General features: G+C 43.4%; 2 protein-coding genes across 3 annotated transcripts in view; both read left to right on the top strand.

Moving 5' to 3' along the window:
- Positions 1–11,227, top strand: part of PELI1 (pellino E3 ubiquitin protein ligase 1) — a 21,865-nt gene extending 10,638 nt beyond the window's left edge. Inside the window, exons 4-7 of the mRNA XM_063443768.1 lie at positions 2,120–2,221; positions 4,263–4,460; positions 5,002–5,190; positions 9,610–11,227. Coding sequence (XP_063299838.1) covers positions 2,120–2,221; positions 4,263–4,460; positions 5,002–5,190; positions 9,610–10,176 — 1,056 coding nt within the window. The 3' untranslated portion in view covers positions 10,177–11,227. The remainder of the gene's footprint in view (positions 1–2,119; positions 2,222–4,262; positions 4,461–5,001; positions 5,191–9,609) is intronic.
- Positions 11,228–49,853: 38,626 nt separating this feature from the next.
- VPS54 (VPS54 subunit of GARP complex) lies at positions 49,854–143,969 on the top strand. Of its 2 annotated transcripts, none has more exons than XM_063443766.1 (23): positions 49,854–50,334; positions 79,415–79,568; positions 80,099–80,340; positions 81,739–81,820; positions 84,600–84,637; positions 86,744–86,875; positions 89,283–89,668; positions 96,297–96,423; positions 98,126–98,233; positions 119,897–119,952; positions 125,134–125,230; positions 125,758–126,101; positions 128,148–128,277; positions 128,938–129,119; positions 132,673–132,785; positions 136,556–136,619; positions 136,716–136,821; positions 137,652–137,739; positions 137,966–138,087; positions 138,502–138,582; positions 140,850–140,957; positions 141,117–141,211; positions 142,787–143,969. In XM_063443766.1, exons 1-23 carry the CDS (start codon positions 50,248–50,250, stop codon positions 142,890–142,892), a joined length of 3,048 nt encoding a protein of 1,015 aa, XP_063299836.1. In that variant the 5' UTR covers positions 49,854–50,247; the 3' UTR covers positions 142,893–143,969. The 2 variants fall into 2 exon arrangements, with proteins under 2 accessions (XP_063299836.1, XP_063299837.1); XM_063443767.1 differs by lacking the exon at positions 49,854–50,334 and adding an exon at positions 50,353–51,605.
- The last annotated feature ends 210 nt before the right edge of the window (positions 143,970–144,179 follow it).

Genomic DNA, 144,179 nt, shown 5'->3' with positions numbered 1-144,179 from the left:
CAAGGACATACAAAAACATAATGGGCATATGCAAAAATCAGATTAAAATAAAATGTGAAACACAGAACCTTCTCTAGTGCACATTTCACTAAGAATCTTGCAGTAGGCCAGTGGGAACTCCGAACGACGTTTACTTCGATGTTGAACAAATAAAGTCCAGGAGTAAAATTTTTCCTGGGCTGGCATTCAGTTGTATATCAGGGTTGTTCTCTCAGCCACTTTTGACCACATGACCAAATTCTACCTTCAGGTTACCTATGTGCACTCAACTTTTTGGTCGAAAGCACTTAATTTTTATCTGTTAGGGCTGCAAAAGTATTGTGGGTGTTTAATTTATATATTTATTTATAGTTTTGGTGGTCTTCTGTGGATGTATCTGTTACTTTTGATCACAGAGCCTTGCTGCATCTGTATTCACTGACATGGAAATAACCAGGTAAACTCCTGCAATGCTAGGACAGAATCATGTCCACTGTGCATGACACTCCTCTTCTTCCCCAGACAAGACTTTCTGTGGCTGTCCAATCACAGACTTCCCAATGCAGCTCCATGAGATGTGTTTGCAAGGCAGGTGCTCTGGTCAATTGACACCTCTTGAGTTTGACTCCACTAGGCTAACCAAACCAGGAAGTTTCAGGACCAATTTTCTGATTACCAGCCAAGGGGTGTAACCAGGCTAATTTATAAAAGTGCCCCAGGGGGGGAGGAGGGAGGGAGAGAGAGACATTCTTCACACAAAGTATTTTAGCAAATTAAAGTGCTTAAGGTGTTGGGAATGTTTCTTTAAGCCAGGGGTGGGTGCCCAAAAGGTTGATCCCCCAGATGTTTTAAAACTACAGCTTCCATGATGCTTTGTCATTCTAAAGGCATGCAAAGCATGTTTAAGCTATGGCTCGGCAAACACTAGATCCTCAAATGTTGTTGTAGAACTACACCTACCATGATGCTTTGTCATTCTGAATGCTGGTAAAGCATCATGACAGTTGACTTTTTTTGGAATCTGGGATCTACCATATGCTTAACCCTGCTTTAAGTCTTCTAGTTGGGACAAGGTAAGTCTAAATTAGTTTTCTTAGCAAGTGACGTCTCGTGGTATTCAACTGTTTCAGTTGTATATTACTGCCAAGACAGCAGCCCCATGTGGGTACATTTTGAAAACGTCATGAGTAGTGTAAATTGTTATGTAAATGTTAAATTATTTCATTTGATGCATATGGTTTTGTTTTACCTTATCTAACATAATTTTGTATTGATCAAGTGTCCTCCAAGTTTGGAAAACTTTAAATGTTATGTTTACTTTTGACATGTCATGGTGTTTATTTTTGTTTTTTCTTTTTTTAATTTCGAATGCATACTTTATTTTGTAATTGCATAGTACGCTCTTCACCCTGATACTTTATTGCTCATAAGATTACAGCAGTTAACCCTTTTTGTTTGGCTAATTGTTCTGGATCTGTCTACCATTCTTGTCTTACCTCCTTCCCTCTCTTGTTCCCATTGCCTCTAATGTCTTTCGGTCTGTTTGTATCTGTGCCAGCCACCTTTAGTGCTATAATCGTTTTCCCTACACAGGCATAAGACCTCAGCTACATTCCCCCTCTCCTTCCCACCTCCCTCCATTTTTCTGCATTACCTAACTCCAAGCATGTGTCTTTCATTTTATTCTCTCTTTGTATGTATCATTGTCTAAAGAAAACATTGTATCCATTGCTGCAAAAATGTGGTTAAAATATGCTGAGATGTTTAATTTTAGTTTTTTTTATTTTTTTTTTTCTGCAAATCTACTTTGAGGGTGTATTATTTGGGTCCCCTCTTTCCCTGTCAAAGACTTTCAATCTGTTCATGGGAATGTACCATCAGACTACTCATTAAGCCACAAGCATGCGCACGTTGAAGTCTAGCTTTCCGATGCTTCTCAATTAGCTTTATTATTGTTCATTGAGAGGGTGTGGGGGGAGTTATGCCTGTATTTTCGTCCCAATTATAAACTATTATTTTAAATCCGCACTTTTATAAATTGTCAAACATATGAGCACATACTTTAAGCAGTGTAGAAATGACAGCTGCTATCCTGTTGTGATCCACTGTCCAGCTTTAACTGGAATATGTTTTGTTATAGGCAATAAGTAACAAGGACCAGCACAGCATATCTTATACTTTGTCACGGGCGCAAACTGTGGTTGTAGAATACACACATGATAGCAACACAGATATGTTCCAGGTAAGAAGTTTTGTGTTTCTTTTTTTTTTTTTTTTCATTTATTAATCTATTTTAAGAAATACATTAAAAAATAAATGAACTATTGCACCTCCCTCCATGTGCTGTTGCTTTATACATTTGGATCCTCCAAGTTCTACAGGGTGGAGCACATTTCTGGCATTCAAAGGGTTAAGTGGGATTCAAGCATTTCCCAGGAAGATTCTCTGTAGTGCTTTTTGATTGGTCTTGAAATTCCTTTAAAAGTGCTTCACTTAGTCAATAGCCACCAGGGTATATTGGGACTGGCTTTCAGTTAAAGGGTTCTAGCGCTGTGTAGTTATGATTCCAGAAGTACTGTGACCCATACCCTGGCAAGGGGGCAAACTGCTTGGCAACGGTTTGCACTCATACAGGGTCTACCAATGAAATGCTTTAATGGAAATCTGTTCAAAAGTTACTGTTGCACATCACATACATATCTCAAGTAGGGCCTGGGGCACAGCAATTCCAAGAAATCTTGTTTCGACGATTATCTCAGAATTCCCTGCTTGACATTCACGTTATCACAATACAGGCATTATATTTCAGACTTTATCTTGGATTTCCGAAGACACCTTTTGACCATAAACTAACCACGGATGCCATGAATAAGATTAATTTTCATGCCCCGGTGTTTTGAGAGTAAATGTCCAGGGGGAATTTATTTTTTTGGAAGAATTTCATCCCCAGGAACAGTTGCACTTGTCCTATGGGATAACTCCATCTGCCCTGCAAAAACTGATTTTCGCCATGCCATGTGTGCACTGAGTTTACACCTACCATGGTTTGTTAATTTGACATGATGCCGGACTACCCGTTCTGGTGGGCAATCATAGAAATGTAGCAATTCCATCACTCTGAAAATGGGTGCAGCATCAGCTTTGTGATTATAGACGTCCTGTAAATAAAGGGCCAGTCTAATCTCCATCACATTTTTTTTTTTGAATATTAAGATATTTTTTATGTAATGTGTAGCGGAATGGATGCTCTAGCTACACTTTTGTTCGGCTGTTCGTACGGCTCCGTTCGTTTACTAAATAAACACTGTGTGGTCTTTGTTCACACCTTTTAATTACTGACCGCCCCTGGCTGTTAACCACAAATTGGTTAATAGTTCTTGTGTTCCCCTGTGTGGCCGTTGTTCGTATAATGCGTGTTCAAACAATTGGCGGCCATCTTGTTGCCCAATCGGTACATGGTTGTCGACAGCGTGGAACTAATTTCGGATATACAAACCCGTGAACGTCCGGTAAACCGGTACCACTGCCCATCTAACTTCCCGAACAGTTAGGAGAATGATGTTCGGGAGACATAAACTACCGAACAGGGGGAGCATTTGTATATGAACAGCCAGGGAATAGATTAGTTTAGTTATCAGTGTTCGTGCGAGAACCCCAGAAAGATGACCAGTCGTTGCCTTGTTTTCCGTGGTACTGTTTTGGGGCATCACCTCATGGCCGACCGGTCAAAACTTTATTTGAATGGCTTTCTCAAGCCACCGAAGGGATCTGAGTGATATTTCGTCAAAGTATGCACTCAGATCCAAGCTTTTCGGTGGGGTTCTGAAGTATTAAGATGCATTTTTGGGGTGTTTTAAATTGTTGTAGATTTTTCTGTACCTGAGCGATATTTGTTATAGACTTTTCTCACACAATTATCTCTCAAGCACAGTGGATCTTGGGAGGAAAAGCCCTGTATTTTTGTATGAGACACCCCATGTAGGGGTCTGTGCATAAAAGCAGTGTGTGTGCAAAATAAAACCAGTTGACTCCCAGAACTATGTGTCGTCTAGTTGCTGGGGGGGAAAGTGTCGTGGATAATTATACTGCTTATTTCAGCTATGAGGACTGACCAGTGGAGATACCTATGTTAGGTATTGGAGCTCTGCTACATAATGCAGTAAACTTTTCTGCCCTGAATTATTTTCTTGTATATGTCCAGTGTAATCCGTAGAGATGCAACTTGTCTACTGAGCATCCTCTGATGTAAAAATATATCTGTCTGTCTTGTTACCCATCTCCAGATTGGACGGTCAACAGAAAGCCCGATTGATTTTGTGGTAACGGACACTGTTCCAGGAAGCCAGAGTAACTCTGATACACAGTCTGTTCAGAGCACCATTTCCAGATTTGCCTGCAGAATCATATGTGAAAGGAACCCACCATTTACTGCACGGATATATGCGGCAGGGTTTGACTCCTCCAAAAACATTTTTCTTGGGGTAAGAGCACTTGATATACATGTTATTTATGTACTGGAAATCTACAAAGGGCTTTTGCTTTACACAGCACATTTTTCTTGCTGTGATATCCTCGTGCTCAGAGTGTTGGGCTGGTGCCGGAACTGCATAAACCTCTTGCCTGCTTAGCTAAAAGTCAGTTAAGCAGCACTGTCGCAATGGTGACATCGCCACTGGTGGCCACGGGGGGCAGGTTAGGATGAGATTACTTACCTGAATCTTTCCCTCTCGGACTCCACCACCTTGGTGGCGCTGCTTCTCTTCAAGCCAGTGCGAGAGGACATCATTGAGGCTGCGGGTCTTGACCCATAGGCTCCGCCTTGTGTAAGGCGGAGGTGAAATACAGAGATAAAGTAGTCCCTATTTTGTCTCTGTATATCTCTTAACTGGGTTGAAATTTCAGTGAATTTCTTTCTTTACCAAACACTAATTTTTAATATGGGGGAGACAGGGCTTTGATGTGAACAAAGGTTACATTAAATAGACCTATAAGCTTTTGCTTATGACTTTTTTTGCCTTACAGGAAAAAGCTGCCAAATGGAAGACATTAGATGGACAGATGGATGGGTTGACAACAAATGGAGTCCTCGTTATGCATCCACGCAATGGATTCACTGAAGACTCGAAGCCAGGAGTATGGCGAGAAATATCTGTGTGTGGCAATGTCTTTAGCTTGCGAGAAACTCGATCGGCTCAACAGAGAGGGAAAATGGTATGTATCAAGGGTGGTGCCATCTTACAATATTCTAGAATGTTGGTGCAATTGCAATTAAAATAGTCCTGTCCTGATGATGGATTTAATGATGATGAAACTGAAACGTTGACCATTTCCATTGAGCAAATAGAAACTGTTAAAAGACACAGGCGCTCGCCGGCCGAGACACAGGCGCCCGCCGGCCGAGACACAGGCGCTCGCCGGCCGAGACACAGGCGCCCGCCGGCCGAGACACAGGCGCCCGCCGGCCGAGACACAGGCGCCCGCCGGCCGAGACACAGGCGCCCGCCGGCCCACAGAGACACAGGCGCCCGCCGGCCCACAGAGACACAGGCGCCCGCCGGCCCACAGAGACACAGGCGCCCGCCGGCCCACAGAGACACAGGCGCCCGCCGGCCCACAGAGACACAGGCGCCCGCCGGCCCACAGAGACACAGGCGCCCGCCGGCCCACAGAGACACAGGCGCCCGCCGGCCCACAGAGACACAGGCGCCCGCCGGCCCACAGAGACACAGGCGCCCGCCGGCCCACAGAGACACAGGCGCCCGCCGGCCCACAGAGACACAGGCGCCCGCCGGCCCACAGAGACACAGGCGCCCGCCGGCCCACAGAGACACAGGCGCCCGCCGGCCCACAGAGACACAGGCGCCCGCCGGCCCACAGAGACACAGGCGCCCGCCGGCCCACAGAGACACAGGCGCCCGCCGGCCCACAGAGACACAGGCGCCCGCCGGCCCACAGAGACACAGGCGCCCGCCGGCCCACAGAGACACAGGCGCCCGCCGGCCCACAGAGACACAGGCGCCCGCCGGCCCACAGAGACACAGGCGCCCGCCGGCCCACAGAGACACAGGCGCCCGCCGGCCCACAGAGACACAGGCGCCCGCCGGCCCACAGAGACACAGGCGCCCGCCGGCCCACAGAGACACAGGCGCCCGCCGGCCCACAGAGACACAGGCGCCCGCCGGCCCACAGAGACACAGGCGCCCGCCGGCCCACAGAGACACAGGCGCCCGCCGGCCCACAGAGACACAGGCGCCCGCCGGCCCACAGAGACACAGGCGCCCGCCGGCCCACAGAGACACAGGCGCCCGCCGGCCCACAGAGACACAGGCGCCCGCCGGCCCACAGAGACACAGGCGCCCGCCGGCCCACAGAGACACAGGCGCCCGCCGGCCCACAGAGACACAGGCGCCCGCCGGCCCACAGAGACACAGGCGCCCGCCGGCCCACAGAGACACAGGCGCCCGCCGGCCCACAGAGACACAGGCGCCCGCCGGCCCACAGAGACACAGGCGCCCGCCGGCCCACAGAGACACAGGCGCCCGCCGGCCCACAGAGACACAGGCGCCCGCCGGCCCACAGAGACACAGGCGCCCGCCGGCCCACAGAGACACAGGCGCCCGCCGGCCCACAGAGACACAGGCGCCCGCCGGCCCACAGAGACACAGGCGCCCGCCGGCCCACAGAGACACAGGCGCCCGCCGGCCCACAGAGACACAGGCGCCCGCCGGCCCACAGAGACACAGGCGCCCGCCGGCCCACAGAGACACAGGCGCCCGCCGGCCCACAGAGACACAGGCGCCCGCCGGCCCACAGAGACACAGGCGCCCGCCGGCCCACAGAGACACAGGCGCCCGCCGGCCCACAGAGACACAGGCGCCCGCCGGCCCACAGAGACACAGGCGCCCGCCGGCCCACAGAGACACAGGCGCCCGCCGGCCCACAGAGACACAGGCGCCCGCCCGCCCACAGAGACACAGGCGCCCGCCCGCCCACAGAGACACAGGCGCCCGCCCGCCCACAGAGACACAGGCGCCCGCCCGCCCACAGAGACACAGGCGCCCGCCCGCCCACAGAGACACAGGCGCCCGCCCGCCCACAGAGACACAGGCGCCCGCCCGCCCACAGAGACACAGGCGCCCGCCCGCCCACAGAGACACAGGCGCCCGCCCGCCCACAGAGACACAGGCGCCCGCCCGCCCACAGAGACACAGGCGCCCGCCCGCCCACAGAGACACAGGCGCCCGCCCGCCCACAGAGACACAGGCGCCCGCCCGCCCACAGAGACACAGGCGCCCGCCCGCCCACAGAGACACAGGCGCCCGCCCGCCCACAGAGACACAGGCGCCCGCCCGCCCACAGAGACACAGGCGCCCGCCCGCCCACAGAGACACAGGCGCCCGCCCGCCCACAGAGACACAGGCGCCCGCCCGCCCACAGAGACACAGGCGCCCGCCCGCCCACAGAGACACAGGCGCCCGCCCGCCCACAGAGACACAGGCGCCCACAGAGACACAGGCGCCCGCCCGCCCACAGAGACACAGGCGCCCACAGAGACACAGGCGCCCGCCCGCCCACAGAGACACAGGCGCCCGCCCGCCCACAGAGACACAGGCGCCCGCCCGCCCACAGAGACACAGGCGCCCGCCCGCCCACAGAGACACAGGCGCCCGCCCGCCCACAGAGACACAGGCGCCCGCCCGCCCACAGAGACACAGGCGCCCGCCCGCCCACAGAGACACAGGCGCCCGCCCGCCCACAGAGACACAGGCGCCCGCCCGCCCACAGACACCTACAGAAAGACCGACACAATCAAATACTCACTCACCTCCCTGGATTCCAGTGTGAGGCAGCTCCTCACTCCTCCAGTGCGCCGTTTAGTATGCCGGGGTCAGAATGACATCACATTCCGGCTCCGGGCATCACAGAGGGCGCGCGAGGAAGAAGTGAGAGGTTGCTCCTCCTCCTTGCCCCTCTCACCGGCATTTAGTGCCGGAGTAGGCACCTGCCAAATGGCCACCTCCTGGCCCCCCCTGTGATAGGGCTCCTCTCGGCGCCCCCACCTTCGCCTTGAGGAGCGGCCCGGCGCTGGAGGCGGCTAAATAGCTGCTCTCCCGGCGCTGCAGCCGCAGACAGGGGGAGCACACCAGGAAACATCATGGTGGGCACCCCCAGCAGGCCGGCACCCTAGGCGAGTGCCATCTATACACTGCATATATGGAGATAGATGGATATATTGGTTATTATGAACTTTTTAAGGTTGAGCTATTTTCACATGAATCTATGTATGGCAGCTTTCGACTAAATTTTATCTTGTCAAGTTCAGAACATATTGTTCCCCCCCCAAAAAATGTGAGCGCTTCATGATGATTCATCTTTAACATGTTTTCTTTTATATAACAAGACTGTTCTTTGACAGATTGAGCTGCAAAGCCCTGGCGTGTTAAGGCATTTCCTTTAACCACTTGACTGCTGTTTGGTAGTTTTAGGACTCCAGATCGGTAGTGGCTGTCAGAGCACCTGTTTAGGTGACCGTCCCACACAGATCGTCCTGAAATGGTGAATTTACTCACCTTTTCCCCCTACATCATGCTGGTCTTGCCCAGGCAGACCCCAATCTTAATGATCTCAGCCATTCCAATGCTTTCCCATAGGAAAGCATTTAGTGGATATTGTGCATGTGCGGTGGTGTATTGAATAAGTGCATCTTTATGTGCCTCTATGCAGATTGTGGAGATGCTGAACAAAGGTGCTGCACACTGCAGCACTGACACAGGAAGAGCACCTCTTGTTGCCAACTAAATGACTGCCACTAGAGGTGTTCTTAGGCACCAATGTAAACACTGCCTTTTGTCTGAAAAGTCAGATTTTATTTCGAAAATCCTGCAGGGACAGGCTATAGACACCAGAACTACTGAATTAAGCTCTAGTTGTTCTGGTGACTATAGTGTCCCTTTTAAAAGTACTGTTTTTTTGTTTTTGTTTTTTCCCCCTCAAGTCTAAGGTTTGTAGTATGATGCCGAATTTTACAGGAGCATGTTTTTCCCATTTTTTTTTCTTCAGATGTGTTTGTCTCTACCATTGCTGCTGATTACCCCTAAGTACTGCTTCTTTGCTTCTGGAGATGTCACCCATATTTATTCTCTGCTCGAGGCAATACCTATTTGGGACTTTCAGAATCTCTTGATTGCACCGTTGTAGAAGTTCTTTCAATAACTTGTGCTGTATTTTTGTTTCTGAAGGCCTGTGGGTGGGCATTTTGATGTGCCATTGAAGCCGTCAGCAACACATTTTAAACAGTTGCCTAAAAACGTGTAGAATGTATTTTCTATTCCATTTGTGGAGTGCATTAACTGTTTTTTTTTTTCATTTTTCTATATTAACCATTTGGATGGCTAGCTAGGCATAATAGGAAACCGTCCCTAAAGTTTCATAAAATAGACTCTTATTCTAGTATATGAGGCTGTTAATGAAGATCTAACATGATTCATGTATTGTAAAAACTTCCTTATTGCCTGGTTATTCTGTGCAGTTGGCTGAGAGGCAAATATACCGTACATTGAGTATTATGTGTGTGTGCAACATTGGAGCAGATGTGTTAGTGACTCATGTTTGTGATTTCTGATTTTTCAGGTGGAAAACGAAAGCAATGAACTTCAGGATGGTTCCCTGATTGATTTATGTGGTGCAACACTGCTATGGCGCACTGCAGAAGGCCTTTCCAGAACTCCAACCGTAAAACATTTGGAAGCCCTGAGACAGGAAATCAATGCAGCAAGGCCCCAGTGTCCTGTTGGATTTAACACACTTGCATTTCCTAGTATGAAAAGAAAAGATGTTGTCGATGAGAAGCAGCCATGGGTTTATCTGAGCTGTGGTCATGTTCATGGTTACCACAACTGGGGAAACAAAGAGGAGCGAGATGGGAAGGACCGGGAGTGTCCTATGTGCCGCTCAGTGGGGCCGTATGTTCCTCTTTGGCTAGGTTGTGAAGCTGGATTTTATGTTGACGCTGGCCCTCCAACTCATGCCTTTAGCCCATGTGGACATGTGTGTTCCGAAAAGACAACGTCCTATTGGTCTCAGATTCCCCTTCCTCACGGTACTCACACCTTCCACGCTGCCTGTCCTTTCTGCGCCCACCAACTTGCAGGAGAACAAGGTTACATCAGACTCATTTTCCAGGGGCCTCTAGACTAGTGACTTTTTAGAGTTCAAAACTGTATAAGCTAAAAAAGGATTAATTTGCTTAACCTCAGTCTGGGACGTTCCCAAGACTTTGGTGAGTTTGAGTTAAAGGACACTACTGGCATTTGCTAGGTTTGCTCTAACACAAATATCTTTTTAGGATGTTCTCCTTTCACAAGCAGACATTTAAAAAATGGGATTTATGCAGATATGATTTCAATGCCTTCATAATTCTGAATGACCACCTCAGTATTAAGTTATTGTGTGAAACTGGGGAGACTACTGTCAGCTCAAACTACATTAGTTTACAGTTCAACACTCCTTGTAAAATATGGCATATATATAGTTTTTTTTTTTTTAATATATAAATTTCTTGTTTAGTAAGGAAAATGCCCTAGTTAGTTGAAAAAGAACAGTGGTGGTTGTATATTGTGGGCTCAAAGTAGCCCAGGGTCACAACATTAATGAAACAGAGGTGAGAAGTGTTTTTTTTGTTTGTTGTTTTTTGGCTTTTGTTTCTTTTGGGGGGAGGGGTTCCCTTTTCATTTTTGTTTTCAGTGAAAGTGCATATTTTATAAGAGTATATGATCAGTTTTGAAGATGCCTCATTCTGGTTAGTAAATATGCACTACGTTCAGTTTTTTTTTTCTTGACCTCTCTTCCACTCCCGAGTAACTTTCTTTGGATCAACTTGTGACATTTCAGGTTTTTATTTATCTTGAAAGATTTTTAATCATGTTCATATTGTTTAATGTAAATTACGTATATTTAATCTGAGGAATCCAATTGGTTGGATAAAACCAGAAGTGACTCCTTCAGAAAACCTTTTTTATCAGGTGTTGTGTTGTAGAACGTCCATAGAAGACTTTAAGATTTTGTTATTGTATTGAACACCCAAGCCCATTACCATAAACATTTGAATAGATTTATTCCAGGAGAAAGTCTATAGGGTTGGATCTTTCCTTTCCTGCATGTTTCTCTAATTGGTAGCATAGCATTAGCTTTAAAACATGTCCGTCGGTCACCTGTCGACAGGTAAAATACTTTGTAAAAAAAAACAAACAAAAAAAAAATGTTTAAAAAAAAAAAAAAAAAATATGGGTGAAGTGTATTTGATCTTTTAAAATATTTATTTTCCCTTTGATACAAACTCAGGAAATCTACATGGATAGGTAAAATCTGTATATGCTGTTTAGCATAGCTTGCAGATAGGGTCCGTGTTTCAGATCTGCATTTAGCAAACAGTGATGCTATAATTTGATATTCATGCAGGACTGCTTAGAAGTTTGTAGAATTAAGACCAGAAATGTACTTTTTAGTGATTGAACCCCCCTTTTTTTGGTACACCCAAGAGCTGCTCTCTGCTGAAAAGTGTAAATAACCTGCAAATGTTTATATATTTTTTTTTTTTTAGTCCAAAATGTCAGATGTAGTTTATTCGATCTACAACATATAATTTATTCAAACACCTCGGAAAGTCCTGGCTTAGAATTATGTTTGTGAATTATACAAGCAGATGGGCAGAGCTTTTATTTACGTTTCTATGTTATTGTTTTTGGAGGGGATGTGGGGGACTTGGGGTTAAAAACTCATGATTTATATAAAAAGACAAATTTGTCTACTATGCATTTACTTACTGCATAAAAGATTGTGATTGTAACTGTCAATTAATTCATTTGTTTTCCTCTTGCTTTCTGTGACGGCTGTGAAAAAAATTATTTGGATATGTATCTTAAATTATGCAAATTCTGGTCAGCATTAGTATGCCTTTTTTGTTTGGATTTTTTTTTTTTTTTGTTCCTGATTACACTTGCAGCCTGTACATTGGAGAATGTGTCTCTACATTTTAATGAGATATCAGGAATATCTTCTGTATTAGGTGGAGCCTTTTATTTTACATGTTTTTAAAGCATTCCTTTCGATGAGAACTCTTGTTTAGAGCTAAGCCATAAACGGGGCCCCTTTGTTCGGAGCATACTATGTATGGAACCTACATCAAAAATCAATATAAATGGGGCAGTTATTGAGGAAATTAAGTATATTTGCGTATTAAATGAATTATGTGAAACTTGATGATTATCTGAAAGCGTCCACTTTTCTTAACTGTTTAAATATACCATGTTTAATGATTGGCCATCCAAAATGCAGTATAAAAAACACAACATTATACATTGCAGTCACTTGAGGGGACACCACTTCAGAGTGCAAAAGGCCATTGTTTTCCAGTGAAGGGTAGAAGAATGACTCGTAATGGAATTTTAAAAATCCTGCTGTAAAAAGGTAGTATATATCCTGAACAGATTCCCAATGGTAGCAGTAACAAAATAAATTGTATAATAAAGTGGATAAGCCTAAATTGTAAATGGTTGTCCTAAGTGATCTAATTAGGACTTCCTTTTGTAACCTGTCTTTTAATATAAGACTTATCGTATTGGTTGATATAACGTTTAATATGGAACTGTGTCCCGTGGAGTCTTTGTACTTATTTTTTTATTTATTTTTTTTCCCAAGAAATACCATGGTGGCATTTACATGATAGGACCTGGGGTGGTATCTACTTACATATACCTCTCTTCAGTGCCGACTCGGTGGAACCTTCCATTTAGATAGCATTAATCTTAAGCTAATATGTCACTTGGTCTGCGTGAAAAATAGTTAATTTTAGAAGCCCCTAAATCATACTGTTCTTCCTAACAGTCAGCCAAAATTGCTAATTTGTCTTAATATCCCATTTTTTTCTATCCGTAGAAAGAGGGAAGTGCTCATGCCATTGTACAGAACACTGGTGAGACCTCACTTGGAGTATTGTACGTAGTACTGGAGACCATATCTTCAGAAGGATATTGATACCTTACAGAGTTCAATGAAGGGCTACTAAACTGGTTCATGGATTGCAGGATAAAACTTACCAGGAAAGGTTAAAGGATCTTAACATGTATAGCTTGGAGGAAAGACGAGACAGGGGAAATGATAGAAACATTTAAATACATAAACAGAATCAACACAGTAAAGGAGGAGACTATATATTTAAAAGAAGGAAAAACTACCACAACAAGAGGACATAGTCTTAAATTAGAGGGGAAAAGGTTTAAAAATATCAGGAAGTATTACTTTACTGAGAGAGTAGTGGATGCATGGAATAGCCTTCCAGCTGAAGTGGTAGAGGTTAACACAGTAAAGGATTTTAAGCATGCGTGGGATAGGCATAAGGCTATCCTAACCATAAGATAAGGCCAGGGACTAAGAGTATTTAGAAAATTGGGCAGACTAGATGGGCCGAATGGTTCTTATCTGCCGTCACATTCTATGTTTCTATTCTCTCCTAGAGCCTGGTTTTCATAATCTCTTGCTTCATTTGCAAGGAGCTACTTTATGTTAAGTAAACAAGTGTCTGGAAAGTGTGAGTGAAGCAGAGCTGGAGGAGAGAGTGGAGTGCTGCCTTTTGAGAGAGAGAGAGAGCGAGCAAAGGACAGGTATCTAAGGCAGAGGTTACTCTGGGAGGCTGTAATCTTTCCTAAAGAGATGGGTTTTGAGGCACTTTTGAAATGATTGAAGACTAGGAGAGAGTCTGATGGTTGGCAGGCAATTCCAAAGAAAAGGATCTGCCTGCGCAAAGTCCTGCAAGCATGAGTTTGCTGTATAAGTGCGAGAAGCGGACAGGAGATGATCATGGGCAGAGCGGAGAGACCGAGAGAGGGCATACCTGTGAATCAGTGAAGAGATATAACGAGCTAGAGTTGTTCAGTGCTTTTATAGGTATGAATTAGTACTTTGACTTCCTGTATCCCATAGGAGTCAATTCAATGGGAAGACCAATTAGGAGGGTATTACAATAGTCAATGCAAGGGATTACTATAGCATGAACAAGCTCATTAGTAGCGTCTTGGGTAAGAAAGGGGCGGGGGCGGGCAATTTGTAAGGTGGAACCAAGAGGATTTGGCAACAGACTGAATGTGAGGCTCAAAGGTGAGTCCAGAATCAATTAAAACACCAAGACCGCGTGCTTGCAAAGATGAGCTGATGCGGATACCATCAACTTGAAGGGAGAGAAAAAGGGAAGGATCAGTATTAGGAGGAAAGACAAGAAGCTGGATTTGGTCGTTGTAACTTTAATAAGAGCAGTCTCAGTAGAGTAAAGGAGGCAGAAGCCAGACTGAAGAGTGTCGAGGAGAGAGTTGAAAAAGCAAGCCAGACTGTTAAAGACCAGTCTTTCCAGAAGCTTTGAGGGAAGAGGAAGCAGGGATATGTGACGCTAGTTAGAAGGGGAGGACGGGTGCAAGAGTAGCATATTCATGGGCTGCAGGGACAATGACAGAAGGAAGAGAGCAGTTGAAGATGTGTGTTAAGGAAGGCACAAGATAAAGAGAGAGATCTGAGAAGGTGATTTTGGTGAAATTGGATTTTGTTTTCAATCTAGCTCAATTCCTCTCTTTCTTGTGTATTGACTTCACATACTGACACAATCAAAGAGTCTATGCTGTCTCTGAGTATACATGCCTTTACTGTAGCTTGGGAATTTTTATTCCTAAACCCTACAAATGACCCAACAGCAACTTAGTTGGCACAACCTATTACTAATAACGGCTCTAGGCAGAGATCACTTTTGGTTACCCAAGGCTCTTTTATAACCTAATCTATCATTTATTGAAAGAAAGATTTAGGTTTGTAGCGCTTACTGTTTTAAGAAGAAAAGGGGGGTGAAATTCCTCAAGTTAAAACTTGAGGAAGGAAATTAAAACCTTTAGGTCAAAGTATTTAATAAGGTTTTAACCCCTTAAGGACCAAACTTCTGGAATAAAAGGGAATCATGACATGTCACACATGCCATGTGTCCTTAAGGGGTTAAGCTATAGCAGTAAGAGACGAAACAGACGAACAAGTCGGCCTGGATAAGACAGGCAAAAATATTAACTAATCTAAGAACATACTTACCAAAGCCCCCTTTTTTCAAGTGGCTTGAATTGTTCCTAGAATTGTTTAGCATTTCCCAGGTTGCCTGGAATATAAGCATGTAGGATTTATAATGTAATAAGTTTGGTAAAAATTGGCAAAATTATACTATAACTTAATGAAAAACATGGGGGTGGACCACTATGTATTGGATTTAACATCTGCCCACTACTAGCTGCTGTAAGGAAGGACACAGACTCTTCCCAACAGTCTGTATACTGGTGTAACATCCAAAACTAGACCTGCCTGGAAACCAAAGTGTCAGATGGTTATCGTTTCTTAGTCCCCTCTTCTTTTTCTTTCTTTCCACCTCTCTGACGTTTTCTCACTCATTTGATATGTTGTTGCGGCTGTTTCAAACCTTCCTGAAACAGAAGAAAATAGTTATCCCGAACGGTGTCTAATGAGCCCTACTATAGTTTTAGTGGATCAACTGTGAATCACCCAGTTACTGGCTGATCTATCTTGGGCTGAGTGGGGGGGGAGGGAGGGATTCATGACTGGTGAGGCCTAACTAGTTCCAAGTAGCGATGTGAGACACTACCTGTGAGTTGGGCCGAGTGGTAAGTAAAATCTGAATAGATAGGACTGTAAACAAAGACTGATGAAACAGCTAGTTTATGAGAGTCAGTAATCTAGAGCTTGACAGTACGTATAAGTGAACAGAAAAATTCAAGTACACAAGTGGGAATATGACACAATGGAATTTGGTGTTAGTAATCCAGTGGCAGAGTGATAAAGCCTTGCTTGCGTATGCCATAAAAGGTACAGCTTATAGACCAATTATAAGGATTACAGGTAAGATAGGTAGAAATACGTTGCGCCCAGAATGATTAAATGTTGCTAGAGTAATATCTGTTACCAAAAGTATGCAGATGAAATAAGAGCGGATATTTAAATTCTGTTATGTATTCTAATGGTCAGGATGAACCATGCTTGGCATGCCCTGACGTACTGATCGATATTTAACATGAAAAGAAATGTGAGCTAGGTTGCAAAGGGCAACAAGTGTACCTGAATATCACCCCCCCCCCCTTTAACCAGGAAGCGAGGGAGTAAGTAAACACAAGATACACTTGTCTACCTGTGCAGAACAAAGTTTGTGGTAGAAAGGCATACAAGGTCGAGAATTACCGTGTCACATTGCGAAAGTAGGCATGGTATAAAACCAGTGCGGGTTAAGTGACCTAATTAACGACATATAAAGAGTTACTGATATAATCAGTTTAGTGTCGAGTCATTCTAGATGAGTGTAAACAGAAGGAAGTGATGATAGCTGTAGGGAAAACTGTAACTGATTTTATTTGTATTTTTTTTAATAATCTGATCTTCAACTTTAAACACTGCCTTAGAAAACTTACAAAGAACAATGCATTACACAACACTGACTGAAAGGGACACTACAGTCACCAAAACAACTTTGGCTTAATGAAGCAGTTTTGGTGTATAGAACATGCCCCTGCAGTCTCACTGCTCAATTCTCTGCCATTTAGGAGTTAAATCACTTTGTTTGTGAACCCAAGTCACACCTCCCTGCATGTGACTTGCACAGTCTTCCATAAACGCTTCCTGTGAAGTCATTGCATGTTTATCCTTCCTTTTATTGCAAGTTCTGTTTAATTAAGATTTTCTCATCCCCTGCTATGTCAATAGCTTGCTAGACCCTGCAAGAGCCTCCTGTATGTTATTAAAGTTCAATTTACAGCGCAAGAGATAAAATTGTTTAAGATAAATTACATCTGATTGTGCAGGCTTGTCAATCAGAGCCAGGGGAGGTGTGGAAAGGGCTGCATAAACAGAAAAAAAACGTGATTTAATTCCTAAATGGCAGAGAATTGAGCAGTAAAACCCGAGAGGCATTATCTATACACTAAAACTGCTTCATTAAAGGGACTCCCCAGTACCAGGAAAACATATTTGTTTTCCTGGCACTGCAGGACCCTGTAGTGCCCCTCTTTCTCCCACCCCCAATCCCATGTTGCTGAAGGGGTTAAAAACCCTTCAATGACTTACCAGAGTCCAGCGCCGATGTCCTTCAGCACTGGGTCAGGCTCCGCCTACTCTCCTCCCCCCACCGACGTTAGCCAGCGGGGGGGAGACCTAATGCGCATGCGCGGTAATGGCCGCACACGCGCATTAGATCTCCCCATAGGAAAGCATTGTTCAATGCTTTCCTATGGAGATTTCTGTGACGCTGGAGGTCTTCAAATAGCGTGAGGATGTCCAGCGTCGTTTAAAACACTTTTCGTGTTCGAAGAACATGAAAGCCCCTCTAGTGACTGTCTGATTGTGATAGACCGCCACTAGAGGAGGACTTAACCCTGCAAGGTAATTATTGCAGTTTATAAAAACCGCAATAATTACACTTGCCGGGTTAAGGATGGTGGGAGTTGGCACCCAGATCACTCTGGGAGCCTGGAGGGTCCCTTTAAGCTAAAGTTGTTTAGATGAGTATAATGTTCCTTTAAGGAATTTACAGTGATGCATAGTTTTGCAAGATTTTGTAAACAGTCCTGGAAATGTAAAAGAATACAGCAAAATGGAATACTGTTTAAATTACATTTACCAAAATCTTGTTGTTCTTACCATATAATGATATAGGGGTCGTACAATATACTTGTGGAATGTTTGGGTGACGATTGCTGGAGGGTAATGTATTGGCTCAGTTGCCTTTAGGTAATGGAAATTTGGGTGGCAGTTGTTGGAGGGACAAGATCTGCGAATGGCAGGGGCAAGAGGTAACAAATGGCAATTGCAGATGGGCAGTGGATTCCATGGGTGACCGTAAATGCTGGTGAGTAATAGGGATGTGCATGTGCAAAATATTCGGTTTGGTTTGGAAATTCGGGTAAGTAAAAATAATTTGTCTGCTTCTGCAATTCGGATCAATGGCGTTCAGTTTGGCACTTACAAACTTCGGCAATTCGGAACTTTGTAAGCATCCGAATGTCTGAATTGCAGGAAACTAATTGCAAATGTCTAGTAAGTGGTTGTGGTGGCAATCCTGGCACTGGGAGCACTACAGCTGTGTAAGTGGCTGTCCTGGCACTGGGAGGCAGGAGCCCTTTAGATGTGTAAGTTGTTATCGTGGCAATCCTGGCACTGAGAGCCCTACAGATGTGTAAGTGGTTGTGGTGGCAATCCTGGCACTGGGAGCCCCTTGCCCACATGGGGGAGGGGAATGTCATCATTCACCTAATTTTTCTTCCCTCTCTCTTGTTTTGCCACTTTTCCGAAAGCCGAAGCAATTCGGTTTGGTTCGGCATTTCGCACATTCGAATTGCAGACGTCTAGTGAGTAATGTAGATTTTGATTGGCAGTTGATGGTTGGGTAACAAAAATATGTATGGCAGTAGCAAGTTGGTAACATAGACCACACGTGGTGAACTACAGGTAAGTAACAGACTCAATGGGTTAGAGGACAGTATGTAAATGAGCGTTTCAGACCTTCCTGTCCACAAGCATAAGGGCAGATTCATGAAAAACATATTAGCTCCAACTAATTTCTTTGCACAATATTTGAATGTCCTTATAGAATGCACTATGTATAGCAGCATGCTGGATATTCCTGGACCAAGATGATAGGCCACAGAATTGCTATCAAAACCTCCACATTTCATATTAATTTACAACTCGTACTATTTTGAGTAGAGTTAACATAGATGGTTCCTCAGTATGCCAAACATTTATTTTGCTACCGAAGAAAAAAATTCCGAATGCCATGGAAATGTGATTGCATTCCACTGAAGCATCAACTTACCACTCACACTAAAACATCAGCTTTCTGAACACTACCATCAACATAAGAACTTCATCAAGATGTTACAAAAGAAATTGACAGATTTACCTGCCTGGATGGTAACCACTTCCACCCCAGGCACAGAGAAAATGTGATAATCAACTGTCTTGCTATTCAATATAATTGCACCTGTTTGGTTACATAAGACCACATGAACCCATCAAAACCTCTGAAATAATGTTATCCAGCTTATATTTATGAAATCCTTTCTGATATCCAAATAGTGCCAGCCTCATTCCCCAAATAAAAACCTTCTGGTGTACCAATAGGCACATTAAGGGAACAGAATGTCCCTAACCATCACCACTGACTCACCCCTAACAAAATTCTAGCAGCACAGAACTGCCTGAATATGATGTTTGATCCCCTACATGTCTGAAATGATAAATGGATGATACATTTAATTGGAAAACAGTACTAGATTAATAATCATGTCAAGGCATGTTTAAAAATGAGTGAATATCCATGAATATGGTTTGTCATACAGCTAAAGAGGCAAAGGTAGACTAGACAGAGGTATTGTCACGTAACTAGCATGTGAATGTATTTTACTACCGTAGATCAGAGAGAAATTCTGTTTATCTAGGAGGAAAGGGGGCTCAACATAGCCATTGCTCCCCTGTGAGAAACCATGGCCAGCTGCAAGGGCTAAATAAGTGAGCACCCCTACTGTCCTTAAATGTCTACAGTCATACTGTATGTATTGGTTACTGTGTCTACCTCTGCGTTATGTCTGCATATGGGTTACACGTGGTCCTCCTTTAACGACTTACCTGTTTACCAAGGGATTCCCCGTGCTAGTGAGCTTGTCTATATTAAGAGGGAATTCCCAGAGCATGGACCTGCTCTCTAGTGCATGTGAGACTTGGTTGTCATGCCAGTCTGAGGCATCCTCACTTAACGACCTAGCCGTGGTAACAGAACTTGTGAGGGGTGCCTGTATTATAATGCATATATGTTTGTTAGGAACACTCCAAGCACCCCAATGCCCCCGCACTGTTCCAGTGTAATTTATCAAACCTTTAGAGTGAATTGACCACGTACCTGGATCCTGCCAGATGCCTCCTGCCACAAGCCACTTTTGGGATTCTCCTGCAGGAGAATCCGGTTAGCGCCACTTTGACCAGTTGACCAATGTCATGCAAACCATGCCCATCAATCAGTGCGATACTTGGCTGCATAAAGATGTCATCTGGCTTTTCGAGCAGGAGAAGACTAGATTCAGCATGGGCATCTGAGGGACCCAGGAAAGTTGTCAAACGGTGCAAAAACAGTATACAAATTACACTGGTACAGAGCCAATATATAAATATCCAACATCATATATTTTAATGCTACATTGTACAATTCTGATCTTGTGCACATTCTTTATCTCCTTATCTCTGATTATTTCTCTAATGTAGTTTCCCTTCCATACCATGAAATTGTAAGACTGGTCCAGCAGAGGTCACCATTATACAATGTACAGAGAGATTCAGCAATGCTGGCAAACCTTTCCATCAGATATTTTTTGTTAAAGGTATCACCAACAAACAATGTTTTTTCTAATATTCTGTTATCGATCAAGTCTCTGTTTTGCTGCCTCATATTTTTCCTGTCAATTTATTACAGGGCCCCAACCTCATTATTTAGCTGTAAGTTTATTACAATTGCCCAAAACCAAGTTACAGATCATGTACCCTGTGAGATGCAAAGCCTATTGTACGCTTTCAATGGAGTGGTGGTGTCGGAACCATATATAAACTGTCCCCATGACACTATCTCGCTAGTGGGGATTGCATTCTCTGAGCCTTTAGAGGAAAATCGCAAACAGCATGTTATATTAATTTATTTTCTGAAATATAAGAAGACAAAAATAGGTCAATAACGGGTTTCTATTCTACAAAAAGCTAAATGCAGTGAAGGTCAACAGAACTTCAAACTTTAGGCTATGATAGCTCAGTTGTGACTCAAATATTTGGAATCTTTTTTTTTTTTTTTTTTATTTAACTCAAATTCAGTGGCTAAATAAATCCCTGCATATTTTACAGAGAACCAAATATTCTAGATTTATTCACTAAATTGAGATTGTTGAGAATAATTTTAGCCTGTAACTTGCAGAATTTGTCAGTTCTTTTCAATTTCTAGTTTAGTGATACAACACAAGTGAATTATCTCACCTACAGGCCCCTTCTGTTGCATGCCGTATGTTACCATCTGCTGCTAACAATAATCTGGATAATTCTGCTAATTTGTTGTTTATTGTTTCAAAGAGAAGACATGATATTTTTCAGCATGTTTGCCACCTGAAAAACAATCTTTCAATTTCATTTTAACACATTATTACAGGACTTGCAACCAGTGGAGGCTCCTTGATGGCGTGAGTTGGGACCTCTCTTCTTCATTTTTAAAAAATAATAAAAAGTAAAGAAAAGATAAGTCTGTGTAAAGTGTTCATTTTCTCTTAGGGCAGTTTAAGAAAAAAAAAGGAAACTCATGCTTTTTAGGTAATTGGTAGGGTTATTCACTAAGGTGAGAATTCACATTTCAGTCCAAAATAGCCAAACTCATTGGGTTAGGGTGTGAGTACCAGAAGAAGCGGCTTATTTTAGCCTAATATGTGCAACTCTTTGCCCATTTTCCACAATTTCCTGTTTGGTAAATAAACCTGATACATCGCTTGTGCGTACAAACTGAAAATATATAGGGAAGACAGATCAGGCATGATTTATTATGTGCAAATCAATTCTACATGCTGATCGACGGTATATAAAGAATGCTATGTATAATGCAGGTTCTGCTCTAACTCTTTGATCGAGCAGGAATCCAAAGGAACGGCATTGCTGGTTTTTCACCCCTGCAATAAAAATGGTATCTGTTAAATACACTGATCAGCCACCATGTTAGAACCACTGATAGGTGAAGTGAATATCATTGATTCTAATGTTATAATGCCATCTGTCAAGGGGTGGGATATATTAGTCAGCAAGTAAACAGTCAATTCTTGAATTTCATGTGTTGGAAGCAGAAAAATTAACATCCACAAATCTGAGTGACTTTAACAAGGCCAAATAGTAATTGCTAGGCTACTGGGTCATTGCATCTCCAAGCTGCAAGTCTTGTTGGGTGTTCCCAGTATGCAGTGGTTAGTACCTACCAAAATAGGTGCAAGGACATGGAGAAACATGGGTGCAAAGGCTCATTGAGGCACTTAGGGAATGAAGGCTAGCTGATTAATCACATTTTCCTTTAGATCAGGTGGATGGCTGGGTGCTTGTGTTGTTATTTACCTGGGGAAGAGATGGGAGCAGGATGCACTATGGGAAGAAGGCAGGACGGAGGAAGCAGTGTTAAGCTTTGGGCAATGTTCTGCTGGGAAACCTTGGGTTCTGGCATTGATGTGAATTTTACATTGACATGTACCACCTACCTAGACGTTGTTGCAGACCACGTACACTACTTCATGGCAATGGTGTACCCTGATGACAGTGGCCTCATTTAGCAGGATAATACACCCTGCCACACTGCAAAAAATGTTCAGGAATGGTTTGACTAACATTACAAAGAGTTCAAGTTGTTGCCTCGGCATCCAAATTCCCTAGATCTCAATCCTATTGAGCATCTGTGGGATGTGCTGGAACAACAAATCCGATCCATGGAGCCCCCACCTCGCAACGTGCAGGACTTAAAAAGACCTGCTGCTGGGGTCGGGGCCTGACAGCCAAGATGGCTGAACGTGTTTCACATCAGCTCCTGCCTAACTAAACTACATATAGACTTTTAATGCCCAATACCACGGAAAACACAGCCTTAAACGAGCGGCAAAAGGGCACTGCGAGAAGGAACACCTCGAACACACGAATTATATAGGCACTGCCGAGTACAAGTGGCATCCGACAATGCGGCCTACCAAGCCTGAAGGCCCGGCGAGGGGGGGATGCGGCCGGTCTCCCGCCGCCGGACCTGCATCAAACACACAGCCCTGCTCCCCCCCCTATGGACCGGCGGTGGTTATCCCGGTCCCCGTTGAGGGAACTACCCTCCACACACAAACGGAGTCTCCCTCCAACCTGCACACACCACGCGGCAAAACTAAGATGGCGGCCGAGTCATGGGCCACAATGTCTCCTGAAGGCTCGGAAAGCCAATCCTGGCAGGCACGATTCAACGCTCAATTTGACCAGATCTGCCAGGAGTTTTGGGCTCGCATTCTAAGCCGAACCTATATCCCTACTACAACTATCCCACCGGAGAACCGGGCTAAGGGGCAAGACCACCAGCACGGCAAAGACAGGAGGGCACAACAACCCCGCCAGGAGGCCGTGGAGCCACAAAACCACAGCTGGCGGCTGAGCTTGCCTCCTAACGCTGAAGGCCCAAGGGTCGGAACTAACTGGAGGCTATGGAAATCTCCTGCTGATAAGAAAAGTAAGGGGAGGAGAGCCCACCTCCAGCTTGATCACACACACCCCAACTTACCCAACACCTGCCACTACCCCCCTAAGCTGGGGGCCCTGAAGGGAGATAACCCGACACCCTTGACACATCCTTGGAAGGAGCAACAGCGAACTAAAGACCGCAAACAGGGATCAGAGAGTGAACAGCGCAAAGAGAACTGTAAATGGGCACTCGCTGAGGATGGGGGCCAGTGGAGTGCAGGGATCCTGCCTCATAACGAGACTCTCATAGACACTGTGGGCATAGGCTGAAGGCTTGCAGTTTATGAAGGGGGTGGCTTGCATTGGTGCTCTGGCCTTACCTGCTACCCCTTGCACGCAGCACACCCTGATAGAGTCGGGGCCTGGGTGCCATGTCCCTTCAGGCACTACCGCCCACACAAGATGGCTGCCTTAGTTGCGATTACCTTGTAACATGTTCTGTCGGTGGGCAGCAGGGGTAAATGTACCACTGTTACAGCTCTTGTGGGATCGATAGCACACTCACGGTTAACATAGCATGTCTACTCATAATCATCCCTTCCATAGTATTATTTAGCCTGATGTAACTTGCCTAGCTTTCATACTGACATATGCTAAGACACAAGATCCTAAATCTGTTTTAAATAAACTTACCTGAGACCTGGAAAGGAAACAGACCGTACTAGGGATCTCGTCTTGCAAGCGGTTTGATGAGTTTAACTATTACATTACATACAGCCAAGCATGCTGAACACAGGATAGTTCCTCAAACTAAGAGCTAGACACACAGACCCACCTATTTCTACTCACCTACACTCACCCTAGACAACAGGCAAGGTTGAAAACCTGTGTGGATATCTTTACTCTCTCCTATGCCCCTCAGGAGCAATGCCTGCCTCATAGTTTAAGCCTGCAAACCACAACGAATACCATTGTCATAGACATCATTAATTAGCTTGTATTTAGCCTGTTTTATTAATTTTGATGCAAATGCTTAGAATCAACCATACATGTGACTATGCCTGAATTGTCATAACCCTTAGTTTAAACTTGTATATCTTAGTTTGCAATAATTGTTCCAGCTTTAACCTGATATTAACATAAAAATGTGCTGTCAAAGCGAATGCCATGTTAAATACATTGCCCCTAATCGGCTTGCTAATGCTGTTGTGGCATCGCAAGACAAACTGTTACCTGTCTTTACATGCACAAGAAAAATAAAGAATTAAAAAAAAAAAGACCTGCTACTAACGTCTTGGTGCCAGATATCACAGGACACGTTCAAAGGTCCTGAAGCATCAGAGCGGGACCTAAACGATATTAGGCAGGTGGTTTAATGTTGTGGCTGATCACTGTAGATAACACACTATAAATACTCTTTTTGCATGCAAAAATAGTTTTTTAAAAAACAATTACGTTCCTAGTATGCAGTAGTTCACTTGAAAAAACAAATGTTGCAGCTGACAGACCCCTCCCTCACATATCCAGAACAGGCTCAAAGAATCAGGACTCTCTCATTCTGGTCTTTGGGGGTCTTATCTTATTCAATAAACCTTTTTAAAATAACTTGCCCTGTTGGTTTGTCCCTGCAGTATATGAATTAAAAATAATACTCTATCACGTTTTCCTGTGCTGGCAGTCAGCATGAGGATGTTATGTGGGTGCAGACGAACGTGATGTGTCTGGTAACCCGAGTAGTGTATGTTTGGCAGCTGCTTTGTACACTATCAGCCAGTGAGCAGGTTGCACCTTTAGGAAGTGTACATTGCCAGCTTATGTTGAGCAAAACTAAGAAAAATATGGCAACATTTTCCCTTTTATGAGAGAGCTGTGTGTGTGGGAGAGGGTTGGATGTTTGTGATCATCTGTGTGCAGGAGCATGGCTGAGTGTGATGTGTATGGTGGTCTTTTTTGGGCAGGCAGGCTATATTTATTAAATAAAATAAATAAATAATTAGAATTATTAAATAAAATAAATTAATTCCCTCCTGCTTACCTTTCTGCAGAGCGGTAAACAAACCCATGTGTATTTCATGTGTACTTGTATTGGTATTTATTAAAGGCCAAGGGGACTGAGAAATAAAGTTTCCCAAATTGCTGTCAGTCTGTCCCTAAAAAGGACTCGATGGTAAGATCTGCATTACTGTACTCGAAAAATCAGACCATATCATTTGGGTGCATCTGGGTCATTCACTAATACGTTCAGTTGGTGGGAGATATTAATGGAATGGGGATGCATAGCCTTATCGTGACAGTATCACTCATTGCAGAAATGCCCTTGTGCACAAGATTTGTGAGCTATGTCAGTGCACCTGGAGACACAGGACTGAAAGTGATATATCCTTCAAATGTCCCTGATTTGTGGAGCAGTCCCAAACTTGGGGTCCAGTCCTGCCATGCCGGGTCTGCTCTCTGCTGTTCTGCTTCACTAGACGCCAAGCCCCTCTAAAGGCACAGTGTGAGGCCATCAGTAGGCACTGAGAACATTCAACACATGAGCATTTTAACAGTCCTCTGCGCATGGTGTAGGTGGAGCTAGATCAATCAGGCTGGCATACATTCATTCCTGGCTGGCATACCCCTTTTTCAGGTGGACCGAGGTTACATACTGCCCAATGTTGGAAGGAATGCATTGCGTTTATAGGTAAACTTACCAGTGACTATGCACTGCATTAAATTGGATATAAAAGGCGGAGCCTGACCGTGGAGCAGACCATACGCATAATCTGTGAGCTCCCGAGCCCGGTCCTGATTTAAAGCGGAAAACGGGGGGAAAATACCAGACCCTGAACCCCAACTTACCTTACTCGACGACACCAAAGCTGGGGAGCAGAATGATATCCCACACACTCGGAAAGACCGCTGGATCGGTAGATCAGAGGCTTGGGGCCTACACGACGCAGTGCAGGGGAGAGGCGGACGCTTTCCCAGCCCTTCAAAGCGTGCGGCACCTGAAGTATCGGGCCTCCCCTCCCCCCTCACGACCGGTGGGGGTTAACCCGGTCCAACCACCCGCAACCTGTGAACCCACACAGCTAACTGGTGACCTGGAAACCCGCTTGAACAGGCTGATGGCAAACTTCTGGGCAAAGGTGGAAGCTAGACACGCAGCTACACAGCAGCAGCCGCGGACGGGCAAGAACACGCCGAGGTCCCAAGTAAGCAACAGCCGGAGGGGCACAAGGAAGCTCCCAGGCATAAGCCCGACGGCACAACATACGACCCGCCACAAGAGCCAACTCGGGGTGAGGGCCCCAAGGGGCAAAGCCCAGACGCATCCCCCACGCAAGCAGAAGCGGAGGCACGCGGCAACACACCACCACAGGCCTGGGTCCTACCTCAACAGGTATATACCCGGCCTCTTCAATCCCCCGAGTTAATGGGGAAACAAAGCTGGCCCTGCCACAAGACCCGAGCAGGAGGGTGACACCGGCATGCCCCTGGCTGACAGCCGACACCAAGGACTCCTACCTGCCACAGCAGATGCTAGCCCACGCTCACACACCCCACCCACGCACTGCCCGACCGGGTGAAACACAGACCGCAACACAGCCGCAGCAGACAGCGCAGGGGGAGCCCATACAAGGCATTGGATGAATCACACAGCATTGGGACTTAAGGTCTAGCAAGGGACTCTTCACCCGTCCTATTTTCCCATTTCTTTACTGTTATTTTTCAACGCCATGCAAATGCTGTAATGCTGTATGTACCAAAGCACTTGTTAGCTAACGTAGCTCAATGAAGTTTATACTGCATGATGTCTAGCCTCTAATAACCCAATCAGCCTGATCACAAAGCCTACACGTATTATATACAGCTTAGTTGTTTGGCTTCATTAATCGTCGAATATCTTAATTATCCTGATGACAAAACTACATAGACATCACAAAGTGCACATAACCAATCTGTACTGTTAACTGTCTAGGTAATACGCGTGCACAGCTTATTTATTATCCCTATATAACCATATCGTTACCTTGATACTAATACTACAACACTCTATTCTGTAAGCAGGTTATTTGATATATGTTACATCTTGTTGTACTCTTGTTCTTACTTTACAAAAAAAAAAAGTGCAAAAACCTTGACTATGTATGCCACTCGTTAGCCATGATATTGTGTACTCAACATGTCATTGTTCAAGCTTGTACTTTCCTCTGCACTTCAAAAATAAAGAATTAAAAAAAAAAAAAAGAATTGGATATAAAGGGCAATGTTTGTATTACACTTCTGCACAAATGCTCCTCAGCTAAGACGAACAAATCAAATACCTTTTATTCGCCTCTGTGTAAAAGAAGTATATGCATCCCTTGTGGATGACGCAAAATGCATCTTCGCCTTTGTAGCTAAAAATCCATGCACTTGCCCTAAATATATATCCATCAACCGCCAGGGCCGGATTAAGAGCACAGTGGGCCTGGTGCTGACAATTATGATGGGCCTAATTACGGAATCTTATCGACCAAAAACACTAAAACAGTCAGACCTCCCAAGCGTCATGTATCTGATGGAGATGGTGTTGGAGGGAAACTCAAAGAATGCAACTATAAGAAAACACATACTCTATGCTAATCTCTCTCTAACTTTCATCTTTCAAGTAAATCTATACCCACTAACAGCAGTGTCCAGTGAAGCAGGAAGTCAATGGGCGAGGTAAAAGGGTGTGCCACTGGCGCGAATCACGTGACCAGACCTGCCAAAAGGGGGTGAACATGCCCAAAAAGGGGGCATGTTTATCCAAAGAATTGAAAGGTCAGCCTGGCATGAATGCATGTCAGGCTGCCTGCCAATCCTGCAGGCTGTCCAACTAAGGGCATACTATGCAGGCAGCACCCTGAGTTTGACATAAATGCGTCTAATGATGCGCTCACTCCATGCTTTCTAAGGACTGTCCCCTAGCACTCGCTGGTCCACTTGTCTCCTTACCGTCTTACTAGCAGGCAGAAGTTCCTGGTATATAGTCTGAGACAGAGAAAAGATGTATGTAGTGAGTGTAGAAGAAAGGGGACATGCCACAGTGTTAGAGAGACCAACGTCTGCATTACCTAAACTAATTTTATTGTCAGCCAGTCCACACGAGTTTTGTTCCCATACATCCCTCTTAGGCTTCCAAACTTAAAGGGACACTATAGTCACCAGAACAACTACAGCTTATTGTATTTGTTCTGGTAAGTAGAATCATTCAATTTTTGCAGTAAACACTGTATTTTCAGAGAAAATATCTCCACTGGCCGCTCCTTAGATGGCTGCTAGAGGTGCTTCCTGGGGCAGTACTGCCTAGTGTGCAGCACTGCCATTCAGTGTCTCCACCCTCTGCATGCAGACACTGAACTTACCTCATAGAGATGCATTGATTCAATTTATCTTTATGAGGAGATGCTGATTGGCCAGGGCTATGTTGGACTTGTGCTGGCTCTGCCCCTGATCTGCCTAGTTGACAGTCTCAGCCAATCCTATGGGGAAGTATTGTAATTTGCTCAGACCACCACCTCTGATGATGTCAGCAGACAGTCAGTTCAGAGGCAGAGCCAGCAGCTGCAGACTTGAATACAAGTAATATTTTACTATATTTAGGGAGGCAAGAAGGGGCCAGGGTGGTGGTTTTAACATAATAGGGTCAGAAATACATGATTGTGTTCCTGACCCTATAGTGCTCCTTTAAGCAAGAGTATGTGAAGAGTAGTTATAGGAGCCTTAATCATTTGTATAATGAATTAGTTATGCGTGACATCACATGATGTAAATCACAAGGAGTGACATCAGAGAAAATTCTGTAAAATCACCAACAAACTACTCACAGTTTGATTCTGCTGTATAGATGGATTGCTACCAGTGTCTCCCTGTCTCCTAGTGTCTACGTCTCGCAAGTCACCCAGTGTCTCAGTGTCCCTATGTATCACAGTGTCAGTGTTCCCATGTCGCCCAGTCCCCTAGTCTCCCAGTGTCTCAGTTTCCCCATTTCTCCCAGTGTCCCAATGTCTCAGTGTGTCCCCATGTCACTAGGATACTGGGGACACCGAGAGGCAAGGGGACACTGAGAGACCTGGGGACACAGAGATATGGGGACACTGAGACATTTAGGGAAACTGGGAGAAATGGGGACACTGAGACACTAGGGACACAGACACTGGGAGACATGGGGACACTGAAACATTTGAGGACACAGACACTAGGGACACAGAGACATGGGAACACAGACACTGGGAGACTAGGAGACACTGGGGACACTGGCTGGGAGGCATACACTTGGGGACACTGGGAGACATGGGGACAGTTGTGGACATAGACAGGGGGACACTGGGACATATAGGGACACTGGGAGACATGGGGACACTAGGCACACTGAGACACTAGGAACACAGACACTGGGAGGCATGGGGACACTGAAACATTTGGGGACACTAAGACACTAGGGACACAGAGACATGGGAACACAGACACTTGGAGACTAGGGGACACTGGCTGGGAGACCAACACTTGGGGACACTGGGGACATGGGGACAGTTGTGGACATATAGGGACACTGTGACACATGGGGACACTAGACACACTCAGAGACATGGGACACAGACACTGGGAGACTTGGGGACACTAGGGACACTGGCTGGGGGACATGGGGACACTGGGAGACATAGGGACATAGTGTCTCCGTGTCCCAATGTCTCAGTGTCTCCCAATGTCCCTATGTCTCACAGCATCCTCATGTGTCTCAGCATCCCCATGTATCCCAGTGTCCCCTAGTGTCTCAGTGTCCCCATGTTTTCCAGTGTCCCCAAGTGTCTGTGTTCCCAGGTCTCCCAGTGTCTGTGTCCCCATGTGTCCTAGTGTTTCAGTGTCCCCTAGTGTCTGTGTCCCCTAGTGTCTGTGTCCTCTAGTGTCTCAGTGTCCCCATATGTCCCCTAGTGTCTCACTGTCCCCTAGTGTCTCAGTGTCCCCATGTTTTCCAGTGTCCCCAAGTGTCTCAGTGTTTCCAGGTCTCCCAGTGTCTGTGTCCTAGTGTCTCAGTGTCCCCTAGTGTCTGTGTCCCCTAGTATCTCAGTGTCCCCTAGTGTCTCAGTGTCCCCTAGTGTCTGTGTCCCCATGTGTCCCCTAGTGTATGTGTCCCCTAGTGTCTCAGTGTCCCCATGTGTCCCCTAGTGTCTTAGTGTCCCCATGTGTCCCCTAGTGTCTCAGTGTCCCCATGTGTCCCTGCTGCCTTTCCCCCCATCCCTCACTTACCTGAGCTGTAGAGCTGCTGTCTGTGTTTCTGCTCCCCCACGATCAGTGAGTAGTAGAGAGAGGCAGGGATATGCTGTAACTTCCTATCCCTGCCTCTCTCCACACACAGTGACCCCTACTGGCCGGTGCTGGTATTGCAGAGTAATCTCCACTTATTCTGAGAAAAATACCTGCATTTGTATTGCCGGTATTACTGCAATACCGGCACGGCCAGGCAGTCTCAAATACCGGCTGTGCCAGTAAAATACCAGTCAGGTGGCAAACCTGAGTAGTGTGTAAAAAAAAAAAAAAAATATTATTTTTTTAAATGGGCCTATTCCATGGGCCTGGGCCTGGGCCTGGAGCTGCAGCTCCATCAGCCCCTATGTTAATCCGGCCCTGTCAACCGCAAAGACGGAGCATAGTTCATCCACTTCTACTGCAATCTATTTTAAAATAAAGGGACTACATAAGTCAATGTTGGGGTATTATACTGCTGAACGGACACACAACAAACCAAGTGCTAAACTTAGCAGAGCAAAGTGTAAGACACAATCCCCATTGCTCTATAAAACATCAGTTCACAGCAGGTAACAGTGTCATGATATGTTTTTTATTAAGTAGAACATAACCAGGTTTCGCTTAGCTTTTCAGCCAGGCAGAATATCAACAAATATATCTTCTTCAGTGAAAAAATGAAATTAAATGAAATAGTAGATGGAAAGGGTCAGACTCTTTTACTATCTACTATTTTAATTGTAGACCTGACAGCAGGTTCATTGAGTTACTCACTAAATTGAAGATTGTTGGGCATTCAAACCGAATTTCAAATTTAAGGTCAACATAGAAAACATAGCTAACTTGGAGCATTTTTCCAGGTCAGTTATTTGTCCTTAAATTTTAAATTCACTTTATAATCTTGAAAACTGTCCATTTTAGTAAATAAGCCTGTTTAATCCCTTAAGGACCAAACTTCTGGAATAAAATGGAATCATGACGTGTCACACACGTCATGTGTCCTTAAGGGGTTAAACTTCCCAAAGAGGAGGCCTGTCGTGGTCAGGAGGCATTGGTTTTATTTGTTCTGCGATCTTAGCGTCGGCAGATGTTTTTGCTCGCCAGGATTTTTTTAAATTCTAAATATTGTTTCACTTTTGTCGGAATTGTTTTTATATCAATTGATTTCTGATTTTATAAAAATGATTTTTTTTCAGAAATTTAAAGTGCTTCCTACACATTGTGCATGTTTAGACCTCGATACCTATTTAACCCTTCTCAGAAAATGTAATATGTAAAAACTTTAACTAAACTCAGGATTGTAGTGAATTAAATCCATATGGCATAAATATGGCTTAAATAATCTGTGACTATAGGTGAGATGTGACATTTTTCCAGATCAGCTATTTGTGACAACATGTCGCCACAATTTGGATAGTGTTTTTTCATAATGCCGTTTATTCACCTCCAGACTCATTTACAGCATAAGTAAAAAAAAATCACGTGATCAGATCCAGTAATTTCTACCAGAGAAGAATCTGATACATGATACATGCAGTAAAGTCTAAATATTTTTTTCTTAAAGGATCACTATAGTGTCAGGAAAACAAAGCAGATTTCCTGACACTATAGTGCCCTGAGGGTGCCCCTACCTTCAGGGTCCCCCTCCCGTGGCGCTGAAGGTTAAAACCCCTTCAGCAGCTTACCTTATTCCAGCGCCGGGCTCCCTCGGCGCTAGTGACCTCCCCTCCCCGTCCGACGTCAGCTCCCCCATCCGCCATCAGTGGAGCTGAATGCGCATGCACGGCAAGTGCCGCGCGCACTTTCAAAGTGTCCATAGGAAAGCATTTCTCAATGCTTTCCTGTGGACGCTCTGCGCGATGGATGCGGAATTCGCATCCAGCGTCGCAGATGCGCCTCTAGTGGCTGTCCGGAAGACAGCCACTAGAGGCTGGATTAACCCCAAATGTAAACATAGCAGTTCCTTTAAAATAACATATTTTTTATGTTCTATAATTTTAAGAGTAATTCAGTAGGTTTGTGCTCAAATGTATGAATGTGTGTAATTATAACACAATAGATCAGCAATGGCGAACCTATGGCACGCGTGCCACAGTTGGCACGCCGAGCCCTCTCTTTGGGCACGCTGCCATAGGTTGCTGGTAGGGTGTCTACGTGTCCCGGATTGCCCGGGACCAGGGCCGGCGCTTCCTATAGGCGACTTAGGCAGTCGCCTAGTGTGCACCGACCCAGGGGGGTGCCAGATTTGAGTGACCCGGTAGGAAGGAAGCGCACAGCGCTCCCTCCTGCCAGTACTCTGAGTAGCATGGCTGGGCGGCGCGGACTGCGGTACAGGAACTTCAGTTTCCTGTACCCAGCCAGACTGAAAGGAAGTGCTCACTGAGAGAGCACTTCCTTTCAGTCTGGCCGTGTACAGGAAACAGAAGCTCCTGTACCGCGTTCTGCGCCGCCCGGCCACGCTACACAGGGAGGGGGAGACCACTAAAGGGGGAGTGGGGGTGAGAGGAGAGACCACTAAGGGGTGGGGAGAGAATAGTGACCACTAAAGGGGGTGGGGGAGGAGGAGTGACCACTAAAGGGGGGAGAGGAAAGAACCACTAAGGGGGGGAGGTGAGGATTGACAACTAATGGGGGGAGAGAAGAGAACCACTAAAGGGCGGGGGGAGGGAATCACTAAGGGGCAGAGGGCAGGGGAGAGCTCCAAGGACTGAGGGGTCAGCTCTAAGGGAGGGAAGGAGAGAGAGCTTTAACTCACCCCTCCCACAAAGTCAACTCCCCAGCTCACCCTCCCACACACAGTCATCCCCCAATTCACATCCACACTCACCCCTTCACAATCATACAATCACCCCTCACACACATATAACACAACCTTGTCATAAACACAACACACATATCAAAACCACAAGCAACACCTCATACACACAACACACCACAAGCATCTGCCCCACTCATAAACTCCTAGACATAGAAATGCATGTGCTCACAGGCACAGAGATACATATTGACAGATGCACACTCTCAGATGCATGCACTGGAACACAATACCAGACACGCATGCACACACAAATACACTCAGTAATAAATACAAACAGCCAGATACACCCTGTCTGACACACGGTGACTGTATGTCTGTATCTGCCAATGTGTCTGTTTCTGTGCGCCAGCATGTTTGTGTGTGTATGCACAGGGGCGTATTAGCCGCGAGGCAAACAAGGCATTTGCCTTGGGCGGCATTTTCCAGGGGGCGGCAAAAAACGCCGCCTCCAAATGCCCAAGGCAAATGTCTTGTTAGCCTTGCGGCTAACAGACATGCTGGGCTGGTTGCTGGGCGGGCAGGCTGGGCGGCCGGCGAGGGAGCTCTTCCCCTGAGCTCTCTGCTCAGCTCCCTCGCGCGCCGCCCGCAGAGTGAGACTGGGAGCCGGAATATGACGTCATATTCCGGCTCCGCCTCCCAGCCTCACTCTGCGGGCGGCGCGCGAGGGAGCTGAGCAGAGAGCTCAGGGGAAGAGCTCCCTCGCCGGCCGCCCAGCCTGCCCGCCAGTGCCGTCCTGCAGCCACTGGACCACCAGGGAATGGGAGAACCCCCCCACCCCCAGCATTCCCAAAGGTAGGGGGGGGGGGAGTAAATAAAAAAAAAATGTGTTAATGTGAGTGTGTGTGTGTGTGTCTCTGACTGTGTGTGTCTGATAGTGTGTGTGTCTGTTAGTGAGTGTGTGTGTCTGTTAGTGTGTGTGTCTGTTAGTGTGTGTGTGTGTGTTAGTATGTGTGTGTCTGTTAGTGTGTGTCTGTTAGTGTGTGTGTCTGTGACTGTGTGTGTTAGTGTGTGTGTGTCTGTGACTGTGTGTGTTAGTGTGTCTGACTGTGTGTGTCTGACTGTGTGTGTCTGACTGTGTGTCCGACAGTGTGTGTCTGTTAGTGTGTGTGTCTGTTAGTGTGTGTGTCTGTAAGTGTGTGTCCGACTGTGTGTGTTTGTTAGTGTGTGTGTCTCACTGTGTGTGTCTGTTAGTGTGTGTGTGTGTCCGACTGTGTGTGTTTGTTAGTGTGTGTGTCAGACTGTGTGTGTTTGTTAGTGTGTGTGTCTCACTGTGTGTGTCTGTTAGTGTGTGTGTGTCCGACTGTGTGTGTTTGTTAGTGTGTGTGTCCGACTGTGTGTGTTTGTTAGTGTGTGTGTCTCACTGTGTGTGTCTGTTAGTGTGTGTGTCCGACTGTGTGTGTTTGTTAGTGTGTGTCCGACTGTGTGTGTTTGTTAGTGTGTGTGTGTGTCCGACTGTGTGTGTCCGACTGTGTGTCTGTTAGCTAGTGTATGCGTATCTGTCAGTGAATGTGTGTGTATTTAGAAGGCGGGGCAGGGGGGAAGGGTTGGGGGGGGTGGCGCGCGCGCAGGGGGGGGTGTCTACGTTTTGTCCTGCCTAGGGCAGCACAAAACCAAGATACACCACTGTGTATGCATGCATCAGTATATACATGAATGTTTGTATCTATGTATGTATGTGTGTCTAAAGCAGCTACATGGCTGCAATGTGAGGGTGATATGGCATGGCCAATGTCATGGCAATGTGGCTGTAGCTGAGCCCTAGTCCTAGCAGGGACTCTCCTCCACTGTCAGGAACAAGTAAAACAATCCAATGGAGCAGTCAGGCACAGTAAAGTAATCCAAGAATCTCCCACTTCCCCCAACAGCAACTGGACGACACACAGCTCTGGAGGTATATCTGATTTTTATTTCCACATACACAGCTTTTATGCCAATTCCCATGCAAGGGGTTTCACAGACAGAAAATGCAGGGGATTCAATCCCAATATCCCTTGTGGCTGAGAGATAATTGTCTGACTAAACTTTTCAAATTTAATTATTTCTCAGGCACAAAATAAAACACAAAATATGCCATACCCCAAAAGTCCCCCAACCATACATAGAAACCCCACAGAAAGCACACTCCCTGATAGCCCCCCCTGGATTTTTCACCTTGTGCCGGTGTGATTGAGAATAAACTGCAATATTGGAGCCAGCCAGGAAGCTTCTCTCTCCTGACTAAATCCGCGGGGGAACAGCACAGGCATAATTGTAATGACATCCATGCTTGGCCCTCTTTTGACAGTGTCATGAAAGGGAAGGGGCATAGTCATTATCACATAAAGCCCGGGTGAATAGCGTTTTCACAACTATGGTGTCAGGAATACATGTTTGTATTCCTGACACTATAGTGTTCCTTTAAGCAAATTAAAGGAACATTCTGGTCACCATAGCAACTTCATCTAAATGAAAATGCTATGATGCCAGGAAGTCCCTGGGTGCTCCATTTCCCTTAAGGGGTTAAACCGCTCTCAAATGGTTTAACCCCAAAGGCTTCCTCCAGCTCCAGATCTCCAGGTCGCTCAGTGGTATTTGGCAGTGGTTTTTGGCATCAGGCATGGTTGCCGCTGATTGGCTAGACAATCGCAAGTTCACAGTTCATAAAAAAAATTTACTTTTGTAAGAATGGGCAGCTACTGATTGGCTTAGAGTGCCAGCTGACCGCTCTAGCCAATCAGCGACAACCCTACCCAACGGCACTCTGTGCTTCCTGACACTCAGTAAGTAGAAGAGAACACAGTAACACTGATATTTTTTTTTTACCTGGGGAGATGAGAAGGTCCAAAGTTTCCCTGCCAGGCCCAGGTACCAAAGCCTTATGATGTGGTGTCCAGAATAAAGTGGAGGGTTCACTTCACTTGCCTTCCTGCTCCAATCTCCTTTTCTTCTCCTTCATTTGACACAGTCTTCTTTTTCTTCTGACACTGTCTTCTATCCTCCTGCTCCTTTACCTTTCTGCTACTTTCTGCTTATTTTGCGCCTTTCTGCTCCTTTCTCTTTCTGATCCCTTTCTGCTCCTTGCAGACCCTTTCTGCTCCTTCTCCTACTTTACCTTTGTGCTCCTTCTGATTCTTTCTGCTCCTTTACCTGTGTGCTCCTTCTGTCCCTTTCTGCTCTTTGCAGATCCTTCCTTCTCCTTGCAGACCCTTCCTGCCCCTTGCAGACCCTTCCTGCTCTTTGCAGACCTGTCCTGCTCCTTGCTGCCCCTTCCTGATAATTTCTGCACCTTCTCCTACTTTACGTTTGTGCTCCTTCTGCCCCTTCCAGCTCATTGCTGACCCATTCTGCTCCTTCTACTTTACCTTTGTGCTGCTTTACCTTCCTGCTCCTTGCAGATTCTTCCTGCTCATTTCTGTTCCTTTGTGCTCCTTCTCCTACTTTACCTTTTGTGCTCCTTGCGTTCTCTTCCAGTTCCTTGCTGCCCCTTTCTGCTCCTTGATGTCCCTTCCTGCTCATTTCTGTTCCTTCTCCTTTCTGCTCCTTCTCTTACTTTACCTTCCTGCTACTTGCTGACCCTTCCTGTAGGCTGCCTCCCCTCCATCCCTCACTTACCTGATCTATAGGCTGCCTCCCCTCCATCCCCCACTTACCTGATCTATAGGCTGTCTCCCCCCATCCTTCACTTACCTGATCTACAGGCTGTCTCTGCTGGTTGCATGTGCTGCTCCCTTGCGGTTTCAGTCAGCAGAGAAGCAGGGATAAGATGTAGCTTCCTATCCCTGTCTTTCTCCATACACAGCGCCACCTACTGGACAGCGCCGGTATTGCAGTACATGAGCTGAAAAATCCCCCTGTTTGTGATCATTGCAGAGGGTAAAGGGGTAAAAGTTTCTCCTTTTGTAGGACAGAATAGCACGCCCTTCGTCATTAAGGGGATTAAAGCCAGTGTTTCCTGGAGTGAGTGCGCTGGATCTTTTTTTTTTTTTTTTTTTTTTTTTTTTAAATTCTTTATTTTTGTTGTGCACATATATAACACAGGCAGATAAGAGGTGCCCCAAAAGCAATCCTCCAACGTATCCCACGCTCAACATGCGGGGCACAAGATAAACAGGCACATTTTATAATATAATATTAACAAGTAAAGACAGTCGTTTGTGTAGGTAGCTAGGTAGTTAATTCAAGTTAAGTCATTGCGGTGGCTATGCTTTGATATCTAAACGTTATTTTATGTGAGTAGAGTAACACGTTAGGAGTAGGCACTAAGCATTCATCGATTAGTAGTAGGATACAGTTAAGTACTATGCTTTAAATTCCTAAGCCACGTTGGCACGTAAGATGTAACATGAAAGAAAAGAGAGAAAAATAAAAAAGTAAGACAAAGCCTTGTAAGTAAGCAGTAAGCATGGATTTGTTAGCAACAGGCTAAATTCTGTTAATATGGCTGGAGCGTGCGGTAAAGCCATCGCTGACTTTTTGGAAGCATGCCTACTGAATGCTGTGTAAATTTTAAAGCGCATAAGATTAAAACATAGAATAATGGTTTGTGCGTAGGAGACATGCTAGGCAAAAAGTAATTAACATTCTTCATGTGTGAAACAACTGGTATGTTAAAGTCCTCTGGGGTCCCCCAGGCAAAAGTCTCTCACCGAGCAGGCTGGCAGGTAGGTCAGCAGTAGAGTGCGCTGGATCTTGTGTTATGTTTTATATTGTTTTTTTTTTTTTTTAACAAAGTTGTAATGGGAACAGGGGTAACTGGTCCCCAGAACTGTCCTGCTGCACCTCACATAATCTAGCACAAGGGATCACCATCATGATTCATTTTAGTGCCCCCTACCCAATGGAAAGGTAGATATCACCTCATCTGCCTTCTCCTTCCTCCAGGCAGGTATAAACACATCTGCCTATTCCTATTTCATGGTAGGTGTTATATTCCCAAGTCTAGCTGATGACAAAGAAGGGGTTAAGATGAAAAACAATTGGTATTCTGGCTAAACCAGTCCTGATTAATATCATTGTCCAACCCAACATTCCATGGATGGTCCTCAGCACGTTTATCAAAACCCCCTCTGGACAATTGCAGGTGAGGTCTGAGATGTTATCTTTTATAAATGACCACAACTGACTGTAAATCAAAAAAGTTGGGACATGTCATTCTGTGGGCAACATTGACACCTACAGATAGCTGTTGCATATCCTATTTTGCCTACCCAAGAGTGACTGGGCACAAAGTTAGGCTTTGATTGGCTGGGACTATCTATTCAAATGTATTGTATACAACGGTAGAAATACCACCAGTGCAGCTGCACTAGAGGCCCGCACACTCAGGGGGCCCATCGGGTGGCCAATGCACTTAGGGCCACCAGATTGGTATTGCTAAACAGGAGGCCGTTGGGTGCAATCACCCTTTAACAACACGGACCCATGTGATATTAACGATGGGAGGAAGTAAAAGAAGGTCAGTTTCTCCCATATAAAGACATAAAGAGGAAGCCGCGCCAGAGGCATTGCAGATGGCACAGAAGTGGGGAGCACCAGCCCCACAGCCTCAGCCAGCAGCAGGACCCTACGGAAGCCACTCTCCTGCACACAAAAGTTATGTTAAAAGCAGGGTAGCTACAAATATAAACATTTTGACATGTATGTGTGCACCTTACTATATGTGTGTCAACTTGTGTGCATGTATCTGTGCGTGTATCTATATGTCAATGTGTGTGTCAAAGTATGTGTCAGTGCAGAGCCAATCCATAAAGGTAGATCTGTCCGGAAAATAAAATATATGTGGAGGTTAATAAAAAGTCTTATACAAGTCTCACTGATATATCTGGATAGGGTTGGGGTACAGTCCTCGGGATTTGATCCGTCCGGATTGTTAAAATATCCGGAAAAAACATATTCAAAACAAATAATACCTAATCTATATACCTATTTTTTTTTTTTTTTTTTTTTTTATTCTTTATTTTTATCGTGCACAGATTAACAACAGGCTTGCAGAGCCACGATAGCAGCTGCAAACTTTTCAATACATTTTTACCAGGTAAAGTGTGGCAGATTAAATAGCACGTTTTCTTTTTTGATAACAAAAATAAAATAAAGCTTACATGGGAATAACTGGCATTGTAACAGTAATCGTTGAGGTTAAAACACGCTAAACTAGGCAAGTTTGTGAATGGATTAGTCACATTTAGGATTCTGTTAACGGTCGTGTCGTCTCCATGTTATAGCTTTTCTGAAGCGGTATAAACATTTAAGTTAATGCAATATTTACGTCTGCTTAGCCGTTCTCTTTAGTTTAGCATCAAATTGTGCCTGACTGGTAGGAAAAATCATAGGGGAGACTCAGTTTAAGAGTGCTGCTTACGTGGACCTCATAGCATTGGGTTAATATCGTCGTGTTATGGGTATAGCTGCAGTGAGAGCTAAGCGGTGTGTAATCAGGCGGTTCCCTTTATACTAGCAGATTTCTGATCATAGGTCTGTCTTCGACTAAGAGCAGGTTAGGCACAAAGTGCAGGTTCTATTTAGGTTAACAGTGTGCATCCGACAATGGTATAGCAAACTATGTTTCTAAGTGAAGTTCGTAAGGGAGGCAAATTACCGTGGTCTCTTGACCTTGTGGCAGTGGACCGGGTAAGGTGATCTGCTCAGGGTGGTCAAGGTAACCTGCTGTCTGTGGTCGATAGGGGCGTCCATAATTAGTTTAAACGCCGTTTAGTAGGCTCTTTTGTAGAGCCTCGTTAGGCTATTACTGTGTGTGGTCGTACCTATGCGTAAACAGTAGACAATATAATTCGAATGTCTATTCCGAGAAAGTAGAGTGAGGCTCACTAAGGTAGCGCGACCCATATCGCCTTTCGCTTGCCAGCTTCTGAGCATTAGCAGGAAGTCATATAACGTTTACACACACTAAATAGTCTAAATCAATCTACTTAGAGTTACCAGCCTAAGAGAGCTAAAACAAACATGGCAAACACAGCAGTATTTACAACCTAGCGCCTGTCCTCCGAGGGAGTTAGTAGGAAGTCCTGTAACTTTTAAAACATACCAGACATTCTATGCATTCCAACGTGTGAATCATAAAGGTATACGGTTAACGCAAGTGTCCCAAACTAGTCCGTAGGTCCCATGCCTTCACGAGGTCATGAGGCGGTTGTCTCGGTTTTTAGTCCCCTGGTTCTGTCTCAGGCGGATGGTGGTCTCTCCGTGGTTCGAATGGGGCGATGTTGTCCACATCCCATTGTTGTCCCCGAGGGCTGCCCCTTCTGAGCTCTCTCTGTGCGGCAATGCCTTGCTGGGTCAGGAACGATTGGCCTTCCTCCGGTGTGCGAATGGTATGGGTTATCCCCTCTGTGGTAATCTGAAGAGAGCGTGGTGTGCCCCAGCGGTACAGGATCTTCTGCCGTCTCAGCGTGCTGGTAACAGGGCGCATTGTTTGCCTCCATAGCAAGGTGGGTTTGGAGAGGTCGTTATAGAATGTCAGATTATGCCTCTCGAAGGACAGGAACGGCAGGTCCCTTACCGCTGCCATGATCGCCGTTTTGTCCAGGTGTGTGACAAGCTGTAAAATGACATCGCCGTTTGTCTGTTGGGGCTGTCTGCCCTGCCTGCGGGTTCTGTATATGTTGTCCATCAGGATGTTCTTAGCTTGTTTGTGGGGAAGTATTTGCTGGAGCAGGCGCCCCACGTATTGTGGCAGTTCAGTCTTATCTATCGAGGTAGGGATACCCCTAATCTTGATGTTCTTGCTGCGGCTGCGGTCTTCATAATCGGTTAGTTTCTGTGTTGTTGTTGCTTGTGAGGTGGTTAGCCTTTTCTGCTCTGCGGCAAGTGTGGTTTGCTCGGCTTTGAGGTGGGCCGCTGTTTCTTCTGCGGCCTTGATGCGCCCTGTAAGCGAGAGCATGTCTTCTCTCAATATTGCTAGGTCCGCCTGAAACATCTTGCGGATGTCGTGGAGGAGCGACTTAATGTCTCCCTTTGTGGCCGGGGTGTTGTTCTCCTTGTCCGAGGATTCCATATACAGGCCGCCACACTAACTTTGTGACTAAGTGGCTACTTAAAAAGACTGAGCATACCCCATCTTAAATACCCTGGGTTGTCTACCCCTGCAAACAGTATGCCGTGACGGGGCTTATGCTCACACCTGGGCTGGCATAGGGTCTCAACTGCAACATACGCCCATCAAACCAATCTGGCAAATCTCAAGGTGTTAAAACTTTCACAGTTAAAATGCTATGCAGAACTTGGAAAACAAACTTCATTTCTCACACTTTTTTAGATTTTATTCATATTAAATTCTGTTTCCTATAGATGTGAAATGAAAGCCATGTTTCTCCTAAACAAAACTATATATAATACGTGTGGGTGCACTTAATATGAAAGAGGTAAATTATGGTTGATCAGACATATAGCGCAAATTCTAGCCTTTGTTTTGATCAGAACATGTAGAATTGCTTCCGTCCTTAAGGGGTTAAAGCTCAGCCCATTTTGGCAGGTACATTGGCATTGTGCCAGGCTTACGCAAGATATGATCATATACTGCAACTAAATCCCCATTATTTTTGCCAAGGCTAGGTGTTTTCAACGATTACATTCTGTGAGCTTTGAAGTTTGTGTTTAGTAAGTTAGTACGCTGGATCTTGTATGTTGTATTAATTGACCCCAGTAGCACCCTTACAATGTATGCATTTTCAGATGAGTGCAGCCTATAAATATATATGTATATAGATGAAAAATAGATTTTAATTCTTGAATGAAAGAATATAATGTTTTAAAGTAATTTTCTTGACTGTCCTTCCTTGAATAGACAATAGGAACTGCACTCAATCCCATCAATCTGAGCCAGGGCACAACCAAACCAGGACCTCTTTTTTTTTCCTTGAAGGTCACATCAGTTTTAATTGGTTTATTTTGTATTAAAGTATTACTGTAAGGTCAGGAACACAAACATGTGACCCCATTTAGGTGGCTTAGCCCCCCTATAAAATTCACATTATTTCAGTGCCGCGTCAGTCCGCCCCCTTAATGGCATCATCAAAATGGCCAATTTTTAACCAATCCAATGCTTTCCCATAGGGAAAGCATTGCTAAAATTGGCACGGGGGCAGGGCCAAACGCTGTTTTTCTCCAATCAGGACCTCCTCACTGAGAGGACTGCTTTTTCTGCAGCACTGACCCAGGAATCACCTCCAGTGGCCATCTAAGGAGTGGCCACTTGGAGGAGTTCCTAGAGGCAATGTAAACACTGCCTTTTATCTGAAAATTAAGTGTTTGCATGAAAAAAGCCTGAAGGGAACTATTACACTCACCAGAACAACTACATATAGCTGTAGTTGTTCTGGTGACTATAGTGTCCCTTTAAATTACTCAATGGTATATGCAATACAGTGTACATTTGTCATATTTGTTTAAAGAACCTGATGCACAAAACATATACTTTAAAAAATATTAACATTTAATCTATAAATGGAAATATTACATTTGCATATGTTTAAATTAATGGATATTTCTAATCAAAGCTCCTCCCCTCTGCTTGTCATTTAGTTTTTGGCATAGATATCAGTACAGCTTCTGTGCCAAGGACCTTTGTGACAAGAGAGAAGCAGGACACAGGTGGCATACTGGATGTTCTGAAGAAGGTCAGACTCTGATAGGCTCCCAGTCGGTTTCAGTAATCAGTTGGTCTCTGGCAGTCTTGTAGTGGGTCTTCCCGATATCAGACAATCTAAGGCAGTCCCATTTCAAAATGGAAAAAAGAGGGACAATTTAATTTTAGGGATGTGAGTGGAGAGGCAGTTCTGAGAAATCTCAGAGGACTTACCAATAATTTATGTAACTACAATGTAGAACAAGAACAATGCATCTTATTAACACAGATTGATTTCTTTTCTTTAAATTTTTATTGTTTTCTTATTTGAAACACAGTGTTATAGCATACAACAAAGTCAGGTGTCAACTTTACACAGCAGTGAAATAATACAAAGTGTTATCATGAAATAGTATCAAACGGTAGCATAGAATAACAAAGTACAAGGTTATAGCAAGTTGCATAGGTGGTAAACAACTATATTGGGAAGAGTGACCTTTATCGCTGGTTACATTAGGCATTTGAAAGTATATAAACATGAAGAAACCTGCTTCCTTGGTGAGTATATTATAAATTCGCACATTGACATCAATTTATCAAGAGCTATGCAAGAGAACATGACAATGGAGTAGTACAGAACTGTGTGGTAAGTATCACATAAGTAATAATAAAAAGGATTTAAACCTTCATCTTAATGCTTCTACAGTATAGTAGTATTAATAGTAAAGAAGAATTCTGCACTAGGTAGATCTACGCTTAATCATCCGATCCTTTGGGTTTCTGGCATATTACATTAGTTTACATATCAGTCTATATAATATGAATGCTGTATCCAGCAGCAATTTACTAACAAGTGAACCAAACATTATAAACGGGGACTAGTGAGTCCCAACGTCTTGGCCAGGTCTGTGGCTTGCTAACCGCTGCGACTGGGGGGAGGCAGTTACTTGGTGGTCATTATCAGGGCCCTGTGCGATTCGGTTTCTTAGGAGGTTGTGGCCTTGTCCATGTATTGTAACCAGGGTTCCCAAGTGGAGGCATATTGGGCGTATTTATCATTCATAGAGGCTGTCAGTTCCTCCATCACGCGTATGGATTCCACTTTCTGGATCCATTCCCTCACTGAAGGGGCTCTAGTTGCCTTCCATTGTACCGGGATTAGGAGGTTGGCCGCTGTGTGCAGATGGTTCGTTAGGACCCTCTGTGGTTTGGCGATGGGGTCTGAGAATAATAAGAGCAATGTTTCTGGCTTGTGAGTTATGTTCCCCCCTGTGGCTGTGTTGGTTATTTCCCTTACCCTCCTCCAGTAGGATTGTATGGTCGGGCATTGCCACCAGATGTGAGCTGTCGTGCCTCCTATTTGCCCGCAGCGCCATCACGTATCCGGTGTGAGTGGGAAGATACGTTGCAGTTTAGTGGGCGAATAGTGCCACCGCGCTATCCTTTTGCATGAGCTTTCTTGGATAGCAGTGCTGCTGGAGGATCTCTGTATGCCCTGGAATATGGTGCCCCATTCCCCCTGGGAGATATTAGTGGAGAGTTCCCTATTCCATGCTTGGGTGTAATGCGGCGTTTGTCCCTTAAGCTCATCTTGAAGCACCTTGTAGAATATCGATAGGTGTTTTTTTTTTTTGAGAGATTGGGAAGCGCAGTATATTTCGTATGTTGTGAATGTGCGGGAACATGCTAGCAATGATCGTGTGGACCGAATGTAGTGGGTCAGTTGCGCATATTTAAAAGTCTGCAACGTTGTGGGTTGTTCCTGTCCCATTAGGGATTCGAGCGGCTTGACTGATCCGCTCTCAAGGACTGAATGTAGTCTCAAGTAGGGCGTTTTCTGGGTTAGGTTCAAGAAGTCAAAGGAGTTGTGTGGGAGTCCTGGTTGAAACATCGGGTTTCCTGTCAAGGGATATAGGGGGGATGGGTGAGGAGAGATTTCTGACCCCTGTCTCAAGTGCCTCCAGGTTTGGAGCGTGGGTGTTATGGTGGGGTGGTGGGGTTGGTTTAGAGATAATAATGTGGATCCGGAGTCATGCCACGGGACCCCGTGGAGCGGGGTTTTGAAAAAGGAGTTCTCCAGTTGCACCCATTATGTCTGCGGGCACGAGTTGGCCCATTCATATATCCTAGTGAGCGTGATCACTTTATGGTAGAGCTCTATGTGTGGCATCCCCAAAAAGCAGGTTGTCAGCGTATGGAGAGATCTTGTATTCCTGCTGTCCCACCCGGAAGCCTGTGATGTCTGTGTTGTCCCTAATCCCTTGAAGGAATGTCTCCATCGTAAGGATGAAGAGAAGAGGGGATAGGGGGCACCCCTGTCTCGTGCCGTTTCTTATGAGTACCGGGTCGGACATTTGTCCATTGATTTTGAGTTTGGCCGTGGGGGTTGAGTATATAGCGTCCAGCCATTTTCCCCAGTTGGGCCCAAAGCCCATGGTGTGTAAGGTGGCTTTTAGGAGAGACCAGTCCACTCGGTCAAATGCTTTTTCAGCATCAACCGAGAGCAGGAGGCTGGGTATGTGGTGAAATTGAGACAGATGGATGAGGTTTAAAAGCTTTGTCGTGTTGTGCTTTGCCTCTCGTCCCGGGACAAAGCCTGCCTGATCTGTATGTATGAGGTTGGGTAACAAGGGGCGTAAACGGTTTGCGAGTATTTTAGTAAAGATTTTGAGGTCTACATTGATTAGAGAGATCGGGCGGTAACTGCCACAATTAGTGGGGTCTTTTCCTGGTTTTGGTAATAAAGTAATATGGGCCTCTAGAGCCGGGGTGGGCAGAGCTGGGGTATCGGTGAGGAAGTTAAAAGCGTCTAGAAAGAGGTCTGCTAATATGTCCTTGAATGTTTTAAAGTATTTGGCGGTGTAACCATCTGGGCCTGGGCTTTTCCGCTGAGGTAACGAGCTTACAACTTTTAAGAATTCGTCTTTCGTCAATGGGCAGTCTAGGGTTTGTAATGCTCCACTAGGTATTTTTTTACGCACCCTGGGAGCCAGGAAGTGTTCAATATCTTGTGCTAGCAGGGGTGAGCTCCGGAGGTTGTATAGCTCTGAGTAAAACTTATGAAAGGATCCATGATATCTGGCAGGGTGTGTGAGATGCCTTTGTTTGGGTGTCCGACCTTAGCTATGAATGTCTTATGCCTACTTTTTTTTTAACGCAGAGGCCAGGACGTCCGCATTTGCCTCCAGAGTAGAAGTAGGCGTGTTTGGTGTGTAGTAATGAACGTTGAACCTGTGTGTTCAGAATTTGTTGCAGTTCAGTGCGCGTAGCGCCTTATATGTCTGAAAGGAGTCTTTACTGTGGTGGGCTGCCTCCAGAGCCCGGATATCTGCTGTGAGGGATTTAATTTTACCCTCTCTCAGTTTTTTCTGTCTTGAGGCTATAGCTATGAGCTGTCTCCGTAGCACACACTTATGTAGCAGGTCGTTTAGTTTCCATTGGTAGGTTTTCAGGGGTATGGAGGGAATATGAACGGCAAGAGACAGGGGCGCGTGGTCTGACCAGGTGATAGGACCATAGGAGCAAGATGACACTAAGTGTAGGAATCTGTGTGGCAAAAAGAACATGTCCAATCTGGAGTATGTACGAGTCGCTGGGGAGTAGTAGGAGTAGCCCTTCCTATTTGGGTGACTTATTCTCCAGCAATCGTAGAGCTGGTAGCGTTCTAGGAGGTGGGAGAAGTTCTTACGTAATGGGTCAAGTCTATTGGGACTGATGTGGTGTCCAAGGTAGAGTCTAAAGATAGGTTACAGTCGCCCCCCATAATGAGAATGCCCTCCGCACAAGTTTCTATCCAATGTAAACATTTCTTAAGGGTCTTGCATTGGCCTGTGTTAGGTAAATACATGTTGACGAAAGTGATTTTATTGTGTCCCATGGTTCCCTTTATAAGCAATAGCCTCACTGAGTCGTCTGTTTTCTAGTCTAGGAGCGTGAATGGTACCTGAGCGGAAAGTAGTATGGCCACTCCTCTGGTTTTTTTTTCAGTGAAATGGCCAAAGTAGCCTGTGGGATATCTATTGTTTCTCAGGTTGGGAGCATTATCTTTTTTAAAGTGGGTTTCCTGGAGGAACGCCACGTCGGCTCGCAATCTATGTAGCTCAGTAAGAGCTAGGGAGCGTTTTTCCGGGGAGTTCAAACCCTTCATATTAAGAGTGATTATGCGTAGGGTGGTCATTATTGATCTATGATGATCAGATATCTAGGGCTTGTGTCGTGCCTCCGCCCAGCGCTTGGCCACAGACCTGTCTTAGATATTTACAAGCAATAACACATCAAAGAAGAAAGAAAAATAAAAAAGAAACAAAAAGAAAATAGTTATTCAGTAAACAATCAAAGAGAACCTGAGTTAGAACTGGCACCCGGGTCAGGCGCGCAAATACCTGTGGCAGCTGTCTCGGGCGAGAAGATCTGTCTCCCCGAGAACCTATCTGTTGCCGTGGTGTAGGTCAGTGGGACCTAAGTGCAGTTACTAGATGGTATAAGCATGCAGTAGCAGTAGCTTATATATTTAGGTGCACTATCCTAGGGGGGTGGGGGGATAGTCGACCAGGAACTACCTGTTAAGTCTGTTCGTGTATAGAGGGGGGGTATGGCCGGTCACCATCCTATCCGGTGTGAATCCCGCTTGGAATGGTAATGTCAGCTTTATGGGCGGTATGTAGTAAGGGCAGGGGGCCCCTGGTGTCGGGTCTCTCGAGTAGGGCCTCGGGTATAGCCATGGAGATTGAGTGAGACATCACAGTAGCATCCCCGGCCCCCCTACCCCTGCGCAGCCTGTGGTGGTGTGATAGGTACCGTGGGGGGGGGGGGGGAGGGGGGAATTTATGAAGGGCATCACAATGTATCCTGGTAGGTGATTTCATGGTACGTTCATGGACGCTCACGTTAACTCCATGGTCTAGGTCTATGTTGGCTGATATGCCAGTGGAACGTGTGTCGTGTGACACTATGAGCCATTGTCAATTTGGTCTATGGATTAGAGAGTTCCCTCATCCTATATACCTTGAGGTCCATAACAGGTGAGCGTGTGGTTCCTTTTTTTTTTTTTTTTGATTTATCGGGTTGGGCGGGGGGGGAGCTATCTCAAGTGGATTGGTCGGGTTAGCGTGGTGAGATTATCAGAGATACGCTTGCTGAGCGGAGCTATAGGGGATCATGATGCATTTCGTGTAGTGGTATGCACATACATGTGGATTTGGATATTTTACCCATGAACATAAAGTATATACATAAAACAAAATCAGGTGGACATCATATTACCCGCCCTTGCGAGGACCTTCGGAGTGTGCATATGGTATTCTCGTCACGTACATTTGCACCCTGCCTGATCAAGGAAAGTCTCGGTGCTGCGAAAGGCAGTGCCTTCAAAACAGTATCAGGCTCCGTCCCCCTGTGTATCTGTGAGAAGACCGGGGTAAATCGTGAGAGCATCGTCCTTATTTTTCGTCTATTGTGGCTCTAGTGCCCTTGGGTGAGCTCTTGGCAAAAAAGTCACATATCTCTAAATCTTGTGTCCTTTGTGGGCCTGCTTCTTGGGGTAGGGCTCTGTCAATAAAAAGGAGCTGTGTCTGTGGTGTGCGGTTCATCCGCGGTAATTGAGTAGGTTATTGCCTTCTTGTGGAGGGCGATCTCGCGTCTCCATGTGGCACGAAGTCCGTGGTGTCTTTGTGTCTTTTCCTTGTTTCCTGCTGCCAGCGAGGGTGTTGGGGTGCTGGAGGTATCTCCTGTGGTGTCATCGGGCTGTACCAGTCACTGATGTGTGTCATAGGGAGTTCTAGGGCTCTCTGAAATACAGGGACGTCTTGTACGGTGTAGATGCTGTGTTGACTGCCGTTAACCATTGTGCTTAGGGCAAATGGGAATCCCCACCTGTATCTGATGTTCCGTACCCTCAGTTGGTCAGTGATGGGTTTCAGTGAACGTCTGGTTTGTAGTGTGAGCCAGGAAAGGTCAGGGTATATACTGATAGGGTCATTGTGAAATAACAGCGGCTGGCTGGAATTTCTTAATGCTGCTAGGATGTCTTCTTTGCACCTGTAGTAGTGCAGCCTGCAGATTATATCCCTGGGTCTGTCCGCAGAGAGGCCCCTGGGCCGTAAGGCTCTGTCAAATATAATGGTTGAGTCAGGAGCCCTATCAAGTATTAAATTAAAGAGCTCAGTGAGCACTGCCATGATGTATTCTTTGTCATTTTCAGGTATACCCCTTATTCTCAGGTTATTTCTTCTCCCTCTATTATCTAGATCGTCCAGGGAACGCTGCATATCTGCTAGCTGGGTTGTGTGGGCTCTCACTGTTTCTTGGAGGGATTGTATCTGCGTGTGTGTGACATCCCTGTCATCTTCTAGTGACCCAATTCTGTCACCTAAGTGGTGTATGTCTGCACTTATGGCGTCTAGTTTGCCCTGGCAGGACATCTCCAACTTACCCAGCATTTTCGCCAGGTCCTGCTTGGAAGGCATATTGCGGAGTAGGTCCCTTACTTCAGTGTCCACAGGTAAGCCGGACATTTCCGAATCCGCTGGGTTGGATGGCGGAGAGTTGTGTGGAGGCGAGTCCGGCGCCATGTTCGGGCCTACCACGCCGGGTTGGTGTTCCGCATTATCGCGGAAATATTTGGTAAGTGCTCCCGATTTTCCCGTCGGCTGTTTACCGGAGGCATGGGGAGTGGATGCAGCTCTTTTAGGATGCCCCATCTTTAATTTTGTCGCCCGATGTAAGCGGATTCACACCGTCTAGAGAGGAGCTCGCTTAGCTTGCGGCCATCTCGTTCCGTCGCTAGCTCCGCCCCCCCCCCGATTGATTTCTATATACAATACATGTATTGTCGTTTAAAAACATATAATGGGTTATTCACTAAATTGCAATTCAAATTGAATTTCTAAATGCAGGCTAAAATAGAAAATGTACAAAATTCTATTAAAGTTAATTTCATATTCAGTTTAGCCACTTTGGCCTTAAATTTGAAAGTCACTTTGAATTCCCCGAAATTTTCTCTTTAGTGAATAACTCTAAAACAGCAACAATATGGAGCTCCTAGAAAAGAGAGACAGAGTGATCTGGACCCAAAAATAGATCTATCCTTTCTAAATAGGCACCCTTGGGAGGTATGCAGTTTGTCTCAGTCATAAGTCGGTCTTGGCGATGTTCATTCAGTCGGTCTGTGGCAGTCTCACAGTGAGTCTAGGTGATCATTCAGTTGGTCTTGGCAGTGGTTTAACTATTGCCGGTACAGCTGCACCTTGGTCTGCACGTTGATGGGGCCAATCGGGTGGCCCCCCTAATGTCAGCAGCCATCACTGGGGAAAAGTGAAGGCAGGTCACTTCCCCCCAGCTAACATACATGGATCCACGCGGGAAACAGAAGAGGAGATGCGAACTGACTCCCAACAGCCCCAACCAGAAGAAGCCACCCTTCTGCACCCAAAAGGTAAGAAACAGGGGGGTGCCCAGCATGTGTGTCAGTTTTTTCATTGTGTGTGTTTGTATACCTGTATGTTTGTCTCATTGTTTGTGTGTGCACCTGTGTATCTGTATGTGTGTGCATGTGTATCGGTATGTGTATTAGTGTGCGCATTTGTGTATCTGTATGTGTTGGTGTGTGCATCTTCGTGTCTGTGTATATGTATGTGTGTATCTGCATGTCTGTATGTGTGTTAGTGTGTGCTTCTGTGTGTCTTTGTATCTGTATGTGTGTTAGTGTGTGCATTTGCGTGTGTGTATGTATGTGTGTTAATAGGTGTATCTTTGTGTCTGTCTGTATATGTGTGTGTGTAAGTGTGTCTGTATTTGTGTTAATGTGTGTATCTGTGTGGTTGTATGTGTGTGTGTTAATGTGTTAGTGTATCTTTGTGGCTGTGTGTGTATCTTTGTGGGTGTGTGTGTGTGTTACTGTGTGTGTATCTTTGTGGCTGTGTGTGTGTGTTAATGTGTGTGTGTCTGTATGTGTGTATCTTTGTGTCTGTATGTGTGTATCTTTGTGTCTGTATCTTTGTGGCTGTGTGTGTGTTAATGTTTGTGTGTGTCTGTATGTGTGTATCTTTGTGTCTGTATGTGTGTGTTAATGTGTGTGTGTGTCTGTATGTGTGTATCTTTGTGTCTGTATGTGTGTGTGAGTTAATGTGTGTGTATCTTTGTGGCTGTGTGTGTGTTAATGTGTCTGTATGTGTGTGTGTTAATGTGTGTGTATCTTTGTGGCTGTGTGTGTGTTAATGTGTCTGTATGTGTGTGTGTTAATGTGTGTGTATCTTTGTGGCTGTGTGTGTGTTAATGTGTCTGTATGTGTGTGTGTTAATGTGTGTGTATCTTTGTGGCTGTGTGTGTGTTAATGTGTCTGTATGTGTGTGTGTGTGTGTTAATGTGTCAGTGTATCTGCATTAATATTATCAGTTGTTGGTTCCGCCACTAGGTCTCGGTGATGGTCATTCAGTCGGTCTGTCACAGTCTCGGTTTAGCGGTCTCAGTCTGTGTCCGCCAGTCGTTCTTGGCAGTCAGTCAGTGGGTGTCAGTCTCTCCCCTCCCCCGGTGCATGCCGGGTAGTGGTGCCGGTGCTTGGCGCGGTGCATGCCGGGTAGTGGTGCCGGTGCTTGGCGCGGTGCATGCTGGGTAGTGGTGCCGGTGCTCGGGGCTCTGCCCGCCCGGGAGATGCTACGGGACAAGCGGCGACGTCAGGAACTGATCCGCGCCCGGCAGTGAGTGCAGGTACGGGACAGGCCATCCCCGCGGGCTGGGAGGGAGAGGCCGGGCAGCCTCCTGGTATAGTCCCCGGATCACACCGAGGCCCAGGCTGGTATAACCGGAAGCCGGGCTGTGATTACTGTGTGTGGGGGGGGAGGTACAGAGCCGGATACGGCAGGCCTCGGTGTACTCTATCTAACAGCTGTACCGGGACATTACCATTCCTTTATATTATCACTGAGTGCATGGCTTACTGTGTACAGCTCCTATCCATCTACTGTGTGTGTGATAATCGTGTGTTACTGAGCACTGTGTGTGTTATAATAGTGTGTTACTGGGCTGTGTGTGTGATAATAGTGTGTTACTGGGCTGTGTGTGTGATAATAGTGTGTTACTGGGCTGTGTGTGTGATAATAGTGTGTTACTGGGCACTGTGTGTGTGATAATAGTGTGTTACTGGGCACTGTGTGTGTTATAATAGCGTGTTACTGGGCTGTGTGTGTTATAATAGTGTGTTACTGGGCAGTGTGTGTGATAATAGTGTGTTACTGGGCACTGTGTGTGTTATAATAGTGTGTTACTGGGCACTGTGTGTGTTATAATAGTGTGTTACTGGGCACTGTGTGTGTTATAATAGTGTGTTACTGGGCACTGTGTGTGTTATAATAGTGTGTTACTGGGCTGTGTGTGTGATAATAGTGTGTTACTGGGCACTGTGTGTGTTATAATAGTGTGTTACTGGGCACTGTGTGTGTTATAATAGTGTGTTACTGGGCTGTGTGTGTGATAATAGTGTGTTACTGGGCACTGTGTGTGTTATAATAGTGTGTTACTGGGCACTGTGTGTGTTATAATAGTGTGTTACTGGGCACTGTGTGTGTTATAATAGTGTGTTACTGGGCACTGTGTGTGTTATAATAGTGTTACTGGGCTGTGTGCTATAATAGTGTGTTACTGGGCTGTGTGTGTGATAATAGTGTGTAACTGGGCAGTGTGTGTGATAATAGTGTGTTACTGGGCTGTGTGTGTGATAATAGTGTGTTACTGGGCTGTGTGTGTGATAGTGTGTTACTTGGCTGTGTGTGTGATAATAGTGTGTTACTGGGCAGTGTGTGTTATAATAGTGTGTTACTGGGCACTGTGTGTGTTATAATAGTGTGTTACTGGGCACTGTGTGTGTTATAATAGTGTGTTACTGGGCACTGTGTGTGTTTATAATAGTGTGTTACTGGGCACTGTGTGTGTTATAATAGTGTGTTACTGGGCACTGTGTGTGTTATAATAGTGTGTTACTGGGCACTGTGTGTGTTATAATAGTGTGTTACTGGGCACTGTGTGTGTTATAATAGTGTGTTCCTGGGCACTGTGTGTGTTATAATAGTGTGTTCCTGGGCACTGTGTGTGTTATAATAGTGTGTTACTGGGCTGTGTGTTATAATAGTGTGTTACTGGGCTGTGTGTTATAATAGTGTGTTACTGGGCTGTGTGTTATAATAGTGTGTTACTGGGCTGTGTGTTATAATAGTGTGTTACTGGGCTGTGTGTTATAATAGTGTGTTACTGGGCTGTGTGTTATAATAGTGTGTTACTGGGCAGTGTGTTATAATAGTGTGTTACTGGGCAGTGTGTTATAATAGTGTGTTACTGGGCAGTGTGTTATAATAGTGTGTTACTGGGCAGTATGTGATAGTGTCTTACTGGGCAGTATGTGATAGTGTCTTACTGGGCAGTATGTGATAGTGTCTTACTGGGCAGTATGTGATAGTGTCTTACTGGGCAGTATGTGATAGTGTCTTACTGGGCAGTATGTGATAGTGTCTTACTGGGCAGTATGTGATAGTGTCTTACTGGGCAGTATGTGATAGTGTCTTACTGGGCAGTATGTGATAGTGTCTTACTGGGCAGTATGTGATAGTGTCTTACTGGGCAGTATGTGATAGTGTCTTACTGGGCAGTATGTGATAGTGTCTTACTGGGCAGTATGTGATAGTGTCTTACTGGGCAGTATGTGATAGTGTCTTACTGGGCAGTATGTGATAGTGTCTTACTGGGCAGTATGTGATAGTGTCTTACTGGGCAGTATGTGATAGTGTCTTACTGGGCAGTATGTGATAGTGTCTTACTGGGCAGTATGTGATAGTGTCTTACTGGGCAGTATGTGATAGTGTCTTACTGGGCAGTATGTGATAGTGTCTTACTGGGCAGTATGTGATAGTGTCTTACTGGGCAGTATGTGATAGTGTCTTACTGGGCAGTATGTGATAGTGTCTTACTGGGCAGTATGTGATAGTGTCTTACTGGGCAGTATGTGATAGTGTCTTACTGGGCACTGTGTGTGTGTGATAGTGTGTTATTGGGCAGTATGTGATAGTGTGTTACTGGGCAATATGTGTTACTGGGCAGTGTGTGTGTGTTACTGGGCAATTTGTGTTACTGGGCAATTTGTGTTACTGGGCAGTGTATGTGTTACTGGGCAGTGTATGTGTTACTGGGCAGTGTGTGTGTTACTGGGCAGTATGTGATAGTGTGTTACTGGGCAGTATGTGATAGTGTGTTACTGGGCAGTGTGTGATAGTGTGTGTGTGTTACTGGGCAGTGTGTGACAGTGTGTCACTGGGCAGTGTGTGACAGTGTGTCACTGGGCAGTATGTGTGTTACTGGGCTTTGTGTGATAGTGTGTTACTGGGCAGTATGTGTGTTACTGGGCAGTATGTGATAGTGTGTTACTGGGCAGTATGTGATAGTGTGTTACTGGGCAGTGTGTGATAGTGTGACAGTGTGTCACTGGGCAGTGTGTGACAGTGTGTCACTGGGCAGTGTGTGACAGTGTGTCACTGGGCAGTGTGTGACAGTGTGTCACTGGGCAGTGTGTGACAGTGTGTCACTGGGCAGTGTGTGACAGTGTGTCACTGGGCAGTGTGTGACAGTGTGTCACTGGGCAGTGTGTGACAGTGTGTCACTGGGCAGTGTGTGACAGTGTGTCACTGGGCAGTGTGTGACAGTGTGTCACTGGGCAGTGTGTGACAGTGTGTCACTGGGCAGTGTGTGACAGTGTGTCACTGGGCAGTGTGTGACAGTGTGTCACTGGGCAGTGTGTGACAGTGTGTCACTGGGCAGTGTGTGACAGTGTGTCACTGGGCAGTGTGTGACAGTGTGTCACTGGGCAGTGTGTGACAGTGTGTCACTGGGCAGTGTGTGACAGTGTGTCACTGGGCAGTGTGTGACAGTGTGTCACTGGGCAGTGTGTGACAGTGTGTCACTGGGCAGTGTGTGACTGTGTGTCACTGGGCAGTGTGTGACAGTGTGTCACTGGGCAGTGTGTGACAGTGTGTCACTGGGCAGTGTGTGACAGTGTGTCACTGGGCAGTGTGTGACAGTGTGTCACTGGGCAGTGTGTGACAGTGTGTCACTGGGCAGTGTGTGACAGTGTGTCACTGGGCAGTGTGTGACAGTGTGTCACTGGGCAGTGTGTGACAGTGTGTCACTGGGCAGTGTGTGACAGTGTGTCACTGGGCAGTGTGTGACAGTGTGTCACTGGGCAGTGTGTGACAGTGTGTCACTGGGCAGTGTGTGACAGTGTGTCACTGGGCAGTGTGTGACAGTGTGTCACTGGGCAGTGTGTGACAGTGTGTCACTGGGCAGTGTGTGACAGTGTGTCACTGGGCAGTGTGTGACAGTGTGTCACTGGGCAGTGTGTGACAGTGTGTCACTGGGCAGTGTGTGACAGTGTGTCACTGGGCAGTGTGTGACAGTGTGTCACTGGGCAGTGTGTGACAGTGTGTCACTGGGCAGTGTGTGACAGTGTGTCACTGGGCAGTGTGTGACAGTGTGTCACTGGGCAGTGTGTGACAGTGTGTCACTGGGCAGTGTGTGACAGTGTGTCACTGGGCAGTGTGTGACAGTGTGTCACTGGGCAGTGTGTGACAGTGTGTCACTGGGCAGTGTGTGACAGTGTGTCACTGGGCAGTGTGTGACAGTGTGTCACTGGGCAGTGTGTGACAGTGTGTCACTGGGCAGTGTGTGACAGTGTGTCACTGGGCAGTGTGTGACAGTGTGTCACTGGGCAGTGTGTGACTGTGTGTCACTGGGCAGTGTGTGACTGTGTGTCACTGGGCAGTGTGTGACTGTGTGTCACTGGGCAGTGTGTGACTGTGTGTCACTGGGCAGTGTGTGACTGTGTGTCACTGGGCAGTGTGTGACTGTGTGTCACTGGGCAGTGTGTGACTGTGTGTCACTGGGCAGTGTGTGACTGTGTGTCACTGGGCAGTGTGTGACTGTGTGTCACTGGGCAGTGTGTGACTGTGTGTCACTGGGCAGCGTGTGACTGTGTGTCACTGGGCAGCGTGTGACTGTGTGTCACTGGGCAGCGTGTGACTGTGTGTCACTGGGCAGCGTGTGACTGTGTGTCACTGGGCAGCGTGTGACTGTGTGTCACTGGGCAGCGTGTGACAGTGTGTCACTGGGCAGCGTGTGACAGTGTGTTACTGGGCAGCGTGTGATAGTGTGTTACTGGGCAGTGTGTGTTACTGGGCAGTGTGTGTTACTGGGCAGTATGTGTGTTACTGGGCAGCATGTGATAGTGTGTTACTGTACTGTACATGTGTTACTGGGCAGCGTGTGATAGTGTGTTACTGGGCAGCGTGTGATAGTGTGTTACTGGGCAGCGTGTGATAGTGTGTTACTGGGCAGTATGTGTGTTACTGGGCTTTGTGTGATAGTGTGTTACTGGGCAGTATGTGTGTTACTGGGCAGTGTGTGATAGTGTGTTACTCGGCAGTATGTGATAGTGTGTTACTGGGCAGCATGTGATAGTGTTTTACTGTACTGTACATGTGTTACTGGGCAGTGTGTGTGTTACCGGGCAGTACGTGTGTAAGTGTGTGTCACTGGGCAGTATGTATGGCTTTGCATCATCTATCTCTACCTATTTCTTTCCTGTTTGCTCTACCCTAACTTTCTCTCTATTGTTATATTAACTCCTTTAAGGGCTAAGGACGTTATTTTTGTTTTTCAAACGGTGGACGACCACCTCCTACCTTTATGCACACGCAGTAACCCTAGGAGATACCCTCCCTTTTTTGAGCACTGTGAATAACATGAGTTGGTACTTAGGCTTGTAACTTAGTACTAAATGTATCCTTTTTAATAAAATCTGAATGATAAAATAACAAGTCAAACTGTTAGCGATCAGGGGGCAAGGGCACTTCTGGCACCATAACCTCTATAATGGTTATGATGCTCGGAATGTTTCTTTAAGGTTCAGGTTTAGTAGCCATTACAAGTAACAACATTTTGTAGTGGTATGATGTCAGGCATACCCTGGCTTGGTTACTTGGTAACGGGGCCAAAAGTTTAGTAACAATTTGCCCTCTTACCTGGGTTCTCGCTGGCCTCCAAGGCTCCTTTTATGTATAGAGACTAGTTTTTGGTTTCTGTAGTGCTGGCTTAAGACGCTGCTGGAGGTGGAGTTACAACTCTGGCAACTTAGGGGTTAAACTCCGTATGTGAGTTTCAAAGTGAAGTGCTGCACAAACAGACTCCAGACACCATGACCACTTCAAATCACTGACACGGTCGTGGTGTTTGGAGTAACTCGTTAAAAGTTCCCAAGACGTTATGTTTGCATTATGGTATCTAAATAGAATGTTTTGTTCTCTTTCTACGTTCTCACATACTCAGCTGTTGCAATAAATCATTCTGGCTCTTCTCTCCATTCTGCTGAACTGCTCTGACACAGAGCTTGCCTCTCCTCCTTATTCCCCTTGCAGATGCATTTGCGGCAAAACACCTACATTGCGTTAATCAGCATCTCCTATAAGATATGCTTTGAATCAATGCATCTCTATGGAGAACATTCAGCACCTCCATGCAGTGTGTGGAGACGCTGAACTTATTTGCGACTAGGAATCACCTCTAGTGGTCGTCTAAGTGACTGCCACTAGAAGTCTTACTAGGCGGCAATGTAAACACTGTCTTTTCAATGAAAAGGTTGTTTTTTACATTGAAAAGTCAACAGGGACAGGCTATAGATACCAGAACAAATACAGCAAAGGGACACTATAGTCACTAAAATAACTTTAGCTTATTTGAGCAGTTTTTGTGTATAGATCGTGTCCCTGCAGCCTCGCTGTTCAATTCATTGCCATTTAGGAGGTAAATCACTTTGTTTATGCAGCCCTAGTCACACCTCCCTGCACATGACTTACACAGCCTTTCTAAACACTCCCTGTAAAGAGTCGTCTAATGTTTACACTTCCTTTATTGCAAATTATATTTAATTTAGAATGTTTTATCTCTTGCTCTGTTAATAGCTTGCTAGACCCAGCAGGAGCCTTCTGTATGTAATTAATGTTCAATTTGCAAAGCAGGAGATATAAACTTTTAAAGGAACATCTGATTGAAAATGAAACCAATTTTTTTTATGCAGGCTGTGAGTCACAGCCATGGGAGGTGTGGCCAGGGATGCATGGACAGAAACAAAAGTGAATTGAGCAGTGAGACTGCAGGGGCATTAGGTATAAACAGAAACTGCATCATTAAGATTATTTTGGTGACAATAGTGTCCCTCTAATAATTGTATTTTTGTCCCCGAAAATGAGCTTTGTTAGTTAAAAAATCTGACTCCTAACTTTAGTTGGCTCCTAGATTCCAAGCAAATTTGTCAAGCCCTGGCATAGATGGAATGTAATTCTCTATCGTTTAAGATTAAGATGTATTTGTCATGACAGGTAGCCTTCAAAGTCTAGCCCATGTGCAAGAGATCACATAGGGAGAAACTCACACTTAAAACTATGAACAGAATATAGATCAAAAGTGACTCTGGTTTTCCAGGCAAGAGCAAATCTATACATCCTAATAGGATGGCAATGCTGTAACTATAAATTGGATCTGTTACATTTTCAAGGTCTTGTATTGAATCCAACAAAAAAAAGAAGCTGTAACGGACCGTTTCGCTCACAAGAGGATAAAAACCGTTTAGGCGATAATCCCCTTCCAGATAGACCAGCAGCTACTGCAAGCACCAGTCTCCCGAACTGCAAACTACACGAATCCTCCAACTCCCGAACTGCACACACTTGAATTCCCCAATCTCCTGAACTGGAAACACACGAACACTGGAATAGCTGAACAGGAAAAGCATACAATCCGCTCACACTCTGGCAATCAGCATACAATCCAATTCCCCCAAATACGAGACGACACTTCGGTTTGAGGGCCAAGCAGAATCTGGTTTACTGGGGCTAACTGCCCGGCTTTTATGCAGGTCTCCCACCTGGTGGACACTCCCCAAGGGGACCAGATGGGAAACTGGGAAACATATTGGACACTGACCAATCACAGACATACACCTTTAAACAATCCCACAATGCATTCCAATCCCTCCTCTCTGCCTTGGAGATAATTGAGAAGTAATCCAATTATCTCCAAGGACAGAGGAAAAACTCCATTACACACATGGCAGACAAAAAGACAGTAAAAGACTTAAAATTACATACTGATACATTTAGTACATAAAACATATACATTCTACATATCCCCAGATAGCTTAGATCTGAGTGCACATTATTACCAAATGGCGCTCAGATCACATACAAATAGTTCAATCGCCATGGAGCCAAAGTCTTTCACATAGTCTTTCGTTACACGAATAGGCTCCATGGCATGGCTATCTGGGGTGAGGCTGTTCATACGGTCAAACTACCGAATGAACAGCCAGTCGGTTCCACTACCGAATGCCGAGGTCAGGAGGCTGGCGGCTCAACGGTGTTCGCGCAATAAAGTGTCCGTTTTCACTTCCATAGTTTGAGCGCTGAACACCGCTGGCCGTTCGGGAGTTAAAATGGCCGCTGCCACGTGTTCCGCAAACGAACAAAGGCCACCCAGCGTTCATCAATTAAGCTGCGGTTAACCGCAGCTTCTGGGCAGTCAATTGACGGCACACTCCAGCTCCTAGGTGGTCCCTTGTACGGTAGTTTGTTTGGTAGCTGGAATCTACCGAACACCCCGGCAGAAAGGCACAAACAAGCCTTTCTGCAGGGAAAATAAAAGCTTTAACCTGCAGGGCCATAGTCGCAGGGTAGGAGGCTAGCAACCAGGCTTCTCCAGTTCACAGTGGCGAGGTTGGTTTCGCCACAGAAGCGTCTTTCATTATTTATATTTTGTATTTATCGGGAGAATCTTTTTTTCTATGAGGTCTGACCTTATCCCATAATTTCCAGTCCAGCAGTCCTCATCATCTCATACAATGATGAGAACTGTTAAGTAAATTAGTAGCAGCTATTTTATAGCTGCAGTTCATGGGCTGTCTTATGTCTGCAGAGGTCTATAGAAAGTACTATCAAAAGCCACTCTACACAGTTGTACACGTTTCCTGTCTCCTGTCAAAGGTTAACTGTCTCAGGAATTTCATTAAGCATGTCCTATTGATGCCAATGGACTTCACACTGGAAAACTAACTCCAGAGATTGGTTCTAGGGGAAATCAATGAGGTTTATTCACTAAACACTATATTTTCTCTTAATGGAAAAAAATGTGTGAAAATGAAGGATTACAGCTGGATTTGTAAAGCCAAATCTGGTCGACATTCAGTCTTCCTGAGTGATTTTGTCCAATTTGGTATGGGTGCATTTAAACTTTAGTGAATAACCCTATAATCTCCTGTCCAGCAGGATTGTTATGGGATAAGTTGTTTAAACCCAAAAAGCAACTTGTTATCTCTTCCAATGGTTAGACCTGTTGAGTAATGTTCTCTCCAAGTTGATAGAGTTTGTCAGAATAATGAAAATTAAGAGGAAAATAAGGACATTTGCATAAAACAGAATATTCTGAATATCGATTGATTGTATGTTAAACATATGCTAATGGGAGAAAGCGTCATAATAACATTTGGTGAGGAAGGGGCAAGGGATATTGGGAAGGAATTGACAAGTAGTTAACGGGTGGAGAGACTACAAAGAGTACTCTGTAAATCCAAACGAAACGGCTGTAAATGTGTATTCTTTTAAGTAGAGTACTTTTTTCTGCACAAATAGTTCTAGGTAGGGCCCATAATTTCAACACCTAAACTGTCAGTAGTGCCACTTATTTTTTAACCCACCTGAGCCATTGTCCCTTGGTGCTGGGTCGCGGCTCTGCCTCCTCTTCCATCCTGCAACGAGTGGGCGCTAATGCGCATTACACCTCCCCGTAGGAAAGCATTAAATCAATGCTTTCCTATGGGGAAAAATCTGACGCTGGATGTCCTCATGCAGAGCGTGAGGACGTCCAACTTCAGTTACTGGACCAAAGATCCATTTCGATCAAGGAAGCGCCTCCTGTGGCACATGTAAACATTGCAGCACTACGTGCAACAGCAACACTACACCCAGACCACTTCAATGAGCTGAAGTGGTCTGGGTGCTTATAGTGTCCCTTTTTAAGTAAATCTCCTTATTGCCCTTATCATTTTAGGTCTGGTCTTTAGCTCCAAATAAGTGTATTTGCCAGGAGCTGCGTGTCAGGTGTGCCCTAATATATTGTACTAAATAAAAATGTGAAAAAAATAAAAAAACAATGCCATATGGTAGTCCAAGAATGTGAATTAACCCTATCATGGCATACCGTTTGCAAATTTAGGCAACCCAGGGTATTCAAAATGGGATATGTCCAGTCTTTTGTAGTAGCCACTTAGTCACGAATGCAGGCCAAAGTAAGAGTTTTTATTTATTTATTATTTTTTAAACAAAAACTGCACTTTCATTGACGATATCATTGTTGTGATACGTTTTACTGTTTTGAAAAACTCATATTTAAGTCTCCAGAGTATGAGGGGGGGGCGGCACCTGAATGGCAAACGGACAGGTCGCACGCTGGAGCAGCTCCTGCCACACGAGCCGCAAATACAGCAATAAAAAGCCAACCAAAGCTTGAAAACATGCTGAGGTGCTTTACCCAGGCAGGGAGCACCAAGGCGCATCGTTTGATATCAGACAGAAGCGTTCCTGGCAACTGTGGCCCTGTGAAGACATTCTGCGGCCCACTGGGGATGGAGTTGGAGAGAGGCGGCCGCTCTCTCCGACCCGGCACCGGGGTAGCGGAGACACAGAAAGTCAGCCCCCCCCCCCCAGGACCGGTGGGGGTAATCCCGGTCCACCGCCCTGAAGCAACAGGGCCACGGAGAAACACAAACTGCACGCCAGCAAGGACGGCACCCAGACACCAAGAACCACAAAATGGCGGATGCCACGTGCACACCAGAGTGGCACACAGAGGTGCCGGACTACTCGGCCAGGATAAATGCCATTTTTGAAGCATTCTGGGCAAAGCTGGAGAACCGGGAATGGCTGGAAAAAATGAGCGCACACCTGAGCATCGAAAAACCCAAGCAACCCCGCCACAAGCGACTTAACCCTCAACCACATAGTGCTCCAAGATGGCGCCGCAGAAGAAAATGCCATCCGCCTACAGGCAAACACAAGAGAGGATTCCACGCACCAAAGCAAAGCGGTAGAGGGCTGCAAACCCTCCATGCACCCAACAGCCAACCGGGTCGAGCCGGACAGCCATGGAATGCACAACGCCACTCACCGCTCTGGATGCTGACAAAAACAACAAAGACACGGTGGACCTCTGCTGATGCAGAATTGCCACACACTCCACTAGCTGAGGTCCGCCGCAACGCGTGTTCGGAATGAACAACAAGAACCCAGAACGGGAGGGTCCCTTACAAAACCTTAACTGGACTTTGGCGATCACACTTCTGCAGTCCTCCACCGATGGGCATCGGCTGAGCAGCCCACCTGGACAATTAAAGGGGACCTTAGTTCCATTGCTAGTCATTGGCTAGTTATTTTCATTTCCAGTTTAAAGTGTTCACATGCTAACAGTAATCAAACTAAAACATATGTGCAAGCAAGTTGAAGATTTAACTAATTACCAATTCTGTCGTATCTCACCTACAATAGGCGCATCACGACTCTCAGAACACACAGCATGCCCCCCCAGTGCATATCTTAAGCTAGCTATCTAACATCCACCAGACAAGCCATGCATCTAACATTTACATTTTATTACGATACATCATAGTCACTCACATTATACCCACTACGATATGCAATTGATGTATGTACCTAGCTTGACCTTCCTCACATAAATATAAAAATGTGCCTACAACTCAATGCCATAAATGTGAAAATCTTGTGTTACTGAGCTTGTACCATGCTGTTGTGGCATCGTCAGCTGTTATGTTACCTCACGCACAATAAAAAAAAAGTCTCCAGAGTATAACAGTACCCCCCATGTACTGGTTTTATAGTCTTGCCCATTTCATTTTTTTTGCATTGAAATTTGCCAAATTGGTTAAGTTGCCTTTGAGACCGTATGGCAGCCCAGGAATAAGAATTACCCCCATGATGGCATACAATTTGCAAAAGTAGACAACCCAAGGTATGTCCAGTTTTTTCTAGTAGCCACTTAGTCACAAACACTGGCCAAAGTTAGCGTTCATATTCGTTTTTTTCATATTTCACACACAAACTAATATAAATGTTACATTTGGTCAGTGTTTGTGACTAAGTGGCTACTACAAAAGACTGGACAATACCCCATTTCGAATACCCTGGGCTGTCTACTTTTTCAAATGGTATGTTATGGTGGGAATTTATTTTAATTTCTGGGCTGCCATACCGTCTCAAAGGCAACATAGCCAATCTGGCAAATAGCAATTTACAAAAACAGAAATTGCCAAATCTTATGTTTGACCCTGTAACTGTAAATCATCATAAAACCTATACTTAAGGGGTACTGTTGTACTCGTGGGACATTACTCTACACAAATATGAGTGTTTTAGAGCAGTAGAATGTATTATACTGATAATATCATTGGTTAAAAATGGTGGTTTGTGTGAAAAAGCTGGCTCCTAGATTGAAAGCAAATGTTTTAAGCCCTGTGGTACACCTTAGTGTTATAGTTTACAGTTTGAAAGGTTTAAACACACAGTACTTTTTTTTTTTTTTTTCTTCTCGCTTTTCTTTTTAAACAAACTATCTTTTTTCAGAGGCATTCAAAGAACTTAATTTCAGAAAACTGCGCTAAACCTGTTACATTATTATTAGGCACTTAAATGTGCAGACGCAGCTTTAGATGTGCCTGCAGCTTCGGATTGTTAAATATAAATATTTAAATATTTCAGACTATGGGATTACATTGGTGAATTGACGTAAACCTCTAAACGTAACACTACTCCTTAATGCTTGAAGGCTTGAAAGACTGTCTTTGTTCGGTTACATGAGAGCCTTTTTTATAAGTGAAAATATATTCTTTGCGAATACTGTTAAAATTAGCTTTGTAGGATAACATAAGTTAGGCAAGAACTATGTCTAGTGTCATAACAGCACAAATTTTTAAAAGGAATCAGGCAAGGCATAAATGTCTATACCATTAGTTTCAATCAGGCTGCTAGCAATGAAAGGTAGGATAGACATTTTGGTTAACATCAGGAACTTATAAAGATTAACATACCATATGCAAGCGTAGGTAATATGCTTTTCATACTATCCAGTGATTCGCTATAGTGTAGGTTACAGTAAATTGCGTTTGTCTCGATTAGAGTCCTGCATAGCAGGTTGAGCGTTAACATGCCTAACAAACGTGTCTAGAGATAGGGGAAATGTTGCACTCGTTAGATAATTTCAACAGGGAATACCACTGGAATGCTTCTTGGTAATGGCACATACCACTGCTAGCCTCAATATTCTGTCAAGTCATGAAAGAAAAGGAGAATCAAGAAAGGAAAAAAGACAAAACAAGAAAAACCTCATGTATATGGTACACAGCTTAGTAGAAAGGGTCCCGGTGGAGCTGGCAAGTCATGAGGGAACCTTCTGGGGGGAGCAACTGGAGGGCAGTCACCAACCCATGCAACAGATTAGCCGATACCCAGTGCAGGAATAAGCATGCTGTGTTTGTTAGGAATGATGTGAGTTGCAGTAATAAAAACTCAGTAGTTAACTGTTCTGGTTGTTAGGCAGGGAATGTATCCAGGCATCAGTCCCAGAGTAAAGGTGGTGGCATGTAAGGGGCATATAAGAAAGCGAGGTCATATCGGTAGTTCACCATGATAAACCGGGTCTGCAATGCCGTCTGAGCCTGTGCCGAAAGACAGTCCGGGGCCTCTCACCCATTCATCCAATGCCCAGTCTGTGGGAAAGTCGTTGGTCGCTCTGCCGTGGGTCTCTCCTGACTGCCAGCACTCCAGGGGTTAAAATCCTCCCAGTGTTCCCTTTCGCCGTCTCATGTGTCTGCTGCCGGTGTTGAGCTTCGTGCATGCGGGTGCTGTTCAGCTTCGGCGTCCCCGATCTGGGCTGTAGCAAGGAGCCGTCTTTGGCTAGGTATGTGACCCGCTGTGTAACTCTGCTCCTCAGGTCAGTCTTAGTGCAGCTGGCGGTGCGGTGGGTGGGTGATGTCTGCAGGCTTTTGTCTTGGTTGCGGTGCCTCGTTTGCTGTGGGCCGCGGTGACCCTGTCGGGTGGAAGAGGGTCCGCACGAGCCTCCCATGGGGATCCCCGGTGCCGGTGCTTGGTCACCATTTGTGCTCTTTGGGCGGTTAATGCCCTTTCGTTGCTTCGGCCGCCGAGTCACATTGCCCTGCACTCGCTCTAGCGGTGGTGGCGCTTTGCTCGGGTGCTTTGCTTGCTTGCGAGGTGGTGTGCGGCGGTTTCCTGCCGTTGTGGCTGATATCAGTGCTGGGTGTGAGCTTCTTACCTGCAGTCGCTCCCAGAATCTCAGGCACACTGCATCGAATTTGGCCTTGAAGGCCGCTGCCCATCCTTCAGGTCAGTGGTCCTGCTGTCGGCCATCTTAGCTAGGCCTCGTGGGGCCGTCTGAACGGCTTTGTGTCGAGTGGTGTGCCAGAGTTGGGTGCTTTCTGTGTGTTGGTGGACTGGGATGACCCCCACCGGTCCAGAGGGGGGGGGGGGAACAGGAGCCTCTTTCGTGGCGGGGGGAGAGCGGCCGTCTCTCCCGCACCAGCCTTCGAGTAGGCCTCAGTTGTTTTTCTGGCAAATATTGCTTAATGGGTATCTTTGTACTCCGCTTATTGTACCCTTTCGATTGCTGGCCCTGATGGGCCGGTTGGTCGCCGTTTGGGTCGTGTAAAATGGCTTTCCATGCGGGCTAGTACATGAGCCCTTGAGATTGCGACCGCTTGGCTCTGCGACTAGGCCCCACCCCATGAAAGCCATTTTGATAAGATTTCACTTACCCTTAACATCTTTACTATTTTTGTAAAGTATATTTAGGATTTAGGTTTGTCATAATGATAATGCTTATTATGTATCCATAATCTCTTAGTTCAGTAATAGCTAACCCTAGCTATTATGGAAACAGCACTTTTTAATGGCTGCCATCATTAGGAGGTGGGTTTTACAGGTAGTCCTCACTTTGCAACTTACCTGCAAATCGACGACTCTGACTTACGACCAGCTCTCTTGCGCGGGTATTCCAACTTTCACGTTAAAGAGCTGGTCTATGTTCGGGGAATTTCCCGGAACATAGATTCAAGAGATTCCCAGCATAGATCTGCTCTCTAGTGCATCCTCACTTAAATACCAATTAGTTTTACAACCCAGTCGGTAAGTGAGGATCATCTTAAAAAAGTGGATTTTCTCAGCTCAGTGCTCACATACTTCTCAACTGTTGCCTCCAGTGTGGGTATTTCATATTAGTGATGATATATATAGATATATAATATATATATATGTATGTATATTATATAAAAGTAGCTATTAATTAGATTAAGCATTATGGCTTCAGAATGGAGACATTAATATTTTTTTTACAGATCATCTTATTTTTCAAAATATGCTTTATACAATTTTAGTATTTCAAATGCTTTATTAAAGTTTTGTAACAGCATGAAGACATAGCATAAATGAGACTCGCAGGTCTCCGTCTCAGAAAGTAACAATGCGGCCTCGCAGGGCCTAGTAACTAAAAGCAGGTATATGTACGTTAAGCGTAAGTAATGTATACATTAACATCATGGTGTGTGTTTATCCATTTCCCGTATGGTAATCATGTATTATCCCAGTGCGGTGAGGTTGAGTTCTTTAAGCGCTTGATTGTAACAGGCGTTCATATTGGTACAAATATGCACACAGTGTCTTGCATCCTACAGCTTATGTCTCGTGCTTTCTATATCAGTTCATATTGCTGCGGTGGATTGGGATATTGGTGTCCTCCGTTAGATACGCTTTCCTTCTCTTTATGTGTTTTTCGTGTCAAGGGGTATGTGTGTGCATTGCTGTGTCACCCCTGTGGGTGCTTTTTGCTCCTTTGTTCCCCCCTACCCCCGCTTTTCCTTGGGTAAGGTCCTTGCCCTAATGCTGAGCTAGGTGCTGTCCTAGTGTGGGCTCGAATCTTATGTATTTTCCTCCCTTCCCCCCCTTCCCCCCCCCCCCTCCAGTTCCGAGCCCCTGCAAGTTTGTCGGTGTTTATGTGTGCGGGCCATCGGCCCTGGCTCCTTGGGTTTACTTCCCCCCATAACGGCAGGCTCTCCCTCCTCTCTCCTCCCCCCCCCCTCCCCCTCCATTCCCGCTGAGTTCCTCTAGGGTTATTTGTGCGTTGCTTTTCGATGCCTCTAAGTTTTTATTGATTCCTTTAAGTCTGATCAACTTTGTAACCTGTAATGATAACTTAGATACCATCCGGACAGTAAGGTATTACCTACGTCTCTCCCTACTTTCATCTCCTTTCTCCTTTCGTATAGAGTGGACTAGTCCTGTTCCTTTTCTGTAGGTGGGTTTGGGCGAAATTCCCCCTGGTCCCCGTCTGCCGCAGTCTATCCCACGCAAGTCTGGGTTCCCCTGGGTGTCTGTTTTTTGCCCCCCCCTGTTGTTTCTGCGGTCCCCTCCCTCCCCTCGGCCCTCCTGTAGGTAGCATGGTCTGTTCGTTTGTCTGTCTGGAACTAGCGGTCATGTTGTCCATCTGGTGGTGTATGTGCTTCTCTGTCTCTTTCGGGTGTGTCCCTGTTAGGAGGTCTCATCAGTCTCGGCGCGTCCCCCTTTCCCCCCCCCGCGCGCCCCTGGGTGAGGGGTAGGGAGACCCCATAGGCCGGGAAACCCCGGTTAGAAGCTGGGGAGTTGGGCGATTTCCCCCCCCCCCCCCGCCGCTCCGGGTCCGCTCCCGTGGGCCCTCGTCCCTCCGTGCCATCCGCTCCTGCTAACCACTTCGTCCAGTGAAACCAGATCTGGTGGTATTTTTGAGCCTTATCTGCCTCAGTCATGATGAGCTCCTCGATTTCTAGAATGTCTTCCACCCTTTTGATCCAGTCCCTCAGAGTTGGGACTGTTGACTTTTTCCAATGGTTGGGGATTAGGCTGCGCGCCGCGTTGATCAGGTGCGGGAGCACTGTTTTCTTGTATCTCGCAGGTGGTATGTCCGTGACATGCAGTAAGTATACCTCGGGTTTTAGTTCAATGTCTGCCTCAGTTATCTCGATGACGGCTCTATGAACCTGTTTCCAGAAGTGCTGGATGTTCTGGCATTTCCACCGTATGTGGAATTGGGTGCCAAGTTCCCTCCCGCATCTCCAGCATTCTGGTTCGCATTGACATCCTGCGTTCGTGAGTCTTTCCGGGGTCCTATACCAATGACTCAGTAGTTTGTACCCTGACTCTTGATATTTCGTACTAATCAAGGATTTTTCGAATAATTGTTGCCATTGGTCCTCCGTCAGGGGGTAACCTATGTCTTTCTCCCAGTATCTGGTGTAGTATGGTAATGAGTTGCCTCCTCCGTCTGGGAGGATCATTTGGTATAGGGCTGAGATGCAGTGGTACGGGAGGGTCTCTTGGTCACACATTGTTTCATAGGCCGTCAATGGCCTGTTCGCCGACCCCGGGTTTGGGATGGAATTCATGAGACTCTTCAGTTGGTGGTACCGGTATTGGGTCAGGAATCCTTGAGGTTCTGGGGCTGGCAGTTCTGCTAGGGGTTTCAATCCGCGTTCTGTGTTTACGTGTTGTAGTCCCTCCGCCCCTTTCGGCACCCATGGTAGCGCTGTCAGTGGGGTCGACGAGAAGCTCCCCTCTATCGCTATCCAGAGCTTTCTCGAGGGGGCCTGAGTCCATTCCACGATTCTCTGTAAGTGTACCGCCCATCGATATTTCGTCAGATCCGGTAGTCCCAGGCCCCCCCTCATCTTTGTCCGGGTCAGGATCCCGTGATTCAGGCGTGCCTGCTTCCCTGCCCATACGTATTGGACAAACGCTCTGCGGGCCTTAACTAGGAACTCCCTCGGAATGTCCACCGGTAGCGTTTGTAGGAGGTATAAGAGCCTTGGCAGGGCGTTCATTTTCAGAACATTTATCCTCCCCAGCCACGTGATATGTGGAAGCGTCCATTGTTGGAGGTCCCTTTGGATCCTGTCCATGAGCGGCGTGAAGTTGAGCTTGAACAGTTCCGATAGCCTTCCCGGTATGCGTACCACCAGGTATCCGAGGGCCTTTGTGCACCATTGAAAGGGAAACGCAGAGCGAATCCTCCTTTCCGTGCAGGGGTCGCATCCTATGTTCAGGATTTCCGATTTGCTATAATTTATCTGCAAGTTTGAGTAGCTGTGGTATATTCCAAATTCTTTCATGATCTCCTGGAGAGATGACTGCGGTTCCGTGATCGTGAAGAGGAGGTCATCGGCATATGCCGAGACTTTGCTTTCCCCCCACGTCCCTCCTATTCCCCGTATACTGGCGTTGGCTCGTATCGCATTGAGGAACGGTTCCAAGCTGAGGACGAATAATAGGGGCGACAGGGGGCATCCCTGGCGAGTTCCATTTCGTATATCGAATGGTTGTGACAGTACACCATTCACTAGGACTCGTGCCGCCGGGTTCCTGTAAAGGGCCCCGATCCAGGCCATCATATATGGTCTGAAGCCTACTTGCGTCAGCGTTTCCATGAGGAAGGACCAATCTACCCTGTCGAACGCCTTTTCCGCATCCGTCGATATCAGCAGCGCCGGGGTAGGTCGCCGTTGTGCTGCATGCACCAGATTGATCACTTTCACTGTGTTATCCCGTGCCTCACGGTTTCGAACGAATCCTACCTGATCCGGGTGTATCAGTTCCGGCAGATGTGGCTGGATGCGAAGCGCCAGAATCTTCGTGAAAAGTTTCAGGTCGGCGTTCAACAGGGAGATCGGTCTATAGCTGGCGCAGTTCTTCCCGTCCTTCCCCTCTTTTGGCAGCACCACCACGTGCGCCATGAGTGTGTTAGGTTCCAAGTAGCCTCCTGTTCTCATCGAGTTAAGTGCCGCCGTGAGGTGCGGTGCCAGGACTTGTGCATACGTCCTGTAGTATTTGGCAGTGTACCCGTCCGGGCCCGGGCTCTTCCCTGATTTGGCTAGCTTAATCGCCCCAATTATTTCCTCCGTGGAGATGGGTTCCTCTAGGGCTGCTGTCTCTTCCGCAGTCAGTTTGGAAGTGGTGTGGCGCGTCACATATTCCCGTTGTCTCTCCTGCACATTTGGGGGCTCCCCATCCGCGTGTCCTCTTCTTGGTGGAAGTTGATAGAGCGCGGCGTAGTATCTCCTGAAGGCTTCTGCGATTGTCTTGGGGGTCTCGTGGGCCTCGTTGTCGTACTGAATGGAGTGTATCCAGCTTTTCTGTCGTTTCGCTCTCAGTGCTCTAGCGAGCATTTTGCTGCACTTGTTTCCATATTCATAAAATGATTTCCTGGCCAGCTTAAATTGGAATTGGATCTTAGTCATGAGCTTTGATTGGAGTTCCGCTCTGGCTGCCGTCAGACGTATGTTTCGTCGCCCATCGTTGTTTTGTGTTCAGCTTCCAGGTCTGCGACTTGTGTGATGAGCTCTGATATCTCCTGCGCGCGGATCCTTTTTTGGCGTGCTCTGTGTTGGATCAGAAGGCCTCGTATCAGACATTTATGGGATTCCTATACCACTGCTGGGTTCGATCCTTGCGTGGAGTTCGTCTGGAAGAACTGCGTCAGGTTCTCGAGGATGTCGGCTTGGATTGCTGGGTGCTCGAGGAGCGTTTCGTTCAGTCTCCATATCCACTGCTTTTGGTTAGGTCTTGGGTGCTTGATGGTAATGAGCACCGGTGCGTGGTCCGACCACGTCATTGGTGGTATTCTAGCGGAGAGGAGGTTATCTAGCGTCCTGTGTTGCAGAAAGAGGTAGTCTATCCGCGAATAGGATTTATGCGCCGTCAAATAGTATGTGTAGTCTTTAGTGTTGTGTTGTAAGGTGCGCCAACAGTCCATAAGTTGATGTTCATGGAGGAGTGTTTTAACACCTCGTATGATGTGGCTTGGGAGTGTCGATGTTCCGGACGACGTATCCATCTGTGGTACCAAAGGGACATTCAGGTCCCCCCCCCCATTACGATCGTGCCCTCTGCAAATTGTTCCAGCAAATCCAATGCCTTTTTCAGGAAGGTCTTTTGCCCTTTGTTCGGTAGATAAATATTTGCGAAAGTGAATTTCATCTGGTGTATTGTACCTCTGAGGAACAGATATCTTCCCTGACTCTCTTTCTGTTCCGCCTCCACCTGGAAGGGCGTCCCCGTTGAAAAAAGGATCGCAACGCACTTGGATTTGGATGAAGGGTTATTGGCGAAAAATCCCTGTTGGTAGTATTGGTTGGAGAATCTGGGTGCTTGGTTGTCCACGAAGTGGGTCTCCTGAAAAAAGGCTACCGACACTTTCAGTGCCCTGAGTTCCCTAAGTGCCCTTGCTCTCTTTTGGGGGGAATTAAGTCCCCTTGCATTTATGGTGTAAACCACCATCCCCTCCCCAATCCCCCTCCCCTCCTGGGCTCCGGGGGCGCTGTGCGGCATTTTCCTGTCGGCAGGCTCGTGCCCCGGTCGCTTCTCCGGGCGGCAGCAGGCGAGGGGAAGTAAGGGAGGAAGAGGAAGAGTCGGATGGGGGAGGGGAAGGAGAGAAGAAAGAGAGAACAGAGGAAAGCGATAGAGAAAGGGAAAATGAGGGGGGAGGAAAAGGGGGCGCCAATTGTAGGCGTCTCGTCGTCCGGGTCTCCCTCAGTGTCTACTCCACCTCCCTCCCTTTCTCTTTGTGTTGCGTCAGTCAAGTGGTGTGTCGTCTCCTGACGACCTTTAGAGGGGCTATGTGCCTCTGGGTCCCCGTATGGGTGGGGATTAAGTTGTGTCCCTCCTCTATACTTAGTCCCAAGTAAACGGCAGTACGCCCGTGGGGTAGTGTCTGGATTGTCCGGAGTGGTCGTCCGTCCCCCGTGCCCTGTCTTTCGGTCTTGAGAAGTCAGAGTGGTCTGCTATTGAGGTGTGTTTCAGTGGGAAACCCCGTTCCCCTGTGGCGTATCTCTGGCTAAGTGTGCCATCCATGTATGTGGTAGTGTGGTCATTGTGTCTCAGGTCAGTTCGTTCGGTACTGTCTGGTGCTTTTCTCTCTCTTTATGGGAGTACGTCTGTATCCCCTCCTTTTTGCGTTTCCCCCTGCCTCCCCCTGTCCCCCCTCCCCCTCCCGTCTTCTCACTCACTCCCCACTCCCCACTCCCTGTGTGTTTCCTCTTATCGGAAGGCCCTATGTTCATTTCCCCTAGGTCGGAATCTCTGTCCTGTCCTCCCTGGCCTCCTTGCTGGCGTTCAATCTGAGGGTTTTTGTCCTTTCCCTCCCCCCTCTTTCCTTCCCCTCTCTCTCCCCCCTTCCCTCCCTGGATGTTAATGTTGGGGTTTTCTGTGGTATTTGGACTGGTATCTGTGGCCCCCTGGTGGGTCTTCTGGGTTGCGTCTAGGTTGCATGCGTCTTCCCTAAAATTTCATTTCCGTATCTTGGCAGCTTATCCCTCCCCTGTGTGTCATGTCAGCTGGTGCCTCCCGTCTCCGTCTCCCTATGTCCTCTTGTGTGTGGCCCGTGGGCTTGGGTATTGTGCCCTAGCCCCGCTCCCTTCCTGCTCCCCCCGCCCCTCAGGACCCTGACATGAGGGCTTTGTATCTGTGTCCCTCCCCTCCGTGAGCAGCTCAATAACATAACTGGACAAATACCTCCACATAAGTAAGAGCAACTTGAGTTTCATAGCAACAATACCCGCTGGGCGCTTTTTTATGCCTCAGCTAGCTCCCATTAAGCTTTCAGGTGTGTTGACCTATTTCTTTATACAAGTGAACATCAATGAAAACTACATATTAACTTTTTAACGAGTCTGCAGGACTTTCCGTGTTGCTTATCCCTCCCGTCCCCCTCCCCCCTCCCGCTCCTCCGGTCCCGGTTTGTGGTACCCCCTCCCGTGTCCCTCCTCCCCCCCCCCCCCCCCCTCCGGGCAGGCCCCTGAGTGGTCTCTAGGTAATTGAGCAATGTTAGCCGGTTAGGCGTAATGTAACCAGATGTTGGTGGCGCTAATGAGTTATGGGAGAGTGGGATAGTTAGTGGTGATTACATATTGTGCTTAAGCCAGTTTCTTATTGTGTACTAGGGGAAATTCTATAGTCAATCACATGTTAAAGTCAAACAGATTGTCCCATTGTCCCTGCCAGGTTTCCAGTGGTCACAGTCCATTTACCAGTCCGCCGCCTCCTCTCGTGTGATTATTCCTCCGGGCTGGCCTGGGGGAGTGAGGCGAGATCCGTCCCATTCACCCCCTCTGCTTGCAGTCTTCGGCTCGCCGTTTGTCCCGTGTTCCTCTCGTTCAAGGGGCAGTTGAGCCAGTTCTGTATCAGTATATTCGGAAGCCCTAGGGCCTCTAGGAAATGGCGGACGTCTTCAGGTGTGCGGATGGTGGCTTCTGTAGTGCCCCTCCGGGCTGTTAAGGCAAACGGGAACATCCAGCGATAGCGTATCTGTTCTTGTTGCAGCATTAGTGTGACAGGGCGCAGCGCTCTTCGGGTCTGGAGTGTGAGATGGGACAAGTCGTTAAACAGCTCTACGGTGTGACCCTCAAATCTCCATGTTCTCTCTGCACGTGCTCTCAGCATTATGACCGCTTTCGTTTGGCAGTCCTGTAGTCTGCATACCACATCTCGTGACGGTGCATCCGGTGGCGGGCGCAGGGCCCTGTGTGCTCTGTCCAGCATTATTCGTGCCTCCGGTGGCCTGCCCAGCAGCCTATTGAATAGGCGGGTGAGTATCCCTCTCAGGTCTTCCTGTTCATTACTTTCTCTGATGCCTCTCACTCGTACGTTGTTTCTTCGACTACGGTTGTCGAGGTCCTCTATATGCATGCGCATGTCTGTAATTTGCGCCGCCTGTTGCCGGACGGTAGCTGGTTCCAGGCCCTGTATCTGGGCCCTTTGGTCTTCCATCGCAGTTACGCGGGTTTCCAGCGTTGTTAACGAGGTGCGGATCGCGGAAACCTCGGCATGCAGGGTACCCTTCACCTCTTCCACCATCTGTTGGAAATCTTCTTTTTTAGGTAAGGAAGCGAATAGGGCGTACCAATCCAGTGTCGGCGGTGTCAGGGTCTCATGCGTCGGTACGGATTCTGCCTCCGACACGCTAGAGCTGGGAGAGGCCGGCGCCATGTTAGAGGCCTCGAGGCTTGCCGCCAAAATCGCTGGCGTCTGAAGGTAGCCCCTGATAGAGGTCGAGGGGGGTCCCCCCTGGGTTCGGGGAGTCGAGGGGGTCATTTGGGTGCGTTTGGTGCGACCCATGGATGGCATTTCACGCTTAATTTTGCGGTATTAGGGCAACTGGGGACGGAGCTCTGTGTTTAGGCAGCCATCACCGTCCAGCGCCAGACCACGCCCCTTTATACAATTTTAAAGTGCTTTACAATGCAGCATTGATAATGTCCATTGTTTATGTCTATAAAGAAGTCCCCCAGATATATTTGTATCACATACCATACATTCATAAGAAATCTGAATACATTTTTTTTACCTTGCTAGAAATGATGGTGGGCTATATTGATTAATGGTTATTTCTAGACACCTACATGTTAAATCCAAAGTGTTAATTAATCAGTTAGGACTATTTCACTTCTAAACCTGACCCCTCAGCTTCAGCTCAGCTAATGTGCAAGTGGAAATCCACATTAGTCCCTCTAACTTTAGGCAGCAATGGTAGGTTGAGAGCAGGGGGGCTGCTCTTTGCAGGCATAGTGGGTGCACACTACTCCATGGCCATGTTTTTCAATGGCGCTGAGCTATTTTGGTGCAGAGGATAATACTTTAAAAGGTCCCAATATCCCTTTTTCACTATAAGTTTTTTCCATTTATAATGCCCTGGTGAGCACTATTTAGGCTTTCTTTATTGCAAGAACCTGTTAAATAAAAATAAACTTACCTTAAAGGAACACTATAGTCACCTAAATTACTTTAGCTTAATAAAGCAGTTTTAGTGTATAGATCATTCCCCTGCAATTTCACTGCTCAATTCACTGTCATTTAGGAGTTAAATCACTTTGTTTCTGTTTATGCAGCCCTAGCCACACCTCCCCTGGCTATGATTGACAGAGCCTGCATGAAAAAAAAACTGGTTTCACTTTCAAACAGATGTAATTTACCTTAAATACTTGTATCAATCTCTAAATTGAACTTTAATCACATACAGGAGGCTCTTGCAGGGTCTAGCAAGCTATTAACATAGCAGGGGATAAGAAAATCTTAATTAAACAGAACTTGCAATACAGAAAGCCTAAATAGGGCTCTCTTTACAGGAAGTGTTTATGGAAGTCTGTGCAAGTCACATGCAGGGAGGTGTGACTAGGGTTCATAAACAAAGGGATTTAACTCCTAAATGGCAGAGGATTTAGCAGTGGGGCTGCAGGAGCATGTTCCATACACCAAAACTGCTTCATTAAGCTAAAGTTGTTTAGGTGACTATAGTGTCCCTTTAAACCCAGTGCTGGATGTTGTTCCTCTCTCTTGTTTCCACACCCAGCCTGTCGTCACACTTAATTACTTTTCCCCTGCTGAGGTCCAGTCAGATGCTTCTCATAGAGAAGCATTTGATTGGTCTGATCTCAAGACTAAGAGCACATGTGCATGCTATGAGCCGAAAAGGTGAGGGAGTGTGGGGTGGGCTTTAAATGTACAAATAAAGAAACTGACAAATGTAGAATGAATGTGGGGAGACCGGGAGGGTGCAGAGGGATCACAGGAGTAATGGAGGGGACCAACATAGCAGCTTTTCTTTTTAGGTGCGCTTACAGCTCTGTCTGCAAGGTTATATTTCGTCTTGCACCAGAATTCTGGGGTGCAACAAGCCCCTGACACAAAAGTGCCGACATCTCTGTATTTAAGCTGAATCTGTGCACCTACAGATTGCTTGCACCATGACCTCTTCTAAAAGCAGAAGTGGTCATGGAGGCTGGATTAAGCTTTTAATGCTTTTTGTTTGTTTGTTTCTCGTTTCTGTATAATGTATTAAAAAGGATGGGTCAGCTCAATCCTAGCGTGTCCCTTTCAGACAGTATTGTCTTTATAAGTGATCGCGATTTCTGCCATTTAGCTCAGTGGGTTTGCAAGCTGAAAATTTCATTGAATAGAGACATTTATATTGGGAAGTTGGCAAGATTCTGTCATTTTCTGCACTTCCATGCCTTCAATGGCTTTTCAGACTCATAAAATACTTGTTACTGTTAACAGTGAAAATGCTGGAGAAAACTACAAAATCATGCAGTCTGCAGTTTTAGGTACAGTACCATAACAAGGTATCTTGGTGCTAAATCCCTGGTGCAGTGAATGCTGTATGCCTCGCCTGCTGGCGTGTAGTTTATTTTGTGTGAGTGTCTTGTTCGTTTGACACGTTGGCTTTCAGAGTACAGAATCTAGTTATGCAGCTTGTTTGCTCAGCTCTGAAAGCTAGCTACACCACTCTGCCTTATCCGTATTTACTTTACTGTTTCAGCGTGTGCTTTCCAACTTTTATTATATGAAATATATTACTGAAGAAAAATGTTAATGGGTCAGTATTGGTAAAATAAAATATAACGAAATTTACACTTTTCTGCAGAATATTTCTCCACAACAAATAAATGTAGAGTTACACCTGTCTGTTTTCCCCCAACATACCTCATTAAACATTATGGGCATTCAATCAACAATTAGCCCTGCATTTCCTTGACTGTCATCTCCAGGTAGATCACTAATCACAACTGTATTTAAAAAACATAAAATTGTAGTATATCAAACCAAATTGCAAAATGTAAAATTTAAAACCCCCTTTCTGTTTGCACTGTTTTCTCTGCACAAGATATGAGAAGCTAATGTGCAATGCACATAATTTATTTTATTTTATTTTCTTAATTCAGTATCTTATTTGTATTTTATATTTCAATCATAGCCAGTCATGTGATAAAGAATCCCTTCGTGTAAGCACCGATTATGTAATCTCAAGGCATACTTAATGGTACTGGAATATGTAATTATCATTGCATTGTGCTTTTTGTTTGTTTTTTTTGCAAGATTTCCCTGTAGACTACTTGCTGATTTTCTTTATTTATAAACCTGTATTTGTGTACCGTGTATTGTAGGAATCTTTTTGGGGTATATATATATGTCACCCATACAGCTAACATGCACATGATCTGTTGCAGTAGTTCCAGTAACAGAAATTGCCTTGGTGGATTTGCAATTGTTTTTTGTTATGAGACCTACTGAAATATTGTGACGATAGTGCGATGTCATCTACTTTGTGTTTATTGTACATTATGCTTCTTCCACCTACATTCTAGTATTGATTGATAGCTAACCTTTTAAGAGCAATCTTGAAAATAAAGATGGATATGGTGGGGGAAACGAATATCACAAGGCCAGTACAATCTAGTCAGAATATGTTGCCTTGAATCTGTGGGCGCAATTTACAACCTGTATTACAAACATCATGGCTTTCCCTGGCACTTGTAGACTGCCTCTCCTCAGCCACGTTGTTAATGCAGAATTTACACATCCACATTATCAGTATCTGTGCTATCACATCGCACGGAAAGGTTTTTGTTAAATCCTCTCCCAAACAATAACATAAAACTGGGGTACTGGGGTACTGAGGTACCCCTAGCAACACAGGCCCTTGTACTGGTATTGTTAGTCACATTGTTATTTCCTAATGTGAGAATTTCCAGGAATTCCGAGTGAGTTTCAAAACGTAGTCTAAAATAGCTGAATATAAAAAAATAAAGTCAGTTCTGATTTCAGTATAACTATTGTGCAAGTAATGTAAAACATTGACATTTTAGAGTAATGGCAATTATTTTTATTTGCCCATAAATATACCTCTAATGGCCATTAGACTGGAACTCTGTCAGTCTAGAGGCACTTCCTCATTGAAGACCTGCACAATTCTTCTCATTCGGAGTCATTACAGAATGTGTCCAATTCTTCTCACATGATTTCGAGTGCTTTTCTAGTGGAAGCATCCAATTGACTGAGACTGGAGATTGCTGAGCATTGGATTCTTCCGAGATCATCTGTCAGCATGATCTCACCATAGACTAAGCAGCTGCCTAGAGGAGGCTGGCTCGTCTCTAGATTGCGGGTGAATTTATTATTAATATTAAATTGTTATTTAGATCTATAGTGTCAGGAATACACATTTGTATTCCTGACACTATAGTGTTCCTTTAATGCATTTCTGTATGGCTGTAGATATTAGCCATGCAGCCACGGTTAAAGGGACCTTTATGTGTGAAGTGTGTCCCCCCTCCCCCCCCCCCCTTCCATTTTAGAAAAAGTTCAGATTTCCACCTTTTTGCATCACCCTGGCAGTGAATCAAGCAACAGGTCCTGTTCATTCCTGGTTTGATTAGCTCAGTGGTGCTTAACTCAAGAAGCAGAAATTGCCCAATTCACCTTCCTTGCAAAGACTTCCCATTGAGCTGCATTGGGAAGTCTGTAACTTGACAGCCACAGAAAGTCAGGGCTGGGTAAGAAGGGGCACTGAAACCCAGCTTATCCTCCCTGATCACTGCAATGGGAATGGGTACCCAAGGACACAGCTTTGGAATTAAACCTTTTGAATTATGATAAGATGGTACACAGAGAATCAAGCCCCATAAATACTTGAATTTTTGAGTGGAGAATCCATTTAACTGAAGATCTCTTCCTCTTTATGGAAGATTTGTGCTAGAGGTAAATGAGGTGGCTGTGTGTACATTAATCTTTCGGCAAAATAATGCACGTAGTACTCAAGGGAATGCTTGTTTGTGGTTAACAGCCAGGGGTGGTCGTTGATTTCGGGGTGTTACAAGGGGGACCACACAGAGTCTGTTTGGTAACCGAACAGAAGGGGAACAATTCCATTTGAATGCAGGGGGATATCAGACGAAACAAGGTACAAATAAGGGAACACATACCCTCGACTTATCCACGAGTCATAGCATATTTCACAATTGTTGGTCAAGAAAACTGCACTCTACTTATAGACGAGTATATACGGTAGTTAACTTCCATAAGATTATTTTTTTTATTTTTTATTTTTATTGTATGCAAGGTTTGACATGCTTTCATTTTGATTGTTATTGTAGTTTCACTAAATAAACCATACGTTATTAAAAGATATCCATCATAAAAGCTTCGCCATATGAATATTTTAGTTCTTGGTGTAACATTACGTTTAGTTTTGTGATGACTTTACTGCAAGTTCTCATATGTATACAGCCATTCTGCATTGTGTACAGATATATTCTCAGTTTTACGTTCTATGTCATCAGCAGTTTCTTATCAAGCATTACATTTTCAAATATTCAGAGGTGGTACTTTTTTTAAACATATGTGGTATATATGTATCTATTATATATATTTCTAAGATGCTTATAATATAAATACATCTTTATAAATAATCTCAATCAAGTTCAAGAAGTCAGATTTTATGTACATATATACATAAATAAATAATAAATACCCCTTCTTTTGTCATTTACACAGCTTCCCTTGATGTATGCAATGGCTTCCAGCCACAGTTCTTCACCAGTGCCTCACTCCAACAACAGCAAAGCTTTCTATAAAAAAGGTCTTGAAACTGCTCAGCAAGTTGGATTGGTGAGATCACTCCCTGATGTTTGTCCCAAGGAGCCAATGGGTAATTACGCAAAGAAACATTACTGTAAAGACAAACGGCAACGTAGACATTTATAATTTCCCTGTTGTTGTTTTTGTCTAGTATTACAATCCTATCTTTGGGAATAATATAGTATAGTGAAACATTCTGTAACAAATAGTTTTTGTTCACATTTTTTTTTTCATGTTGCAATAAATACCTTACTGCGGCATTCATTTTTTATAATGTTTGCATGATGTATGTCACTTATAGGGAGTGTAGGTCGTAAAAAATATTTCTCATGTCCTAAATTCTTTAGTTCTGCCATGTTCCATACTTCCTGCTTTCACTGCCGTCTTATGACACAGACTTTAATCAAGTGTCAGACTATGCTGTTCTTCTATTTCAGGGTGCTTTCATGTGCATAAATAAATGTAGATTTAAACGTTGGCTAATATTGTAGTGGTATTTGTTTAAGTAAGTCTGAATTTGACAAGATTGTGTTGCTTTCTTTAATTCTAGGTCTGTACACTATAAACAAAATATTAACCTGTGTATTTCCTCCTCTGTAGGTGATTCTAACAGTTTGTGTGACGAACCGTCTGTAGTTGCTGATCAGCACAAGTGGACAATTTACCATTCCAAAGTTAACCTCCCCGCAGCATTAAATGACCCTCGGTTAGCAAAGAGGGAGTCTGACTTCTTCACTAAGACGTGGGGCCAAGACTTCGTAGAAACAGAAGTCATGCCCTCCCCCTACCTCTTGCCCATTACAAAGGATCACTTTTCAATGTATACGGAGCAAATTGCACTGGTGAGCTGCTCTTATGTAGAATGGGACTGTGTTTAAAGGGACACTGTAGTCACCAGAACAACTAAAGGTTATTGAATTTGTTCTGGTGTGTAGGATCATTATCTTCAGGCTTTTTGATGTAAACACTGTCTTTTCAGAGAAAAAGCAGTGTTTACATTACAGCCTTGTGATAACTTCACTGGCCACTCCTCGTGGCTGCCTAAATCGCATCCAAACATTCAGTATCTCCTCCCTCTGCATGCAGACACTGAACTTTCCTCCTAGAGATTCATTGATTCAATTAATCTCTATGAGGAGATACTGATTGGCCAGGGCTGTGTTTGAATCATGCTGGCTCTGCCCCTGACCTGCCTCTTTGTCAGTCTCAGCCAATCCTATGGGGAAGCATTGTGATTGGATCAGGCCACCACTTCTGATGATGTCAGCAGACTGCTTGTTTTTTTTTTAGGCAAACAGCATGCAGATCTACAGCTTCTGGCTTGAATACAGTAATATTTTGCTATATTTATGGAGGCATGAGGGCTAGATGGTGGTGTTAACACTATAGGGTCAGGAATACATGTTTGTGTTCCTGACCCTATAGTGATCCTTTAAATTAACCTTGGTGTGTTCATTTAGTGGACTTAATGGTGTGTCTTATTTTTCAACCTAGCTTGTAATGTTACTGTGACCAGGAAGTGACTGAGGTTTTTCAGCCAAGCCTGACGTTATTCCAAGCATGTGATATTAAATGGATACCAAAACAACTTTACCCTAATGAAGCAGTTTTGGTGTATAGCTCATGCCCCTTCTCAATATTTTCTGCCATTTAGGAGTTAAATCACTTTTGTTTATGTTTACGCAGCCCTTTGCTGTGACTAACAAAGCCACCATGAAAAAAGTGTTTAATTTTCAATCAGAGCTAACAGGAAGTGTGTAGGGAGTTGTAAGTCACATTCAGGGAAGCGGTGACTAGGGCTACATTAAAAAAGTGATTCAACTGCTAACTGGTTGGAAACCGAGCAGTGAGACCTCAGGAGCATGATCTATACACCAAAACAACAACCTTAAAGAAAGTTGTTTTGGTGTTTAGACTGTCCATTTAAACAATTATATATTTCAGGTTGCAGCAGTAACGTTTTTCAAGATGAAAGAATAAAACCTACTACCAGCCACTGACCCTGTATATGACTTTATATTTTGCACCCCTAAATGGAAATATGTGATGTTATATTGCATTTTTTTTCTGTTTTACAATATGTGGGCATGGTTTGGTGCCAGGAACTAGCCAGATGTGTTTTGTTTTGTTTTCTGTTTTGTTTTTTTACTCTAGGAAAAAAAAGCAAAACCAAAAAAATTAAAAACCTATTTTCTTTGTTTTTGAAATCATTTTAGTAATATAGTTTAATTTTCTTTCAGAGAGAAAAAAGCCACGAGAAATGGAAGACAATATGCCCTCCTAAAGACAATTTTGACAGGACAGCTTTTACACAATCACTTGGTATGGAGTGCTAACAGAATTTTTTTTAATTTTTTTTATTACCGTATATAGTGACTACAGTATAAATTTTATTGTTATTAATGTAACCACAAGTATCAGTCCTTTTTTGTAAGGCATAATGGGAAAATGATTGTTTCAGCAGAGAAAGAACCGTCAGAACCTCTATCATAATAGCATGGGCTGAAGTGGTCTGGGTGCCTGCAGTGTCCCTTTAAGCATTTTACTATCCACAGTACTAATTATCAAGACTGAGAAGAAAATGTCTAAAGCTGATGTTTTTTTTTTTGTTTGTTTGTTTGTTTTTTTTTATTTTTGAAACCCTTATTCAGAAACGGGAAAAACATAATGATCTAAATAGGTATTCTATTCCTCTAATCAAGTCATCAGGACGTTCAGTGCTGCATAATGTACGAGTAGTGGATCAGCGCAGATTGTTTATCTGATAGAAACCTGAGCCCAGAGGGTTTGACAAGTTAGTTATCTGTTCTCCATGTAGATAGAATGCGCTCAGGTCCACATTTGGAACCAAACAAATCTGCTAATAGCATGCTATTTATTAAGCTTCAGGGAGCTTGAGTTTAACTGGACACTAGATTTTACATTTTATTTTCAATTAATCAGATTATAATAGAGAGACCATTTTGCCCCTGGTTAGATGAGTTTGGTATTATAACCTAATCTTCTTTATTCTTCCTCTGCAATAGCCAGTTAAGTTTTGATAAGGGAAAAAGACAAGAAACTCCCAGCTCAGGTGTTGATAGTAAAGGCAGTAACCCATATAAAAAATAAAAATAAATAAAAGCTGGACAATAGCACAGTCTCGAGCTTCCCTCTGTTCTGAAGTAATGAAGACACAGGGACCCTGATCTTTTCATCTGGTTTCAATGGTGGAGTGGGGAAAAAAAGGGAAAATATTTGAGACATCCCAGTAGCAGCCAGCTGTAATCTGTTCTTCTTGGTTGACTTTCCCCTGTCCTTACCGTTTTTGGTGTCAATGGAGCTTGCACGGGGGGTTACTATAGTGTGATTATAGCCAGTAAAATTATTTTGCAGAGACAGATACATACTGAAGTACTTCTCTTAAAATACAACTACTGGTATATCATGATTTTTTTAAATGGACTAGTCAGACAAATTTCAGTGAGAGGTAAAAAAAAAAAAACGTCATTATTAGTATATTTTTAATAACAACTATAGCGTGAAGAACAAATCTAACGAGCTTGAGGCACCAACCATACTTAAGACTCGTGGCACCATAGAGGGCACTGGACAAGTAAACATACCATTGCAACCTATTTGCGGACATTCACACTAGATGGACATATACATAGCCGGTTCAGCAAGTGCACCAGGCCAGTCACCAGGCAACCCCTTACCTTGCCATACCTTGCGCAAGCCTTAACGTCCTAAACTTCCCTCCATTCTCCGGGCAGGACAATTTTGCTTCATGTGGGCATGTTCATGTCTCTGTATTGGCGCCTGATGTTACAGCATATATTAGTTATTTAGCGCTTAAGTGACTGCCAGCATACAAAGGGTGTATAGCCTACTGAATGTCAGGAAAAAGTGAATCTGTATTTAAAAACAGTCTAACTCCACCTTGAGCAGTACAGTACCTAGCTAAAATGTATAGATCGGGGCAAAACATTTAACTTACTGTCTAACCAGTGTTTCTTTAAATTGTGAGCTTACTGTCTACCCATGTGTTACCAAATGTCTGACTATAATAATTTAGCATGTTACCAACCGGATCTTATGATCCATAGCTTGTATTTTCAAACTAAAGTTTAACAACAAAAATTTTTAAAAAATGAGGCATCGCAATTCTGGAAATGTAACTTAATCTTGCTGATTGATGTATCAACCCTATACTGTAAATCACTCGAACATTTCCCCCAATTTCTCTTATGTACCCCATCTTATATGCCTTTAATAAAAGAAAGATTGACAAAAAAAAAAAATAACAAATCTAACATGTCCTAATTAATACAATCATTCTACCAGGTCAGGCCCTGGGCATTCTTCCTGTCAATAATATTTGAGGGATCATGCTGTGCTTATTGATAATATCCCAAAATGCTTCAGATGCTACAATGTATTTTCGCAAGGGGTCTAGGTCTTCCATATAGCTCTGTAATAAGTGATACAGTACTTCATACTAATATAGCACTAAACTTCGAAATTAGAAGAATATAAGGATCATTTTGGCATGAGTTCCTGATGGAATGTTAAAGTTTAACGTAAAACGTAAACAAGTAAAACGTAAATGTGTGCTTATGAAAGAGGGGAAAAGGTTAAAATAATGGCCTAATCGAAGAATACATTTGACAATTCAGAATGCTAATTGCCAAGTATTCCGTTTCCTTCTATAAATTATTCACACAATTCTCACTGAGCATCCAGCAAATTAACAGCATATTATTAAAAATGGCTGATACCTTGAATAAAGGGTTTGTAGTGCCGAGTAAACACATCCCAATTGTTAATGGTTGATTATATGTCATGGTTGATTATATATTTCCTGCCTGTTCTATGTTACATTTTGTATATATTGTATATTAATATTGTTTTTTGTTTTTTATTGTACACTAACTGTAACAATGCAATGATTTGTGGACCCAGGACATACAGTACTTGAAAACGAGAGAAATCTCAATGTATCTTTCCTGGTAAAATATTTTATAAATAAATAAATAAATAATGTCTGTCTCTCGTATCCGTATGATTTCTGTGTTTTTAATTGTGTTCTTATGGAGCAAATTTATTTTGTGTTTTCCAGCACACAAATCCAGGGGAGATCTGGAACAAGTACCTAAGGTGATTTACTATTACTATTTCTGTGCATGGGACCAAATAATCATTTTTTCTAACAACCCATTTTCCTGGAAAAGTCTATATTGATTGCTAATTTGTTCAAGATTTGGTGCATGAAGAGCTTCTCAACACAGATAACAACGTATCTGTAGAAATGTCTCCACATTCTATACAATCCATACATCTAAATATTAAATAACATATTACTGCCAGAAATAAAATATTTTCTTAGATGGAGTTTTTCTCTTTTCCCCAACCTTTGTTCTAATGTATCTTGACAGGCAACACAACCTCTTTTGGCAGTGAGTATAAGGACTTTACTGACCTACATGCCAGTAACCCTTTGTTTAAATCCCAAGATCTACATCCCTTGAGCTGAAAAGTTTCTACTGTATTTACTGTTTTGAATCTGAATATTTCTTTTTAGGCATCGTTTTGCTCATGTTAACAGAACAGGCTTTTGATTCTCCTCAAAATTAAATGTGTCAACATTTCATCATTACACAAATAAGATCAGTATATGAATATGACAATGCAAATTAGCCATCTATACATTTATATAAATGTAGTATGCCTGCATTGGTTGTTGCTACTATTTGAGTTGAATTTTAGGTTAATAATTCCATAATTAAAAAACAAAACAAAAAAAAACAACAAAAGAGAATACACATATACACACAATCGCGGCATACAGTTTCAAGCCAGATGGGTAGTGGCGAGTGGAAATTTTTTAGCTGTCTATATATTCTATTGCACATTTTCATAGGTACAAACTGATTCATACATATATACATGTGCAGCTAATACTGTCATGTCTCTCCCTCTTCTCCCCTGCTGCAGACCTCTGTCAGTGAAGAGGAGGGAGAGAGCGGGAGGTTACTGGGGAGCTTGATGCAATAGCAGAAATGGCTCATTTTACACTTCTGATAGCTTCATTCAGGCATTGCAGCAGGATGACTTTTTATCACTTCTCTCTGGCACTGTCTATCAGTTAGGATGCTAGATAGCAGTGAGACAGCATTTGGGGAATGTTTAACCCATTAAGGACACATGACATGTGTGACATGTCATGATTCCCTTTTATTCCAGAAGTTTGGTCCTTAAGGGGTTAAGGAGAACTTTTGATCTCCCATGACTGACAGTGAGGCAAATTCTAACTGCCAGGTTCCACATCTCGGTTGCCATGGTAACCCAGTGCCCAGAATCTGTCAAAACTTAAATCTAAGAAACATTATTAAAATAGAAAGAAGTTATTTTCCTTGTGCATTAGAAACATTTTTTTGCCATCTTTTAACTGTACTTTTGGCTTTATTTTTTAAATAAATATTATTATTTTTTTTCAACAGTGTAGTTTCAGACATATTAAAAGGGAACATAGAAGTACTGTTGGCAATATTCACAATCTTGAATCACCACTGGTTGGGGTAGTACATAATTCATATTGGCTAAAGTGCTTGTTTAGAAAAAAAAAGTTAAATTCAAATATATCAGTTTATTGCTTTACCTGGTGAACCAGTTATCACTTTTAATTTAGTTTATATTTGGAATCATAATCTAGATCTCCTAGGTGATCAGTTGATGCTAATTTGAAGTGCAGTATATGTAAATAAATCTGTGTTTAAAAGCACAACCACAAATAATCTCATTCGGTGCAATAAACTTCTAAGCCTGGCATCCAAGTAGAAAGCAAATTATCATAAAATCATCTTTTAGCTCTTGAAACATCTACTTTTGCACTTTTAATGTGTTTAATGTTCTTTTAGGTGAATTATATGAAAATAGCATTTGTATATATAAGTATAGATATGTCACACACCTTATTTACACGTTTTTTTATAAAAATAAACAAATTATTGTATGTGTTTTTCTAACTTTATCTAATGTCTCTAAAGTTCTGTGTTAAATCTTTGGTCACAGTCTGTTACAAATTGACAACTTTCTATTGTTTTAAATAAACAATCCAGCTGTATAACGTTATATTACTATCACTGTGAAGCATAGTTTATGAAAATGCGTATTTTGCTCTATATATCTATACTTGGTTGACCTCTCTCATGGCATACATGTGAATATTTCATATAACAAGCCTGGCTTTTTTGTATTTTCCAGATTTTTTTGAAACCAGACTTTGCCTTGGAGGATTCCTTAACGTTTAATGCGGTTTTACCATGGTCTCATTTTAGCACGGCTGGGGGAAAAGGGAACAGAGATGCAGCCTCCTCCAAATTGCTTCAAGAAAAGGTATATCATTTTTAGAAATGTTTCCTTAAATGTGTTGATTACGAAAAATGGATGCTAACATACAAGTTTTAAACCTAGGTTCAGTGTATTTTAACAAATTGAGAAATTACGTATTTTGACAGTTTCTGCTTTTTATACCCCATCACTGCCTCTTTGGCTGAGGCTGACAAATTTGACAATCTCAGCCAATACAATGCTTTCCCAACACAATGCATGCACGTCAAAATGGCACACTGCAACAATCAGCGTCTCCTCACAGCGATGCATTAAATCAATGCATCTATATGGGGATCGTTCAGCGTCTCCGTGCAGAGCGTTGTGAAGCCGAACGACAGTGCACTGACCCAGGAAGCACCTCTAGTGTCCCTAGGTAGTAATGTAAACACTGCATTTTCTATGAAAAGATAGTGTTTAAATAGAAATGCCTGCATCTATAGACTATAGTGTCCCTTTAATGTCATCCAATATAAGTTTTTTTTTTGTTTTTTATTTACTTATTATGTTAGTCATCAGTATTCTAGTTGTGTTTATCAGTGAATACCCTGGTGTGTGGTTGTTGAATTGTCAACAATTTTCTTCCCAAATTAAAGATTGGTGTTTTTCACCATTAATCCTACTCTTTTAAGATTATTCACTAAAGAGAGAATTAAGGGGGGGGGCCTGGCTCTTTTGCGGTACAGACGTGCTGTATGAGAGCTAATAGACAAATAGACTCAAAATCATGACTTTTTTTTAAAGGAAATCTCACCTCAAGATATCCTAAACCAAATACTCATCAGTTCCAGTGTGTTGGAGAGCTCCAATGAATCCTCAGATCACAGCCTGTGACCAGGAATAGCCTAAGGCCTGAGGTGCTCCACAGTAGGGAGAGAAGGCCAATCTCCTGGTCTGGAGCTGGCGGCGCCAGCAACAACTGCAGCCACTGCCCTCCCCCCACCTTCTGGACCAGTGGGGGATATCCTGGTCCCCACCAGGCATAGCTACTGCACTGTCATAGGCGCAGAGGTTATCTAGCCTGACCCATCAAGTACATGTGGCATAATCAAGATGGCCACCATACCTACCCTCTGCCCGATGCCGCAATGGGAAAGCAGGTTTCTGGCAGCCTTTGATGCAGTGTGCACTGCCTTCTGGAGATTGATTCCCGGCACGAACAACAATTTACCTTATCCGTGATCGAGGTGGTTCCAGGCAGAGTCATGAAGAGCCGCTCATGTTCCGGGCGCAAAGACAAGATGGACGTCACACTCATCAATCATCCACAGCCTAGGGAGACAGCTAGGATGATGAACATATACCAGGACTGGGAAGGTATTGGGGTTCCCAGGCACTGGAGGCAGAGCATACCTTGACTCGGAGAGCGGAGAGGCTGACACAACCGTGCACTGCTCACCGTGGCCAGGGGGCCCCCCCCCCCAGAATGGCTGAGAGGCAGTGGAAGCGCCATTTAGCAATTCCTAGCACAAAGTGAATCCCATTCCCTACTGAAGCATGCCTGTAGCATTGGCTAAAGCATGGAAGATAATTAGATATTCAGAATATTGCTCTCAACCAGATAAGCGTTCTAGTTTCACTGTTGTTTTTTCCTCATCCTGATCATATTAAATTTGACCTCTAGACAAAAATGTCATGCCTTGCTAGTAGCTAGCCTAGTACTGTTCATGCAGATATTGTTTGTGCCTGATGGATAATCTCAGCTTGTTTAAATTAGCTTAAAATTTGCCTAAAATTTGCCATACTACCCTATTGTTGAACCATGTCAAATGTATATCTATCCTGATAATTTCACACTACATACTGCTTTAGACATGTACAACCTCTCTTGTTTATATAGTACAACAAATGTGCTGTATACAGGAATGCCAGGAAAATCTTTCCTTATATGTTCTTTTATGTACTTGATAACGCTGTTGTGGCGTTGAACAATTGCTTGTATTTCCTGGCACAACAAAAAGAGAGAATTCAAGGTGGACTTCAAACCAAGCTGGTAGCATAACTGATTTTTTTCCAGATTTGCTATTTTTACCTTAAAAGGACACTATAGGCACCAAAACAACTTTAGTTTAACAAAGCAGTTTTAGTGTATAGATCATGCCCCTGCAGTCTCACTGCTCAATCCTCTGCCATTTAGGAGTTAAATCAGTTTGTTAAGCAGCTCTAGCCACACTTCCGTGCATGTGACTTGCACAGACTTCCTAAACATTTCCTGAAAAATAACCTATATAGATATTTTAGGTTCCTTTATTCATAGCCTTCCTTTATTAACTGCTCCTGTAAGCTAAAGTTTTTTTGGTGCCTGTAATATACATTTGATTTTGAGCAACTAGTCCTTTTATTACATCTTTAAATATTCTATTATTACAGTCTGTGAAAAACATTCTGAATTGTATAATATTTCTTTTTGTAGTTGAGCCACTATTTGGATATTATCGAAGTGAACATCGCTCACCAGATCTCTTTACGGTCTGATGCATTTTTCCATGCAATGTCCTCCCAGCACGAACTGCAGGACTACCTCAGAAAAACCTCCCAGGCTGTGACATTGCTGCGAGATAAGATATCGCAGATAGACAGAATCATGTGTGAAGGGTCATTGCGAATTCTGAGGCAAGCTCTGACTAGGAATAACTGCACCAAGGTATACAAGAAGCTCAAGCTAATGGCTACAGTGCATCAAACTCAGCCTACTGTACAACTACTGCTCTCAACCTCAGAATATGTTGGTGCATTGGACTTAATTGCAACAACACAAGAAGTTTTGCAACAAGAGTTACAGGGCATTCATAGCTTTCGGTGAGTACAGTCACATAAATTCTACGTTTTCCGATTCCCGACTTGTCATGATGGAAATCATGTTATGCTGCAATTAAAATTTAGAGGTCTGAACACCTCTTTGTGTATAAATGCCTTTTATTATTATATTGCAGAGATGTGGATTTTATATCACCTAGCGCCCGGAACATGCAGTTCTGGGCGCCGGTGTTCTGTCACATTGTTTCCTATCAAAATGTGTTTCCCCTAACACCTTGGTAATTATCGGAACTCCTCCTCCCTCAGGTTCCCTGTGTCTAAAAAAGGCTGCTCTGCAGAATCCTGCAAGGTAGGTAACGTTCCTGTCACACTCTGCTTATAGTTAGGGGCTTCTTTACAGCACTGGGACGTGAGACATTTGGGGTTAAAGTGAGGGTTAGATTTAGGGAGTATTTTTTTTATTAACAGTGTACTGTGACCTAGAAAAAATAATTGCATTTACAATTATGGTTCATTTTAATCTTACTGTTAGGGTTAGAATAAGAATTGTGAGATTCTAAATTGGTTCTTAACCCTAATTTTAACCCTTACCTTAACCCTAAATGTCCCATATCACAGTGCTGCTGTGAAGCCCCTAACTGTTCGCTGAATGTGACAGTAACTTTACTTACCTTGCAGGGATCCTGAGGGAGGAGAAGTTCCCTTGATTGCTGAGCTGTGAGGGGAAAACACATTCTGATACTAAACAGAATTTGACAGAACACCGAGCAAGAAAATGTTTTATTAGTTTTAGCCAGGACTCAGGGGTGCCAGGCAGGGAGTGTATTTCCGGCATGCCTATGGGACGCCGTAACAGGGGCCAGCTGCAGTTCAGAGGAAGGTGTGAGGAGCGGTAGCAGCCAACCGCTTCTCACAATGCTCAGGACTCATGGCCGCTGTGGTTCAGAGTGATGTCATAGCCTGTAAAGGGCAGAGACCGCATGGGACAGGCTGCTGCTGGTAATCTGTGCTGTGTATGTGTGAGTGTCAGAGAATGTTTAGTTTGTGTGTGTGTATGGGTGGTCAGTGTAAGGTACTGGTTATATATGGTTCGGTGTGTGTGTGTGTGTGTGTGTGTATATGGGTCAATGTGTGTTTGGCAGTTTGTTTGTGTATGGGTCATTGTGTGTGTGTATACGGGTCAGTGTTTGTTTGTGTATGGGTTATTGTGTAACTGTTTGTGTGTTGATGTAATACAGCCAGCTCACACATCATCTGTACGCGCATCCGACTGCACAGTCACATGACATACATCCGGCACTCGCCACACACTGTGAAATAGGGGTAGACTACGGGAGGGGCAGAGAGTAAAATACTCAGGGTAATTTGCTAGAAAATTTTGCAAACAAAATCCAAACAGCAAAACTGAGGCAAAAAATTGTTGTGACCATGCTGTCACTATGCCAGAGTTCGAGAATGTTACCACATTAGCTATTTTTGTCTCCATTTTTGCATTCAGATTTAGTTTGTGAAAATTCCAGCAAGTAGCCCAGTCAAATTTGTTCATCACAGCTTTAACAGGTTAAGAAACCGTTTTCTCCAACTTTCTGTGCCAAAAGCCTGCTTAGGTTGGGCAGAACAAATAAGATTTTGGAGTGTGGTCACTGTAGAGAAAAGCTGCTATGGTTCAACCAGCATAGATATCAACTGCAAAACAAGGGATAACTCCACACAGCTTAGTAGACAGGGCTCACTAGTGAAACCCACGTTTATTGAAGAGCATATAAATCAAAAGATGTTTTGGGGCACCTGTCCCTTTTTCAATGTATGAATATCCTTAAAAAAGAGATTGTGGGGGGCGGAGCCAGGCTTTCCTGCAGAGCAGACGTGCTGTGCCTCAGCTCCTTAGAGATTAACAGTTTTCGGGGTGATATCTCACTATAAACATCCAGCGACTTTCAAGAAAAGGCACTCCCTGAGTTGGGGAACTTATGCTGACTACCCTGAACTTCAAATCGAGATTATACCTCACCGGGGACCGGGTCTATCAGTTGCGGCCTACTGCACATGGAGCGGGGGAGAAGCGGATGATCTCCTCGCTCCTCACACTCCTACTCCTCCCTCCCCTCCCCGCCCCCCCCTGACCAGCGGGGGTTATCCTGGTCACCACAGGAGGAACCACTACTGAGCAGACAGAGTGCTCCACACGGAAAACTACCAAGGCACTGCCTGCACTGAGCATCCAAGATGGCGACTGCTCCACCTTCAGACACACGAAACCTACATGCACTTGAGAAACCATGCAGCATCTCCATAGAACTCACCCTGCAGCGCCTGGACGCCATTTTCCAGAACTTCTGGCTGAGGCTCGAGGAACGCACCCGAGCTACAGTGGCAGAGCAGCGGAGGGTTGCAGACAGCAGCAAACCGCCGAGGCGAAAGGTACCACCTCCGTGCGACATTACCAAGCAAGCACCTAACCACAAAGATGCCCGTACCGAGAACCCCCCGAGGCTCTAATACCAAGCGGCCACCGTTAAAGCGACGGATCACCCACCAGAGACTGCGTGAAGCAGCCGGACCCACTGCTAGCCCCAGGGACGGGGCGAAACTGATGCGAAGGCAGACCATGACCCTTCAGCGGGGTACAACGGCCATCACACGGGTCTGGGACGGGAGGAGAGACCTAACCCGCAACACTCAAGCCCACTGTGACTCTCCTGTAACCTCCACGAACTTACCGATTATGGGAGTCGGCTGACTTTCACTGCCTCATTAGGTGCTGGCCTGCCGCCTCACCACCACGTCCATGCAGCCCAAGTGGACACTGTTTTTTGTTTTATTTTGCATTACCCTCTCTGATTTAAGTTAGGAGTGTAAGCTCGCTTATGTGCTCCATTTCGGTGGTCCTTACTTGGTCCCATAGCATGAACCTAATATCAGCACATATCCCACACTCACCAGGTCTATACCCTCTCTTTCTACATACTTACAGCTGTCTTGTTTAATATAGAGACATGAATGTATAGCCTGCCAAGAGTTAACCGTTTACTTTATTAAGCTTTAGTGTAATCACAACTCTGTTTTAGCAGCAAAGAATATGCTCCTTTTTTGTTTTATCCTTCACACAGCCTCAGTGGAAGTTTTAAGGCAACCTGATTCAAACAAACCTCATGTTTAACCAATACATAGCGATTATCTGATTAGCCTGCTAATAGACATGCCTGTTTTGCCAGTGTTCTTCCTATTCTCGTTCTTCCCTTAAAATGAGGGTCCAATGCTATACACACGACATAAACTATGCATTGATTTACGACAAGTTTAGATAGAGCAATACCACCTACTCTAAATGCATATGTCTGTTTTCTCCTGTCGTTTTGTTTCAAATTACCGTTAACTCACTTAAAATGTACCAGCTCCCTCATATATACTCTTATGCTTTAAAAAATGTGCAGTATCATCACATGTCCTACAATTGTATAGACAGGTCATTGACATGACTGCAAATGCTGTTGGGGCATTGCAGGCTTGATTGTACCGTCATGCACGTCAAAATTAAAGAATTGAAAGAAGAAAAAAAAGAGATTGTGGTAAGCAGACTTGGTTTTTCCCTCAGTATGCAAGCAGTGCCTTGTAGAAGGCTGAATAACTGGTTTTGCAACTGATGCAGTGCCCTAAGTAAGGGCTTAACATTTCAAGTCCTATGCTAAAAGCTGAGCCTTAATAATTACTCATTATTGGATGCCTGGGGTGATTATTAATCATCAGGCTAAAATCTTACTCTCCAATGGCTAGTTGTGATTGAAAAATGTAAGCTCTGCCCTCGGCACAGCCGTGGAATGGAGGCCTGAGCTGACATTTACCGCAACAGGGTAGAGCAATAGATCAAATCTGGATCAATCATGTGATGCTAAAATCAACAAAGGCCATATACAATACACAGGAGGAGTAACAATATAAGGACTATATTATGCTTAGCCTGCTACACCAAAGTGCCTTATTTTACACTGTACCTAACTTTACTGCATTACTTTGAAGGGACGGTCTAAGCACCAAAACAACTTCAGCTTAATGAAGTGGTTTTGGTGTATCGATCATTATCCTACATTCTCACTTCTCAGTTCTCTGCCATTTAGGAGTGGAATCACTATTTTTGTAGCTCTAGCCTCAACTCCCGTGACTGAGTCTTACACAGCTCCTCTACACACTTCCTGTAAAGAGTCTACATTGTTTTTAGCTTTCTTATTGCACAGTGTGTTTAATTTAGAATGTATCTCCTGCTTTTTTAAAAGCATGCAGAAGCATCCATGTTTGTTGATAAATTTAAGTTAACAGAGATAAGAACTTAATTTAAATGCACAGTTGCTGAAAGATCTGAGTTGCTTTGGTGTTTAGAGTGTCTCTTTAGATATACACCTAATGAAAACAGGTATGTATTTAATTTTATATAAAAACAAAAAGGGTCAGTGCTAAATAACAAAAGTAAAATAAGGCAGCAACCCTAAGGGGATCACTCTGAACCCTTCAGAATAAAATACAGAAAAGAAAACCGATGGAGAAGGGTTGCACCACAGAAAAGTCCTAAAATATTATCCCAGTAAAATACGATATACAAAATAAAATAGTCTCTTGGTAAAATAAATAAGTCCAGCTGTGGTTTCTTGACTCTTTTTATACTTGGGGGACGTGAAGAGTCTGGGTCTTAGTCTCTGTGGAAAAAGAAGACAGAGCGACCTGATGCAATATGTCTGGGCTAGACGGACAACTCTTAAGAAATACAAATATTGCACTCACATGAACAAGAGCTATGACCAGCTCTAGTGAATATCGCATACAGTGGTATAATCCCCACTTATGGGATATATTGGTCGTCTTTCACAGCAGATGGTTGTCTAGGTGCTCAGAGAAGGAGAGCCACAGATACTGCTCTCAGTAATATAATTCAAGTGAATAAAATAAGCAGAATATTACTCTCAGTGAAGACAGCGTTAGGGGTATAATCCCCACCTAGAATGTTCTTGAGAGTAGAGAACCGATCTTCAGGTTAAAAATAGATAAAATGCCAGGAAAAAAAAATCTGTCCAAGTAAATCATTGCAACAAGGAGGTAGTGGGTAAGCCACTTTTAAACTACCCTTTCCCCTATATAAATCCTATTTGCCAGGTTGTCTGTTTTTGATCCATTTGATAATGCTTACATGGCGAAACGCGTTATGGATATTACCTTTTAAAGACTTTTTATATTGAATAAAGGATTTTCGGTTTTATTACAACCCACGACCCTATCTCAATAATTTACTCAAACAGATTTTCCTTCTCCTGGCATTACACACCAACTGTGTAGGGTCGCTCTGTCTTTTCTCTTTCTAGATTCAAGAATTTTTATTAAGATTTTTTTAAAAGGGGGGGGGGGGGGGGGTACAGAAAAAAAAAGAGTGGGATTCAACAAGCCAGTAATACAATACAAACTTGGTAGCTTTAGTCACATTCGGGTTTGACCCTCAGTTATGTTCCGCAATTACATTCTTCGTAAGTCTATACGTACTCCTATATAGCTGCAGATATATACATACATATTCGTGTACACCTAAATTTATGTCCAGTTCTTGTTTCCTTTTTTATACACGTTTTTGTCAATCAGGTATAAGGACATTTATTCCAAATAGGTAACCTAGGGGCGGGGTTACGTAGTGTATCAGTGAAGGAAGGTGTTATATGTGAGTGACCCACCGGGTTCAGTGTTGGTGCAGTAGATATATGTCGCGTATGAGGCCTCCTTCCCTCTGGGGTCCTCAGATCTCTAGCAAAGGTCACACATTGTAGAGTGTCTCTTTAAATACATATGCAGCATTCAACAACACAAGGTACAGTTTACAACCTCATCGAATGAAAAAGTAAACATATCTCATATTTAGTGTACTAGAATTAGTGGGTAAAATTAAAATCACAAGAATCAGCATAATACAGAAAAAAGTGAGAAACAGTCAAACCCTAAGGTGATAAAACACCACCATAAGTGTAAATAAGGTAATTAAAGTTGATTTTTTGACAAGAGACCCATGCCAAAACACGCATCTTTATCTGCACCTATTTTTAGGCTATGACCCCTAAGTGTTCTTTCTAGAACACAGAAATGTCTGGGAAGTGATTGTGCAAAGTTTGGCTAGTAAGCTTTTAATTTATTCTCTGGGAGCAGGTGAGTCTCCTTTCTAATGTCCAAAAAATAGCTACAAGGTGGAAAGAGACTATTTTTTTAGAGTAAGCCTGACTTCGGTTTTTGAGTTCATTGTGTGGCCAGCATAGGTGATGGCTGAAGCAAAAATCCCTTTTCGATGTCTGGGTTCAATCGCCCTGTCTGTCAGTAATACTATTGGATTGTGCAAATTCAGTATGTTCTTTATCAGCCTAGCACTATGAAGACTGTGCAATCTATATAACATGCATTGCCAGTGCTGCATTAGCGACCGTATCATAAAACTGTATTCTGATATAAAACTTTAAAGCCATTTTACACCATACCTTTTAATATGAAGTTAATTTTCTAGATGTTGGGATAACGATCTCAGTACTTTCTCTAATACAAATAAGATCTGAGTCTGATATGTCACAGTGACCTACGGTTACATCCATCTCACAGCTTGGTAATATAATAACTATTTTACCGGTTTCTAACTGTATTTTTTCTTTTTTAGGCACCTCGGCTCCCAGCTTTGTGAATTGGAAAAGCTGATTGACAAAATGATCATCGCAGAGTTTACATCTTATGTTCGTAATGATCTAAACAGACCATTGGACGATGACTACCACGTAATAGAAGAGGTAGATAACTCACACATCCTGTGCTTTTTATTCATAAATAAGCCATAACATAAGGAAAACTACATTAATTGAAAAATATATATATATTTCTTGCTGCAATATTATTGATACAGTATAATAGCATGCCACTCACATCATAGTTAAATGACCTTTGATGAACCTTGATGAGGTTGACATGTCGGGCACTGAAGGTTAAAGGAACACTCAAAGCACCATAACCAGTACAGCCCACTGTTGTAGATGGTGCTGGAAGTGCCCTGCACCATCCCATTTAAAAATGATTTGACAATTTGTCTGTGGTCTGCTGGTGCCCAATGCCACATGCTCTGAGAACTAACTGAGAACATTCAGCTGATGCTCTCAGCCAATATGCTAGTAGAACTTAGCTCAATGGAGCTAACAGAAGCTCCTTCTACAACATCTACCTTTAATTACCTGAAACTCTTTTTTTTTTTTTTTTTTTTACCACCATTGTGTGATTGGAAGCTGACTGCTGCCATTCACCCGCATTCACTGTGCAATACCCCCCACTTGTTCAGGTACATGCTGGAGTTCTGAGATACCACTGTATCACTTTGTGGTGATTATGCTATTTGTATTTAATATTCCTGTGCCATTTCTTTAGCAGCTAAAAACGACAAGTTTATATATTGTGAGTCTGTATGTATGAATAATGCATAATGGATTCCCCAAGTTAAAAGGGTAATCCAGACGTGGACCCCATGCTCACTGTGCTTAGATGGGTATCAGCTACACCTTATTGATGAGGCGCAGAGAGAACATTTCGGTTCTGGACTGCCCTTACAGTTGGGATAAGTCTGTGAAGGGCAAGCTACTGAGTTTCTTTAAGCTTTTTTCCGTTCTCAGAGTTCTCATATTCTTTGTTTTTGTAACACGATGGAAAATGAAATGTTAGTCCCAATAATGTGACACCGACCATCATGATTTTCATGGTACAGGGCCATAAGAAAGGACTCCAAAACATTGTGTTTTTATGCTGTGGATTTATGCTCCTTTTCAAGTTTGTGAATGTGATCAATTTTAGACTAAACGTGGGTGAGAATTTATTTATCTATATATCGTGCCACTTTAGAGATACACGTTGTTGCTACACAAATTTGACAAAACTTTTTGGCAAAATAAGAAGCACAAGATCTTAAAACTGTCTATTCAGAAAGGCAGTCCATGGGTCTGGTTCTTTAAAAATGTCCAGTTCTTATTGACCGTTACTGTAATATCCGTTGTCTAGTCTCCAATACTCTCAAATGATATATACGTTTTTAAATTGATAATGCTCCGCAGCTTGTTAGAGCACATAACTTACTCATGCAAGATGCTCTTTTGCCCTTAAGACAATTAGCCTGTAATGATTTCCAGGCATGTTCTAAGCGATAGCACTTCATCATTTCCAACATTTTGTAGTCCATGTTCCAAAGTCACTTATTGTGGCATGCATTGACATTTTTTTAGGATTTATGTTTATTCCAAAATCAACCCTTCTTTTTGGTGTTCACATTTTATTTTGTCATCATATATCCCCTCTGATACTACCCTCCAATATTTCACAAAACAGTGGAAACAATCATGTTTTCCATTGCTTTGCAAAACTTGGTCATAAAGGGAATAATAGCACAGAACCTGTACACCAATGCATAACGCCCACATGATCTGTTTATATTCTAACTGTGTCTGCTTTCAACAGGAGAGACTTGTATCTTTGGTGTTTGGGTTGTTAAAGCAGCGGAAGCTAAATTTCTATGAAATCTACTACGGTGAAATGATAACTACAGCAAAGAACATAATTAAGCAGGTATCAAATACTTTATTCTACACATATGTGCTTGAAAGTGATTTTAAACGGATGCAATCACTGATAGTACCACACCGCTCCTCTGCAGTGGGGGAGCAGACTTATCACAGCAGTGACTGCTTTATTATTATTATTATTTATATAGCGCCAGCAAATTCCGTAGCGCTGTACAATGGGTGGACTAACAGACACGTAATTGTAACCAGACAAATGGATGCACCGGAACAGAGGGGTTGAAAGCCCTGCTCAATGAGCTTACATGCTAGAGGGAGTGGGGTGTAGTGACACACAGGGTATAAGTAGGGGTGATTAAATAGGTTGCTAGAAAAGTAATCACTGAGAACTTAGTAGGTTATTTTTGACAGTTGCAGGAGAGGAGTCACGGGGGATTGGGGGGAGGAGAAAATCCGCTAACAGTTTAAATGGTATGCTTTCCTGAAGAAGTGTGTTTTCAAAGATTTTTTTGAAGGAATGCAGACTGGGTGAAAGTCTAACGGAAAAGGGAAGGGAGTTCCACAGAGGAGGTGCAGCACTGGAGAAGTCTTGGAGGCGAGCATCAGATGTGGGAGTACGGACAGAGGATAGGTGTAGATCTTCAGCAGAGCGCAGGGGCCTCGACGGAACATATTTGTTTATTAGGGAGGATAGGTAGGTTGGAGCAGCATTATGTAGGGACTTGTAAGCAAGCACCAGAATCTTAAATTGAGCCCTATATCTAACTGGAAGCCAATGTAGGGACTGACAGAGCGTGGAGGCGTGGGAGGTGCGGGCGGACAGGAAAATGAACCTCGCCGTCGCATTCATTATAGATTGCAGTGGTGCAATCTGGGAACACGCAAGACCACTGAGAAAGGGATTGCAGTAGTCAAGGCGAGAAAGTACAATGGCATGGACCAGCACCTTAGCTGTGTCTGGTGTTAAATAAGGGCGGATGCAAGCTATGTTTTTGAGATGGAAGTGGCAGGATTTGATGATCGACTGGACATGAGTGACTACCTTATTTTTATGTTGATTCTTCATGAATGTTAGTGTAAACCAAGGACCGAATGTCCATGCCACACTGGTGAGATACAAATCTCAGTTGTCTGTTAAAATCGATTATCTTTAATTAGGTATACAAAATCATGAACATAAAGGAAGGATAATGAAAAAAAGAAATATTAACAAATAAATAAATGAATAACCCACTCCAAGAGGGAGAGAGGAATTGTAAAGGAGCTCAGGGAGCTACGGGAAGAGTATAACCATGAGTATATAGCTGTATAGGTGTGTGCCTCGCCAAATAGAATATGGATGGGAGAGACCAGTATCTACTAGTGATAGCAGCTGGTGTATAAATAGGCACTTACTCTAATGGTCAGGGTTAACGTATAGTATACTAGTGTGCAGTAAAAAAGCCTCAATACAATGTTGCCAATTATAAGTATGGAGACATTCAAGCCTCAAAAATGGCTACACTGGAGGGGACTGCAACAAATAGTGTTACATGTTAACTCCTATTGATTAGTAAGTGCCAATTGGACAGGCTCCCCACAGAAGGTGACATCAGTAGGTAATAATAGCTAGTGCTAAAGAGACACTCAGACACTGACTAGTAATGCAGAAAAACCTCCGGTTTAGAAGTACCAATTAGGAATTTAGGAGACGTAAAGGCCCCACTATTAGTTCTACCAGAGGATACTGCTAAGATCAGTATAGCAAAGTGACTCCTAGTGATTGCTCTCCTCTGTAAGGAGAACAAAGACGTAGTTACTGCTATAGAGCCCCTCGGATATTGTAGCTGTTCATAATAAAAGGTACTGAAAGTACTCGCTAATTAGAAGATGCAGAGGGATCCTCTTTGCAAAGTAGCTATTAGTTAAACTAGAGGTATTGTGCCTCAGTAATGGCTGTATAAGAGGTTACTTTCTAGACCAGTGTTGCAGGTAAATAAGAACGGTCTAGTGATTCCAAGGAAACCTCAATGGCAAGAGTCCAACTAATCCCATCCAATCCCAGTGCTGGCTACACTGACTGACCAAGATAAGACTGCTGTGGCAACATATCTCACACTGTCTATTCTAGCAGTCAATCGTTAGCTAAACATGGTCGTAGAAATACTCCATCATTCCCTAAAGACAACTCCATACAGGCCCCAACTCCTCTTTCCCTAATACAACACCCCAAACAGTGTAAACTAAAAAATAACGTGGCATGATTATAAAATCATTATCTGCCTGCCTAACGCGTTTCGGCGCTATAAAGAGCGCCTTTCTCAAAGGCTGTCAACGAGCTAGTGCCCGTGTGTTCTTGTTAAATATGTGTCACGGACGAAATTGAACCAATCAGAAGTGAACGTGGGCGGCGCTTCGTTAGTGTGCGCCCACCGTTCATGATGCGTGCGTGAGCCATCAATCATATGGGCTCAGTACAATCAGAGCGGGTGGAAGGCGGGGCTCGGTGCCGACACTGGAGCGCATGTGCGCTGCGCTAACAGGGGTACCGGCTCACATGCCTTTCATACGTAGCCCCAAATTGGAGATATACTGACTCAGAGGGGAAATACACCGTTGGTTATTGCGATGTTTAGCATGTTCCTAAAGTCCTGTACCCATCCTTTTGGGGCGGACTTGGAAATAAACGAGCGCATATAAATTAAAAGGGGTATTCCCATGATTGTACTAGTGTAGTAGACTTATTGTTATACATAATGCATAATCTCCTATTAGAAAGGCAGGTTATGAATTCTATAGTGTAACAATAAGGTTTCAATACCTACCAGTGTGTCAGTATAGATCCATTTGTGAAGGTAATCTTTGCTCCTTTAACTATGGCTAACTTTCTATCCCAATTGAAAGAAGCTAACTCCTGGTGTATCGATGCAGAAACCGTTTTTTCAGACAGCCATCCTACCCTACCACCTGAGCATGATAATATCAATTATAAATTCAGGTCCCTGAGTAATCTATGTAAACAACAGATTAGAATTGGGTGGGAAATCACATCCCTAAAGAACTATTTGGGAAAATCAATGATTCCAATGGGTTTAAGAATACAAACTACACCCAATACACAAATGGACGACCCTGGTCTATTGAAAGAATGGGAAGATGCATCCAATATGTGCTCAAAAAAATACATGGAGATTCTAGTGAAATTCGAATCTGAAAGGTTAAAATTGATTGATGAAAAAGTAAATACTGCGGTAGAGGACATACAAAAATGCACTAGTGATCCCTCCTTTCAAACCCAAGAACAGAGATTACAAGAAAACCTTAATAAATATCAAAATATCATCAAATCACGCAAACATAAGAAGTTCGTTAGAGACAATGATGATTATAGATCAGGAAAAGTCTATAGACATTTCAAGAAAATCTCTAGAGTTGATTCCGATTACTGCACAACATCTGAATACGAGACTTCAGATACAGATAGTGAAGTAACAACAGTGCCCCAGACTAGGCAAAGTACACAGAGGGGAAAAGGTATTCTTAAAAAAGGAGTTTCTTTTTTAGGACAACTCCCCCGAGAGGGGGAACAACAAATGCAGTACAGGCAAACTCGCAACAGGGGGAGAACTCGCAGACGTTACTAGAAGGGAACACCAGAATTATCAATATCTCAGACACCCCTCACGGCCATACAGAATCAAGTCATTATGAAGGGCTTATCTTTCGTTCCTACTCCACCATTCTGCAAATTTGAATGGATTAAAGACATAAATCTGTTTGGGAGAAAACTTGCCCTCCATAAATTCTTTCAAGTGAGAGAGGAGAAAAAAGCCAAAGATCTAGGCTTTGATAACAAAGAATATCAATGCCTTCTGGATCTAGTATCCCTCCTAGAGACTAATGACAATGCTTCCCCCCCACCGTACACTGATCTGCATCCTAAGAGTAAATTCACTCCGAATATCCGTGACTTCAAAAATATTGACATGTTCGTCGAATCAACCACTCATATGATCAGAAATCTAGATATAGATACACTCAAGGTCAAACCTAGAAACAACCTTACAAAAAAAGAGTGGAAAGCAATGACTGATCTAAGGGACAACGAACATGTCATTATTAAACCTGCGGACAAGGGGGGCAACATTGTCATTCTCAATAGACCCCATTACATTCAGCTAGCCGAAAGGATTCTTAATGATGAAAACACATATAAGGTTCTACCAACTAATCCCACTACTAAATTCCTATCTGAGTTTAAAACTCTACTCGACAGAGCATTTGATGACGGCATACTTACCAAGGAAGAACATGCTAGTATTTATGTCAAGAATCCTGTAATATCTACATTCTACTGTCTTCCGAAAGTACATAAGGGATATGAACAACTGTCAGCTAGACCAATCGTGTCAGGTACGAACAACCTAACATGCAAAGGCAGCATATATGTTGATAAAATCCTTCGGCCCTATGTGGAGAAACTACCGTCCTACCTTAGAGACACAAAAGACACTCTAAGATGTATTGCGTCAATTGAAGTACCACAGGGAGCCATTCTATGTAGCCTCGATGTGGAGGCACTGTATTCCTCAATACCCCACTTGGGAGGAATACAGCATATAGGTTCATTTCTCGAAACAAGGGGCCCCAACCATTCACGTCACACCACATTTGTTCTCGACCTTCTTAAGTTCATTTTGACCCACAATTTTTTTCTTTTCAACAACAAATTTTACCACCAGGTGCAGGGGACTGCGATGGGGACATCTTGTGCCCCCTCCTATGCGAACCTGCACCTGGGTTGGTGGGAAAAATATATCGTCTATTCAGAGCGTATGAAACAATACATGGACTGTGTCCATCTTTGGAAACGTTATATAGATGACATTATGGTCATATGGACAGGTACTAAGGAGTTCTATTGAATTTGTGGGGGTCTTGAATGAAAACGACCTCAATCTACGTTTGACCATGGAAATTGGGATATCCTCATTGAACTTCCTGGATTGTACATTCACTATCACGGACGACTTCAGGATCCAACAACAAAAAGATACCGCACTCTATATAAATACTGCTGTGAAGCTAATTCTTGCAAAAATAGATTTATTAAATATCTAAAGCAAATAGAATATCGAAAAAGTATAATTGATGACAAAATATATCTACAATCCTACCATGACACCTAAACAATGATAAATATATACAGAAAGCCCCCAATATAAACCGCAATAGATAATCAAGGAAAGTGCACAAAAGCACTAAATGATAGAGAGCCCTCTATCTGCTATATACACTGTACAAAAAAAAAAAAAAAAATTCATCAGTAATATAGAAAAAATATATATAGAAAGCAGAGAAAATGTCCAAAAAATGAAAAAGGAAAAATAAAAAAATGAAAAAAGTATTTACAGTCCAAATGTGTGTACACTGATGATTGTATGTAGCTATTGCTCCAAATGCTTAATGGTTAGATCTCACCACAGTTAGAGGCCAGAGGATTCCCTGTATCATCTGTTAGTTGTATCTGCATCCAAGGGATTATCTCCGGTCTGTGCCAGTATAGAGGAACATGTAGTCAGTCCTCCTTTGTCCAGTGCGTCCTCCAGGCTCCTTCCTTGTTTGCTCGTTATTGTAGAGGGTCTCTTTACCTTCGATGGAATGCTGTAACAGGCGGTGGGGTGCTGTAGCGGGCTGCGCGCTCGGAATCCAACGATCCCTTCAATGGCCCTGTCGGGAATGAGTGTGAGATGCTTTTTATGTCTCTTTTGCGCGCCCGTCCTTTCTCGCGGGTCGCGCTATGATGACGTCACACTCTGCTCAACATGAATGTGCTCCGTAGAGCGAAATTCTCCAAATAACTTTATTAACATATTTACATATTTACAAAACTCTCAAACCTGTTTAGAGGTGTCCATACAGTGGCACTGACCCTCAGTTCCACCTGTACCTACATAACTTACTGTAGAGGTCACCCGCTGGCTTTTGTGCTGCCCACAGACAATTATATAGGTGACACCTCCACCTTGACTGTTAGTCATATTAGGTGGGCAGCTCATACCAGGGGCCGACTCACTGTATGGTCTACAAAGGTGACCGCACTACGCCTTTAAACTGTGCTTATGCAGGGGAGGTTCACTTACGTACCTATAAGTCCTCCATTTGTTTATACTACTACTAGCCCACCGCTGAGTTTGACTTGGCTTATCTAGCCTGTCGCTTTTATATGGTCCCCCTGTGATATACTCCACATATAGTATATTACTTCGCAGGGGTATACCCACGTGACCTCCAATTTAAGTTAATTTACTTTACTTGTAAGGTTGAGACCTAGTGCGTGTTGCACGTGTTTTCACATATATACCCCCTCTACCCCTCTCCCCCCCCCCTTCCCCTTTTTTCACAGTTTATCTGCACCTCCTTGGTTTACCAATTTTTGGTTTTTAGCAATTTAACTTCTTATTAAAGACTTTTTTATTTTTCATGTACCTATTTACGTTTACTTGCATGATGCAGCAATGGGACTTTAGTTAATTTTGTACCCTCCTGTATGGGCACACCCTCGATTAGTGGTCTTTGGGGGCAGGGCCCTTGCTCTCCCTTCCATCTACCCTAATACTTGGGATTTCCTCTTTTTGTTCAGTTAATATCATTCTGGGTTATGCCCATGTATGTTGCCCATCTAGTCCTACTTGACTCCAGAGCTAGTTGTTTTTTTCTAACTCTGTAGTCATCTCTTTTCTTCTATTTACTTATTGTCAGGATCGGGACAGGGATCCAACACGCAGAGTACAAAGAGTGGAAAGGTACGTATACCGGGCCTTAGAATGGCCGGACTAACGTACCGAGAGTAAAGAATAGTCAGAGGCAAGCCGAGGTCGAGGGAACGAGAAGACAGATAAGCGAGAGACAAGCCGGGTCAAGGGATAACAGAGAAACAGGGTAGTACAACGAGCCGAGTCAAAACCAATGAAGCAAACTAGAATACCAGAGCACTGAGTGACTAGACAAGCTAGAACCACGACAGGGCAATGAGCTGAAGTAAGGAGTAAGCTTAAATACCCTGGCTCTGGATGGAAATCACGCCTCTGACAAGTACCGATTGGATATCGGACACTTGAGTGACAGATTGCTCGTGCTAGCGTCATGACGTCACGTATTGAGCGTCCTGCTAGAAAAGGACGTGGATTCCTCGCGGCCGGTGTTTAAGTGACTGGATGAACCGCGAGGAACGGAGGAAACAGCTCGCCTGGACGGATACACCACCAAGTCTCTACCTCCCTTAGAGGTAGAGGCCTCAGGTACCCTGACAGTACCCCCCCTCTCAGATACGCCCACCGGGCGGAATGAACCGGGGCGAGATGGGAAGCGAAGGTGAAATGCTCTGCGAAGGCGAGAAGCATGGACGTCCTCCTGAGGTACCCAACTCCTCTCCTCAGGACCATATCCCTTCCAGTTGACCAGATATTGCAATTTTCCCCTTGAAATTCTGGAGTCAATGATGGAGTTGACCTCGTACTCCTCCCGACCCTCCACCTGAACAGGACGAGGCGAGGAGACCTTAGAGGAGAATTTGTTGCAAATGAGGGGTTTCAACAAGGAGACATGAAAAGAGTTAGGAATGCGTAAGGCAGGTGGCAGAGCAAGGCGATACGCAACCGGATTGATACGAGTGAGAACCCTGTAAGGGCCTATGTAACGAGGAGCAAATTTCATGGACGGAACTTTTAGGCGAATATTCTTAGTACTCAACCATACCCTATCCCCAGGAACAAAAACAGGAGCCGCTCTTCTATGTTTGTCAGCGTGTTTCTTGAACAGCGAGGAACTATGTAATAGAATTTGTCGAGTCTGGTCCCATAATTTCTTCAGGTTGGCGACATGATCATCAACCGACGGTATCCCCTGAGAAGAGGAAACCGAAGGAAAAATCGAAGGATGAAAGCCATAGTTCATGAAGAAAGGGCTAGAGCGAGTTGAATCGCAAACAAGGTTATTGTGTGCGAACTCCGCCCAAGGAATCAGACCGACCCAATCGTCCTGGTGTTCGGAAACAAAGCAACGCAGATACTGTTCGATCTTTTGATTAGTACGTTCAGCAGCTCCGTTAGACTGAGGGTGATAGGCAGAGGAAAAGTTCAATTTGATGCCCATTTGAGAACAAAAGGATCTCCAGAAACGTGAGACAAATTGAGAACCTCTATCAGAAACAATCTCTGAAGGGATCCCATGTAGACGAAAAACTTCTCTCGCAAAAATCTCCGCCAATTCAGGAGAAGTCGGAAGTTTGGGTAGTGGCACGAAATGGGCCATCTTGGTAAATCTATCCACCACCGTGAGGATAACAGTCTGTCTTTTGGAAGCAGGCAAATCAACGATAAAGTCAATGGACAAACAGGACCAAGGTTTCTCAGGAATGTCCAAGGGGTGTAACAGGCCACATGGGGATGCATGAGATAGTTTAGTCTTGGCACAAGTCTCACAAGCTGCAACGAACTCCTCAATATCCTTACGAAGTGAAGACCACCAGAAATCCTTGGATATCAGAGAGTACGTCTTGCGAATACCAGGATGACCAGCTATTTTACTTTCATGAAAACATTGTAAGAGCTCCAGTTGAAGTTCAGGGGGAACAAAGTTTCTTCCCTCAGGAGTGTTTCCGGGAGCTAGATGTTGTGATTTCAAGATCTGGTCAAGTAGCGGGGAATGAATTTTGAGACTGGTATTAGCAATAATATTGCATTTGGGTACAATGGAAGACAAAAGTGGTTCAACTGAAGCAGAGGGTTCATATTGGCGAGATAGCGCATCGGCTTTAGAATTCTTTGACCCAGGTCTGTAAGTCAGAACGTAATTGAAATGGGTAAGAAACAACGACCAACGAGCCTGCCTGGAGGACAGACGCTTGGCCTCTCCGATATAGGACAAGTTTTTGTGGTCTGTCAGGATGGTAACAGGATGTAATGTACCTTCCAATAAATGTCTCCATTCTTTCAAAGCCTTGATAACCGCTAGTAATTCTCTGTCACCAATGTCATACCTGCTTTCAGTACCGGTCAATTTTTTAGAGAAAAATCCACATGGATGTAATGGTTTATCAACACCCAACCTTTGAGATAGAACAGCACCTAAACCAGTCTCTGATGCGTCTACCTCGAGCAAAAATGGCAGAGAAGTGTCAGGGTGAACTAAAATTGGAGCGGAAGCGAAAAGCTCCTTGAGAGTCTTGAACGCAAGGAGAGCTTCAGTAGTCCAATTCTTAGTGTCAGCCCCCTGTTTGGTCATGTTAGTGATGGGTGCAATAATGGAAGAATAGCCCTTAATAAAGCGCCTATAATAATTGGAAAAACCAATAAATCTCTGTATGGCTTTAAGACCTGTGGGTAAAGGCCACTCTAGAATGGATTGGAGCTTATCCGGGTCCATCTTAAATCCCTCCCCAGAGATCACATAGCCGAGAAAGGTTACCTGGGTTTGATCAAAGCTACATTTCTCCAACTTGCAGTACAAGCCATGCTGGAGAAGCTTGTGCAAAACCCTCCTGACTTGTTTGTGATGAATCTCAATGTCACTAGAATGAATGAGTATATCATCTAGGTATACAATGACGCACTCTTGCTGAAATTCCCTAAGAACCTCATTAATCAGATCTTGGAATACTGCTGGCGCATTGCATAACCCAAAAGGCATGACAGTATATTCATAGTGGCCATATCGAGTATTGAATGCCGTCATCCACTCATGTCCCTGCTGGATTCTCACCAAGTTATATGCCCCTCTGAGGTCTAACTTGGTGAAAATTGTAGAGCCCTTCAAACGATCGAAGAGTTCGGTGATCAAGGGAATCGGGTAGGCATTTTTAATGGTTATCTTATTCAGGCCTCGATAATCAATACAAGGTCTCAAAGAACCATCTTTCTTTTTAACAAAAAAAAATCCAGCCCCGGCAGGAGAGGAGGACCTCCTGATGAATCCCTTGTCTAAATTTTCGTGAATATATTCCTCTAGGACTGAGTTCTCCTTTATAGATAATGGGTATACATGACCTCTGGGAGGCATGGTACCAGGGAGTAGGTTAATTTTGCAATCAAAGGACCTGTGTGGGGGTAAGGTATCGGCTTTCTTTTTGTCAAATACTGCCTTTAAATCTAGATACTGAGACGGAATTTGTGTCTCTGTAGGATTGTCAGAGGTATTCGATGTATTAGTTAATCCAAGAGGTAAGACCTTCCGCAAGCATTTTTCTTGACAATTCTCTCCCCACGAAACTATCTCCCCTGATTCCCAATTAATAATAGGGTTGTGTCTCCTCAGCCAGGAGTACCCCAGAACTATGGGAATAGACGGAGAAGAAATGAGCATCAAGGATATATCCTCTTTATGCAGGATGCCAACAGTCAAGTTAATCGGTATGGTTTCATGAAAAATAACAGGCTCAAGTAACGGTCTACCATCGATGGCCTCAACAGCCAGAGGTGTCTCTTTTAACTGGGATGGAATAGCATGCTTGGCAGCAAAACCCTGATCTATAAAGCTCTCAGCAGCTCCAGAATCAATTAGTGCCATAGTCTTAACTACTCCCTTCTCCCACTTTAAAGAAACGGGTAACACAAGCCTGAGCTCCTTGTAGTTGTGAATAGAGGACAAAGTAGAAACACCCAAGGCCTGTCCTCTAGAGGAACTTAGGTGCGAGCGTTTCCCGAACGATTGGGACAATTTAGGCGTAAATGACCCCTGACTCCACAATACATACATAAACCCTCCCTTCTCCTGTACTGTCTCTCCCTTTCAGTGAGATGAGTACTGCCTATCTGCATAGGTTCAGGAATACGTAAGTCTTCGAATTCAGAGATTTGAAAGGTAGGCGCTAGTTTAAAGGAGGGTCTACGGGTCTTATCTCGAGTGTTCTGCCTCTCTCTTAAGCGTTCATCAATACGAGATATAAAAGAAATTAAATCCTCCAAATTTTCAGGGAGTTCTCTAGTAGCGACCTCGTCAAGAATTACATCTGATAACCCATTCAGAAACACATCTATATAAGCCTGTTCGTTCCACTTAACTTCTGCCGCCAAGGATCTGAACTCTAGTGCATAATCCACAAGTGTTCGATTGTCCTGTTTAAGGCGCAACATTAATCTAGCTGCATTGACCTTTCTGCCAGGAGGGTCAAAAGTTCTTCTAAACGCAGCTACAAAGGCATTATAATTATAGACGAGTGGATTATCATTCTCCCATAAAGGATTGGCCCATCTCAAAGCTTTTTCAATGAGCAGAGTAATAATAAATCCAACCTTTGCTCTATCTGTAGGATAAGAGCGGGGTTGTAGTTCGAAATGGATGCTAATCTGGTTTAGAAAGCCACGACACTTCTCCGGTGCCCCGCCATAACGTACTGGTGGGGTAATACGGGAAGAAGCACCTACAGTGGCTACCTCTAGACCTGAGACTGCAGGAGAGATAGAAGGAGTACGTGTCTCCTCAGGTGGATTACTAGCACGAGACAAAAGTGCCTGTAGTGCCAAAGCCATCTGATCCATCCTATGTTCCATGGCGTCAAACCTGGGATCCGAAGAACCAAGCTGACTGTTTGTACCTGCAGGATCCATTGGCCCTGTCGTAATGTCAGGATCGGGACAGGGATCCAACACGCAGAGTACAAAGAGTGGAAAGGTACGTATACCGGGCCTTAGAATGGCCGGACTAACGTACCGAGAGTAAAGAATAGTCAGAGGCAAGCCGAGGTCGAGGGAACGAGAAGACAGATAAGCGAGAGACAAGCCGGGTCAAGGGATAACAGAGAAACAGGGTAGTACAACGAGCCGAGTCAAAACCAATGAAGCAAACTAGAATACCAGAGCACTGAGTGACTAGACAAGCTAGAACCACGACAGGGCAATGAGCTGAAGTAAGGAGTAAGCTTAAATACCCTGGCTCTGGATGGAAATCACGCCTCTGACAAGTACCGATTGGATATCGGACACTTGAGTGACAGATTGCTCGTGCTAGCGTCATGACGTCACGTATTGAGCGTCCTGCTAGAAAAGGACGTGGATTCCTCGCGGCCGGTGTTTAAGTGACTGGATGAACCGCGAGGAACGGAGGAAACAGCTCGCCTGGACGGATACACCACCAAGTCTCTACCTCCCTTAGAGGTAGAGGCCTCAGGTACCCTGACACTTATATTTGTGTGGTTTCAATACCAGGACTAAACTAAATTACCAGTTACTTAAATTGTACCAAGCACGTCTATATATATACTATGGCAGGATTCCTGTCCAATAAACCCGACAGTAACCTATGGTGTAGGGATTCGGAGAATGTGTTTTCAGTAGAACAACTAGAATACTCCTCCTCTGCTCCTGACATAAACCAGTCCTTCAACACCTTACAGAACCTCTATAAAAAACAAATCAAATCTAGCTGGGAGATCTCTTCCCTTGAGAACTATAACAAGAAGGAGATGATCCCCAGGGGTTTGAGAGTTCGTAATGTACCATCATCTCACACAGAAAATGTTGAGTTGATGAAAGAGTGGGAGGCGGCAGCAGGAACATGCTCTAAACATTTTATGGAAATCTTAATAAAATTCGAAAAAGAGAAAGTACTAGAAGTTAACTCCAGTCTTGATAAAGAGATTGCTACGGTTCGACAATATCAATCTCATCCTGAATTTACGCAGTTCGAGTCTAGACTTAAAAACAATCTAGACAAGTTTCAAAACAACATCAAAATCCGCAAACATCAAAAATTCATTAGGGATACTAAAGACTACCAAACCAACAATGTATATGGTCAGTTCAACCGGAGGGTTAGGACCAACTCTGACAACTATCTGACATCAGATTATGAGTCCTCGGACACGGATAGCGATTTAACTAGTAGTGTCCCATCCGGTTCCCAACCACAAAACGAGAACACCCCCACTTACACTAACCCAAAAGGGATACTTAAGAAAGGGGTTAATTTTTTAGAGATGGGCCATGCAGATGGCATACAAACACGCAGAAACAGGTATTCCACGCGAAACAGGGAAGGGAGCAGAGGAAGGGGAAATGGAAGGAGAAGATTCTGACCCCCAGTAAGGATTCAAACCTGGACCTGAGAGTTGTCAACCTATCTACACAGGTCCTCAACAAAAACCATCTCTCACTACTAGAGAAAGGTTTATCTTTTGTACCAGTACCCCCTTTTAATAAATTTATGTGGGTCAAAGATCTCCACTTGTTCGCTCGTAAACTTGCCCTCCACAAATTTCATGTAATCAATAAAGAAAAAAAGGCCCAATCCCATGGTATGTCAACTAGGGAATACGAATGTCTTATGACTCTCATGGATCTATGGGAAGAAAATAATGAGACTAGGCAACTAAAATACACTAATCTGAAACAAAAGAGTAAATTTACCCCATACTTGGGTAATTACCGCAACATTGACTTATTCCTAGAAACCATGAAAGATGAAATTGACAAATTAGACATTAGATCTCTAGACTTCTATCCAAACATGAACTTGTCGAGGAATGAACAAGCAGCACTAAAGTCCCTCAAAAATAACACCAAAATCATTTTGAAACCCGCAGACAAAGGCGGCAATATTGTCCTCCTGGACCTTGCAAAGTATGTGGAAATGGTACTCAATGTCTTAGAGGATGGGAATACTTACAAAATCCTAGGCTCGGACCCTACCAATGCTTTCCTCAACAAATACAAGGAAATCTTGGACAAAGGCCGCAGTAGAGGGTTGCTATCTGAGGATGAATATGGGTTCATCCTCAACCGTTACCCGAAGATAGCAACCTTCTACTGCCTGCCCAAAGTACATAAAAGTTTGACATCACCCCCGGGCCGCCCGATTGTCTCGGGCATAGAGAATCTAACTCAAAATGGGAGCTTGTATCTAGATAAAATCTTAAGACCTTTGGTTGAGAAACTTCCATCCTATCTGCAAGATACAAAGCAGACTTTGGCTCTTCTATCTAACCTTGAAGTACCACCCACAGCAAAACTCTGCAGCCTTGACATCGAGGCTTTATACTCTTCAATCCCGCATTCGAATGGTATTAGACACATACGCCATTTTTTAGAACAAAGAGGGGAGATAGACTCAGCACATACGACTTTCTGTTTGGAACTCCTAGAATACATCCTCACACACAACTATTTTATTTTTAAAAATAAGTATTACCACCAAATTAGGGGGACTGCGATGGGGACAGCTTGTGCCCCATCGTACGCAAACCTCCACCTGGGATGGTGGGAGGAAAACTTATCCAACCAGACAGAAGTTGCACAATACCTCCCCCTCATCTACTTATGGCGTCGCTACATCGACGATGTGTTTATGGTGTGGCTAGGGACCTCTGATGAGTTTAAGGAGTTTGTACAAATCCTGAATATCAATGATGAAAACTTAAAATTCACAAGTGAGTTTGGTGATCATAAATTAAACTTTTTGGATTTAACAATCTCCATTACGGACAACAACAAAATAGAAACTACCCTCTACCGCAAGCCATCTGCGTCTAACAACCTACTAAGATGGGATAGTTTCCACCCGGTGCCTCTTAAACTAGGCATTCCAACAGGGCAATACCTCAGGTTGAGACGTAACTGCAGCTCTATCACAGAATATAGAGCCAAGGCAGGTGAACTCAGGAGTTTCTTTAAAGCAAAAGGATATCCAAATAGATGCCTCAAGAGGGCATACAAGAGAGCCCTCAATTCAGACCGCAATGATCTGATCACAGACAATACACGGAAAAATTCAGAAGATACCAGAGGGACTATACGCCTCATTGCAACTTATGATGCAGGCTGGGAGAGTGTCAAAAACTCTCTCAGACGGTTCTGGCCGCTCCTGACTAATGACTCACACCTCCAAGAGGTACTAGCACCAAACGTGACTATCACAGCCCGGAGGGGTAAAAACCTCAGAGATCTACTTGCCCCCAGCCACCTAAAAACAGGACCTCCCCCTACAACTTGGTTACAGACCCCCTTGGTTGGTACCTTTGGGTGCGGGAGATGTATCTCGTGTAAATTCATAAAAAGGGATTCCAAAAAAGTGAAAGACACCTCAGGGACAAAAGAATTCGCAATAACCTCATTTTTTAACTGTAACACTGCTGGCATTGTGTACCTTTTGACCTGCGGATGTAATAAGAAATATGTGGGCAAAACATTCCGTCCATTCAAGAAACGGATACAGGAACACATTAGATCCTGTAAAAACTTGAATGACAACCCCATTTCAAGACACCTCCGCGAACACCATAATAGCGACCCTAAGGAACTACGTTTTTGCGGTTTGGAACTTGTTAAAAAGAATCCAAGACGGGGAGATTACGACAGATTCCTTAGACAAAGGGAGTGTTTTTGGATCTACCAGCTCAGTACCTTAAGTCCTAGAGGTCTGAACGAAGGTTTTTCCTTCTCCCCCTTTCTCTGAACCCCTGCTCTTTAGACGTGCTTATTATTCTTGATTATGATCATCACTATGTATTATCATACATTTTTTCTGGTAATGTTTTATTAACTTTTTTATTTTCCCATTGCTTTCAACACTATTACCTCCAAGGAAGGTCTTACTGTTACTGTATTTATGTTAGCACACTATAGGACTCCAACTTTATACAGGGGCTTTCATTCCCTGTTTTACCATTTATCATCTGAATATGTTGGGCTCCTGTTTGTGTGTCTAGAACTTCTTATTGGGACTTGTATTGTGATTGCTCTACTCTAGTTCACATATGTTGCCCTTTTGCCGAGTATGTTTATACCGGCATAATCAGTGTTCACATTAAGCATCTTTTTTGGCAACATTTTGTCCTTTTGGGCTCTTGATGTTGTTTTACTTTGCAACTTTATGTTACATTTTTTCAGGCATCAGTAGTTTCCCCCCCCCCCCCCTATGACATGGCAGTGTAACGAGCAGCCGCCCCTTTTTTTTTTTCTCCCTCGGCCGGCATCATGCTCCCTGCCCGTCCTAAACTGAGGCCCCCCCCCCTCCGTGACGCGGCGGAATCCGATTGGCCGCGTGACGTAGCATGAGGGGCGGGCTCTTCCTCATTTAAACCATGCCGGGGCACGAGTAGCCTTCACTGCTCTTGATAAAGGCGCCACATAGCGCCGAAACGCGCGTCGAGCTAGACGCTGGGGTGCTGGGGCTTTTTTTATTTTACATGTCTGGGTCTCTCTGGTAGCGATATGTCTCTTAGCGGCTAATAGATTTAGGGCTGTATCCTGCTTGGCGTTTTTTGCCGCACAGTTTTAGGAAGGCTTTAGGAAGGCTTGCATCTATTCATCTACCTCCTTAGGGTTTGCCTCTCAGGTACTGCAGTTATATTTCGAGGTATATTCAGGGACTCCTCTGCTGATATCTCCTGAGTACCTCTCAGGCACTGCATTTATATCTCGAGTGATATTTGGGGACTCCTCTGCTGATATCTCCGTTTTCTGTTAGCCCGCAATTTACTCTGTTCTGTTTGGATAGGGCTACCTAGCATTTTTCAGTATCGTATGCAGTTAGGAGTTTAGGCTACCTACCCCTCTTACTCGAAACTATAAGGAGGGCTCCTATTTATTATTTCTTAACTTTATCCATATGGAGCTTGCCTTCCTAAGTGCTTTGTAGGTTGGGGGCTGTTTAGAGGTGTCCATACAGTGGCACTGACCCTCAGTTCCACCTGTACCTACATAACTTACTGTAGAGGTCACCCGCTGGCTTTTGTGCTGCCCACAGACAATTATATAGGTGACACCTCCACCTTGACTGTTAGTCATATTAGGTGGGCAGCTCATACCAGGGGCCGACTCACTGTATGGTCTACAAAGGTGACCGCACTACGCCTTTAAACTGTGCTTATGCAGGGGAGGTTCACTTACGTACCTATAAGTCCTCCATTTGTTTATACTACTACTAGCCCACCGCTGAGTTTGACTTGGCTTATCTAGCCTGTCGCTTTTATATGGTCCCCCTGTGATATACTCCACATATAGTATATTACTTCGCAGGGGTATACCCACGTGACCTCCAATTTAAGTTAATTTACTTTACTTGTAAGGTTGAGACCTAGTGCGTGTTGCACGTGTTTTCACATATATACCCCCTCTACCCCTCTCCCCCCCCCCCTTCCCCTTTTTTCACAGTTTATCTGCACCTCCTTGGTTTACCAATTTTTGGTTTTTAGCAATTTAACTTCTTATTAAAGACTTTTTTATTTTTCATGTACCTATTTACGTTTACTTGCATGATGCAGCAATGGGACTTTAGTTAATTTTGTACCCTCCTGTATGGGCACACCCTCGATTAGTGGTCTTTGGGGGCAGGGCCCTTGCTCTCCCTTCCATCTACCCTAATACTTGGGATTTCCTCTTTTTGTTCAGCCATTGAAGGGATCGTTGGATTCCGAGCGCGCAGCCCGCTACAGCACCCCACCGCCTGTTACAGCATTCCATCGAAGGTGAAGAGACCCTCTACAATAACGAGCAAACAAGGAAGGAGCCTGGAGGACGCACTGGACAAAGGAGGACTGACTACATGTTCCTCTATACTGGCACAGACCGGAGATAATCCCTTGGATGCAGATACAACTAACAGATGATACAGGGAATCCTCTGGCCTCTAACTGTGGTGAGATCTAACCATTAAGCATTTGGAGCAATAGCTACATACAATCATCAGTGTACACACATTTGGACTGTAAATACTTTTTTCATTTTTTTATTTTTTATTTTTCCTTTTTCATTTTTTGGACATTTTCTCTGCTTTCTATATATATTTTTTCTATATTACTGATGAATTTTTTTTTTTTTTTTTTTGTACAGTGTATATAGCAGATAGAGGGCTCTCTATCATTTAGTGCTTTTGTGCACTTTCCTTGATTATCTATTGCGGTTTATATTGGGGGCTTTCTGTATATATTTATCATTGTTTAGGTGTCATGGTAGGATTGTAGATATATTTTGTCATCAATTATACTTTTTCGATATTCTATTTGCTTTAGATATTTAATAAATCTATTTTTGCAAGAATTAGCTTCACAGCAGTATTTATATAGAGTGCGGTATCTTTTTGTTGTTGTATATATTATTGGGAGGTATCAGGAGTGGGTTACCCAGATATCCAGCACCTATTAGATGGAAGAGTGCCTGTACATTTCTCTTTTTTGACTTCAGGATCCAAACCTCTCTATACCGAAAACCCACATCAACCAATAACATGCTCAATTGGAGTAGCTACCATCCTAACCCTCTCAAGAGGGGCATCCCAGTGGGACAATATCTGCGACTCAAAAGGAACTGTTCCTCTGTGGAAGATTTTATTGAAAAGGCTGCATCACTAAAAGCTAGATTTAAAGCCAAAGGCTACCCGAATAGATGCCTGAAACAGGCATATCAGCGAGCACTTTTAAGTGACCGCGAGGTTCTGCTTGATAACAGTCCTAAACCCTCGCCCCCCAAAACAATCCGCTGCGTCGCAAACTTTGACGCAGGCTGGGATGTATCCAAAAAAATCCTGGCTAGATTTTGCCCATTACTCACGCAAGACCGACATCTCAAAGATGTGATCCCACCGCGGGTTTCCATAACAGCAAAAAGGGGCAAAAACCTCAAGGACATGTTAGTACCAAGCCACCTTTCAAAACATAATGAACAAAAGAAAAATTGGCTCAATGTTTATGGCACCTATCAGTGTGGACGCTGTGTAGCCTGCTGCTACATAGATAGAGATTCCAAGTCCATAACTGATTCTTCCGGTGTACATAAAACTCTAATTAAACAATTCTTCAATTGTAATTCAACGGGACTGGTTTACCTCCTCACATGTAAATGTGGTAAAAAATATGTAGGGAAAACAATACGTCCCTTTAAGAGGCGCATGATGGAACATGTCCACTCGGTTTCATCCGACAGAGATACTCCTGTAGCCAGACATGCTAGAACACACCATAGTGACACATCCAGATGTTTTAAATTTGCAGGGGTGGAAAAAGTAAATGTTGGCAAAAGAGGGGGTAACCTTGATCTAATCCTCAAGAGGAGAGAATGCTTTTGGATTCAGACACTAAACACCATGGCCTCAATGAAGGCTTCACCTTCACCCCTTTTATTTCATAATGACAATCCATCTTATTTCACAATGACAATCCATTTCATTGTTATAAATCCTTCCAATGGATCTACACTTGTTGTTTGTTAATGTACATAATAACTGTATATATTATAATTCCATTATGCCATTATCATGAACTATTGTATTAGCGGCCACACTAAACCTTAACCATTCAGTAATCACTGCAACCTTATTGTTACACTATAGAATTCATAACCTGCCTTTCTAATAGGAGATTATGCATTATGTATAACAATAAGTCTACTACACTAGTACAATCATGGGAATACCCCTTTTAATTTATATGCGCTCGTTTATTTCCAAGTCCGCCCCAAAAGGATGGGTACAGGACTTTAGGAACATGCTAAACATCGCAATAACCAACGGTGTATTTCCCCTCTGAGTCAGTATATCTCCAATTTGGGGCTACGTATGAAAGGCATGTGAGCCGGTACCCCTGTTAGCGCAGCGCACATGCGCTCCAGTGTCGGCACCGAGCCCCGCCTTCCACCCGCTCTGATTGTACTGAGCCCATATGATTGATGGCTCACGCACGCATCATGAACGGTGGGCGCACACTAACAAAGCGCCGCCCACGTTCACTTCTGATTGGTTCAATTTCGGCCGTGACACATATTTAACAAGAACACACGGGCACTAGCTCGTTGACAGCCTTTGAGAAAGGCGCTCTTTATAGCGCCGAAACGCGTTAGGCAGGCAGATAATGATTTTATAATCACGCCACGTTATTTTTTATTTTACACTGTTTGGGGTGTTGTATTAGGGAAAGAGGAGTTGGGGCCTGTATGGAGTTGTCTTTAGGGAATGATGGAGTATTTCTACGACCATGTTTAGCTAACGATTGACTGCTAGAATAGACAGTGTGAGATATGTTGCCACAGCAGTCTTATCTTGGTCAGTCAGTGTAGCCAGCACTGGGATTGGATGGGATTAGTTGGACTCTTGCCATTGAGGTTTCCTTGGAATCACTAGACCGTTCTTATTTACCTGCAACACTGGTCTAGAAAGTAACCTCTTATACAGCCATTACTGAGGCACAATACCTCTAGTTTAACTAATAGCTACTTTGCAAAGAGGATCCCTCTGCATCTTCTAATTAGCGAGTACTTTCAGTACCTTTTATTATGAACAGCTACAATATCCGAGGGGCTCTATAGCAGTAACTACGTCTTTGTTCTCCTTACAGAGGAGAGCAATCACTAGGAGTCACTTTGCTATACTGATCTTAGCAGTATCCTCTGGTAGAACTAATAGTGGGGCCTTTACGTCTCCTAAATTCCTAATTGGTACTTCTAAACCGGAGGTTTTTCTGCATTACTAGTTAGTGTCTGAGTGTCTCTTTAGCACTAGCTATTATTACCTACTGATGTCACCTTCTGTGGGGAGCCTGTCCAATTGGCACTTACTAATCAATAGGAGTTAACATGTAACACTATTTGTTGCAGTCCCCTCCAGTGTAGCCATTTTTGAGGCTTCAATGTCTCCATACTTATAATTGGCAACATTGTATTGAGGCTTTTTTACTGCACACTAGTATACTATACGTTAACCCTGACCATTAGAGTAAGTGCCTATTTATACACCAGCTGCTATCACTAATAGATACTGGTCTCTCCCATCCATATTCTATTTGGCGAGGCACACACCTATACAGCTATATACTCATGGTTATACTCTTCCCGTAGCTCCCTGAGCTCCTTTACAATTCCTCTCTCCCTCTTGGAGTGGGTTATTCATTTATTTATTTGTTAATATTTCTTTTTTTCATTATCCTTCCTTTATGTTCATGATTTTGTATACCTAATTAAAGATAATCGATTTTAACAGACAACTGAGATTTGTATCTCACCAGTGTGGCCTGGACATTCGGTCCTTGGTTTACACTATCATTTTTCTCTTCTTATATACAGTTTAAGGGTTATCCCCTACTGAGATATGATCTGGACACACTGAATTTATCCCCGCAAGGGGGTTATTTTTCTTTCTTCTTCATGAATGTGACAAGTTATTTTGTTGCCATTTTTTGTAGTTAAAGTGAACCTAATATGCACCTTGATAACCCTTCCAATTATTCAGTATTGATCACTGCTTTAAGTGTTTAGTGTTCGTCCCATCTCTTCTTATTTTCCCTAAAAATCAAGAAGATGTTTAGTAGCGAATTGAAGTGTCCCATAAGTTCAGCTTGGTGGATGAAATATTTGCCTAAAGTATGAGGCAGACCTTACAGCCCAGTTATTGCATCCCTGATATGGATGCAGAATTTAGTATTTTAACATAAGGCATTTGTGACATTTCTGGTAACTCTGGGCTCAAAATTTCCACTCTCCACTAGTCAATGGTGAGTTAAAATTTAGCTCTGGTGAGTAGAAATTTACCCCTGAGGAGTATGCTATGGCTTGCTGTGGTAAGTAACTTTTATGGCTTACAAATCTTTAGCCTTATTTAACTTGTTGGAAGTTTTTTAGCCCTTTAGCCCCGTTTTCTCCTTGCCTTACTGCAAACTGTGAAATGTAATGATACACCAAATATTACAACTATTAATATAAAACCTATCTAAAAAGCAACTTATTTATCCTGTTTTATTTTTTTCTTCCAGTGTGTGGTGAGCACCATATCACAGATTGATGAAATTGATCCTGAAGTTGTAACTAAGTATGTATAATAGCTATGGTAAATCCTAAAAAATGTCACCCGTGAAGTACTACTATTGCAGACTAATTACTATTTGTACGTTTTTGATGGAGTATTTACGTACATGCTTAAATACTAGTGATTTATTTTTTTATCGGTAGTTCTAATCTTCATGTTAATATAGGTGAGCTACCATGTGCAACGTTTAAAAAGTTGTAAATATTTATGGCATATGAAATCGCAATCAATCAGCATTTTGTGTGTCCTTTTATCTCTTGACCACTGAAAAGACATTGCTCTCAAACTGCTACGAAAACATTGGGATTTCATGTTTTTTGTTTTTGTTTTTTTTTAAATTTTTTTTTTTCCATTCAAGGTTTATTTTTTCAGCATAGGCAAATACATACATCTAGAATAACATAGATCTGAACAACTGCATGGTGAAGCATAGAAATATGTCGCAAAATTACGTAAGCTGCGTAAGATATCACATTAGTATCATGGTGTTATATTAATTTCGGTGTCTACTTGTATCAAGCATGTCTGGTGTTAATTTAGTTATGGTCGCAATCTGGAGTAGCAAGTTAAGGTGGGGTTCAGATTCTCGTGCTAGACAATAGTAGCCTAAGATGATCATAAACAGGTTAAACGTAAGACATAACTAATTTCAGTTATCCATAATAGTCGTTTACAATTGGTTACGTCAAAACAAGACGTACACTAGTTAACTTTCTAAAGGGCAGTCACATAAGTGAAGCAAATATATATGTCAAAAGTAATGGCTGAAATGATAAAACAGCTTAAGTGAGCGTAATTATATTTCTCCAGTTTCTGCATATGATGCAGCGGAAAGGTAGTACTAACCAATCGCTCGAGACCCAGCCTAGTTGTATAGCAGTGTCGGGATGACAATAAGGCGTGGTATAGGTTTTGGCGGTCCTAGCTTACCAATTTATAACTTTCTTAAAGTGATAGCGAGGCTGTATATTCCATCGCTATCTAGCCCTACTAGTTAGTGTATTGATAGGTTAAGGTAGCTAGTATGTGAGGTCCTAGGGTGGTAGGGCTTAGGTATAAGTGAGAAGGCTATGTGGTCCCTCATGGTCCACCGCTACAGTTTAGTGTATTGCTAGGTTAGTTGGCTGGGTCATGGTAGCTTACATCAAAATAACAGCATAGATAGACATATTCCATAGGTCTTAACAAGGCTTAGTTATAGCAGGTTATAAGAGGGAGTTAAATAAAAATGCCCCAGCCTTCTAGGAAGGGGAGGGGTATAATAGAAAAAGGGCCTACGTGAGGTCCCCTGTAAAGCTCCAGTGGGAGTGTCCCCTGTGCTCCAAAGGGCCTTGTGCCAAGCACGCACAGCCGGGTGTTGCGAGACACCCTAATTTAAAATAATAAAATGAACAGAAAAATCAATTTTTAGTAGGAGGCTAAGACTAAAAATACAAGTAGTAGTCCATCCGATCTTGACAGGCATCAGGTAGGAAAGTGAGTCACTTCACTATAGGTGGCCATATGCCGCCCGGTGCGAGGAAACTGTTTCGTTGTGAGCGCTAGTCCCCTGGAAGGTGTACACACCAGACCCCTCACCGGTATCATATCTGCGCGGTGTTGCACAGGGCCCATAGGCATGTGAAGGGGAGAGCCTTTTACATCTGGGCACCGTGGTCATCCCCGTGACGGTTAACCCCTTTCCGTCCCCCCCAGGGTGGACTCCAGTCTGTCGGTGGATAGTTCCATAGTGCCGTGGGCACTCGGGGGCATGGGCAGTCCAGCAGACCCCCCCCCCCCCCCAAAGCAGAATCCGCAGGCCGTCCATCCCCTGCACCTCCCCAGCTTCTCCAGAACCACCTTGGAGCTCCGGACAGATCATGCCTCACCTGGTTCCGGTCACATACTTGGCACCAGCGCGCACGCCACCGGTCCGCCGGAGGGTCCGCGCATCCCGGCCCCACAGGGCTCACAGAATCAGGGGCAAAGTCCTCTGGACAACCACCAAATCCAAAGGGTCGGGCCGGCTCCGTTTCAACACACCGGTCGCCTGAGAGAGGGCATCCGCGGGTCCACCTCCGCAAGAGGCCCTGGGTATCCTGACGCAGTCGGCCCTGGGAGTGTGTAGGACTTTGCGCGTTGTTTTGAGGGCACATGTTGTTCACCTGGATTCTGAGGGATGGGGTAGCGCACCGGGCAGGGGCGCTTCTGGAGCTGGGACTCTTGGCCGGGATAACCCCCACCGGTCGGGGGGGGCGGGGCCGGGCCTCCCGTCGTCTTGGCTGTCACAAGGCAGGTCTGTATGCCAAGTAGTTTGTTGTTTTGGGCGCGAGGCTGTGCTTCCATGCTTGCAAGGCCGCAAGGGCCAGCCGTGCTTGGGGTGTGCTGTGAGTGGGTCGCAATCCGGATCTATGCGTTCCTGGGGATTACCCCCCCTTGCGGTTTATTTTCCAGTGGGGCTGGTGGGCTCTAATTGTGGCAGGTATTTGTTTTAAGGGGCTGCATGCCGGAACTGGCGATGATGGCTGCTGCTCAGCTCGGCGGCCTGGCCCCACCTCGGATTTCATGTTTTAGGTCAAACTAGCTGGATTAAAAACCGTCAGCTGTATTTTCAGTTTTGCTACTTTGAACTAAAATGTGAAATTACCTTTAAATCCATGACTATTCACACTTTAGCCAATAGTGTTCTATGGCTCCAATCAAAATGGTGATTCTTTAAATAGCTGATTGCCTTATAAGATAGCATTTGGAGAGGGGGCGGGGCATAAACTTAATCTTGGTAAAGCGAATAGATATGTATGCTTAGCTTAGTCAGTTATGCAAATCATCACAATATCATTTATTTTCTTCCTCATATCGTAAACTTGTTTAAAAAAAAAAAAAAAAAAAGTGCAGCATCTCTTGACTACCCATACCAACGGTTTATGATGATCTTATGTGTTGAACAAGTCAGTGTTTATGCCTGTAATTTACTCTGCACTCAAAAATAAAGAATTAAAAAAAAAAAAGATAGCATTTGGAACAAATAGTAGATTACATCATATTATAAAGCTGTGTGAGAAGCATTTTCTTAGAACTTTACTTGTGGCAGGTTTAACATGTTGTTTTATCTGATTAACTGTCACAAATATGTTGTTACATTGTCAACATCTTCCACACTTTACAACTGCCGGAAACTGTGTCTTTATTTAAAGGGACACTATAGTCACCTGACCAACTTTAGCTTAATGAAGCAGTTTTGGTGTATAGAGCATGCCCCTGCAGCCTCACTGCTCAATCCTCTGCCATTTAGGAGTTAAATCCCTTTGTTTATGAACCCTAGTCACACCTCCCTGCATGTGACTTGCACAGCCTTCCATAAACACTTCCTGTAAAGAGAGCCCTATTTAGGCTTTCTTTATTGCAAGTTCTGTTTAATTAAGATTTTCTTATCCCCTGCTATGTTAATAGCTTGCTATACCCTGCAAGAGCCTCCTGTATGTGAGTAAAGTTCAATTTAGAGATTAAGATATAATTATTTAAGGTAAATTACATCTGTTTGAAAGGGAAACCAGTTTTTTTTTCATGCAGGCTCTGTCAATCATAGCCAGGGGAGGTGTGGCTAGGGCTGCATAAACAGAAACAAAGTGATTTAACTCCTAAATGACAGTGAATTGAGCAGTTAAATTGCAGGGGAATGATCTATACACTAAAACTGCTTTATTTAGCTAAAGTAATTTAGGTGACTATAGTGTTCCTTTAAAAACTAGGACATCTGGTGGTAAAAATACAATACAACAGGATGAAATAATTTCAAGTGAAGATTAGTTAAAGAGACATGTATCAATTTTAATTTGATTGTCTCATTTCAAAGCTTTTACTTTGAATGAGACAGTTGCCTCACTCTGCAGGCAGTAAAAAAACAGATAAATATAAAAATAAATATTTTTTCCCCCCTTCATATTTACCTGCTTCCATCTTATGCTTTCCACGGCCAATTCAGTGGGGCACTGATCTAACCAATCAATGTGCTATCCCTCGGAATGCCGGAAAAGTGCATTGGGCATTTTTACAGATTTACACCTGAGCATTCGGAAGATCTATAACAGGCATAGGCAACCTTCAGTACCCCAGATGGTTTGGACTACACCTCCTTTGATGCTTTGCCAGCATTAAGGGTGTAAGAGCATTATGGGGGGATGTAGTCCAAAACATCTGGAGTGCCAAAGGTTGCCTATCCCTGATCTATAATTTATTTGGGACATCCTGACTGGAGATGAAGAGAGGGAGAATGATCAGTGTGATGATACAGAGCAAACTCTGGTGTTTGGTTTCCCTCTCCTCTTTCTGTCATTAGTGCAGTGGTCTGACATTGAGATGAGCGGGTGTGAGGGTGGGAGGGAGGCTGAAGAAACTTCACCAGCTGAGAAGCGTGCACAACAAGGCAATCTAATCAAGTTAATATTAAATGTTTTTTCTTGTTTTATTTTGGTTTATATATTTGATTAAAAGTGTTTGCATCCTGGTTTAAAATAATAATTGTCTAGTGATGCATGTCCGTTTTAAAGGGGCACTATAGTTACTCAGACTACTTCATCTCATTTAAGTGGTCTAGGTTCAATGTCCCTTTATGAGAAACTGCAATACAATTACATTGCAGGACTAAGACTGCCTCTAGGGGCATGAGGACATCCAGCATCAGTGAAATCCCCTATGGGGAGGGCCTAATTTGCTTGCAATGCATGTGCATTAGTCCACCACTGATGGAGGAGGCGGAGTGCCGACCCAGTCCAGAGGGACAGTGGTGCTGGTATCGGGTAAGCAACAAAGGTATTTTTTAACCTTTTAGCTCCTGTGGGGGAGGGAGGGTGGGACCAGAGGGCTCCATATTGTTAGGGATAAAGATTTGTATTCCTAAAACCATAGAATCCCTTTACGCTATGCTAAACCAGCTGCACAATATTACCTTTCTTAACTTCCCAAACTGCTACACATTATTTTACAGACCTTGTGTTCCTTTCAATGGATACTGAATGTTGTGAATATTTACATCTGTAAAATATTTCTCACTGCAAATTTGTAGTTTATGACTGATTTATTTAAATGATCCCAAGGGTAAGCATTATCATATATAACATGTTAATTACATTGTAAATGGGCATTGGTGTTAAATTACAGCAATTTCAACGTGCTTGATGTGACCAGTGAGCTTTATTTGTTTTGTAGGCTTCCTGATCAGATGCGGAGGCTGAATTTTTCTCACTGGTTTGATTTGCTGAAGAATATATTCTCTAAGTTTACAATTTTCCTTCAAAGAGTCAAGGTAAGCTTTTGTGTATTATCAAATCGTATTCAAAAACCACAGTGAAGACCTTTCTAAGCTGGAGATAAAATAATCTTAAATAGAAAGAGTATGCCAAGCTTTGAAATGTTGAGCCAGCACAAGTTACCAATTCACTATAATCCGTTGCCATAGATATACAGCTATTATAACTTCTATCCTTAACCCAGGTGAGACCTTACCAAACTTTAAGTAGCACTGTCTCCCAATTATTTACAGACAGGAAATTGTACCTCATGAAATATTACTTTTGTTATAGAGGTGGCCATTTTGAATTTGATTTTTGTTATCCTTCTACACCTTACCTGAGGTGAGCTGCTCAGAGCTAGTAATTAATAATAAAACCATGTGAGCACTGCATTTTCCTCTAGTTTAGGGCTGTGTGAACACATTATTTGTATAGGACTAGTATGGCTTTCTTTCATGCACGTTATCTTTATGTGACATTGTTTCATGCTTGTTTATGTTTATCTTCTTTATTTTTCGTCACTGTCCCCCTTTCCCTACAGGCAACATTAACTGTAATCCGATGCGTTGTTCTGATGGTCTTAGATAAGAATCAACGGATCAGAGAATTGGAGGTAATGACAGCTCAGAAAAATATTGGGAGAGAAAGCAATATGGACAATGAACTGGCTTACTTGACTCACGAAGGCTTGTTTATAAGTGATGCATACAGTGAAGGTGATCTTCCCCACGTGGCTACCAACACTAACTTTCAAAGGAATGCTTCACCCAGCAGTAGCGAGCCTTCTGGCAGCGATTCGGTATCGGATCCTGAATGCACTACAGACTCCTCTTCCAGCAAAGAACACACACTGCCTTCAATTACCCCAGGGGGAGTAGAGATAATGTGAGTAAATTGGACTTTCTAGAACTTACTTTGCAAATCCACATCTTATAGACAATGGTGATCATTCAAGTTGATCCTGTGCAAACGTAACGTACAGTGCCTTGCAAAAGTATTCACCCTCCTTGACTTTTTACCTATTTTCTTACACTACAGCCTTAAGTTCAATGTTTTATTAATCTGAATTTTATGTGATGGATCAGAACACAATAGTCTAAGTTGGTGAAGTGAAATGAGAAAAATATATACATAAAACTATTTTTTAGAAATAGAAAACAGAAAATTGGCATGTGCATATGTATTCACCCCCCTTGTTATGAAACCCATCAAAAGCTCTGGTGCAACCAATTGCCTTCAGAAGTCACATAATTAGTGAAATGATGTCCACCTGTGTGCAATCTAAGTGTCACATGATCTGTCATTACATATACACACCTTTTTTGAAAGGCCCCAGAGGCTGCAACACCTAAGCAAGAGGCACCACTAACCAAACACTGCCATTAACACCAAGGAACTCTCCAAACAAGTAAAGGACAATGTTGTTGAGAAGTACAAGTCAGGGTTAGGTTATAAAACAAAATATCCAAATATTTGATGATCTCCAGGAGCACCATCAAATCTATCGGAACCAAATGAAAAGAACATGGCACAACAGGAAACCTGCCAAGAGATAGCCACCCACCAAAACTCACGGACAGGGCAAATAGGGCATTAATCAGAGAGGCAGCACAGAGACCTAAGGTAACCCTGGAGGAGCTGCAGAGTTCCACAGCAGAGACTGGAGTATCTGTACATAGGACGACAATAAGCCGTACGCTCCATAGAGTTGGGCTTTATGGCAGAGTGGCCAGAAGACAGCCATTACTTTAAGCAAAAAACAAAATGGCACGTTTTGAGTTTGCGAAAAGGCATGTGGGAGTCTTCCAAAATGTATGGAGGAAGGTGCTCTGGTCTGATGAGACTAAAATTTTACTTTTTGGCCATCAAAGAAAACGTTATATCTGGCGCAAACCCAACACATCACATCACCCAAAGAACACCATCCCCACAGTGAAACATGGTGGTGGCAGCATCATACTGTGGGGATGTTTTTCAGCAGCCGGGACTGGGAAACTGGTCAGAGTTGAGGGAAAGATGGATGGTGCTAAATATAGGGATATTCTTGAGCAAAACCTGTTCCACTCTGTGCGGGATTTGAGTCTAGGATGAAGGTTCACCTTCCAGCAGGACTATGACCCCAAACACACTGCTAAAGCAACACTTGAGTGGTTTAAGGGGAAACATGCAAATGTGTTAGAATGGCCTGGTTAAAGCCTAGACCTCAATCCAATAGAAAATCTGTGGTCAGACTTAAAGATTGCTGTTCACAAGCACAAACCATCCAACTTGAAGGAGCTGGAGCAGTTTTGCAAGGAGGAATGGGCAAAAATCCCAGTGGTAGGATGTGGCAAGCTCATAGAGACTTATCCAAAGCGACTTGGAGCTGTGATTGCCGCAAAAGGTGGCTCGACAAAGTATTGACTTTAGGGGGGTGAATAGTTATGACTTTTTCTGTTATTTTGTCCTATTTGTTGTGTGCTTCACAATAAAAAAAAAATAAAACATCTTCAAAGTGAATACTTTTGCAAGGCACTGTACATGGAACTGCCAATGTTTACTGATGAAGTAATTTCTGTCTCTGAGATTTCCAAGAAAGAATTGTTTTCGATGTCAGTCCTTGCTAATAGAGCTGATGTTGTTCTTGGACTTCCATCTCTAACACAATCATGGCATTGTGTGAATTACTCTAAATACCACTTTAGTGAACAGACATAATTTGTTACAAAAAGGCTTAAAGGGACATTTCTGGCTAGAGCTGGCCTCTTTGTTAATTTGAGCATACATGATATGACAAATTTTATAATGCTAATTGTGCTTGTCATGTATTCAGATGTGGTTTTCCACTCTGAGAGTTTGAGCATGTTTCTTGATTTCAGAAAGCAACATTATCATATTAGTTCTGAATGGCTTATTTTAATGATTGTTTTTTTTTTTTGTTTTTTTTTCAAGAATGAACGAAGATATGAAATTAACAGACTTAGAACTTGGGAAAATTGCGAACAACATACAGGAGCTTATATACAATGCATCTGACATTTGCCATGACCGCTGTGTCAAGTTCCTGCTGTCAAGAGCTAAGGTATATGACTAATCTCTGCGTTTTAGGAACACTTTAAATAATCCAATGTTCTTTTGTAAATTAACATGATTGCTTGAGTTGTTCTGTTATATTACTCATTCGATCATGTTGAGTGGGTCTTGACATTTCAAATTAAAGGCTGTTGACTTGACGTGCTGTTTGAGGTTTATTGGGTTGTGGGCTTGATAGTTCTAGTAAATTACCTTTTACCTCAGAGCTTTTAAAGCATATCCTGGAGAATGTTCTACAATAAGCTGAAACCTGGTTACATATTTTGTTTATCTGCTAAAAGATCAGATTCTTCTTGACACTCTGGAGCACAGCACAGCACCTCACCAAAAGAAAGAACACGCACAGATGTTTGTGCTTGAAAACGTCCGAACCTCTGCTTTCTCATGTCACCAGAAAGATGAGAATAAAATAAAGTTAAGGAAGGGGGAAATGTTAAAATACTAAGAAGGGGATGACGTTGAAATGTAACTGAAATACAGGGCTGAGAACTCGATGTGTCGTTTTTATTACCAGCTTACTATGCAATTATTTCCAGATGTGGTTTTATTGCCGTTGCAACCGGGAAATCCATTGTTGATAAAATATGCTGTATTATCACACCCTTTATTCAGAGTTTCTGATTTTGTTCCCTTTATTTTCACTCACAAGGAAGGATTTCTCGAAAGACTTAACTCCAGTGAGTTTGTGTCTTTGTCACGAACGGTCGAAGCCTTTGTGTTGGAAACCGAGAAGATCTGCGGTAGAAGAAGTATGTCCCTTCGAGGAGCCCTTCAAAGCCAAGCAAATAAATTCGTAAATCGATTCCACGAAGAAAGAAAAACAAAACTGAGGTAAAACACTTGGTTGTTGTTGTTTTTCTTCAGCTATTGCAGTGCTCGTCTGTTCGAGGTAACTTTGCATTACCCCGAGATTCACAAGCACGAGGGGCACTACATGAGGAGAGTAGAAGTTTATAAAGGGGCACTACATGAGGAGAGTAGACGTTTATAAAGGGGCACTGCATGAGGAGAGTAGACGTTTATAAAGGGGCACTACATGAGGAGAGTAGACGTTTATAAAGGGGCACTACATGAGGCGAGTAGACGTTTATAAAGGGGCACCACATGAGGAAAGGAGAAGTTTATAAAGGGGCACTGCATGAGGAGAGGAGAAGTTTATAAAGAGGCACTGCATGAGGCGAGTAGACGTTTATAAAGGGGCACTACATGAGGCGAGTAGACGTTTATAAAGAGGCACCACATGAGGAAAGGAGAGGTTTATTAAGGGGCACTACATGAGGAGAGTAGAAGTTTATAAAGGGGCACTACATGAAGAGAGTAGAAGTTTTTAGAGGGGCACTACATGAGGAGAGTAGATGTTTATAAAGAAGCACTACATGAGGAGAGGAGAAGTTTATAAAGGGGCACTACATGAGGAGAGGAGACGTTTATAAAGGGGCACTACATGAGGAGAGGAGAAGTTTATAAAGGGGCACTACATGAGGAGAGGAGAAGTTTATAAAGGGGCACTACATGAGGAGAGTAGAAGTTTATAAAGGGGCACTACATGAGGAGAGTAGACGTTTATAAAGGAGCACTACATGAGGAAAGTAGACGTTTATAAAGAGGCACTACATGAGGAGAGGAGAAGTTTATTAAGGGGCACTACATGAAAAGAGGAGAAGTTTAAAAAGGGGCACTACATGAGGAGAGGAGAAGTTTAAAAAGGGGCACTACATGAGGAGAGTAGAAGTTTATAAAGGGGCACTACATGAGGAGAGTAGACGTTTATAAAGGGGCACTACATGAATAGAGTAGAAGTTTATAAAGGGGCACTGCATGAGGCGAGGAGAAGTTTATAAAGGGGCACTGCATGAGGCGAGGAGAAGTTTATAAAGGGGCACTGCATGAGGAGAGGAGAAGTTTATAAAGGGGCACTACATGAGGCGAGTAGACGTTTATAAAGAGGCACTACATGAGGAGAGTAGAAGTTTATAAAGGGGCACTACATGAGGAGAGTAGACGTTTATAAAGAGGCACTACATGAGGAGAGGAGAAGTTTATCAAGGGGCACTACATGAGGAGAGGAGAAGTTTATAAAGGGGCACTACATGAGGAGAGGAGAAGTTTATAAAGGGGCACTACATGAGGAGAGGAGAAGTTTATAGAGGGGCACTACATGAGGAGAGTAGACATTTATAAAGAGGCACTACATGAGGAGAGGAGAAGTTTATAAAGGGGCACTACATGAGGAGAGGAGAAGTTTATAAAGGGGCACTACATGAGGAGAGTAGAAGTTTATAAAGGGGCACTACATGAGGAGAGTAGACATTTATAAAGGAGCACTACATGAGGAGAGTAGAAGTTTATAAAGGGGCACTACATGAGGAGAGTAGACGTTTATAAAGGGGCACTGCATGAATAGAGTAGAAGTTTATAAAGGGGCACTGCATGAGGCGAGGAGAAGTTTATAAAGGGGCACTACATGAATAGAGTAGAAGTTTATAAAGGGGCACTGCATGAGGCGAGGAGAAGTTTATAAAGGGGCACTACATGAGGAAAGTAGACGTTTATAAAGAGGCACTACATGAGGAGAGGAGAAGTTTATTAAGGGGCACTACATGAAGAGAGGAGAAGTTTATAAAGGGGCACTACATGAGGAGAGTAGACGTTTATAAAGGGGCACTACATGAGGAAAGGAGAAGTTTATAAAGGGGCACTACATGAGGAGAGTAGACGTTTATAAAGGGGCACTACATGAATAGAGTAGAAGTTTATAAAGGGGCACTGCGTGAGGCGAGGAGAAGTTTATAAAGGGACACTGCATGAGGCGAGGAGAAGTTTGTAAAGGGGCACTACATGAGGCGAGTAGACGTTTATAAAGAGGCACTACATGAGGATGAGGAGAGTAGAAGTTTATAAAGGGGCACTACATGAGGCGAGTAGACGTTTATAAAGAGGCACCACATGAGGAAAGGAGAAGTTTATAAAGGGGCACTACATGAGGAGAGTAGACGTTTATAAAGAGGCACTACATGAGGAGAGTAGAAGTTTATAAAGGGGCACTACATGAGGAGAGTAGACGTTTATAAAGAGGCACTACATGAGGAGAGTAGAAGTTTATAAATGGGCACTACGCGAGGAGAGGAGAAGCATTGCATTTAATTATGGCAACTAGAGGGACCATGAAAGTTTCATGCAACTTGATTCAATTAATAAGATAGAAAGATGTTTTGATTTTCTCAGTGCCACTAAAATCTCACTGTAAATGCCTTAAACTCTAGATGAGAATCTAATAGATTTGTCAGGTTGGCAATTTATAAATAGAGATTAAAAAGGCATAAATAATTATCTTTTTTTTTTTTTCTTATTCATGTACAATTCTTAAATGTTTGACTTCTGCAAAATGCACTCATGGGACATGTTGGTAATTGAAAAAAATATGTTTTTTTCCCTTGCATGTATATTAAATACGGTTCTATGATATGGAATGTGGCTTAAATGTGTAACCTGATAATCTCAGTGTTGGATTTTAGCAGGATGCAAATTAGCAGACAATAGTGGCTTTTGCACCTGTCTGACACTGAAAAAAATATTTTTGAACAGGAAAAGTGTTAAAGGAATACTCCAAAGCCCTAAATCACTTTAGATTGCTGAAGTGCTTTACACATGAAGACTGTGACTCTTAGCTGTGGGACAGTGCTAAGGGTCTCATGTTACCATAAAAACTACAATGTGTTGTAGTAGTTATGGTGCTTATAGTGCCCTTTAAAATTGATATTCGCTTATTCCATGTAACATTCCTAGGTACCGTGTTAATTAGTGTTTCAGGATATTTCATATCTGTTACAGTAGTGTAATGTTATGTAATAATTATCAAAATATAATATATAAACCTATATATATACCCCCCTCCCCCGCACATGAGACTGGCAGACACACAGACACAGACAAAGTTCTAAGCTGCCTAATGTCAATTCTGGCGACAGATGTTCACTGCTTTTCATCTGCAAGGGGGAGTTCTGGCCTCTTATCCCTCCCACACTGAATGTAGCCCTTCCTCCTCCCTATACCATCTGCTAATATTTTATCACTGCTGCCCTCCTCTCCCTACCTCGCGATTCTGGCTCAGAATGCATGCATGCTCATAGAGCAGCCTTTAATTGGATCTCCTTACGGCTCCTGAAAGTCAGACAGGGGCGTGGCAGTAGCCTTTGTCCATAACTGGGTAAAGGTAACTAAATTCTATTTCAAAATATGTTTTATACATTTTTTTGGGGAGGTGGGGAGGAACCTAAGTAATAATGCCCAATATATCACTTTTCAAAGAAGAACAAAAATATTTGGAGAAACTCTTTAATGTGTTTTGATCTGTAAAATAAAAAATGTTAATATTTTATTTTAGCCTTCTCCTGGATACCGAACGCTGGAAACCAGCAGACGTCCCTGCGGAATTTCAGGACCTGGTAGATTCTATAACAGATGGAAAAATTATTTTACCAGAAAAGAAATCTCCATGTAAGTTTAGGCTCTATGCTTTCATAATGTGCTCCCGCTTCAATGTTGCTTTAATGAATATCGGAACCAGAAGAGATCCCTTTTTGATTCATAAGAGAACTTCTCAAGAGATTTACTCAAAGAGAATTTGTAATGAAATATGTCAGTATGTCTGGCCTTCATTTACTTGCTGCCTGATATCCTTTAACCTTATAAATTGTGTGATTTCAGACAGGTTATTAATTTTAAACTAAAACTCTATAATATGTCAGGCTTAGTACGCCTCACCTCCTATAGACTGTAAGCTCGTTTGAGCAGGATCCTCTTTAACCCATTGTTCCTGTAAGTTTTTGTAATTGTCTCATTTATTGTTAAATCCCCCCCTCTTATAATACTGAAAAGCGCAACAGAATATGCTGGCGCTATATAAATATCAGTAATAATAATAATAATATTGTTCTTTGAAACAAAAAGTTTATATAAAAGGAGAGTTTTAATATGGAGAGCTGCAGTTTTCACCAAACAAACTCCTAAATCACTCTTGCTAGCTGAATTGCTTTAAAAGTTATCAGAGTCCCCCCTTATTACTTTGTAAAAGTGCCGATTTTAATATTTGTCAGACAGCTGCTAGGTGCTCTTTGTGACTGATTTGTGCTGGGGGGAGGGAATGTTAAGCAAAGCGTATCATAGCGATGCATTGGTTTCAATGCTTATCTTCAATGAGATGCATCCCTGGCAGAAATTGCTGTGCATACACTCTGAATTCCAATGCATCCCTATGAGAAGCTTTCTGTTTGGCCGAGAGATCATCGATACTGATAATCTCCAAGCGGGCTGGCCGGAGCTGCTGCAGCAAAGGGCCAATTCAACACTGGATTTTAGTCACGTTAAGCATGTATATTTACATGCACTCCAGCGTTATAAATATATGCATTACCGTAATTTATAATGCTGGACTATTCCTTTAATATTGTTTGTATTCTGAAATATTTTTGTTATATCTGAGTTCATAAAAATTGTCATATTTACAAAATAAAAAAAACATATCATCAGTACATTTTGCACATTTCTACATATACATTGCAGTCAGCCCAATGCTAACTAACCATAAACTTTTACTTAAATAAAGCTCCAAGGGGTTAACAATCCGTCACTTTTATATTTTCTGGCTTAGACTTAGAGAGTACTGAACACGTGGGTTACACTTGCATGCATACAATACAGCTATTCTTTTCTACACAAAGGAAACTAATTACACTGTAGAGCCCAGAGTTATTTTGAAACCTTCAGCACTATTACATGCATTAACCATATTCATTAAAGTAGACTGACATACCATTTTAAAGTATCTCAACTTGGCCATGCATGTAATATTGTAAGATGTAGATTCTGTGTGAAGTACAGTGTACGTATGATTGATGTTAAGCTCTTGAGTAGGGTCCTCTGTTTCTTTTGTACCAGTTTGTGTATATTCTATGTCTGCGTTCCCTTAAACTGTACACCCCAGCGGTGCATTAGCAAAGTACGTAACAGAACTGCAGTAATTAACCTTTCAAGAATTGGCATCTGTGAATTCATCAAGTTGCATGATCTGTGCCCAATTAAATGATTCTTATAGAGAAGCATTGCAGACATACGGTATGACTATCAACACAATATGCCAATAAAATGTTTCTCAATGAGAAGCATTAAGCAATCAACCAATGTTCAACCATTGTCAACATACTTCACATGCTGATACCAAGTGCAAAACACATTCAATTATTGAATCTATGTTGGTCCAAAGTCCCTATTGGATTTATGTCTGACAGCCACTAGAAGCTTGGGGATTGCAAAGTACACGCAATGCTATTCCTAAGAAACTGCACAGTTTTGTCCCTGCTATGTGGCCAGGGACATGATCTGTGCCACTAAATCACTTTGTTATGCTTAGATTGTCTTTTAACCCCTTAAGGACCCTGGACGGAAAATTGCGGCAATCGTGGGGTTAATGTTCTCTCTGAGGGGAGTCGGAGGGATCACATGTGCTGCAGTGAAACAGTCTCCCTGCAGCTCCCTGTAAGCTGTGAAGTGCAGACAGACAGATCAGTGCTGATCTCTTTCCCTGTAAAAAAAAAAAGTGTTAGAAAATCCCACCCCTCCTTATCTCTTTCAAATAAAATTTAAACCCTTTCCTGCCCTTTGTCACTTTATCACTGTCTGCAAAAACAAGTTTTTAAAAGTTAAAAAAAACGTTTAAAAAGTTAAAAAAATTTTTTTTTAAAAAGAGTAAAAATGCGTATTACCTCTACACTTGATGCGTATTACCTCTACAATGATACCACGTTAAGGTTTAAAAATACCTTTTAAAATAATAACTAGTATAATAATAACTAACTCAAAGCGCTTTTCAGTGCATGCTCTCGGAATAACCAAATCGGCAGCTGAATAGTAATAGATGTTATTATTACCCAATTGATGGTACTCATTTTATCGACCTCGGAAGGATGGAGTGCTGAGTTTACCCTGACAGAATTTGAACCTGTGACCTTGCATTTTTGAACAGACTTTGTAGTTATGGAATTTACTAACCGGCGTGAAACTCCCTGGGATGTCTTCTTTAGAAAATGGTATGCCTTTGTGAATTAATTGGAAAACACAACCTACTAAAAAAAATTCCAAAGTGGGGCATGGACCCAGCGTAAAAATTCAAACTGAAATGGCTGTGTCTCAAATGTGCCCCTTCAACATTGTCATATACCTGGTAAAGGTACATACGAGGGTATTTCTGTACTCAGATGACATAGCTGAGCAACATATGATGTATAATACTGTCGTAGCACACAAAAGGTTTGCAAAATATATTACAAACTCATTGTATGTGTCAAAAAAGCATAAAAAATGCTTATTACCACTACACTTGGTACACGCTAGCAGAAAAAATTATTTCACGCTAAGGTTCAAAATATGCCTTTTGAAATACCCTCAGGTGTCTTTTTTAACCCCTTAAGGACACATGACATGTGTGACATGTCATGATTCCCTTTTATTACAGAAGTTTGGTCCTTAAGGGGTTAAGAAATGGTATGCCATGGTGGGGTAGTTGGAATAATCAACCTACTAAAAAGAACTCCAAAGTGGGGTATGGACATAGCGTAAAAATTCAAAGTTTGCAAACACTTAAATGGCTGTGTCTCAAATGTGCCCCTTCGACGTCCACATATACCTGGCAAAGGTACACATGGGGGTATTGCTGTGCTCAGGCGACATAGCTGAGCAAGATAGGAAACATTAAAGAGCCATAGCACACATGAGGTTTGCAAAATATACAGTACAAACTCACTATGTGTGTCAAAAGGCAGAAAAAATGCCTATTACCACTACACTTGGTACAAGCTAGCAGAAAAATGATTTCACGCTAAGGTTAAAAATGTCTTTTGAAATACCCTTTGGTCTTCTTTAAGAAATGGTATGCCTTTATGGGGTAGTTAGAATAATCAACCTACTATTCTGTACAGGGATAGCACACACCAGATTTTATGAAATACACATTACAAAAACCTTGTTGTATGCGTATATGCCAAAAATAGAGAAAAGACACAATTTTACTCCAATATTTAGCAGAGATTGACGATGAAATTGCTACGTAAAAATTGTCATAATAACCTTAGGTAAATAGCCTGTGATGTCTAATTTATATAAATTAGGGGTATGTCCAGCTTCTGAAGCTGTGTCCTTAAGGGTTAAGAAATATTCTTAATTTACTCTGTTATTGTTTGCTAATATTTGTTTACACCTGTTTCCATACGTAGATGCTGAAGAAAGGAAGCCCACGGATTTCCTTACAGTTGATGGTCAGAAATATGCAGTAGTTGGGTAAGTATGTCTTCCAAATCAGTACTCAAAGAACTAAAATGATTAATAAATACTTCTAACATCAACACACATCTTTTTTTTTATTATTTATTGTAGCACAGTGCTCATCTTGATCAGGATAATTCTGGAATATTGCAGCTGCATAGATGACATCCCTTCTATAACAACAGACATGCTTACTCGTCTGTCAGAGCTATTAAAGGTACAATTTAATATGCAAATGATATAGGTCCCCTCTGTAATGGCACAAGTGAAGAATAAAAACTATTTTTAGACCTGAGCGTGATTTACTGAAGTGCAAGCAGTTGAGTTTCTCTAAGCTTTTGCCCTTTTGCTCATATTCTGGTTTTGTTATATTTGATATTGTTTTGTTCTATCTAGTATCAATCCCTGTCACTTTGATATGTTATAGCCATTAATAAATTGTCTCAGATTTCAAGACATATCTTGCCCTCTGTTCACTTTTCTTTGGCACCTATGTGTTTTTAAATCCATATAAACCATTAGTAGCAGAGGATTTGGATTTAATTCTGCCTTTCCAGCACAGATGTGTGTACGTTAATCCTTCAGGACCAGTTTAGTTACGGCTCTTGTGGTTTTGGCAATTTTATTTCCACTAGAACCTGGACCACTCTTTTATATTTTTTTCACTTTTTAGGTTAAATCGTGTCAATGAGAGTTTGGATGTGTTTAAATTTTCCTGCAAATTTTTTGGACACTCCTTAACCTTTTTTTGAACTTCCTTTTTTGCATGAAAGGGCGTCCTTAGGTCTTTTATATGGTTTAGTGGAACTTTGCCGTCTTCCTCTGCATATATTATTTTTTTTCTTTTTTGTTTGGTTTTCTCATCAGGTTATCATATCTTGTCATGGTAACTGATGACTATTAATGTTCCTTTGGCATTCGTTTGTTCTGATTATTTTTTTTTACTGAAGGTCCTTTTTAAATGTAGAGATTTAAAAAAACAAATAAAAAAAGTCTCACATTTTACTGTTAAGCACTGCAAATAATCTGTTTGTTTCTGTACCTCAGTACTTCAATTCTCGGAGCTGCCAGTTAGTTCTCGGAGCGGGAGCATTGCAAGTTGTTGGATTGAAGACTATCAGCACAAAAACCTTAGGTATGCAAATAGTCAGTGCTAATTTACACATTTCACTCACTTCGAGACCACTTACACATATTTACAACCCAAGACATGTTCTTTTCAATCTTTCCTTTGCTGTCATGACTAAGGAGCTACATAGCTACATACTGGGACATATTTTAGACCTTTCGATAGATTATTGCAAGTTTGATCATATTCTGTTGGAGCATTAGCCACAGTACTAATCCTGTTTCTTTTTCAGGTCTCTCATCTCGTTGTCTGCAACTGATCGTACACTACATTCCTGTCATTAGGACCCATTTTGAAGCTCGAATGCAGCCTAAGCAATATAGCATGCTTCGACAGTTTGACCACATTACAAAGGTAAATTACTTTGTTGTCTGCCAGATGTGTTTCATCGCCGTGTCCCCCACATTATATGCATAGACAAAAATGGGAATGGGCTGCGTGTGACGAACCATTTTGCAAGGCAATAGAAAGTGCATTATGGCTTCTATTAACTTATGTAATAGTCGCTTTATTTATTTTGCAGGATGATTTAGTTGCGACCTCACAGATACTCCCAGTTGTTAGTGGTTTTATTTGTCTACGTGTATTTTAACTACATAAAATATGTTCGTATTTGCCAATTTATGTTTGGAGTGTACTATAGATTTATTTTTGATTAGTGCTGTATATTGCTGTCGACTGATCTCAAGCACTGTAGTTTTATACATATATAATTGTTCAAGTAAATGTAGTGTACTTTATATAAATGTATTTCTTTATTTTCAACAGGACTACAATGACCACATAGCAGAGATCTCTGCAAAACTGGTTTCAATAATGGATGGCTTGTTTGACAAGCTTCTCTCAAAGGTAATCACGTCTCCGAAATTCCATTTAAGTGCTTTTCAAAATTAATTGTTTAGAATAAAAAAAAAAAAAAATACAATAATAATGAATAGCATTTTGCAAAATATTAACACGTGATGTATCAACTTACATGTCAAACTGCTGCCTTGTGACATATATTTTAATATTATACTATATACGGTATGGTTTACAATTTCAATCAATGGCTTTTTTTTCAGTTACTCAGTGAGGCAATCACTAGATCTCTGTTTTTAGTATTCAGGTTCTCCTTATTCTCTGGTTTATTTCAAACGTTATCATAAACACTACTTGGGAATTATATACCAGTACATTTAAAATCCATTGTCAGTAATACACTGATAATTTGTTTGTGACATAGAAGAGCAACCTATTATGTTTGTAGCCAAAAGAACCATATTTACATTTACATTAACAAGAATGTGAACAGAAAATATGCCTAAACATAAACACATTTAAAAGAACACTATACAAACATGTATTCCTGACCCTATTGTGTTAATTACACTATTTAGGTGTTTTGTCCCCCTTAATAAGTAGTTTGTTACCTTTATTCCAGCTCCGTGTGGGTCTCCCGATGCTGGCCCCTCCCCCAATCTGCCTTCTTGGCTGAGATCATCAGAATTTAAAATCTCAGTCAATCCAATGCTTTTCCATATGGATTTACCCAAACGCCCACCCAGGTCAATCAGCTTCTCCTCATAGAGATGCATTGCATCAATTAATCTCTATGAGGAAAGTTCAGCGTTTCCATGCAGCGTGTGGAGACTCTGAATGTCGGAGCTGCACTGACCCAGGAAGAACCTGAAGTGGCCATCTGAGTGACTGCCACTGGAGGTGTCCCCAAGCAGCAATGTAAAGGAAGTGTTTACATGAAAATGTCTGCAGACACAGACTATATTCACCAGAACAACTACATTAATACCGTTCTAGCCTTGGCAACTGTTGATTGACATTGCACCTTGTTGCCAATGCCTAGTTTGTTGTCTATAACAGTTTCCAAATCCTTCTTGTGTGTTGTTTTTCCTTACTAACTACCATTTAAGGTTTGGTTGCTTGTGAATTCCTCACCCTGAAGTACATAATGCGGCCTCGCTGAGGGAAAGGTCGAACACATATGGTGGAGCTGCCCTAAGATAACTACATATTGGGAGATGATCCAGACCACAATGACTGAGATCTTTAGAGAACCACAACAATTAACTGCGGAAATAGCCTTACTGCACCTAACCCCATCGCCAATCTCGAAATACCGAAAGTCAATCACCAGACACCTCCTCAACGGAGCAAAATCTCTAATACCAGCCATGTGGAAGCAGGTAGACATCCCCACAAAAGAAAATTGGCTTGAGCGAGTTGAGGAAATATAAACGGGCACTAACTAACAATGATATAAAGGTCTCAGACCTACAATAGGGCTGATACCTGACTCAGTTTCACAATAATACTATTCCCTCCGGCCGCTAAGATACCCCTTTCAGCACCCTTTACCTTGCAGGCCATACAGTTGTTCCCTAACGATCCACATGCCTACATTCTTCTTACCTTCAAAATGAATCTATACAATGATAACACTAACAGCTTAGACACAAATATTATCACCTGGACTTAGCGCACCTATATCCAACGCTTAGGTGTAGCATAGTCTCGGCACTCCAACAACCCATGGGATGACTACCCATGCATATGTCATTATTAAAGCTGGTTGCCACGGATCATACTATGTTTTACGAGTAATTGCTATCTCACTTACATTGCGACCTGCATGTCACACCACTCATTGTTCGGCTGGAGATCTGCGCATCTCTCTGTGTCAGACGACATGATACCTAACCGAGACCTGCGTGTCTTGCCATACCGGTTTCCTACCTATTCTACTCTTCTTATATCTAACTTACTTTGAATAAAAAGATATTTTAAAAAAAAAACCTTTGCATTTATCTACATTAAATGTAATCTACCATTTGAGTACCCAGTTCCCTAATCGATCTAAATCCCACCTGGGATTTACCTGGGTTGAAGACCTGTGAATTAAAATGTACAATGTTTTCGTGCGAAATTATAAGAATTGTACCTTATGTGTAATGGATCATTTCAGGGAATTCATAATGAAATACAGTTCCTACTACATCAATAGTTTTGTATCAAACCAATATATTTTTTTCCCAGCATGTTTAATATACACAGATTTTAGAAACCCATTTTAAAGTATTTTTAATGTGATCATACATTTATATTTTGTTAAATTGCAGTATGAGGTAAAGGCCCCAGTTCCTTCGATGTGCTTTAGAACTATCTGCAAGCAAATGGCAAAAATGCACGAAGCTATTTATGATGTTCTCCCGGAAGAACAAACTCGTGTAAGTTTCTTTATAGTTTTGTTGTCGTGAATGCATCTGGTATTATGTTTAATATCCCTGTGGCACTAAGTTTCAGGCAATAACATAGTCCAAAAACATTTTTTTCGACTAAATACAATGTGATCATGACTGTACATCCATTGCTTTCCCATAAAACAGGCTCTATTCCTAAGAATAAACTCAAGCTGTAGACTTCATTTAAAGAGTCAGCTGTGCCATTTAAATGTCACAAACGACGGAGGACCACAGCATGGGTACGTAATCCAAATATGATTGCTATTTCTTCAGAGCTATACTCTTTGTCATGCTGCTTAATTATGACACATGGCCATTGTCTCAGTTGTGATGTTTGAACCTTGTTGTGTGGAGGTCAGGCACTCCTAGCTAGACTTGCTTCTCTGTTAACATCCCACGTAACCACATGGGTGTTTATTGGTGACGTAATTGTGAATGCCAGCCAACTTCCACCATAGCATCTCAACAAATAATGTTTTTACATTGTCATGCCGAACATGGAAAGGGCCATCTCAAAACTATTCCCATAAAGGTGCACTCAATCATTTTATGATGTAAATATTTGCGTTTAAGTTAATCCACAGGAACTAAAAGCATATCCCGAACTATGAAAAACTACCTATCAGTTTGCACTGTGCAGTGAAACCGGTGTCTGCTAAATCCAGTGGCAGTGACTTTATCCTCACTCCAGCCAACACTAGGTCATTGTATAGCTGATCTACAAGAAAACCCATTTTATGATGCTTCCGACATTGCAACCAGAGGCAATTTTAAACTCATTGGAAATTTTTATTTTTTCCCCTATATTTACCTGTATCATATTGTTAAGTTTTCCACGCTTACCCTAGGGGGTACTGATCTAACCAGTGTCCTAGGGTTGGCAATAAATGGAGTTGCACGTGTGCAACTTAGTCGCATATGCACAATTAAACACGTGACATCATCAGTGATGTCGATACTATAATGCACACCTGCCATGAATGCGCATTATGCATATTCACGGCAGGCACTTCACCCTAGTCAACAAGCATTTCCTAGACGGGTATCGCAGCCCACGGGACAGCCAGGAAATAAAGAATTAGAACCCCTCTCACCTAATAAGTGACAATTTAAAAATGATGAGCTGTACACACACAGTCCTTAACATATTGCCAGTCATGCATCTCCCCCCACTCTGCCTCTCACACTAACCTCCAGCACTCTGCCTCTCACACTCACCTCCACCACTCTGCCTCTCACACTCGCCTCCACCCCTCACCTATACCACTCTGCTTCTCACACTCACCTTCACCACTCTGCCTCTCACACTCGCCTCCACCCCTCACCTATACCACTCTGCTTCTCACACTCACCTTCACCACTCTGCTTCTACCCCTCACCTTCACCACTCTGCCTCTCACACTCACCTTCACCACTCTGCCTCTCACACTCGCCTCCACCCCTCACCTTCACCACTCTGCCTCTCACACTCACCTCCACCACTCTGCCTCTCACACTCGCCTCCACCCCTCTCCTTTACCACTCTGCTTCTCACACTCACCTTCACCACTCTGCCTCTACCCCTCACCTTCACCACTCTGCCTCTCACACTCACCTTCACCACTCTGCCTCTCACCTCCACCACTCTGCCTCTCACACTCACCTCCACCACTCTGCCTCTCACACTCACCTCCACCACTCTGCCTCTCACACTTACCCCCCGTTCTGCCTGTCAAGGTTTAGTGTACAGTGTAATTTGAGCCTTTTATGTGTTTGGTTTATCTTATCATATTGTTAATTAAAAATGTTAAAAGCTGTTTTATTCTATTTTACAGAATGGTGGCAGCAGACATTGCATTTTACACTGGAAATGTGCAGGCTTTGAAAGGTCTTAAAGATCTGGATCTGGGCATGGCCGAAATTTGGGAGCAGAAGAGGTGATTACGAAGATAATCATTGTAATACAGACACTTTATACAAGAGAACTGGATATCTTGAAGTTAGGACCTTGGGATTCCAAAGTGCAAGGCAGTATAAAGCGCATGTGGAGACTGGACTCACCTTGACTGTTGGTGATATCCCTTCTTGGTGACCTTCCACGGACTTCAAATGATTTGCTAAACTGTACATTTTATACATTTTATTTTCCTCTGAAACAGGCTCAGGTTACTTTGGACCAAATCCAAACAAATGCATGGCTGTAACACAGCTTTCCTTACGTCAGATACCTATACAGCGTTGTATTTTAAAGAAACTAAATGCTCTTTTTCTTCGATTTGGAGCAATGACTTTGCATACTTTTCCTTCTAATATAATGATGGTACAAATTACTTATGGTGAAAATATAAAAATGTAAAGGATAGTGTTGTGGACAGAAGAAGAAGTATTTTTTTACATATCTTGCAAGAAAATCTTTTGGGTCTCTGTACATACAATGATAATTGTACAGTGTTCGTCTTAAAATTAATGGAATAAACCCTTTGGGTTAGGAGACTGTAAAATGACAATGTATCCATGCCTTGCCGAGTCCGAACGGTTTAAAAGATGTCTCAGTTTCCTGCTCACTCCTAACAAGTCCCTGTACAAAGTATGGCTTCCGATTCCGTACTTCTGTTTACTTGACTTTTGAGCTAGATAGAGGCCGCAGCCCCAGATAAATCTCTTCATCCCACAAGGATGTAGCTCAGATTCACAGGAGGACTACGATTGTGTTATCCATGTAGCTATCGGTGCTTTGATTAATTAGGAACGATTGAATAGTTTGGGGACAATGCTGTAAAACTGTTGGTCTTTTCAATCAGTATTTTTGTACATTCTTATTTTAAATTAAGGTATTTTTGCCTTTACTATACATAGCAGAGCATAAGTATTTATTTGCAGTATCTGCTATGGATGTTGATATTTTCTGATTGCGTTTTTAAGTAAAGTTGACTTCAATAATTTTTGACCTACTATTTTTTGCTTCTTTTAAAAATAATTTCTAGTTGTCAGATAGTGGGGTTATATCTATATATTTCAGTTTATATATAAATATATAAAAAATCTGAGGGTTTTTTTTTGTTTTTTTTTTATATTTACAATATGTAACATTGTAAAGTGCCTGTCTGGCAGAATAAGTGACATCAAGTAGACAATATTTTGGTCATTGTGCCAGAGGTCTCCGCAGCAGACAGCATCCCTCTGGCTTACCAGCACTCCAGTATTAAGTGCCTGTGTAAAATCTCTCCG

Source organism: Pelobates fuscus, chromosome 2 (assembly GCF_036172605.1).
Source record: "Pelobates fuscus isolate aPelFus1 chromosome 2, aPelFus1.pri, whole genome shotgun sequence".
In the NCBI taxonomy this organism is placed as follows: domain Eukaryota; kingdom Metazoa; phylum Chordata; class Amphibia; order Anura; family Pelobatidae; genus Pelobates; species Pelobates fuscus.
The sequence above is the reverse complement of the archived record's forward strand: the minus strand, read 5'-3'. Positions and strand labels throughout refer to the sequence as shown.

What these genes read in the sequence shown, in the direction of transcription:
- VPS54 (XM_063443766.1), top strand. Translation starts at nt 50,248, where the DNA reads ATGGATCCACGCGGGAAACAGAAGAGGAGATGCGAACTGACTCCCAAC. An exon ending in TTTTCCTTCAAAGAGTCAAG is followed by an intron (nt 125,231 to 125,757) that starts GTAAGCTTTTGT and finishes CTTTCCCTACAG; the next exon opens with GCAACATTAACTGTAATCCG. An exon ending in GTCTGTCAGAGCTATTAAAG is followed by an intron (nt 136,822 to 137,651) that starts GTACAATTTAAT and finishes TCTGTACCTCAG; the next exon opens with TACTTCAATTCTCGGAGCTG.